This window comes from Myzus persicae, unplaced genomic scaffold, assembly GCF_001856785.1.
Source record: "Myzus persicae strain clone G006 unplaced genomic scaffold, MPER_G0061.0, whole genome shotgun sequence".
Lineage (NCBI taxonomy): Eukaryota > Metazoa > Arthropoda > Insecta > Hemiptera > Aphididae > Myzus > Myzus persicae.
In genome coordinates, this window is record NW_019101013.1 from 246,508 (window position 1) to 351,250 (window position 104,743).

The following is a 104,743-nucleotide window of genomic DNA, read 5'->3' on the forward strand; positions in this document are numbered from 1 at the left end:
ATGAAAAGTTTTTTAATTTATTTTCAATTTTTGCATTTTCATTAACAGTTGAAAATGTCGCAGACAATATGCAAATGGAGATATTATTGATTTACAGAGCAATACAATATTAAAAATACATAATAACTACGTTTTCAATTTTTTATTCAAAATATATTGACATAGAAACATATCATGTAGTTCTAATTTGCAAAACAACACATTAAAAATTATGTAGTCTCCCTTTGATAGTACCTATTTACAATTGTGAGCATATTTTTTCAGGAATGAAAATTGTAAAATCAAAAACTAGAATTTGGTTAACTGACACTAACCTAGAAAACTCACTGATAATTTCATAGTCTCAAATACAACCAAACATAGACTAATTAGTTTCTGAAAAACAATGTCAATTATCACACTAAAAAATAAAATAAATAATTTGTAATTCAAAATTTAAATATGTCAATTTAAAAATTAATCATATATTATGTTATAATAATAAAAACTGAATTATTGTATAAAATACCTAAAGTTACACGTTTTCGCTACGAATGCGTATCGCTAGATTTTTAGGAAACAATATGTGGGCTTGCTGCATAAAAAGGTTAAAGGTTTAAAACTTCTGGTATAGACGATATAATTTAAACACCTACCTGCGCATTATTATATTTATCATAACATTTCACAAAAGTATTCGTCTTTTACCGTCGACAGTGGTTTTATATATATATATATTGTATACCTATACTACAAACCTACAAAATGTAGGTTGAAATGTAATTTTTTTACTTTAATTGTCATCAAGCTTGTTCTGTTTATTTTAATTGATTTACCAGGAGGACATTTGAAAATGCTTACCTTGATATTTATGTTTGGGCTGTCATGGCTGATTTTCTTAATGAGCGTGTTTTTCAACCTGCCGAACAGTTTTCATTTGTGTTTTTATATATTACGCGATAAATCGAACTCTTTGTAAATAGCTAGTCATTGCAACTCCCTAAATTGAGTCAACAATTAAGATAAAACATTTACTTTTTAAACTTTTACATATTATTATGTTAATAGGTACACAAAATAACAGTTAATTTTTACCAAGCCCTATTTATGTGCACTGTGCAATGAAATACGAAATTCTTTATGCTCATGGGTAGTGAGCACTAAAGTACAAAATTATAAAACTAAAAACGCACAGTGCACTTTTACCAACTTGGCGACAAACAACTGCAACTACAACTACTCGACGAAAGTACAATGATGATAAATTTATAGCACGAAACATATTATACTTGTGTTGTATACATAGATTAGGTACCTATATGCATTTGATTGGGTATTTTATTATTGAGACAATATATTATGTCGGTACGTATAAATACATCGATTTGAATTGTAAGTATTAAAATTGTAGATGGAAAATATACTTTAAAAACAATTGCGGTAAGCCGGTAAGTGGTAACTACCAACAGCGAGATACAACTATATAGGTACAAGTATAGGTGTAAAATATTGTATTTTTAATTAAAGTAGGTACTTACATAATATTTCTGAATATCGCCAATGCCTGTCCGCCGTGATAATAATGAGAATGTGTACCACCTACCTAAATATATATATATACATTTTATAATCGCCGTAAAATAGCTATAACGACACTTGACGGATCGTAGCTGGCGTATCGTAGGCGATGAATTTAATATTTAAAATGCATTTTTTTTTCCACCTTCTTACACCTGTAGGTACATACCGAGTTTTTTTTTTCAATCCAGTAGAGAGTGTATTCATATAGTATTTACTAGATGTAATCGTAAATACATCGCTCGTATACGGATCGATTAATATTTATTACGCTCGGTCGTTTAATTTTAATTCGACGGGCGGAAATGCCTGTACATGGTACCAATACTACGCATAGGTATAGGTATGCGTGTAGAAGGTACCTACAGGCCACACGTAAACGCATACCGCGCACATACAACACATCACAAACGTGTTATATACCTGTATACCACGACGATACCGCAATAACTGCACGGCGTTTATACTTCCAGTTGCTGAACTCGGGCAATGATCAGTCAATTCGCCGTAAACAAATAATAGTAATAATAACACAACACTCGGCCGCCGCGGGCGCGTTTACCGTGCACGGTTTTTTTTTATTTTTCCGCGCCGTGAACGCCACGACAGACTGCGCGGCGAGTGTGTGGGCATGTGTGTGTGCACCCACGATATAACACCCGCATGAATGGGTGGGTGAGGGGGGGGGGCCCGCGGAAATATATACATATTTCAATATAACAATTTAGAACCATCCGTCCGTGATGTGTTCGCACGCGCGCGGGGTGGGTTACCCGCCACGGCACCCACCGCCCGCTCGCGCATGTAGAACACGCGTATATAATAATAATAATAATAATAATAATAATAATAATAATAATAATATGTGGTGCAACGCCTTTGGCTTTGCCGCGCGGCCGGCGCAGAACCCTTTATGACAAATAGGTCACTAAAACCATTTTATCTTGTCCCCCGGTGAAAATTTACACCACATTTCCATTATCCCCGCTACACATATCTCCGTGTAATGCGCACATGTATTCCAGTGGCGGGATGAGTTTCCTCCGTAGACAATATGATCCGACTATTACGCGCGAATATTCGCCGTGTATATACGCGAGGTACGTAAACACCTATATAGGTACCTATATAATATATACGAGTGTGTATCGTAGACAGAGACGAGTTGTCGTGCATAATATATATATATATATATATACACACACGTTATACATATAATATTATATTATTATATACATTGTATGTGGGCGGCGCGTATACGTACAAAGCGCGCGTTATTATTGTATCGACGAATGCGATTCAGCTGGTATTACATAGGTAGTACGTATCGTCATCGAGCGATTGTTTCGGATGTGAACACGCCTGTGTACACATATACATAATATTACCTTCACCTAGTCGTATGGTATGATATTATTATATATAAGCCTTGCCGAATTATAGCCGTGCGTTTTGTTTACACGGTGTGGGTACCCACAATATATGTACTATATATAATACGGGTATTAGCTTTATGGTGACGATAGCGCCGCTGCAGACGAACAAGTCGTCTGACGGGGGAGGGCCGTCCGTTTGATTTCGTTCGATTGTTAAATGTTGCGCTGTACATTAAATTAATAACTAGAACAAGGCGTGCGCACCCGAAATTTGTTTTGGATTTAATTTCGGTCGATGGATATTATTGTTTAAAACGTCCTGTACGTGGAAGGTTTAAAAAACATTGAATTTAATGTCAAATTAAAGTATCGACGTTGATGAAACGAAAAATGAAAAATGATTTATCAGTGCGAGAAGTCTCCGAGTAGACGAGTTTCACATTAACAGACGTGACACTCTCACGCAGACCTAATCTATGACACGAGTACAAGTTAGGTAGGTACTACACAACAATATACATATTGTGTACACTATCGATTATCATATTTACAAGCGATAACCGTTCATGGAGTTCCATCAACTAACTGATTGGTAGCACAATTAATTTTACATAAATTGCTGATGCCAAATGCCCATTAACTCATTGCGGGAACGGCCGAGAGTGGGCCAGGTGGTTCAAATATGCATCACCTGAGTAAATATTTTTTATTAATTTAAACTTTTCAACCAAGTAAGAGAATATAAAAATGCCTTCTTTGTTGATTCATCTATGATTATGTCCAAAAATCAAAATAGTGAAGTTATGATAACTCTGTGGCACATAGTTGCGTGGGACATTTAAACTTTAAACTATCTGTGAATTTGTCTATATTATATCGTTAAGTTATAAATATCATAGATTATTATTATTATTATATTATTACGATCGAAGGCGATAAAAATTCAATTAGATATTTTATAGCTAGCCATAAGAGTAGTGATAATTTATTTAGTGTTATAAATTGACATGATGTCAAAGTAACATTTTGCTGTTTCCATTTATTTCTAGTACATTATAATGTAAGTTGTAGACTACACAGTACACACCCACACACTTACTATGGCAAAACCGCTGGTTTACTCATTTTGTATTACTTACGTACGCGTTTTTCGATATTTCAATTTACAAGCACACTAACAGATGAGCATTTTATGTTAAATATTGTAGATTTCCCATTGTGTAGGAATGTATCATCCATAACAATATAATTATTATGCTACGTATTTTTTTTTTTTTTTTTTTATCAACAAAACGAGAAAAAATTACATTTTTGAAACGAAGAACATAATACGCAAATATATCAATAAACTAAACATGACGACGCAAAAAAATGTACAATAAATTGATATTTCAAACGCCTTAAAATAAATAATATATTATTCACCCAAAAGTATATAAAAGAAACGGAGGTTCGTCGGGACCAAATGTAAATTAATGAAGTAAAATAAATTTAAAATTCTACGCAACATAATAAATGATACATTTTTATTATAATTAAAAATAATATGATATTTTAGTAAGTAACACTTGATACCAAATAAAAAAAAAACTTTAGTAAATTTTTCAAGGTGATTAATTATTATAATGTACTTTTATAAATACACACAAACACACGCACACACACGCACACGTAAACGATTATACGATTAATAGATTGCGCCCTAAATGACCTTTGTGACAACAGGCTAATTTAGTGTACTGTGTGCTTATACATGTGCGCGGTGTATTCTGAACTTTGGCTATAAGGTACAACAGCTTTCGTTATTCACATACATATATATATATATATATAGAAGGTAAATAATATTCACCACCAGGCGAGGTATATGAGCTGTTACATTTTTACTGGTGAATAAATTTACCACCCAAAAACTGGACGAGTTTAATTATAGGTACTTGTACCTACGCTATTTCACCCCGCGGACGATAATACACCGAAATGTTACGATGCCGATGTATGGGTACATGGCACTTTTCAACCACTGTGGACTTTATAACATCACGAATGCACCTACCTTCACATATATACGCACAACGTATTGTACCGGAAAATGTCGTATTGTTACATCGGTAGGTTTACTGCAATAACTGTGCGAGGTTGTTGGTTGTAATTGTCCAGCAACATTCTTATTATAATGAATTTGAGCCATTTTGAGATAATTGTGCTTTAATAGCACTGGGTCCAGTGCTGTGAGCTATATAATAGGTATAGGACTTAAGACAAAACCTCTGAAGACAATATAATTCAATGAACAAAAAAATAATTATTACATTCTAAATTCTTTGAAACAAAGAAAAAATCATCTACAGAAAGGATCGTTTCTTTATATATATATTATACACCTACGGATGTTCCCGAATTTTCGGAAAAAGTACCATCCATATTAGAAGTTATAGTTTAAGCAAGTAAGTAACATATATATTATCTGTGTATGTGTATGTGTATGTGTATGTATGTAAGCGAATAAATTCCAAGAATTATTTCAGAGGGTGTATTTATACTTGAGAACATAAACACAAATCATCGAGACTTAAAAGTAAAATGATTTCGCTAAAAGAAGGTTATTATGCAAAAAACACAAGTATACCGCTGCTAAGGTGCCTCTAAATTTATATTTACTTTGAGTGAGGAAAATCGAAAATGCCTAAAATGCATTAAAAATCAAAATTAAGTTATTAAATGTGTTAAGAAAAAGCTTTTACTTATTAATAATTTTACAAAAATATTAATTTAATATAATTATACATTTTTCACTCAGTGGATACATTATAAAAGCTCCTTTGGAAAATGAATCGTAATATACATTTGAAAACAACCATTACTTTTTAATGGATTCGAATAAGATTCAAAAATGCCTATAGTTACATACTACATACTACTGCTTACGAGTTACGATCATTTAAAACAATACCAACAATTATAAAATATATTAATTTGATTCAGTTGAATCATTTAAGCTTCTGAATACTAAACGCATACACTATAGTACCACACACGACTACTTTATTCTAAAGGATTTAAAACATAAAACATCCATTCAACTGTAGGTATAAAACATAATAATATAATATACATGGATCGTATAAATGCATATTATATCCACTTAAAAATGTTTTTGTATTTTAATGACACGTAAAAATATTATTTAACATTTTATAAAATATAATAATATTTACTATTCACCTTAATCATTAATCCAAAATACATATATATATATATTATACTATACAGTGTTTCGTTGAAATGAGAATAAGTAAAAAAAAATATTTAATAATAATCGATCTAACAAGCTCCGTAAAATGCAATGAAAATCACCTTATCCTTATCAAAATCTGTATAAAAATTAAAAGCAAATAATTACGATATTTAAAAATGTTTAAATGTACGCAGTTAACGACGATTTTTGTCCTTCATTACTTTTAAAATATCGAGTAGGTTTAACACACTCTGAAAGTGGACAATGGAAAGTATATAGACATAAATGTTTTAAGTAAGAAAATTATAACATTTGAAGTACCAATCTAAAATGGTAGAAAATTCTGGAAAATGGACCTTTCATCGGCCATTGAGTATGCGTTGAGGTCACTTTAAGTGTGATTGACACTGTTCCACTAGAAACCACTTCAAGCATCACGTTGGGGCCTCCTGTTGGATATAAAATTATAATTTCAGTACATTATTTAAAAAGTAATAGCTTAAAATGTGTAAAAGTTTAATAAAAACATATGTTAGGTACTTAAGAATTATAATATTATTAAAGATATACGGCATGGCTATAGCAATGACAAAGCACTTAATGTGTTGCAGTATTTACAGTATTAAATATAAGATCACATTGTACGTTTAATTAAATTGTAATGGATTACTTACATAGGATACAGTTTTTTTTTTACTTAAGAGTTAAGACACTCATTACTTTTACTACTTCTACTACTTCTAGCTACTAATCGTTATAAGTTGTTTACTTTTTGAAAAGACAGAATTCATTCTTAATTTCATATTCATATGCAAACAATTTTTTGAGGTTTTTATAATGTATAACATTGAATTTTTAACTAGTAATTAATTATTTATAATTTATAAGCACCTGTTTAAAATATTGATAGACTGAGTGGAGTTGCTAAGGCGTACCCATTAAATGATCCACTAAGTAAGTACATGTAATGCCCATCTAAATTTTAAGTACCTACTTATAAATTATAACTACTAGTCCAACATTTAATTTTTATGCATTGAAATTTTAAAAAAAATATTCTACTTTAGGATTAGAGTGTATACTTTTGTTCATGAAAGTAAAAAAATACAACGATAGAAAATAGTGAAAATATAACTATCAATAAAATACAAACATTTTGTTTTGAAATAAATTTAGTTCCTCAAATTATGGTATTAGAAACACTAATGCTTTTCAAGATAATAAGTGTTTATTGTTGAAACAATCACGCAATATATATTCGTTTTATAACTGAGGATATTGTTAGTGTATTACTTATTTTATTGATTTATGCTATTCTAAATTTTTACTCAAATATATATAAATTATACATGCTTTTTGAAGTATTTTCATTCGAAACATCCCCTTTCCTAGGGCGCATATCAAACATGAATCTATTTAATAATGCAGAACGGCATTTGTACGGAAAGAATTAAATAGCACAATGACGTTATTGAAATATTTTTACCGTCCAATTACATTTAATTGGCAAAAAAAAACATGCAACCCATAGGTCAAAATCTCCTAGTCTTCATACTTAGTTGCTGTTCGTTAGTGGAGACACAATGTTTATGACAAGAATACATATTTTTTTATTGTGGTTAACAGTTTATACAAATGGAGAAGCTTACAAAATTGGTAAGATATTATTTACAACATTTACTCTGTATATTTAAACAAAAACAATTTAATTTGTATTAAATTGTTTTATTTTATTTAAAATAAAATATACATATATGGAAATATAATCACTTGGTACCAGCCTAATCTTAATTCTTTAGGATATTGCCTTGAACATTTTAGAGTTTACAAAAATCAATTTTTATCTGTTATTTTTAAAATTAGACTGAATTGACCTAATATATAGTTTGAAGGTAAAATCTCTATTATCTAAGGGAACTAGAAGGCATATTATAATTTTGAAACTATTTATGATCATATTAAAATTTACAGTTTTATAATGCTCATAACTTGCTTCGTAATTAAAATACCAATAAAACTATAAAAGCCTCCGAGAAGTCATAGATAGGTAATAATCTAACCTTTAAATTTTATAACAAGTCAACACACTTTAATTTTAAAAATAACAGAGTTAAATGGATTATTCTGTACGTACAATTTGCTGAGACGTATTTACGTTTTTAACTTGTAAGACGTAGACAACACATGCGTGGTTGATGGCGTTCTCTTGATGAATAATGGATTTAAAACATAATTTATAATTTATACCTATTAACAACTACATTAAGTTTGCAACTTGCATTTTAATATTTTACTTGTAAATTTATTTAAATATTTTGAAAATGTTATGGTTTGTAAATAATAATAAAAGTTAATGGTGAACATTATGAAGTCCTTACAATTTATATTTTTTGAATTACAGCAAAATTACTAAAAAAATAATTAATTTTTGTTTGGATATTCAATTTTGTAATAGTTGGAACTTGAAATTGCCATTAAAAGAAATCGCGCATCGATAAAAAATGTATGATGAACCCCTTGTATTAAATTTTCAAACATTTTGAAAATCAAGCAAAAACTTGTAGACAATTATTTATGGAAAAAATAATTCAAAAGTTGAAAATCCAAATGTCTATAATATAAGTCTAGCTCTAAAAAAGCGAAAATACTTTACCATGGTCTAGAAAGTGGTAATATAAATATTTGATGAAAATGTCAAGTATCTTCTTGACTTTGTTCTTATTTGTTGAATTTCGACAAAAAACGAAATCGATTTGGTCAAAAATTGGTGTTGCGTAAATATTGCCGATTATTAGTAAAAGTACGAGAATTTTGTATTACTTTTGAACCCCAAAATACCAACTAGATACAATTTTCTACTAGAAACCACTCATCGAAGTTGAAGATCAAAGCATTTTTTTGTGCTAAGAGAAGTGACATTCAGACACAAAAAAAAACAAAAAAATACCTAAATTGCACAACCAATGCATTCATCGTACCGCTTAAAATTTAATAAAAATTGGCACGAACGTAGGTACATATAATTATTAGTGTCTATTCGAAACTATATTATTTTATGCACATACCTGCCTAACCGAATTAAACATTTATCGTGTGCACATAAAGATCATTCTGTCGAGGGTTTAATTGAAATGAGCGAAGATGCGATACTCCAAGCAAGGAGCACTTGGAGCTTTTGATACCATAATATTTATTAATTTCTATGGCCGGATTCGTTAGTGAAATGCTGGCTGTACAGCTTATATTATTTCAACTACCTGCAGTAATTTAATAATCCAAAAACTCGAATTTTTAAACCGACAAGATGTTTGAATAAAGGCATTGTAAAACACAAATATAAATGAAAAAAAGTTTTTTTATAAGTACTTAAAGTTAAACCTTTACAAATACTTAAGCCATTCAAATTTGTTTTTTATTTTTAATTCGATGGTAATTTTATGTGTTAGGTATGTATAATATTTCTGTCAAAATAAACTTGAAATTGTTGCGTAAAGTTTAATTTGACAACGTTTTAATTTTGCTCTAATTTAATAAATAGAAAACGTGTTCATTTATCATAAATTAATTATAATATTATGTTTCCATCATCGAGTACATAACTATATATATAAGTGCTGTTTACAATCGCACCCTCTACAGAAGCACACACACACACCAATTAAACTACAGACTCGGGAGTCGGTTACCATCTGTTTATTGTTTGTACACGATCAATCAATATAATATAATACAAAATGTTTAATATATCATGCAATTATATATATAGGTATGTTAAAATAATGCATCAAAATAAAAGTTAAAACTACATGTTATTTCTCTCTTAGTTGTTTGTCGTATTTATTTTTGTCCATGATGTTAACTAACAAATACATTATTTACACACAAGTTTTCATTTATCTTTAATCAAGGTTCACACTTTATTATTATTTATTATACCTAGTAGTATCTATTAAGTTTAAGATAATGACATAGCATATGACTAAAAATGTATCATATGAACTTTTGAATATAGTTATAGATGTATTGAATATAACTGTAAGGTCTATAAAGAAACTCATTTCTTCCTAAAACTATAATATTATGACTCTGACATCACAATGTAAAATATTACCTCCATCATACATTATGTCAACAAAAAATACCAACTGTATTACGTTACAACCTTCTGTCTGTTTTACTTGCTCCTTTTTGTTGTAATACCCATGTCAAAATTAAAACCATACATCGACTTCATTTACAATAAAATAACATTCCTTTACATCACCATCGACTTCTATTTTGACGCTGTAACTCAAACCACAACAGTATAGTACACAGAAAAATAAATTATTTAGACAGTAAGTAAATGTCCACATTGAAGCCTAAAAGGTCACTTTGGCATACCACCAGCAGAACATTACAGCAGTTGTACAATTTATACAATTTTGACACATTAACCTTCAGATTCTTAAAGTTTATACATTTTGTTATTTTAATCATTTATACTAAATGTTTACGGTTAGATAAAAATCACACCAAATGTTTTGAAATGCAGATAACATCTTACGAAACACATTTTAAGTTTTAACACACACTACTTTTTCTATACCTACTATAATACAACTTGGGAAAATTGAATTTCCTTTCAAATTTATTTTTATTCAGTTTTTTATCATTTTTATTTTTCATTTTTTCAAGACTTCAAGACAAACCCTTCGAACTATCATATGCATTAGGTAATAATTCAGTTTTCATGTATAAAATATATTATGCCGATATGAAAACGCACCCACGTATCTACCTATCACTAAAATAAAAATAAAAATACCTACTAAAATGTTTCTATATTCTATTAGTTATACAAGATAATAATGATATGAATTTCTTTTGTAGTTAGGTGATCAATTTTTAGGAAAGATGAGGAGAACTCTAAAATACTAAAAGTTTCTTGTAAACGCACTTTTAGATATCAAATAGAACACATGTGGTACTTTAAAGAGATCATTCTAGCCAGAATTTCTCAATAGTAATTGAAAAAGTTCAATAAACTAATGGAAACTGCAAAAAATCGGTCAAATTTACGGTACACCCGTTTTGAACAAAATATATATATTTATATTACAATTATGAAAATAGTGATCTAAGAGTCAGGACAGGACATTTTGAGCGATCATATTTTGTTTTGGCATTTTCGTAGACATTAGACGTGATGTAATTTTCGAAAATGTTTAACCTTTGAAAATAATTTTAAGTTTTTATAGCTTCATACTAACACAAAGAAAGTCTAAAATACATTCGGTCCTTCTTATGTTTAGTCCTTGTATAGTTAGTCTACTCTGATCAATACTTTATTATATAAAAGCAAATATTTTAGTCATGTTCAAAATAAATAATACGTATACCTAATATAATATAAAATATGTAATAATAGTTGATATATTAATCAAAATATTAATTATTTCATAAGGGAATTTTCGATTTTATAATCACGGTTTAAATTTGCCATATACAACTCCCTACTTTTGAGTTGAGGGCGTGACTGTTCATTGGCAGGTCGGGAAATATTAAAAACGACAGGATCTCGTAAAAATGATTGGCCGTAGGCTGTTTCGGTTAGGTTAAAAGTTCTGGCAACGCCACTGATAATTATAAGACTAAAAAAATACATGTATAATAAACAAAAAAAAATATTAAAACGCTATAGGCATACAACGCCAATTTATTAAACGCGGTACCTAAAAGTAGATATGCACACTTTTTTTTAATATTGTGTACCCATAGCTAGACTATATAGGTAGGTAAGTACTGCATGAATATTTCGTTAAACGAAGTTCTTCAAGTCTCGTTATATATACGTCTTGTCTACAGCTATTTGTTTGTTATCGATCCACTTGTAGTTACGGTTAGTTAAATATTTAATACTGTCGGGGTATGCGGACTTATGCAGGTATGCGTCACGATTATCATGTACATAGAACGTATACGAAAAATTAAATCTCAAACACTTTTATTATAGTATTTAAAATTTTAAATATTTAAATACCAGTACCTAACAGGTGGCTTGTTTAAAATAAACCAGCAAGCATGGGTTTAGTATGTGTAATATCGTATCATTAAATAATATGTGAATAAGAAAATTAATACGATTTAATTTTTTTTTAAGTAAATACTCTGCTGTACATAGGTAACAAGTGGCTCACTGTAATGTATAGTGTTAAATTTGAATTCAATGATATATATCAAATTGAAAAACAATGCTGTGCGGAGACGTCCGTCAGTCGGCCTAAATTATAATTATATTTTTAAATTACAACAAAATAATTAAGATCGTTATTCTTCATTTAAATATCTAATTTCGTCCGAATTTGAACTGAAATATCAATAAAAAAAACTGTGTTTGAACATTTTTTGTCAACATAAATTGAAAAAACATCAACATTTTTTATGCCCATAAATTGCTCAAAAAGAGTTAAAATATTTTGAAAACGTAATTAGTGCATAGAAAGTTTATATTAATATAAACATCCTGTAAAAATTTAAAGTGTCTACGATTTTTTTAGGTTCAAACTGGCTTAGCGTAAGAATCTCCGTTTTTCCTTAAATTTATTTTTGTTTTTTCCGACGCTTTTGAAAACTCCAGGGAATTTTCCATTTTGACCCCTGTAATGTATCAATTCAATTCACTTTCCCATCAGAAAAGATACTGGATTGATGTTGAAAATCAAAGCATTATTTCCACTACTTGTCGTCTATACATACAGAAAAAAACACATCATTGTAAAATCAATACACTTAACGCTTCGATCAGAATCTAAAAAACATATTCCAGTAATTAACAAATTTCAACTCAAAAATAAATTAAATCAATTTTACCAATAAATACACTATGGCAGGTTTTTTTGGCTTAGTATAGATTTAGTTTAGGTCCTTTGCCGCAACCACCAATTCTCTCCATCTGCAGTTCCTATCCGTGGCTAGCTCCTCACCATTCAGAACTCCCAACATAACCAGGTCTTTATGATCTCTGTCTATCCATAATGGTTTTGTGAGACCGAGTGGTATTTATTTGCTCTTTGCAGGCTTCCAGCTGGTAACTTGACCGATTGGCCTGTTCTCGACCTCACCATACATGATCTGCCTAGCATATATAATATGACAATATAGTATACATCTATTGAGATTATACAGTTATAGCTAGATTTTTAATGCGTTGGGTTTTCAACAAAATTGTAGTATAGTTTTACTAATGACATTTTCAACAAAAATGTGTCAAAATATCATAAGCCAGCGTAAACTATGAACATTTAATTATAATAATAGAACCTTTACTAACGCTGTGTTTCAACATTTTGTAATATTATATACCTATGTTACAGGTATATTAACACAAAGTGAAGATGACACAAACTTCGTTCAATTGAAGTCCATAATGACAAACTACAACGTATCGATCGAACCTATTTTAAACGATCCGTCGTACAATATAACTAATAAATGTACGTATAGCCTAATCACTCTTATTAAATTAATAATGTCAAATTAGAATAGGTAATTGATAAATACGAAAAGACCCCGGGAAACATTATTTTCGTTAAAATCAAGTATTGTAATAACGATTTACTGTTATTCAATTAAATGGTACGTAGGTACCTATATATATTTTAATTTTCAAAGGGGAGGATTTCAAACTAGCTAAATCTCGTATTTTATACTAAGAATTAAGATCATACTGATCATAGTATATTGTACATAACGCGATAAATGTTTATCAGGTCTATACCAGTATAATTATAGTTATTTGTAGTTTGTACTTAGATATATTATATTCAATATTGTGCATAGTTGTGAGTTTTCAAGATTAAAATTCCTATATCTATATCGTAATCGTAATGAAATGCTATGGAACTGATATTATTAGTATACCTACATTATGTTACAAATAGTAATTTCTATTAAATAACAATATTAATACAAGTTTTTGTATTCTAAACAGTTTGCAGTATTGCGTCGAATAACACATTAGCCACCATTGATCTCCTCATTCCCTCGTGTATACCATGCTGGAAAATAAGTAACGCTAATTCTATGGCTTATTTCCGAACTGACTTTTCCTACATTCAACCGACAATCCAATTAATTGAATCATTTGTCACATGGTTGAATATTACCAAAGAAATTACATTCATATTCACTAATCAAGAATGTAAGTATTATATTATTTTTAAAGAATTTTCTAAAATATTTGAACAAGATTCGTGTACTCAGACGCAAATCAAGCTGTTACCTACTTAACTTCGGGAAAATCATCTTTAAGAGCTATTGTCTTAAGTCATCTAACATCAAATGAAATTGACCAACTTAAGAATACAAAAATTGGTATTAGACACGTAGCTCTAATCGGAAATAATTTGGATCAATATGTACAGATAGTTAGTGCAACAATCTGCAATACATATTAGTGTACACAATGCCTAACTATAATACGTGCATGTAAAAAAACAACTTTTTTTAATCAGATAAATCAAGAGAAATTAATAAAACTGGATGAATCGTGGATAATCGTTACAAACGATACGACCAAATTAAAACTTGAATCGTCAGTAACACTCATGAAGTTCACGTCATGGGAAAATGGATATACAAATAAAATGACACGTGCTAGAACTTTATTTAACTTCATTTACTACTTTCTTGGCAGTGTATCGAGGGATCGTTCAAAACTTAGTTGCGACTTGATTTCTGATGTTTTAGTGTTAGAAAAACGAAAAGAAATCGAAGATAAACTCAACTCGGTATACCTATAAACTTAAAATATATTATCCTAATGTTATAGCCTATAGGTAACCCGTGTTTGTTAAGATTTATAATTATTATTTTTAATACCTATCAATTATTATAAAATTTATAGAATAACGAGATTTTAATATTATATATTATGTTAAAGTGTACCTGTTGCGTAAGTGTATTATTTGTATCCAATATTTAGTACGAAAATAAAAGTGAATTGCAATACGACATCGATACCAACCGGATGACATACAACGAACAAGCAATGATATTCAGAGTCAGTCAGGATGGTGTACCTAATCAATTAGGTACGTGGACCATAAATGGAGGTTTAGAAATGAAACACAATGCTTCGACAGTAGTAAGTGGTCGTCGATTCTTCAGAGTTGGTACCGCAATGGTTAGTCTACATTTTATTAGTGGTTCGGCACCATAATATTATTATTTTATTAGTAAGTCTGACGATTTCTGTTTTTATACCCAAAGTCTATTCCTTGGACGTTCATGGAAGACGTGTGGAAAGGTTATTGTATTGATCTAATCGAAAAACTGTCCAAAGAAATGAATTTCAAATACGAACTAGTTGTTAAAGACAAATTTGGCTCACTGGACCCAGAGACGAACCAGTGGAACGGGCTCATCGGTGGACTTGTGGAAGGAGTGAGTGACGATGAGTAGAACTTACATAGATACGTGATTATTGACTTTCAAGATTTCATAACACTGTGTGGTTGCAGGAACTAGATATTGTAATAGCTGCACTCACCATGACATCGGAACGGGAAGAAGTTATAGACTTCATTGCCCCATACTTCGAACAAACGGGAATATCGATAGGTGATGGAAATATATTAACGTTGTAATCGATTTGTAATTTAAAAAAAAAAATAATTAAAAAAAGAAAATATTATGAGGTATGGTAGGTGTCAAATATACTTCATAAATGGGTAGTCCACTGTAAAGGATATGTCAAAAATATTTTAATTCAATGATAAATCTTTGTTTGCGATAAAAAAAAGCAATTCGAGACGAACCGGCAGCCTATTTTCTAAGAATATTTTACAATAACTTTATATAGCTATTACCTAAGTATTGGTAACTGGTAGGTCGTAGGTTTAATAGTATACTAATATATAATATAAGTTATAACTATAACAACTGTTATTAACTTTTATATAAACTATTATAATTCAATACCGATCGACCAGTGTGAATATGTCCATGCTATATTGCTATAGGTATCCAATTTCGTCAACATTTTAACTTGAAATGTTTAATTAAAAAGATGTGAATTTGTATTTTTGAGATTTTTAAATTTTTATACAAGAAACATGAGAGAAAATTCGTATTAAATGTCCAAGCTTCATAAATTGATAATTGTATAAATTATTAACTGTCAACATTTGAACAAAATTATGCCTATATATTTTTGTCATTTTTAAATTGTTATAAGAACAACTCTTTGACTAATCCATAAGTTACATTTTTATCAATAATTATAGAAAAACCCCATAATTAGGCTACAATAGCACAAAAAGTGCCAAAATATTTTGAAATTTACATCACAGGGTACCTAAAAAATGTTAAGATAAATATTTTGTAAAAATTCAAGTATAATATTATCTGTAATGTAAAATTTTATTTTTGAATTGCAAAACGGTTTTGTCGAACCCTATTTTTGGTTAAAAATCACCTTTTTTCAAATTGTTTTGTTGTTTTTCCCTTTTATTTTGAAAATTACAGTGCATTTTTTGAAGCATTATTACTGCTCCAATAAGTGGGATTGGTGACAGTCAACATTCACAATAATTACTTTTAAATAACACAAATCTTTAAAAATCAATTCATTTATCACTCCTAAAAAAATTAGGCTACAAATTTAATCTTCAGACTTTTCGCAATTCTGAAACACCAACTGTAAGTGTAAAATAACAATGTTAAAATGTTTTTCTTCTGTGTCATTGATATCACCATTTTTTTACTGTGTGTTTCAAAATTATATTTGTCCAGCTCTACTAGAACTGGACGTCTGGGCGGCCACTGGGTAACATATTTCAGTTGAGATATTAAATTTAAAAGTAATAATAAATCATCCCATTTGAAAAAAAACGATTCTGAGCAAGGTTGCGGTTAAAAAACCTGCACTTGTTTACATTTCTTCATTTTATTTCTTAAATACATTCTTTACAAAATTTTTTGCTCTTAAGAAAATCACTGAAAAAAACGAACGTATAATTTACTTTAATTGATATACATTTTTCTTGTTTTAATTTATTCAAAATAAATATTGGTTTAACAAAACGTATTTTTAAAATAAATTCTTAAAGATATGCTATATAATAGCGAAATATTGACTCAAAATCAATTATCTTAGCAATGAGAACCGTTTGAATTATTTATTTTTGTATAACACTTTATAACACAAGTACTTCGATTGAGAGTATAAGGTATTGCTTACAGCACATCAATTTTAGGTTTTTATTTTTCTGAAAGTTAAAAAAAAGTCTGATAACTCAATTTTAAATACTTATTGTGTATAAATAAAAACCAAAATAAACTTTTTATTCCCAAAATCTATTTCTGAGGATAACATAGCAATCAGATGGTGATAACTGATAAGTCCCCAGAAGAATTTTTTAATTGATTATCAAATAAAAAGGTAGATCTTATTTTATAAAATTATCAAACTAAATATAGACACTAGACAGTAATAGTAATTTATTTTACTTGTTACTAAAACCTAAGTAATAGACAATATAACAATAATATTATAAATTCATTTTGAACAATAATACACATATTCAATTATTTATGAGCCTCATATAATTTAACTATAAAATAAAAACTCTTCTGTTTATAATATCAACTAAAGTTTACTCAATGAACCAGATATAATTATGTAGTATTAGGTACCTAATCGGGATACCATCGTCTATCCATTTTCCAAGTAACTCATGATACGAAGACATTTTTAATTTTTATAATTTCTGCAAATTCAAACTTAAAATTGGTCTAATAGTCGCCTAGCCATAACGCTGTGTGATCGGTTGATAATATTTAGTTATTGTAGAAATAAAATATTAAATACCAACAAATAATACACATAATTGTATTGACAATACATAAGCATACTTATGTGGTTTGTGAACACTATAAACTTAGTTTACGGGGTTTTTTTAGAAGATTATTTTACTGGAACAAGATACAAATTAGATAAAAACAATAACGTTTTAAAAACTAATTATATGTTACAAGACCGTTGATCCACGATGTGTCGTTATCGAATATAGAATAAACCACACACACACATACATACATACATACATACATACATACATACATACATACATACATACATACATTTACCAACTGTAAAGTAACTTAAGATCACGGAAACAAGAAAAACAACTTTTCTTCTTACGCTTTTATCATTCTTTGTGTCTATTTTATAGTCCATATAGTATATATTATTATGCTATTACCACCAAACTATTTTAGTGTCGTCTGCCAAATTGTATAGCTCGGGTAGGTAGGTGGGAATATAACGATAAATTATTATATTAGTTATTACTTATTATCATACCGGCTGAAGTGCAGAGTCCACTTTTATCCAAACAATGAAAACCTTTTCAACAAAAAATATAACCTAAATCCATCAGTAAGTAAATTAGGTAACTCATTTCGTTGTTCCATTTATATAATATGTAAATATTGGCTCCCAATCAGACACTTTATTTCAGGCAAATCTCACGATTTAAATAAGCGCAATTTGTGTACTACCTATACTCGTGACTCGTCATATGGTTATAATACCTACTTATTGTTACAAGCTACAATAATTGTAACTCGGTTACCTATATATTATAGTCCCGTCTTTGTAGTTAATTGTATTATGCATACCATTAGTCTACACTTATATACTTCCAAAATAACATCTTCGTGGACAGCCCCCTTTTCGGCCAAAATATACCCTTCTCTTTTCGGCCAAAACTTACCGTTCCCTTTTCGGCCAGTAGTTTTTTTATTAACATTTACTGTGTAAAAAAAAAAAAAAATAAAACAATTGGCAATAAACTGTTATAACATATTACATTATTCGAATAAAAATTAATATAATCTTATAAAATCTATACACTAATAATTATGATAAAAAAATATACATATAAGTACCTAATTGATTTTCCACAATGCAGATAAAATGGAAACGATAAGGTATAACATACTGGCATTACTCTATGAAATACTGCCATACCATACTCTATTGCCTATACAGCCTATAGGACACTTACTGCACTGATTAGATCGCGTTTTACATTATATTATATCAAAAAGCCAACAAGGAATAATCTTGGTTTATCTTTATTTCCAAAAAACCAACTATGAACGAAATTATACTTACATTAAAGACTGAAGACTATAAAAATAATAAAATTGCAAATTGTTTTATTTTATTATTTTTTTCACCCAGTTGTTGGTAATAATGTTAATAGTGTTAATACAAATTTACTGGCCGAAAAGGGAAGCGTACATTTTGGCCGAAAACGGTGACGCCCATCTTCATCACTTACTGTAACCACGTGTCATTTCAGTGATCAGGAAACCGTCCAGAAAGACTTCACTGTTCAAGTTTATGACCGTACTGAAACCTGAAGTTTGGCTTAGTATCGTAGCTGCTCTGGCTATGACTGCGGTCATGATCTGGATTCTAGACAAATATTCACCTTACAGTGCACAGAACAACAGAACCAAATACGAACAATTCAGGTATATTTACCATGTCCATGTGTGATAAGTATAGATACCTATACGGTTATACATATAGATATTATACTATATTATTATATGTATCAGGTACCTATAGGTGTATAACTAATACGACGTACACAGTGATTATCTTAACAGAAAACACTCATCACAAAATATATCGGTTCATTTGTACCATATCCCCAAAAAAAGTTATCTTACTAAATTTAATTGTACCTACTTTTTTTTTTTTTGAATGATTAAAAATATCAACAACGATAGGTGGTTCACCACAGATAGTTGTCAAAAAATAAAGCATTCCCCAGTCCCCTGCATTAAATTAGGATATAAGTACATATAAAAATAAAAACACAGAATATATGAATATAATATTATATATATATTTCATATATTGTGTGATAAAAAGTCAGAATAATATAATACCTAAATGTTACATTATAGCCGCATAGGTAATGATGATAGCGTACACATTACATGTCACACTTGAGTCCTTATTCTGTATACGCTGTGCGCAGGCATTTCACACTTGTCGAGAGCTTTTGGTTCGCCTTGACGTCTTTTACGCCCCAAGGAGGAGGAGAAACGCCAAAAGCGATCAGCGGGCGAGTCTTGGTGGCCGCCTATTGGGTTTTCGTCGTCCTCATGTTGGCTACGTTCACTGCGAATTTGGCAGCATTTCTGACGGTGGAAAGGATGCAAGTGAGCTATATATGTTCCTAGATTGTATACCCATGCGTGTATATATACGTACATTGTAATAAATTGCACCACGTTATATTAATATTATATTATTTAACAATTTGTCCGTATTGTACTACCTACTACATAATGTATAGACACCAGTGCAGTCCTTACAACAATTAGCTCGACAGTCGAGGATCAATTATTCGGTGATTGACGGTAGCGACGCCCATCATTTCTTTCGTAACATGAAAATGGCAGAAGACATTTTATATAAGCAAGTACCGATATCCTTTAGTCTTTACTGATTTCTTATAGGTACCTAGGTACCTATACCTAGTGAAAAAAAATTTAAAACCAAAAAACAATAGATGATGAAAATCACTGAATATTTAGTGTTTTTGTATTGTAATAACTCTAAAAAAAGTTCTTAGAGACTGGTATTCTTTACAAATAAAAATCCCCGACTCTAGGAAAAAAATCCCCAGACTACAATATTACTCACAAACACATACAAATTAATGAACAAATATTTTTTTACGTTAGGTACCTATCTATCTATCTTCTATCTATATATATATAAGAATCTAACTTGATTTTGGAGACAAAGGAAACCGGTTTTGAACCCTCATTATAATAATAATTAACTAATTACCAATTATTTTCATATATTCACCGATAACGATGTCTGTTTCTTTTTTTTCTTTTTTTCTTTTTTTTATAATCGTTGTATTATTTGTATAGCCAAAATATAGTCATGTTTTTAAAAAATAATTTCTTCCGGGGGAAGATCGGGCAGCTAGTTTATTATAATATTGCAGAATCCGAATAGGCATTATGCTTATAAAATAATTATCATTTATCACCAATGAGATTATGAGAAGGCGCCAATTTTTTTTTTTCAATAAGAAAATTTAATATGTTTACGGTTTAGCGTATGGAAAGAGATAGCATTAAATCAAACAAACAATCGAAAAGATTTTCGAGTTTGGGATTATCCAATAAAAGAAGAATATGGACAAATATTAGCGGCCATAGAAAAAACTGGGACCGTTCCGAACAGATCCGTCGGATATCAAATGGTGACCGTTAAATACTTCATATAATTAATAATTTAGTGTAACATTAATACATTATACATTTATGTTTCATACATCTACCATGTTTAATGATAGGTATTAGACAATGAGCAAGGTGAATTCGCTCTAATTCACGATTCGTCGGACATTGAGTATGAGGTTTATAATAATTGTAACTTGACCGAAGTAGGTGAAATATTTGCCGAAAGGCCATATTCGATAGCTGTCCAGCAAGGAAGTCTCATACAAGAGGAAATTAGTAGAAAGTAATTTCAATGAAACTTATTTATAATAACAAAATAATAGTACACAAGACCTAACCACCAACTATTTTTTTTAGGATATTAGATTTACAAAAAGATAGATTTTTTGAACTATTGAACGCCAAGTATTGGAATGCTTCCAAAGTGAGCATGTGCCCGAATGCCGACGATAGTGAAGGCATCACATTAGAGAGTTTAGGTAAAGTGGATAAAAAGTTTTTCAATGTACTTATTGTATAAGTTTCAACTCTAAACAAAGATACATGCGTAATTTTCAATGGTTTGAGTTATGACTGTGATCACTGATTTATTTAATAATAGACTATTATACGTCTACTACATTTGTACTAAGACGACGCTACACCCGCGTGTTTCTCCGTCTCACAAATGCAAAACAAAGCAAAAACTATTTTTCAAGGGTAAGAATCGCTCAGTCCAAGCTAAGCAACAAATTTTTCAGACTATAAAGAGAGAGACATTTACTGTGCAAGTCAATGTTCTCTTCTTTATAGTGTGAAAAATTGGTTGCTTAGCTTGGACTTCAGCGTACACCTTAGCGACTAGTTTTTGTCACCTCCACCAAGTCAAACAATTGCCGTGTAGTAAAGCAAAACCCTTACACACAAATCGGCCATCGAGGTTTTTTCTTAACATCAACGGAGTAAAGTCTGAGTGGTCCTAATGACAAATGAGTAATAATAATTAAGTGATTCCAGGCTTTCAATTTAATTACATTCTTCATTTGATAATATACTATTATCTTACATACATGATAATATTGTAATATTGAAACTAAAAACTAACCCTGTAAAATTAAAGTTGTTCAATCATAAATCGTAACTAACAAGACACATAATTATGATGGAAGCTAAATAAAAATATAATGTTATACTCAATATTTAAGTACATAAAAAAATATTCCAACAAACTACATGCTTACCTACATCAATGGCTCAATCTTAACAACTATATTATCATGTTTCTAGGAGGCGTTTTCATAGCTACATTAGTTGGTTTGTTGATAGCGTTGATTACACTTGCTTTTGAGGTTGTCTATTTTAAACACAAACGCGCCAAGGTAGCAGAAGTTAGTGTTGTTAATAACACCATTCATAAGGATAAACTGATGTATGGCCACGAGTTATTCATGACGCTAGGAAGAAATTCAAATTCAGATGATCAAACACGTTGGGTGAACAAGATCAAGCTAGATTCAACTACAGGCCGACTAAACAATGCATTATTCTTTCGTAGAAACAAGTTTCAAAATTAGAACTTCAGTTGTTTGATATAATGTTTTATAATATTTATAAATATAGTATGGATATAAATTGATTAACTAATACATTTCATAAATAAATTATTTTACATCATATATATATATATATTATACAAATGCACTAATTCAACATAACACCAAGAGAAAACGGCGGAATTTCAAATATAATCATAATAAAATCAAAAAATAATATAATAAATATAATAACAACAGATATTTCTATGACTGTGTATACATCATTAAAAATTATAAATGTAACATAACAATCGTGCAGTAATAAACAAAACGATAAGTAATCATATAGTAATTCAAGTAATTGTATTGGTGTTAATCCCACATTGACCCCTACCAATTACCTAAAAATAAAAACAAAATATAAAATAATTAAAGATTCAAATTTAATTTTTAACAACATAATATGTTTTTACTACTATTTTAGTATTGGATTTTTAAGTATTATAGCCAATATTTTGTTACAGAACTCATCCAACATAAGTGCTTATTTTTTTTATTAATACCATTTAGTTTATTAAATTATTTCTTAATTTCATAGGGGAATCGATTATAAAACAAATTGAAAAAAAAAGTGTTAAAAAATAACTGACATTCATTGTTTAAAATTTGTTAATTATAAGTACTTCAGTAGTTGCACTTCGAAATAACTATTGAGGTTTTCTAAAATTTGTTAAATTCAACAATGAATAGTACACATTTAATTTCTAAATAATACCTATTATTTCAGTATTTCCTAAAATAAAGTACTCAAAAAGTTTTTAATTAAATTTGACATTTCTTTCATCAAAGTATTAAATTGAATACAAAAAAAATCAATAAAATATAATGAATCATTATTTATAAAATAATTTAGAACAAATTTGTTTTACATCCTCAAAGCTATAACACATTGGGATGACCATAACCTAAACAAATTAATATGTATTGGAATTACTGAATTTTCTCATATGTAGTGCAAAATAAGGTTTTGTTGTAACAGTCAAATGTATTCATGATGATAACATTTTTATATAAACCGTAAATCATTCACATTTAATGAATATAATTCACATGGTAGGCAACAAAATTATATACATCGCACAGTAAAAATAATATACATAAAGAATAGTTTTAAAAATATTAAATGCCATGTTTCATAAAAAAAGATGAACCAATTAGTTTAATTAGATTCATTGGGATTTGGTTATCACAAGCATACTATAAATTATGAAACAAAATAATTTTAACTAGAATTGTTAACAGATAATTAATTTACAGTAATATCTTTAGAGCAATTATACACTCAAATTCCAAATAATTGTAGGAAAATAATTGATCATTGGAAAAATATTATTGTATAACATTATAATAGAATAAAATTATAATTATTTATTTAAAAAAATATATTATTTTTAAATGAATATATTAAGAACTAATATTAATAAGTAAAAGAATAATAATCAAACATTATTTTTATTTTTTTTAATTTAATAGATTATAACATAAAAATCAATAACTTTCTTTAATTATTTTAATGAAAACCACACTAAGGAGTACAATAGTAGGTACTGAAAATAATACTTTTACCATTTTTGTGTGTGCTAACTGAGCAAATTGCGAATTTCCTTATGCATGTGACACAAAAATTCTACATAGGATGGACTATTGTCAATGCCATGATCTTCGACTAAGAAATGTCTCATAACGGTTTCAATTTTATCTTTTTGCCGTATAATTGAAAGCTATAAATAAAATATAGCATTAAACACACATGATATAAATTAGATTAATATTTAGCAACATAAGTATACATACTCTCATTGTGTGGCTTCGTTCTTTTTGAATTTTAGACAGCACCTGACGAATAGCTTTGTTGAGTGGATTATCCAACACAGGAATAGCGGAATGTTCAGTATTAACATATGCTATGTTCTGAACACCAAACACATCAGATAAAAATGCTTGACTTAGACCCATACCAAGCCACAAAAACATATATACTCCATTTTCTAGAGACAAAAATATTGTTAAAAAATATAAATAATATATTTAATGTTGCAAAAAAAAAGAAATACTTTATTTACCCAAAATATAAGCTCCATTTTCAGCAAACTTTTCAATAGAACATCTCAATTGATCTGGTATTGAAACATCATCCGAGAGTTTTTCATCATCAAGTGTATGAATGGGAATCAGACGTGGATAGAAATAACCCAATGTTGTAGGTATATCCGCAGTGATAACCAGATGCATGTTAAACCAACGATCATCAACTGTCAGATCAGGACCTACATAAAAAACAAGGATTATGAATTCATTAACTCTATCATAGGTAAATAAAATAAATAGCATACCACCAGACATTGCATCACATTTGATTAAACAATTAACATATAGAGGCATAAGTTTCATGCATTCAGGCAATATAAGTTGACCAGCTGAAGATGGCGAAGCACAATGCTTTCTATATGTAGCTAATATTTGAGCAGTCTTATTTGTAATTGCTTCCTTTACTTGTCGTCCAGAACTTTCCAATATTTTATACATAACTAAATTAAATTAAAATACAACTTAAAAATTCAATCTTTACTATAAGAACTAATACAATATACCTTGTTTTCCAAAGAAATTCATTATTGTATCTAAGTCACAACTACGATATAATTCACCCATTTGTCCACTGGAGCGTAATGATAGATTTAATATACGCACACGTCTCTGTCCACTACAAGACGTGTATAACATAGCTGTTTGTACTAATACTCCATCTTGTTCATCAAGCTTATCATCATGTTTTACTTCAATTGCAATAGCCTGGAAATATATGATATTATACAATTATAATAATAAACTATAATAATGTGTAAACTGGCAAAACCCACAATATAACATACGACAAAAATTTCACTGATTTAAATTGACTAAAAATACAGAGGAATGGTGTAGTGTATTATTATTTGAATTACATATTATAAATTTAAAAGTATGATATAATTAAAATCAATTTCTGTGGTTATGATAATTAATTAAAAATTAAATGGTTTTAAATACTTTGAAGATGTCTTATAGAGGTCAGTGGTCTGTAACACAAGGTCCAAGTATTGTTCATCTTGAATATGGGTGAAAAGGTATTAACAGAAGGTAAACATGAAATTTTATCGATATATATATATATTGTATATACTAATATTATGTGGGGTAGGTTACCTAGAATTATTTGAACGGCACAGATTTTTTATTTGATTCATGCTACTGATAGGGATTTCACTTAGCTTATATGGCAATTAAATTTATAGTAGCTGACTCCGGAGAAGGATATTTTTTTAAATAATATGTCAAATATAAAAGGATAATACTTCAAAGTAAAATACTGTACATTTTTTTTTAAATTAGTTATAGTATAGAGAACATTGTAGATACACATTTTGAGATTAGCTACCTAAACATTAATGACTCATGAAAAAATATTAAATATTAAAAAAAATTGAGTTTTTGAACTTACTTTATCACAATCAATAGCAGCTAACTCCACATCGGTAGAATTTGACATAAAAAAATGCCCATAGAAATCAGTGGGACGAGTACCAGTAGATGTTCGTACTCGCATTACAGCATCAAAAACAGTTGGTCGACTAATGTCATGTTTTAAATCAGATAAGAATCGTTGACCATCGACATCAGCCTAAATGTTAAAAATGTTAATTACATTATGAAAAAATGACAATATAAACATACAATAACATAACATTAAATCTAAATAACTTACTTGAAAATATGTGTACTTGAAAATTTCACCACCACTTATTTTAGAAATTTGACCAATTGTAGGTAAATCTATATAAGAGTTATTAGTGATGAATAGATCAACACTACATCCAACTTGAACGCACTCCTCTCCTAATTCTTTATACACATTTGTTTGCGGGTCTGTTTAAAGATATATTTATGTATATTTTATCAGTAAAATTTAAAAATTATTCAAGATTTATCTTACTCAAAATAGTTTTTTCTTTATCGGTGGCAAGTAATTTTCGATCTTCACGATTCTTAAGTTTACCAGGAGCTTCTGCTATTGGCAAGGATGAATGGAACACAAATAATTTACCACAACAATCAGCATTCTAAAGAAACAATGTTTTGAAAATAAATAATTAAAAATTGCTAAGATCCCTATTAGAAAAAGAACGTAAAATATTAACATTATTATTCAATTATTTTATGAATAGATCTTGCAATTTTGCAAAACAAAATATACCTTCAATGCTTCCATTCCTGCTTTTATTGCTGGTAGAAGAATAGTTTCAGTAATTCTTGTTTCACTGAACTGAGTGGGAATTTGTTCCATGAGTACATCAATAACTTGAGAGGATTGTTCTGGATCACATAAGAAGCCATCTAATAATGGCATAAACACTTCTGAAGTGTCACCAACAATCATCATTTGAGGAACAGCTAATGTTTCCTGTAATATATTTAATTATTTTAATTACTTATGTAGTTGTGGATGTATTATTCATTATTTCTACCTATTAGAATTTATTATATAAACAACATTCCCCAACATTAAAATGTATACATTATTTTAGATATTAGATTTATATTTAAACACAATCATCAATATGAATGGTTTGCTGTAATAGGTATATGCGTATTCACACTTTTTTTTTTTACTCATATTTTGTTTGACTGATTTTGACATTATTACTAATTAATTTACAATAATAAAACAACATAATTTTATGATTTATATTTTGACTGTTTTTAAATTAATTATCAGTCTAGTAGATTATGCAGTCCAGTAGGTTGCATGCTAAACAAATAATTAAATTCTCAAACAAAATTATTATTATATATATCTACTACAAATTTACTTACTAGAAATTTAGTACATTTCTAGAAGATATGTATAATTATAAGCTAGAAAGTAGATAGTGGCTAATGGTCCAAATAAACCATGGGTATACTTGTTTAGTGCTGAAACTAATGGAGAGCATGAGGTCGGTTCATGGCTCTGAGAGTAAGACCCCGCAAGGGAGCCCTTCAAAGATTTCGGATAATGAAAACAAGCGAGTGAAAATTTATGAAATCTCGGTCATAATTTGTTCACAAAATGTAAATACTAAAAACACTATCCCAATATGCCATAACAGACTAAAATAGTTGTTATTAGTCAATTACCTATTTTTAATTTTATTGAACGACAAAAATATTGATACAGGGGTAGTTATAAAAGCAACCTTTATATCTAAGGATGTTTTATAACTTATTTATATAAACATTGATTTTACACTAAAATTATTATAAAATCAATAATATAACTATTAGTATCTATTTTTCTATTAGCAGATAGATTGGTATCTCATTCCATCACTGTTATTAACTTAAAAGTCAATGCCGCATACCGTAAAATGGTAAGAATAGATTTGTAATATAAATAACTTAAAACCAGTCATTGATTGTGTATAGAAAATAATAATATTATGTAATGGTAGATTGGTTTCAAGTCTCTACAATTAATATTTTTTGAATTTCAACATAACTAATATCTGAGTCCACAATATTGTAAATGTAGCATTGTACTTGCATATCTTAACTACATTGACATTAAGAGGACACCACACCCGCACATGTGATGTCTCCATCTAACAAACCCGTAACATACCAAATTCAAATGTTTCATTCCGTTAGTTTAAAAATTAGAGGGAATATACCTTTAATGAAACTTAATGGTAAAAACATAATCTTACGTTCTCTTATGTTGGTTTTTTGCAATAGTTCAATTTATAAGTAAGTTATGAGCATTTGTATTTTACATTTTATTATATACACATAACTTTCAAAAGAAATAGTCTACCATAAAAACCAACATAAGAACAAATATAATGTTCTCACCATCAAGTTTCATAATAGGTCGAGTCACCCTAATTTTTGAACTAATGGAGCTAAACGTGATCTCAGCGTTTATTTGTTATGTTACGCACTTCTAAGACAAACACGAGACCACACATGCGGGTGTGGCGTCCTGTTTTAATTATGAACACAGATACATGTGTATTGGAGACCACTAATCAAAATCAAATTTCTTCAGCTTGAGTCTACAGGTTAAAAATTAAATACATTTTCCTTAAGACTGGAGAGGATATCAGAGCACTCTTTGTTTTCCCACCCTGGCCCATACGAAACTTAGGCAATTTGTGTTCAGCAGGACCAAAATTGTGTCCTTGTGTAAGAAGCTTTAGTTTTAGAGTGAAATATCAAACTTAAAGTTAAGAATATTGTTTGTGTTCTTATGTTGGCTTTTTCACAATATTTACATTTTAAAACAAGATATGAATATTTTTAAATTGTACCATTTTATACTCATAACTCACATAACAGTTGAAATATCATAAAAAAGCTAAGGTAAGAACAAACTTTTGATGAACCACCTATTTAAGATACAACATAAGTCCAAAAAAGGTAATTCTGAGAAAACAAGAAAAAACCGTTTTTAAACTACCAGTGATCCATTTTATTTCTTTTTCATACTGATTATTAAGTGGTAAAATTAAATATTTATTTTTGCAAATATTCACACATGATATGTCTATCATTTGATAACCCGTTCCACTCAATATCTCAATTTGTGATATTTTGTGACTTATGTCGTTTCTTAAATAGGTGGTTCAAATATGGTGATTTATTTTTCTTACCTTTAAATTATAAAAATGAACAGTTGTATCATAAGTAATAAAACCAACACGTATTTTACTTTTTTCATTTCCCAACTCAGTTGGTAATTGAGTTAATAACTCTTTCATGAAAGCACATATGAGTCGAACAAGTCCAGATTTGATATTATTATAAGAAACATCTATTACAAATATATACGCAGGAGGTTTTGGTTGCATTTCTTTCTGGAAAATACAAATAAAAACATTATATTAAATTTAACCAGGACTACTGATAAATAATAGAACGTATTTATTATTTTAAAAAAGCAGATACTATAGCTGAAATAGTAATACTATAGTGTCATTATTAGATTATGAAAAGAATAATAATAGAATTTAAGTGACAGTCTAACCATAATGATAATAGTAAATAATGAACTATTAGAAATAAAAAATTAGGTTCAACAAATTAATTTTGGACACAAAATCATTGAAGCAAGTAGTTAGAGAAAGTAATTTCAGTGACACATTTAAGAGTGTCATATCCAGGGTTGTGATTTTATAGCATTTGCATATTTCTTATGAGATGCTTAAAAAATAGCAGAGTAAGCTAAAAATGTGTTCATGATACAGAGAACTCAAATTAAAATTTTTATTTTGTTTTTTTTTGCATATTTTACGATTTTTTAGTTTTTATTGCTTTTTTTGGGTTTTTTGAGACTTTTTGAATTTTTACCTGTTTTTGAATCAAAATCTGTCAAAATGTTATGAAATTATATTTTAGTTAAAGTGTTTTCAGATTTTTGTCAATTGAATTATCAAATAAATTGTAAATGTACCTATAGATATTTAGGTAAATAGGCCGATTACGATGATGCGACGCCGTACAGCGTTAATATATAGGTAAAATATAATACTACGATAATTTCGTATTAGGTATTTGGTTTTAATTTTTGTTAACTGCTAATTTTGTTGGGTTTTTTTTTTGTCGATTTCTACTGCGATTATTAATCGCCGATTATCAACGTTGAATGATAGTCTCAATTTATTTTATAAAGTTGTCTCGTGTGCCTGTACTCGTGTGTTACGTTGTATTTTTGCCGTTTATATAATTTTGTAAGTGATTAAAATAAATTTCCTTTTTTTTCATATTTTGTTGTTTTTATTACATATTTTTAACGCATATTTAGCGATAGTTAAGGTCATATTATAGTGCATATTTATGCAATTTTAAGTGATATAAAATCCCAACCCTGGTCATATCTATTATATTTCACCTGACCATAAACAAACTTATTTGGTGGATCAGAAGCTGTGGTTCTATTTTATCAAGAGCTTTTATTACATAAATAAAATAGACCATATTAAAAAAATTTTAATTAACAGTATGAGCTAAATTTATGTTTGGGAGGATTTATCATTGCCAATGTAAAATCTATTGTTTCTTTAAGAAATCTAAGGTGACCATTGTGAATAAATATAGAATAAACTGATGCTAGACCACTGATGCAGAAAAAAGTCAATAGCAATTAAACAAATGGCTTTTTGGTTAAACTCAGTAACAGTAACACATTAAATTATCATTAACTTTATAAAAAAATTATTCAATAAGCAATGACACATTATTGTCGTAGGCGTTGAATATGTTAAAAAAAATAATTAAAATTAAAATTAGATCTAAAAAAATTAATATATACAAATATTTAATCTGCATTAAAGTACAAATGTTTATTGTTATACATACCCTACAATATTCTTTTGGAACAATAAATTCATATGATCCAAAACATAATTCAGGCCTTTCAGAGCGGTCGAGCCGCTGACCAGTATGATCCAAATGTTGGAAATATTCAACTGGTACTAAAAAACAAAATTTATTTTATTAAAAAAGAATTTTTAATTAATGAAAGTTAAAAAATTACCTTCTGTTGTAGCTTTACATAAAAGGCATGTAAAGTGTTTTCCGCCATCAATAAACTGCATAAATGGACTCATGTAAGCTTTACATCTCTTACATCTAACTGGTCCAATTTCACCAGTATTTATAATAGGTAGAGGATACTCATCTGGTTTTATTTTTGCTAATGGACTGATAACTAATCCAAATGGTACAGATGTCTACAAATATTTTAAAAGTAGTTATTTATATCAATTATTTAAAACTAAAATAAAATTGTACTCACCTGTTTCATAATGTCCGTTGTAGTAGGTACACAATACATAGTTGATCTTATTAATCTAGGTGATGCATTACCAGAATCTTGCACAGTGAAATCTGTAGTAACTAAAGGGGGTACTAAACCTCTTTGATTAGTTAAAAATAATCCACTTTTACTTTGTTGGTCATCTTGTATAACTTGTACCTGAATATAATTAAATATTTAATATAATAATTTCTGATTAACTAACAAATCCAATGTGGTTAAATACTTACTGGACTTGGCATTTGGTCAGGATCTAATCTCCTACTTGGAGCTGGCTGACCCATATAAGCTGGTGTACCTTGATTAAAACCAGGTTGTTGAGAAGGATACCCAGGTTGTTGAGGTGGATAACCAGGTTGTTGAGGATGAAAACCATTATGTTGCTGTGAATATCCAGGTTGTTGAGGTTGTTGAGGTTGTTGAGATATTAAGCCCGGCTGTTGAGATGGGTAACCAGCTTGTCTTGATGGTAAATTACCTGTCTGCGGAGAAAAACCCATTTGTTGAGATGGTAAACTTCCTGGCTGAGGAGGAAAACCTTGCTGTTGTTGAGGTGGAAATCCTGATTGCTGAGATATTAAATTGGGTTGTGGTGGAAAACCTGGCTGCTGCAGTGTTGAATTAGGTTGTGGGGGAAATCCTGGCTGCTGCAGTGTTGAATTAGGTTGTGGAGGAAATCCTGGCTGCTGAAATGTTGAATTAGGTTGTGGTGGTAAACCTGGCTGCTTCAGTATTGAATTAGGTGGAGGAGGAAATCCTGGCTGCTGCAGTATTGAATTAGGTTGTAGTGGAAAGCCTGGCTGCTGTGATATCGAATTTGGTTGCGGCGGAAACCCTGGTTGCTGCAGTGTTGAATTAGGTTGTAATGGAAAGCCTGGCTGCTGCAGAGATGAACTTGATTGTGGAGGAAATCCTGGCTGTTGCAGTGTTGAACTTGGTCGTGGTGGAAAACCTGGTTGTTGAGGTGTTGAATTTGGTTGTGGTGGAAATCCTGGTTGCTGGGGTATTGAATTCAATTGTGGTGGAAACCCTGGCTGCTGCAAGTTTGAATTTGGTTTAGGTGGAAATCCTGGTTGCTGAGATGATGAATTGGGTTGTGGTGGAAACCCTGGCTGCTGAGATGATGAATTAGGTTGTGGTGGAAAGCCTGGCTGCTGTGGTGTCAAATTAGGTTGTGGTGGAAATCCTGGTTGCTGTGGTGTCGAATTAGGTTGTGGTGGAACCCCTGGTTGCTGTGGTGTCGAATTAGATTGTGGTGGGAAACCTGCCTGCTGCTGAGTTGAATTGGATTGAGGTGGAAATCCTGGCTGCTGTGATGATGAATTGGGTTGTGGTGGAAATCCTGGTTGCTGTGGTGTCGAATTAGGTTGTGGAGGAAATCCTGGTTGCTGTGGTGTTGAATTAGATTGTGGTGGGAAACCTGCCTGCTGCTGAGTTGAATTGGCTTGTGGTGGAAAACCTGGTTGCTGTGGGGTCAAATTAGGTTGTGGTGGGAAACCTGACTGCTGCTGAGTTGAGTTGGATTGAGGTGGAAATCCTGGTTGCTGAGATGATGAATTAGGTTGTGGGGGAAAGCCCGGCTGTTGTGGTTTTAAATTTGTATGTGGTGGAAAACCTGTTTGCTGAAGTTTTGAATTGGGTTGAGGTGGAAATCCTGGTTGCTGCGATGATGAATTGGGTTGTGGTGGAAATCCTGGTTGCTGCGATGATGAATTGGGTTGTGGTGGAAAGCCTGGCTGCTGCTGTGTCGAATTGGCTTGTGGTGGAAAACCTGACTGCTGCAGTGTTGAATTAGATTGAGGTGGAAAGCCTGGTTGCTGAGGTTTTGAATTGGCTTGTGGTGGAAAACCCGGCTGTTGCGGTGTGGAATTAGATTGTTTTGAAAAATCTGGTTGAATTATTGAATTAGACTGTGGCTGAAAATCTGGCTGTTGATTTGACACTTTTGATTGTTGTAGTAGATAATTTGATGGCTGAGATTGAAACTCTAATTTTTGAGTAGATAAATCTGATTGGGGTGGAAAATTTTCAGACAAATGTGGTTGTTGAACATTGCCTGAAAATGGTCTTTGAGAACGAGATTGAGGCGGAACAACAGAAAAAGCTGACTGAGTTGGTTGAGATAAAGAACTTAATCCAGAACCAACTTGATTAGTAATCAAACCTGAGTTATTTGAACTAAATTCATTAGATTTTCCAAACATTGCCTCACTTGAATTATTTGGTGTGCCATTATTAAAATCTCTCAACTCTTGATTAATAATTCCATCATGAATATTTGACTGAATACTATTTCCAGGAAAAGGAGATTTTGGTATCATGTTGTTAGAATTGTCTTGAAAATTATCCGAGGAATGTACATTTTGATTAGAAATTCCTCCAAAAGGTACTGATGAAGAAAATTGCTTAGGAGGCCCAGTCAGCTCAACATTAAAATTGGCAGGTGAATATGATTGTGGAGTATTTACTTGTGGTCCACTTGAAAAGTTGTTAATATTACTTGGCTGGAAAATTAAAATAATATCAAATTATTGGTATATTGTGTATCTTTTATAAAAAATAACAAAATTATAAATTACCAAAGTATTGTTTTGAAATGGTGGTTGTGAAGGTCCATTATTAAATCCCAGTTGCGAAAATTGATCATTCAACTGTCCTTCAGCCTGGTTATAAGATGGTACATCTAAAATTTAAATGAATAATATAGGTATAAGTGTATAACAAGTTTTATTTTTGTCAATTAAATAATAAAAAAGAAATCCATGTACTCATTTGAATATTTGAATATAATTATTATTACACATATTTTTGTAATATTAATTTTAAATATTTATAAATGTCCAAAACATGTTCACATTTATATACCTACTACACAATATTTTAAATAATTAAGCTTTAAATTTAGAAAACAAATCTTTGATTAAAAAATATTGCAATGATAGTGATAACACTAGAAATGGGTGGAATTTATCTAATAAAATTTTAATTATTATATTTAATCAATATTTAAAGCATCAATTCCACTGTAGGCACCTATATCATTTTTTTAAATTTTATTATGATAGGTACCTGCTTCTGTAAACAAATTATAATCCCTAAGCTTACAATAAGTTGATAATGTATAAATAATATTCTACAACTAAAATAAGTATTTAGCAGATATTTTAGGTAGTAGATCATCTGATCATTATCAAATTAAAATATATCTAAAAAAATGTAATAACAATACATCAATGCTGAAGTTTAAAGGTCGATAATTATAAAAAAAAAAAGGTAAACATTTATATTTAATCATTATATTCGCCATTAAACTTGTTACTAGTTTAAATCCAAAACATATCAGTGAAAACATTCAAAGAGCTTGTTACTTACTGTTTGATGATAAATTGTGTTGACCGTTTTGTTGTGATGTAGGAGGAGCGCCATAATGTTGTGGTGGACGCTCTTGTGCAAACTGAGAATCATTCATTTCTCGTTGAACTAAAATAAATGTACATATACTATAAAAGCAATCAAATTATATAGGTAAGATGATGATCTAAGCTTGAACTTATTGATAAGTAAGCAAATAATACACTCTCTTACCAGTTTGAAAATATCCCAAAATATTGGAAAATGCCAACTGTAAATCGTTGACTTGTTTTTACTCGGGCATTTACAATTAATTTTAACTGTACTTAGATCTTAAGTCTTAACACCATACATCAACTGGTCAGACAGAGCTGAAAACAGTGAAAACGCTATTCGTGCCACGTAAGTGTGTATTGCGCATGCGCCACCAAGGCCACGTTCCGAACTATTTCGTGGCCAATTAGAACAATCAGAAACCGCGGGATTACTATGAATTCAAAATGACCATTCAACATTTCAAACCAGACATTAGGTATAGGTACTTAGGGGTTATGACATTGGTAAAATGACACACCACTGACTGTCATAATTAAGTTATGATATAATTGATATACTTGCCGAGTAAATATTAACTAAGAATCGTTTCAAGACCTAAAACAAAATCTAGATTAAAGTGCACCAGAGTCAGGTATTCACATCTGCAATATTATATAGATTCTGTCTCCGTGAGGATAATATAAATTAAAATTAGCATAATTCCATATAGGGTGTCAAAGTGATTAATTATTATTATAAAGGTAAATACTAATTTTCCCAACAAATATTAAAGGTTATGAGAATATTTTTTTCACATATTTTAAAGAAAAAAATGTCTGTTGTTATTTTTATTGTTATCATTTTTTCTAAGTTTTTTACTTTTTTTGCTTACTATATGTTTTAATTCATATTTCAAAGTAGAATATGTTTTAAAAACTTTAAAATGTACAACCCCTGACCCCTGACCCCTGCCAATTCATTACGTTCATCAATACTTTGATTACTTATAAAATATAAATAAAACCTTTTAAATGATTATACTGTTTAATATAAGTAGTTATTTGAACATTTTAGTAGGTATTTTACCTTAGATATTTAATATAATCTTTGTACCTACGCACACATGCAGTGTTTCAGTTGGTACCTACCATAGAACGATACAGTGGATCATTATGTTCTTTTATTATCATAATAATAATTCATAACAATAATAATACTAAAATTTAAATTTTCTAACATCTAACAAGTGACAATACAACATAGGTACAAATCACGGATTAATATATATTAATCCGTGGTACAAATTTATTTAGACACCTACCTACCTGCCTATCCTGCCTACATAATTTAGTATTTATAATTTATGTCATTTGTATTTGTAAATTATTAGTTATTGCTATTTACTTATTACTGATTAGTTATTACCTACTCGTTTAGTAGGTATATACCAATTACCTACTACTTACTACTAATTTTAATGTTGGGTAGGTAAAAAGGGGGTACTAGTAGGTACCTAGTCAAAAGAATAATAAGCTAAAATCACTAGGTATTTTTCGAAAAACGTAAAATACATTTCATTTCTGTAATAACTATAATATAGGTAATGGTTTTTCATTTTTCACATCATAGGTGACCTATTTGAGATAGACAAATATTTTGAATTTTGATAGTGCAAAATTTAATGTATCAATTAAAATTAATAGGTACTATGTACGATACAATTTATAATATTGTGGCGGACCACGTATATCATACTTTTATAGGTACCTAATACTGCACTATTATTTATATTGAGTAATATCTAATTGAAAAGTCCATTTCTTCACGTTTAGCATACTTATGTGCTAGGTGGATACTGATTGGGTAATCCCGGACGAAAAGTCCGAATTTATTTTTTATCGTCGGGCAAAAAGTCTAAGCGCATTTTTATTGTCAGACCAAAAGTCCGAAAGTACAAAATAGGTATTCTATTAAATTTTCATCTATAATATTTTATATTACATTTTACCTACATGCAGGTATAAATGTATAATGTACCTATATATACATATAATATTATATATTATTATTACTGTAGAAATAGAAATCAGTATCCGAATTTTGGGCCTCATCTTTGACCACAAACTCACCTGGAGACTTCACTTAAGAAAATTAAAAACGGAATGCCAATCAAGAACTAAGACGTTAAAAATACTTGGGAATAATAACTGGGGTGCCGACACAAATAGCCTAATCACAGTCTACAAAGCCCTCATTCCATCTACAATAGACTATGGAAATATAATATACAATTCGGCTAAAAAAAAAGTGCTAAGTACCCTAGAACCCATTCACAATCAAGGCATACGTCTAGCCATAGGAGCCTTTAGGACGAGCCCAGTTGGTATACTCTACTACGCAGAAGCTCCCCTCCATTTCAGACGCCAAAAACATATCGTAAAATATGTAACTATTAAAAATCTGTCTGATCACTTCACCAAGACACCAACTATATTCTTCACAACCCATTACCCCCTAATCTATCACCCTCTAGAAGAACGGTATTTGAAAACTTTAAAACTACTATTTGTTTAATCTTTTTTTGGCCAATTAAACATTTACGTCTAATTAATGGTAATTAATTACTCAAAATTAAGTTTAAATGATTTAATGTCTGCAAGCTTACGGATATAAAAAAAATACTTGAAATTTCATAAAATTTCATAAAATTCTAGTACGATTGTTGAAAAACTCAATAATTTTAATCGAAACTTTAATTCGTTGTCATTTAGTCAATTTTGATTTTAGAGCCATGGTGAAAAGGACCAAATTGACTTAAAAAATTCGGTCTACCTGTAATTGGTATTCAAAACACATGTTGCCATTTAAAAAAAATGCAAATTGTATTGCGCATGCGCGCATGGAAAGATCTAAAAATGTAAAAATCATCAAGAAATGTGTATTTATGTATTTCCTATCTCATCCCGAAAATAGCATATTAATCTGATGTCACTGGACAGAATTATTTAGTGTTACCTTTAAAAATAAACACACTGTATAAACAAATAACTACACACATATTATTTATTATATTTTTCAATTTGAGATACCTAATTATATTTATTAGGTTACCTACTATCCGTGGTTTCAGAAGAGGGGAGTAGGCCAGTAGGGGCAGTAGAGATTCCCATGGCTTTTTTTTTGGTTAAGTATCATATTATCATAATCATTATGTAGTAAATATCAAATATAAATTATAAAATACCTATCACAAATTATTTGTTTTCTTCAAATTTTTTATTTAAAAAATTATAATTTGATGATAAAGCTGCTGCTAGCTGCTAACAGCATCCGTTAAGGCGTTAACAGATATAATAATTAGGTAATATTAAATAACTGGAACCAACTGTCAACTGGTATTAATAAATTAATAAAAAAAATCTATCTTATTTATCATTATTTTTGGTTGTTTGATAGTATTTTCAAACTGGTGATTAGTTTAGTGGTTTGTTTCGAAAATTGTACTTGGCAACACTCTAATGATTGATAATTATCTAAATGTTTAATGTTTCTTTTTAGACTTAAGTTCTCAAAATATTAAAATAATTTGGTGGTTTTTGCTCTAATATCTAGGTATCATATTTATTTTATAGAAACTTGAAACATTTAATTATATAAATAACCCAAAATTATCAAATCAATGGTGACATTAAATTTATAGAAAAATGAATTTTTTAATATTTAAAGTTTTAACTATCCACATATTATAATTCATAAATAATTTTTACATTCCTATATAAAAGAAAACATGTCACAATAACAATACTTTATCTCTAAACAAGGTTAGTGAAACAACAATTAAAAAACGAAATTATTTTGCTCCTAGACAAATTTATACGGATGCCATTGCCAACTGTTAAAGTCATAACGGTTAATATGTTTATAGTTGCATTATTTCAGTTTTTTGTAGAAGGGAGCAAACGTTTTGACCAGACACCAATTATAGGCTGTGACCAGTCCATAGATAACTAAGACAAAAGGTTGGATCGCTCGTAAGCTAATTTTTGCTTACCTTCATTCTTACCTATCTAGTTATCTCGATATAATTCCCACCTTCCATGACTTCATACGTTTCTGAGACAAAAATACTAAAATAGCCTCGAAGCTAACGAATTATGACACCTATCTCAGTAGTTTTCTAGAGGGGTCAAATTCTAGAACAAATTAAAATACAATATGAAAAAAGTGCTGTAATATAGGTAGGTAATTGAAAAATCGAAAAATTTTAGATAAGTAGGTACCTTCACTATTATAGAGGTTTTTTTGAGATCATGGATAGGTGCATATTTAAGAGTGATCGTTTTATTTGTTTTTAGAATTTCTACAGTACATATTATATGAACTGAAAAAACCATAAACATTAATTATTATTGTGATATTAGTTCTTTAGTGCTTACCTAATGGCTAATACATACCTAAACAATATTGTGTTTAATTTTAAACAATTATTATATTTCCTAAAAATTAAAAAAAAAATTACGGTTATGTTATTTCCCAATAGTTGGAATGCTTTTAAAATCAGACAGCGGCCAATACTCATTTTACCCTCTTCAAATGACTTAACTCTATGGCTACAGCTTTAATTTTAATTAAAAATAATTTTGAGAAATTAGACGCACAGGTATCAATAATTGGTAGGTCAGTGGGTCAGCCAGTTATGTAATCCAGCATAAAATAAAGTGTTTGTAATGAGCAATGAACTATACTTATGTATACTCAAATACTTAACAGTAGGCATTAAGTAATGAATTCCTGAAAACTGTAATTTCTGTACATCAAACTTAAATGTATTTTAATGACTTGGATTTTCTTTCCTATAAAATATTTTTTAATCTGAAATACTAATCTAGATTAGATTATTAGATTTTACTGATAAACTATGTTTAGTATATTATTGCATGTTGACTATTGGCATTAATTTGTTTATTTTCTTTCTTATAAATGTCCGTATGCTTCTGATAAAAAGGTTCTAATTTTTAAGTAAATATAATAGTTACCCATCTAATGACTTTAACACACTTCAAACACATTAGGCAATGTTTATCGTGTAACCAATACCCATGGACTATAAAAGCCATTTTTACCTAAGATATTTTTAAATGTAAATTATTTTATCTAATTTAAACTGCAAGTACCCTATGTTCAAATTCAAGTTCCATCTAAATAAAAAGAAAACATATTCCATCATAATAAATTGGTACCAAGGTGAATAGATCACCTTATCTTCTCCACACTTGATATGTTTGTCACAAGGACACCAATTTCAAAATTAAGAAAAATTAATTTGAAAAAATAAAAAATATAACCCCAGTCGTCAAGGATAAAAATTAACAAATAATAAGCAAAAACACTACAAATTTAACTTTATTAATCTTCAAAATACTGATAGAAAATTATAATTGTACATTTCAAAATAATCCTTTACAAATAACAATGAAAAATGAACATTGAAGGGACTAAAATAATTTTCTTAACATTCTAAAACAAAATTGTTTGATTATTTCTTCTTTTTTTTACAACTATTATTATTTTTTTTTTTTATTAAATCACAGAAATGGACAATTTATTGAATTGTAATTATTATCAAGAAAAAAACACATAACTTTGAAACAATATCTGGATTTATAGAAAAAATAAAAACTCCAGGTAGGTAACAATGTTATTTCCTAGCTAGTCAGTGCAACACACAAAGACTATCACAGACAATCTAAAGAAGCACGAAAGCTGCTCATATTATGTAATATAAGCACACAACACCATATTGCACAATTTTTGCACATACATGGAGTGAATGACTGGTGTTAATTTGATAAAATTGTATATTCTGAACGGAATGAAAAATATTACTCTTTTGCCTTTTCCAGTCCACTTATAATGTTAGAGACTTCTAGGAATGTATACAACAGTTTTCAACAAAAATTAAATAATAATTATATGGTCATTATTTATTCATTACATTATTAATATTAACCACTGATATCAATACTTTTTATAAGGACGGACCTCAATTGATAATTCATCGAAAATAAACTGTACTATTTGATTATAAAAACATATAGAATTACACAATTTAAATGCAAATGTTTCACCTATTAACTAAAATTTTAGGGAATAAATCACTCATCTCTTTTAACATAGATTAAGAAGTCAAGTGAATTTTTAAACAGTAAAAAAATTAACTAAAAACAAAATACTTGATTACATTCGTAAAATAATTATACATAATAAATCAAGTAACATTATATTGCAATATTTCAATGGCAAATCTGACCAAAATATCTGGTAGATTTACGTGGGGAAGAAATAGTCAAGCACACCCCCTTAAACACAAGAGATCTGATCCTGACAAAAAATTGTTTTAGAATTAACAAAGACTAGATAATAATGATTAAATATTAAGTTAACATAAATATTTTTTTTATAATAATAATAATAATAATTCATTTTGTTCTATGCTACAACATTATTGTTTTAACAAAGAAAAACAAGAACAAGTAACTATAATAACATAATTAAGTGGCATATTTACAAGAATTGTCTCAGAGTATTATAATCTTACTCTATCTAGAAAAAAAAACAATTATTATATTATTTGAGACCATACAATTCTGAATTATAATTTTATATATTCTATTATTTATATAACAATTATATCAAGAGCTAAAATATTAACAACTAATATTAGTCATGGTATAGTTACATATTTTGTAAATTTAGTATAATAAAATAGATTAAAGTTAATATATGATCCTTTGCACAATTTTTTGAAAATATGCCACTGATAACAAATTATTATTAAAATAACCATTTTTGTTCTTTTTCAAACAATTTTGTAAAATAAACCAAAGTAAAAAAATAACTAAAGTTCAATATTATTAAAAATAAAAACAAAAATAACCACTTTTAAACATTAAAAACAAAGAAACCACAATTTGACAATAAAAAAAAGTAGGGTTTTCAATAAATAATTATGTTTACATGTAAATATTTACTAGTAAATTCATGAATGCATAGAAGAATGAATACGGATTACCAATTAAAAATACTGACGATAATAGGTATTACATTTAATTTTAATTTTTTTTAATACTGTAAGGAGAAATATGGAGTAAGAAAAATTGGCAAAAAAATATACATATTCATTTTAAAATGTAAATAGAAAGGAGTAAAATTTACTTTGATTATTATGTATATATAGATAAATATTTGATGTATAATATGAATGTATCCCTCATCTCATGTTTTACTTTTAAATGTGAAGAGAAAATGGAAATTCTGCTAACACAAAAAATTTCAAACACTATACGACACTACCCATATTATATAATATACATACATATATATATTGTTACACACTTTTAAATCGCTTAGTTATTAATATATAATTAATTTTATTATCCAAAAATTGATTTAACTATGAATTTTAAAATCTTAGAAAAGTAAATTTAATATTTAAAAACATAAATCAAAAAGAAATTAACTTCTTTAAAACAATAAGAAGATTACCACCACATTCCCAATAATATAAATACCAGTTCAATTAGTACTAAAACTGAAGTAACTATTATTAATAATGTAACATAGTAAAGTGATTTTTTTTAAATTTTACTTTCTTACTTTGAATTTTTTTTAATAATTTTCATGTTTGTCATATTTTTAATAATTTTAAGCTAAGTATACATAAGTTATGAATTTGTTTGAGCAAACAGTAGACATGTAACAATATAAATATATATATATATTATACATCATTAAATTTTAAATAACAAATATATATGTATATATAAATATGTCAAAGAAGTAGGAATAATTGTGAGTATGGAAATGTTAATTAGTTTTTGGTGATATTGTTTTATATTTTATTATTATTTTACAGCCAAGGAACATTTTTTTTTAGACGAGATTTGTAACCTGGGCTAACTATCTCGATTTGGATATTTGGCAGCTGTGAAACGTCGAGGCCATGGTAAAGGCCAATCATATTGACGAGGTATTGGACCATTGATATTTCCTTCAAAGTATCTGAACATCCAAAACCACCATGCCCGTGATAAGTAATTATTGGAACTGCTATGCTATAATAAAATAAAAATAACACAGTGTAAGTAAAATATTGAAAAGTTGGTAATAAAGATACATAATAGAAGATACATATTTAACTTTAAATCGTTAATTTAAATTTCACAATTTTACATGAATATTATGTGAACCTAGTTTGTAGTATTAACCTTCATCAAAATTTTACTAACACAAATTGACTGTGTTATAATTTTTGTTGACAAACTCTCAAGTTGTATAATTATTTTGTTATTGAAGAAATTTTTAAAATAGACAATGCAAACATATTTCAATTCACAAAGAACGAATTATTTAAGATATGACTTTAAGATCTCATAAATATTTCTTTTACTAAACCTAAACATTTCATAGTAAGGAAATGTTATCATTGTTAAAGTCACATTAACACAATAACACATACTTAAGTTATTCGTAAATTATATTGGTATACTATTTATATCATGTTATAGTTGTATTAAATATTCTCAAATAAATGCCAAAATAAAAATATTATGTTATCAAATTTGTAAAATAAACCGATCTTCGCCAACTAATTTAATATAATTTAAAATAACATCATAATTTAGTCCAAAAATACCCTTGTTGTTAATGTCAAAAATATGTAAATAAAAATAAATAATAATTACAATGTTTAGAAACACAAATTAATAAATTGATAAATTTAAAAAATTTGAAAACACTATTTATTAAACTACATTTCTAAGCTTTTTTGACTATAAAATAATTATCAACATTATCAAAATGTATAAAATAAAAAAAAACATTTTAAGTGCCCATAAATAGCACAATAAGAGTTAAAACATCATAGAAAATAGTAACATATTATGGTGAACATATTTCATCTAGTGAAAATTTCGAATACTACAGCTACTTGGTATTAAATTATAAATAAATCAATTTTGTCGAAAATTGGTGTTCTGTAATTTTCAATCCCTCCACATTATTAATGGTAATAAAAAAAAAAAATTATTGAAACAATACTAAATACATTCATGATATATCACTTCAACACAACATTGCTAAAATATGAGATGGAACAATCAGTGTGACATATTTTATTAGCAATTTGCACAAAGCTTAATTTTTTTACCATAGTCATGATCTATTAATATGAGAAAAAAATATCATCAGAGAATAGCTTAACAGTCAGACCTCTACCAATAATTACTGTCAAAAGACATACCCATTGGTTGCTGTTGAGATTTTATTTTATATTGAACAAAGTATAGTAAAAGTTATATATTTACAATGACTAGTAAGTTGTATACTTTTTAGGGGTCATTGAAATCCTCCTCTTCTCAAAAATTAAAAAGCCATGAAATACTTAGTAAGTTTAGTATTAATAATTACAAATTTGCATAAACTATCAGATCAATTAAAATTAACATACTTTTAGATACACATTATTAGCTAATGTATGGTATATCCAAAACAGTCGTGTAGTAACCAAGTATGCTATAATCACATCGATAGTATAGTGACCGTGTGCTATGAGTACCATTAATACTCCAACAGCTGCCATCAACCATGAAGCCCAATGCAATAAATACCATCGTCTGGGAGAGTCTATACAAAAGAAAATAGTTATTAACTTTTATACCACTTGTGGATAGCACATGAAGTATATACATTCAACGGTAATTAAGTAGCTCATCACTAAAATTGTTGTATGTCCGCTATATATATAATCGCCACAAAATGTGTGCTTGCCATTGATTGACAAACCAAAACCAGAAAATAACTGGAACACACGTCTAGCAATCAGTACTGGATTTGTCGAGTTGGCTTTGGGCGAACAATAATAAGTGGTACTAGATGTGGGCAACACAGTGACAAACATAGTGACAGAGCGAAGAAGATATAGAAGAGACAACATGAACATCAGTCTACGTAATACAATAAACCTAAAAAAAATTATATAAATTAAAATAATAATTCTTTCATAAATGAATTATACACAATTAAAAGTAAATACTTTAAATATAACATATAAATTAAGTTAATTAACTATAATTTTTTAATGAAAATAAATGTATTAAGTATTTTTAATTTTTAATTGATATTTACATGGTCATCCAAATATTGTGTACTGTAACAAAATTGGCGGAAATAACATAATATCTTAATATGTTTTCTACCAGATTTGTAAGTTTTGTAACACAACATTTGGATATCTCTATAATCAGTATTAAAAACTGAAAAAATAAAAGATTTTCTATTTCACTCTAAGGAATCACAAGTACAAATTATACATAAATCAGAAAAAAAAACAGAAGAATATAATAATATTAATTTAAAAAAAAGGTTAAAAAAATTTAACACGTAAAGCTTTGACCTGTTAATTAATATAATTAATAAGTATCGTATCATAAAAGAAAAAGTAATAAAACTCAATCCATTCTTCGCTGTAACAATGATTTAACCTACTAAAATAGTTTGTAATTACCTATACTTATGACTGGCAATAATTAACAATGTTAAATTTGTGCTGACAATGATAAATATTTCTGATACATCTAATGCCCAGTCTCGAGCAGGTACAGCATCTAAAAATGTATCCGGTAATGGTTTGTACAGACTACGATCAGGCACTCTTTCATGGACAACCGCCAAAGATGTAGTGGTGATTAAAAAATTCACAATCAACAATATTAATGCTAAATTAAAAAAACAATAATAAATACTCATTATATTTATACAATTTAAAATAATATATTCCAATATTTACCAACAAAAGTCTTGAATTTCTCTTGTGGGATCCTAATTTTATCATTTGATGGTAATACGTTAACATTATTTGGTATATCGATGTGCACAGCTGCTCCATTGGCATTGTTGTTGAGATATTTGTGACTAAAATCATTATCATCTTCAATAGGTGTTGTCCCACTATCAGGTTGATGTTTGTTATCTCCCAAGGCTTGGTGTATATGACCCATATTAGGCCGTTGATGCTCACAATTGTCCGTATTTGAATCATTTCTTGGTTCCCAACCAACACCATTACTAATAGCTGTTGTTACTTGTTTACATAAGCCCAACAATGGCTGCCTTTGACGTTCATTCTAAAAAACACAATTAGTTAAGAATTAAATTATTTTGAAATAAGGAAATAAAAATGATACAAAAAAAAAACTGAATTAAAGATAGAGAAGCACTTAGACACCTATATTATTTTAAAATGAATTTTTTTTAAATAATTATTGAAGTATTAACCTTGACCTAGTATAAGTTTAAGCCTAATGTGGCCATTATTATTTAGTGGATTAGTGCAGGACGATGTTCCATACAAGTTGCATCTTATTTTTAGTATTAATTACAAAAATAATATTGATACCTAAAATAGGTACATTGTATAAATATATAATTTCAATGTGATGTCTGTATAATGCAGAATCTATTACACAGTTGATTTTAGCTACTGTTCAAAACTTTAATTTAATATAAAATTTTTAAAATATATAATATATTAATATAGGAAAGTCAACAATATTTAAATGTATAGAATTAAGTATAAATATTACTGAATATAACATAATATAACACTAATTGAATTTCAATAATTATTAGAATGTATAGTCATTGGCAAGTATAAATAAATATTTTAAATAACGATTGACAGAACCTATACTAAAATTATAGAAATATTATTATTATCATACACCTACCAACCTATTAATACAATAATTTAATTACTGAACAAAAAATCATAAATTTGCCTAAACTAAACATTTTAATTCGATGATTGAAAATGAATATTAATTAAGAATTACATAAAATATGTATTACAGATAAAAGCCGGAAAAAAAATAAGGATAAACGAGAATTTTGAAGCAAAATGAGTTTTCAACAAAATAGATTTTGGTTTTTGGTGTAACATTAAAAATTACAGCAAATACAGAAGATTTTTACAGGAGATTATATAATTTTTTTTAGGTTTATTGTATTACGTAGACTGATGTTCATGTTGTCTCTTCTATATCTTCTTCGCTCTGTCACTATGTTTGTCACTGTGTTGCCCACATCTAGTACCACTTATTATTGTTCGCCCAAAGCCAACTCGACAAATCCAGTACTGATTGCTAGACGTGTGTTCCAGTTATTTTCTGGTTTTGGTTTGTCAATCAATGGCAAGCACACATTTTGTGGCGATTATATATATAGCGGACATACAACAATTTTAGTGATGAGCTACTTAATTACCGTTGAATGTATATACTTCATGTGCTATCCACAAGTGGTATAAAAGTTAATAACTATTTTCTTTTGTATACTCTCCCAGACGATGGTATTTATTGCATTGGGCTTCATGGTTGATGGCAGCTGTTGGAGTATTAATGGTACTCATAGCACACGGTCACTATACTATCGATGTGATTATAGCATACTTGGTTACTACACGACTGTTTTGGATATACCATACATTAGCTAATAATGTGTATCTAAAAGTATGTTAATTTTAATTGATCTGATAGTTTATGGAAAATTTGTAATTTTTAATACTAAACTTACTAATACTCAACATACAGTAGGTACCACTAATAAAAAATGTATTACTAAAATCTTGTAGTAATATACATAAGTTATTAAATATCTTTACAAATGAGGCTGACACATCGTCTCCAGCACAAAGCTAATGGTGGGAGGGCTAAAGGTGGAGAACCCGACCCACCTACTTTCGTTAACCCAATTGGAATGACCTATATTTTGAAGAAAAAAATTACTTAACACAAATTGCACGTAAAATATTATTACGTACAAATTATATCAAAATTTAAAATAATACAACCAGAAAATATTGACCCGCCCAACGAATATTTTCTATCAACGTGCCTACATTGTCTTCGCTTAGAATCGTTCTTTTTTGTGCAATGATTTGTCATTGAATTGAAATAGTTTAATACATCCATTATAGTGTACTCCATTTATTATTACAGCATTTTTATTAGTATTTATTATTACTCATTTACTCTATTTATTATTTACATTACATACAGTGCTCTATCATTAGATACTCCTACTTATAACCTACTCAAAATATTTAGAGTATATCTTGTCACTTTAAACTTAGTACTTACCTTACGGCTTACTGTACTCAGAGTGACTTAACCGTTTTATTTATTAAATATTAAAACTTAATTTTAAATTTAGAAAAAACGTGAAACGTCTGTTACATTTAAATTTAAGTTGCATGGGATTGTTTACATAAGTATTATAAATTATTCATAGAAATTAAAAGTTAAAACATTAAAATATGAGTATATTATTTAAGTATAAGGACTTAAATGTGAAAAAGTTCAATGAAGGTCAAAAAAATTTTATTTTTCCTGTTTACAAGATAATACAGTTTCTAAATAGACACTAAGTACAACAATTAAAAAAGTCAAATATTGTGGGACACATGGATAATGTCAAACAAATGAAAATAGGTACTCCACAGAAAGATGCACTATTTATGCGAGCTTGCAATTATTTCAGAAGATTATAAATCAATTTGATTTTCATAAAATCTAACAAGGAATTATTTGAAAAAGAATGATAATGCCGAGTTGCATAAAAAAATTATTATATTAATGATTTACCAACATTTATAGACTTATCATAAGTCGCTGAATCTCCTTAAGATACCATTATTTAATAAATGTTTAGTTATTGGTTATACGAACAGGCATAAGATTTTATAATTATTATCAACAGAAAACAAATGTTTAAAAAAAAAAAAACGAATATTAATTAATAATTAGGGTCGTAATTCATGATTTTGTATAGGTGGTATGGTTAGAATTAGTGGCTTGGTGAGGCGCGGTCGTACGCTCCATCTGCGGAAACGCTCTGAGTCTACGTACCGGCCGGCGCGCGTTGCTAACTCCCGGATGGGATACCACCCGGGTTTTTGGCAAAGCAACATATTCTTGCCATACATACATGAATACGTATTACAACCCAGCCAATACAAAAACCAACTAAAAAAACAATACCGTACTACCCCACGCCCAATGGCCTACAAAAAAATTTCAGAATTAACCTAGTGATGAATATGTAGATATTTACACATTTAAAATAAAAACAGGATAAAATTATAAAATTGTCAACATGATTTAATGACAAACAAACACTAAAAACTATTTGAAAATTAAGAAATAACACTACCTGTACTTGTATTGTGCATAAATATAATAAGTTATTGAGTACCTAGGTATTACTATACTAGTGTCTAATAGTTTTTCTAAATGGGGTTTGAAATCCATCAATATTTCAAGCTTACAAGGTTTATTATTTTTCGAATCATAAGAAAATAGTTATTATTAAATTCCTATTTTAACTAAAGATTTTTTTGAAAACTGTTGTGTTGTAATTTTTTCCACCTTTTGACTTTTTCCTGACAAATATGTAAATATTTCGAAAGTTAATTTTCTAATATTATATACTCCGCATTCGTTTTTGAAACATAAAGATTTTATGAACTGTAATATGAAACTTTTAGAAAATTCTTATAAAAACACTTCCAAAAAAACAAAAAATGATTATTGCTACTTCATAAAATATATACATTAGTACATTACACATATATAGTAAATTTGATATGCATATTATAATCAATTATATTTATATAATTATACATAGTATTATTATTAACAGTTTACGAAAGATAAACTCTTCAGTCCTACTTTAAGTAATTATAATACTACTAGTAAGTCACCTTGGTGTAATTGTACAAGTAACGTTGCATTTATATATATTTTCGGGACCGCCATTGAAATATTATATTAAAGAGTAGGTACAAAACACATATTAGAGCCAGAACAATTTCTATTTCTTACTCCACGACAAAATAATATTGGTAAATGGTTTTCAAGACGTACGTAAGCAGAAGAATTGGACACAACTCGTTATAAAAACATTAGCATAAAATAATACTATAATAGCAATAAGATATACGTATTATACAATATAAATATACATTAAGAGGAAGAATTTACAATAATAGCACAGATTTATCATAATATGTCTTTTAGCTCGGTACAAAATAAAAACAATATGTATCTACATGGGTACGTCAAAATTAGGTTAGCATTTGTTATCTATTAATTTTATATTTATTTATGTACTGAACAGCGTTATGAAGCAAACAAACTGAAATTAACTAAACAAAAACGTAGTTTGTTATTCGTCAAATAGGAACAACATACGGAATTTTATCAGTTTATATGATATACATATTTGAGTGGAATCAGTAAAATAAGTTGCCGATATGGTGTGTGTGTAATAGTTAGCTACCTAGTGCCTACCTTTTTTATAAAAATTATTTTTTAATAAATAAATAGAGAATTTACATTAAAAACAAAAAATAAACGTGGTGATTACAATGAGAAACAGACAAAAGCTAGATGACTTGGTGATGGAAGATGGTTTGGAGCGTCTAGCAACAATTAATTCATAGTGTAGGTTCGTTTTAACTTTATTCTATTATACTACATATTAACCATACACTCTAATAAGATAAGAACAGAAATATTATAAATTTATGAAAATCATATTACTGCGGGTATCTAATACACGTTTAGAAATACACAATAACTATTATCGATACATTATGTCAACACCAAATACGTACATATTTTAGTTGTCGTTACCTGCTGTCTACATAATATACCTATCAAACACATGTTAAAAGAAAAAAATATGAAATGTACAGTAGAATTGCACATCAATATAAATAATCAAATATTCTTATAATACACCATTATTTTTGGTTTTTTTTTAAATTTATAAACGTACGTGTTAGTACACAAAGAAATAACATTTATAGGTACAGACTATAGGTATTATAAAAGTATAAATTCATACAAAATAATTTAAACATTTTTTCACAAGGTTCTTTCTTGCAAATCTAAAAACCAGAGAACTCGCTGTGCTGTATAGTAGGTTCGGGTGTGCCTCGTCATTGAATAGGTCACTGTATTCGATACTTAGATGTGTTAAATAAGAACACAATGATAAATCAATACATATAATAGGAAATATTGCATGAATAATACGATCATGAACTAAGGAGACAAGCAAAATCATTATTTCTAAGGTCAGAGGATAGAAAAAATTGAAGGCTTTATACATTTTTAGCTATATAAAAACATTTGTAGATTTTCATGATTTTGAATAATTTGTAAAATAAACGATTGGCGAAAACTTCAAATGTCTATATTATTCGTTTTTGAATAATTACAACAAACTATTGAAAACACGTGATTAATTTTGAGTAAAAATTCTTGTTTTTTCTTAATTATTAAGAAAAGAACAGGAATTTTTTTACTTCAACTTCCTCACCAAAAATACCAATCAGATCTACTTAGCAGAAAATATATTAAAGTCGAAGGTTGAAGTATTTTTTTCAACTATAAAAAGTGTCTAGATACAAAAAGAAACACACACATCATTGTAAAATCAATACATTCATCGAAGCTTATAGAATCTAAAAAATAATATTTGACTCTTCGTCATCAAAGGGTTTTTATTTCAGTAAAAGGTAAGAAGGTTGAATCACCTTAGATACAAAATTAATTGTATGAATATTTAAACCTGAATCGGTTTGAATAAAACTGAATTGAAACATTAAAATGTAAAATTTTAAAGTAAAAATATATTATTTGAAGATACAAAATGTAGTTTTTGTCTTAAATATATCATCATGACTTGTGTTTATTACCTAGTTGTTATTAGACGTATTTCAAATAGGATAATATTATAACTTAGAGTATTTTTAAAAAATTCAACAGTAACTCAAAATGTTTATTTTTCTTATTAAATTTGTTGCCATGATTAATTGACAAGAAGGTAATAAAATAATGAATGATTTTATAAAATAAACATTATTGAACGAACATTTTAGCTTATATTCTTGATTATTGCTCATTGCTTTTAGAAGACATTAGTAGTATAACTAATATAGTAATAAGTAAGAACTAATATTCCACAAAAAACTTCGTGTAATTACAGCAATATTTCATAATATATTATGGACATATGGCAGTTAATATTTATCATATATTGTTTAGTAGTGTTTACCGTTTTAATAATATCTACTTAAGTACATTGCATTTCATTAGACAATATAAATGGTTATAATTTATATAAGACTCATAAATGACGTATAGAAACTACGGAATTTTACCTTCTCTTTTTTTAATGTTATAGTTATCATTTAAAGCCCTAATAACGAATTAAGTATCTATATAATTTGTTATTTAATGTAGTAAATAGTTATAATATAATCAATAATATGTGTCAAACACTTACTATACCTATTAAAATGTTTAAAATATAACAACATTTATTTAATTATTTGTTTTAAAATAAAATTATGATAACCCAATAACTTACTAGATGACCATTAGCTGGAGGCATGTCAACTTCAATATGAACGAATTCTTTTTTATGGCCTTCGTTAGATGTATAGGAAACCCCTTTGATTCCAATTCTATTTTGGATTCCATCAGTGCTAGGCTCTCCTTTCGGTTCTAGTACCATCCTAAAACAAAAATTTACAATAAAAATAAATAAATCACTGAATTTTAAATAAATATCGAAGAATAATAACGTCATTCAATTGATGTTCCTATATACCTCGTTTATGGTTCATTGCTTAGCGAGGACTACATCAACACGAATGTTATTACTTATGTATTTAACTATTTATATTATTAAAACGATAATTCTCGAATAGTAAAATAACTCTGAGCAATTAGTTGCCTAATAACAATGTTTTTTTTTCGATCTTATCATTAATAACAATGCAAAACTGCCAACTACTAACAAAAATGATAATAATTTTACTTTTTAGAAATATATGACACTCGTAAGTCAAAGTAATATTAGTTAATTGAGTATTGATTTTTTTAAATATACAATAGTATATACGCATGATTTTGATTTGCATAGAGTAAATAACATGTGTAGACTCTTAACCTATTTGATTCAATAATTGTTACTATATGACATATGTATATAGTATATTATCATATATAGGTACCATTATTTTCGTCGTTCCAAAACACGATATTATTAACACGAAACATTATTAAAAATTAATAAATACCTATAGCTAGTTGTAACAATACAAGTTAAATTCAATAATAAAGGTTTTTTTTTTTAAAAATAATTTCTATAATTTCTTCATTATAATTATACGTATATCTAATTAGAGGGGACTATAAATGAGGACATCAATGACGTCAATGTGTTAAGCTGAATAAAATACGGTCGAAAACTCAATCGATCGTTTAAACTGTGTAGTAAGGTGTATTAGTCAAAAGTAAATTAAAAGTATATAATAATTCAAACACAATTAATTAATGTTTGGTAATGGATATCAAGATAAGATGAATGGATTGAAAAGTGTAACAATAATTACTGTTGAACACGAACACCAAAAACAAATCTTTCATCTACTACACTAAACATAAATACCTACGCCCCATAAAATATTATTTAATAGGTCAGACAGTCGATAATACATCGTTACTGTAACAACCCTTAACGACATTTAGAAACCTTTATATATAACACAACCTACCTATATAGTAAAACACGAATGACAAACTAATCAATAATATGTCAATAATATTTGTCTTAATAATATGTTATATATATTAAAACGATGATTAATAATAGAAGGCAAATACTCTGCACGTTATATAAAATAAAAATTACATTCAATGATAATGATCAATAATATTGTTGGTATGTAATTTAATAAAATTAGAAATTTCATTCATTCAAATCTGTAATATTTATTTTAAACATACATTATATTTATATACCGAATCACATTTTTGCTTATAAATGAATAAGTATTTAAAATTCGAATAATTTAAAGAACTTACATAAAGTAAAAATCATATTTAAAATCATTGATTTTAAAAATGATTATACTAAAACAATAGTTAAATTCTCAAATTAAGAGCAAAATAATCAACCACAAAAAGCAGCTGATATACCAGAGAACATAAGATGAATTATAATAATATGACATAGAATAATAATTTTATTGATATCGTGAATCATGCCTATTAATTACAGTACCTACTAAAATTGAATTTTAAAATGTAATGTTTGAAAGAAACTTGTTATTAATACTAAATACGTTTATAATATCAATGTTTATATTATATCTCATAAACGTTATAAAAATAAACAATAATAAAAATACTTATAAAAATTGATAATATACTATTAATTAAAATACACCATATACCTACGCGCACTTGAAGATTCTTAAATCGGGAGTTAATATGCATTTAATTTATTAATAGTAAGCAAAAATTAGCCTTAATAAGTGGCCTATGATTGATTCATTGCATTATAGTGAATCATTGAATTAAGCAGTTTTTATGCAACTCGGCGTAAGCGCTAATTTTTTCCATCACAACTTTCATTGCTAAGGTTATCATTTAACAACCAATATGATTATTGATATTTTTGTTTTATAGGCATACTAAGAGGCATAATTTCCACTAATATATTATTCTATTGACATACAATTACTTCAATCATATATATTATATAGTATATACACGACAAAAACCCAATCAATTAAATGTAGTGAAAAGCGTATACCATTTTAATAATATAAAATTCAATTTCTTCAATATGATTAGGTAATATAACATTATATAATATTAAAGTCCATATAATCATAATTCATTTTAAACTTATAATTTCCGTTTAAAAACTAGAAAGTTATTTATTTTTCTATAGTATTTTTCTTTTAGGAGCTTGTTTAAAATAAGCTGTATAAACTGATAAGAAATTAGTTTTAACAATACAGATTCACTTGAGAGACGCAAACATTATTATTTTAATTTATATAAAACAACATTAGTTCTTAGAAATTAAGAACAATTAAACATTTGTTGAGGTATGGATATTTGTATTGCTCTCGAAATTCCCTCGCCTCCTCTATACCTGCATTTAATAATGGACGTTGATACAACATTATCAGTCAGGTATAAATAGCGGTAGGAAATAATAAAATAAAAAAAGTATGTATGTATGTCAAAGGAAATAATATAATTCGTCATGGAAAATTTAAGCGAAACATTTAGTTTCTTTTTTTATACAATCCTGTAAATCATTGCTCAATCATAAAATTTAGTTTAATATTGAGTGAATAGAAAACTATTTTATGTAAGACATAAATAAATAGAGTAAGTAAATAGTTCGCCAATGTTTTATTTACTATTATTAAAATCAAACTAAACTTAAACTCATTATAACTAAAATCTTCATATTTATATTAAATTAACAAATCTAAAAATTATATTAGTTTAATTAATTTGAAAATGTTTTCCAGAAATGACAAATACTTATAAGATCTAAATTGTATAGATAAACATTTTTAATGCGAGTATAAGTATAAACTAGTATGCACATATTTGTTAATCCCTATAAAATATATTACTATATAGTATCTATTATAGGTATATTATTAAATCGGTGCTTATATTATTGTAATATTGAAACCTATGCCACAAGGACTATTTTATGGTAACAATTAAATTAGTAAGTGTTATAATTAAATGTTAATAATTATTTAGTAATTATTAAGATTTATTTCCCTAGTCAAATCAAACTTATTATAAATATTAAATAGGTATAAAGGAAATACAGTAAAATAATAATCTAATAGGTATTGCTGATATAATATATTGATGGACATGACTGCTTAGCTTATTTGTTATTGTTCTCTTAAATAATTAAACGCAATTAAATTGATACCACAATTAATTTATTATAATCATGGCTAAAATATAACTAGGTATGATCACTATGATCGCAACTTAGTGATACGCACGTGTCATGGCCGCCACTGGCAGTGCTATTATCACTTCGATTTATTAGTTAACAAAACAACACAAAATTATTAATTCTACGGCTAATTAAATCTAAAAATCCCTGCCATCCGAGATTCCTTTCCATGTTAAATCATGCAATATAGATATATAATATATTTCATATTAGTGCGTATGCGATCATACCTAGTTATTTAGCCATGATTATAATAAAATAATGTTATCAATGATAAGTGATAACTTATCATTAATGGAATGTATATTAGTTTAAATTTATACTAAAGGGAAGATGTATCTATTGGTTATAGAGCTTTTTTTATCATATAAAAACTTTCTAGGTCAGCAAGAAATCTATAAAAGTACCACGTAGCACTTTAAATAGGAAAATGTATTTAAACGATAATTTTAGAGATGACATTTATTTAAATTATAACAGCATTAATTCCTCAATAGCGTAAAGAAAATTTACAGTCAACCTGTGAAAAATATTGTAGAAATCTATTTTGAAGACACTGCAGAGTATATATCTTATAATATAAGAACTGCAATACTTAATAAAAATCCTATTCAAAATTATAAATAAAATAACGAATATGCGTATTAAAAATATAAACAAGTTGTTTGTGATAAATAATAATCAATGGATTAAGCATTTCATAATTAAATATTACACAAGAAATAAGATTAAATATTTTAGTATATTATTTTTTCAAATTAATTTTCATATAGCTTCAACATTAAACATTTTGGCAACATTTATAAAACATTTTTTTATCGTATAAATCGAGAATATTGTAATATAATATACTTTTTCTCAATGAAAATTATAGTATTCAGATCATAAGAAATCTGCAATACTATTCAATATTCCCACAGCATATTCGTATTGTATAATTAAATATTTATAAGCAATGGTGAGTAAAAAAATTCAAAATACGGGTGTAAGCCAACATTTCTTCGAAAAAATTTGTGGTTTTCGGTGGGTTTTTTACTCCTCACCAAAAAAAGGAAAATAATATTATTTTAAAAACAATGCATTATTTACTTTATTCAAAATGTAAAACCATAACGTATCCTTGATATATAGATTGGATAATATAATTTGAAGACTCAATTCACAACACCACTAACTATACTCAATAAATCAACAAATAATATTATTTATTATTTGGTCGTTATACGTTTTTACATATGTGTATTTCAATAAAATTACACAATTGACTATTTTGTGAATAATTAATTCATTGTAATATCAGTGTAACTTTATTGCAATACAAAAATTAAATAGCAATAGGTATTTGTATGTTAATTTTGTTTTGAGAGCTCTGTAATAAAGAAACATACACCTATCAGTATATCACGTACCTATTAGTACATCGAGGACGTCATGTTATTTTTGCACCGTAACTGCTGGGGTTACGTTCTTACAAAAAGAAATATCTAATATTTTATTGTGTTTTTGACATCCGGTTTAATTATGTGTAAGAATAATGTTGTTATTCATTATCTTGAGTCATTCTCGAGTTTCAAAAGCTTAGAAGTTAGATTCAGTACTAAAACAACAAACATAATAAACGGAAAGTCGGTAATATTATTAATAGTATTTAACATTTGTACCATAATCATATCCAAAAAAAAATCAAATATTGTGGGTAAAATATAACATTTATTAGATATAAATTTATAAAAAATAAAATATTCGTCTAGTTTTTATCTATATCTTATACATACTTACATTGTAGATGAATACAACTTTAACAGTAAAAGCACAACTCAAAGGTAAGGTAAATAAAAAATTAACAGAGATATTTATTAATACATTCATGCTTAATTAAATTTAATATGCATAATTCGTTTGGATATTTTATTCAACTAAAATATTTATGTAGCGTTATCCTTTTCCTTTTTTATTGACATACTAGTTGCATATGAAACGTAAAAACACAGTTCATTATACTCACTCCATTAACATAAAAATTTTTAGATCGTAAAAAGTGATTACCAAAGCCATTAAAAAAATTCATAAGAAAGCAGAGTTAAATATAAGAAAGACCATTGGGGTTTTGGTACCACAAAAACAAGTGTATTATCATGTAAACTTGGAATTGATTGCTATCAAATTGGCTGGTTTCGAATTAAAAGAGATGATAAAGGTTGTGCTTTCTGTAACTTTTAGAGTTTATGAAAGAAATGTGATTTAAAACAAAAATAGTATTAAGAACATAGTTTTAGAGTTTATATTATGCAAACAGTATAAGTAAATTTAAATTTAAAGCAAAATAATTAGGCGATCAAACACATATATTATTAATAGATGTATAAACTAATAGTTGCTGATAAGAACTGTTGATTTCCAATGAAATTATGTGCAAATACTAAAACATTTATGACCATTCACCATTCACCACTTTTAAAAACCCTTCCAAAAATGTAATAATTTACGACACATCGACAGATCTTATATTAACCCACTAATTTTGTTTTTTTTAAAAAATTCATTTAAAAAATGAAGAGAAGAGAGTATAATATATTATTATTATGGGGTTTCGAGTTTATCTCGTCATTTATATTTATATGATACCGACATACGTATCATAAAACAGAGTGAAAAGGTCGTGATACAAATGGCTTAAAATTATCCTAAATATTTTGAAAATTGCATAAAAAATATTAATTATGTAATACTGGAACGTTTCAAATGTCTACGATTAATTTTCAAAACAATATTTTGTTTAAATATCTAAATTTGCCAATTTGCACTTCAAACGCTTAAAAAAAGTGACTAGGTACTTCAGATATTTTTAATTTCTTAAAACAACATATGAAGGAATTTTTATTCGATTTTCAAGGTTTTTCACTTGAGTAAAAATTGTTTCAACATAAATCAAAAAAAATTTGATTACATAAAACGTCTATGAATAGTTGAAAAAGAGCCCAAATATTTTGAAAATTATATCATTTTGATATAGGTAAAATGCTAATATAAATATTGTGTTACAATTCTGAGTATCAATAGGGTTATTCATTTTTAACTTAAGCAAAACAACAAAATCGACTTTGTTAAAAACTAGTGTTAGGCAAATACTCAAGTTGTTCTGTAATTTTTTTTCGTTATCCCGATTATTTAGAAAAGTAAGGGTAATTATTTACTTTAAACCCCACAATACTAGCTAGATCATATTTGTTATCAGAAACTGCCCTTTAAGTTGTTGTTTGAAGCATTACTACTGCCCAAAAAGGTGGTGAGGTATAAAAAAAAAATTGTATTGTTAAACCAATACACTTAAGTGTGCAATGTTCAGAATCAAAAATCAAAAACTGTACATCTTGATACTTTAAAGAACGTGTAGAACATTTGTCTACATTCCAATCTTCACAGCCAATATTTTAGATACAAAAACACAAATTATTGAATTGTTGATAATTGTGTATGAATGTATGGTAGATAATTTTAAAAGGCAAGAGCAATCGAGTATTATTATTATTTATGATAAACAAATAAATTAGTTTGATGCAAACCTATTAAATAATATACCTTTTACAATACTTTAAGAGTGAAAATAATTGTATGCTTGGTAGTTCACAATCTGTACACGTGCTATATCATAGGATTCATAATGTATTCGGGACAAATACTATAATTTTAGACCCAGTGAACAATGTGGCAGAGTCAAAATGATAAAAATCCTAACTTTACCTTCTTGTATATTTAAAATAAGTGCTTAAAAAAAATGAATGATAAAAATTACTATGAATATAGGATGTGATGATATAAAATTATCTTCAAACCATTGTGTACTTTTAAAAGTTTTAAGTTATAACAATTTTTTTTCATAATGTATGAAATATGAATATTATTCATATTTCTTATGTTATAAATCATAGATTTACTATTAAATGTACAAATATATTGACGGCGAATAATAGGTACATGCATGGTATATGATATTGGTATGAAAGTATTTAGTAGCAACTAGCAAGGATTGACAAAATTATACATATATTATTATTACGAGTTTTTCTAAACACATAACTGATCGATAATTTTGTCGGTTACTCATTCTTATTTGTAACATTCAATTAGTTTTTGCCTAACAAACGTCGTAGAGTGCTGACAATTATCTAGTCACGAAAAAATCTTGTGTTAACACTTAACACTCGTGGTTAACCGTGGGAAGTGCTGTAAAATTTTTCTCATAAAAATTGTACAACATTTTTAAGTAAAATAAAATATGGGAATTCTATACGTATAGCACTTTAATGAAAATAATTGAAAAAATAATAATATCAATAACATTTAAGTATACCTAATGTATATCTGAACTAAAAATATCTCACTACTAATGTTAGTAAAATTCTTTAAGCTCGACGAAACAAAAAACTGAGTAACAATCTGAAATAAAAAAAAACTGCTATGACACACAATTGATGATCATGCCCTCACGTTTTGATTAAAAAACATTAAATATTAAATTGGGTATGTATTAACTCATATTTTCCGTACTTTTAATGATAAAGTTTAAAATATTAAAACCAACCCCTAATATTAAAATATCTCACTCTCACACTTTGAGTATTATAGGTGTTATATAATTTGCATTTGGTAAGCAATTAGACATTTAGTTCAACTAAACAATTTCAAAAATCAGTTATGTCACTAATAGGACATAATGTATTCAGAACAAAAAACGCAATATTAAAGAAAATGCATGTTCTATTATCTAATTCAAATGTTCAAACATTCATTTATGTAAATACCTAATTAATTAGATATAAACTAATTTTTTTTTTTTAAATAAATATAATATAATAATATTTTTATGATTAAAAACTAATACTTACTTTAAAAAATAACTGTACAAAATATAAATAAGTTCCATATTAATAAATTATTATAATAAACTAATCACTCTGTAGTCTGTACACAAACACTTATAATAATATATTTTTAAGTCCCCCTCCAAGTTACAAGATAATAACAAATATGATAAAAATAGAAATAGCTACAATTATTTAATACACACAATTTTGCATGAGAAATGTAAAATAAAAAACACTAACTTGAAAGTTCCACAGACCACAGTACCAAATTATTGTTTATTATTTAATGTTATCTACAACAATTATTTTAAATGCGTATTATTGTTATTAACCAGGAGGCGTGATAAAAGCTTTCAATAAAATAATGTAATGTACAACATATTTATAAAATCAATTTATTATAAAATTGTATTATAAAATAGGTACAAATAAATATTTAAGCATAAGCGTAAAGTTAAAACATCATTAAAAATATTATATAAATGACTAATGAGTATTGAGTAAAGACCGTTTTATTGACGAATCATGTCCCGAAGACAACTAGAAAACACATAAGTAAAATTTAAAATAATGTCGTTATTTATATTTTGAAACTGCAAATACGTAGGTATTGAGTATATGTACGAGGTCGGTAATTACAATATCATGCGAAACAATCACCCACTACGCGTTTAGTTCCAGAACATCTGTGAAATGTAAATAGGTAGGTATCCAATAATGCCAAGACCGAAAAATATTCCAAATGTATTATGATGCTAATAATTATTATCAACATATTTTAAACCTTGTAGTATGACTATAAATAGCAGTTGCAAATAAGGTCATTACGAGGTTATATAAGTATAATTTAACTATCACTTTTACTAGTAAATATTATAATCGGAGTCGATTTTCAGACACGAAATTTAGGCAGCCTATAGGTAAGTCATCGTCTCGACCCACCCAAATGTTGACCCTTGCCAGTCCCACACTAAACAGGTGCATATGCCTAGTATGGATGCATGCATTATTTAAACACGTATATAACTATTATATATACATTGTAGTAACTATATACGAGGCGAAAACAAACGTAATTTTACAAAGCGTTAGGGAAAAAAATCGTTAAGAACGGAACGAAGCGTACAAACAAACAGATATGTGATTCTCATCGAAGAAAGTTCGAATGCGCCGCCGGTGGGATAGTGCTCACCATGTGAATGCAGAGGATACCATTAACAGGAAACCGTGGATCGATTGGCCTCGAGCATAATATTACATGTTATTATTGCACGATAACGAGATGGGATCACCAGAACACCACCGACACAAGCACCACCTGCAGTGGCGATCACAGTCCGTACATATATTATATTAATATATAAATATTTATCAATATATTATATGTGTATGCGCGTGTGTGTGTGTGTGTGTGTGTGTGTGTATGCGACGGAAACAGTATCACTCGCGCACAATTCTATAACAGTTGTAGAATGAGTTTACTGATCGTGAAAACTGTTTTTTTAATGTATACAGTACAAAATATTATTTTTTACGAAAACCGTGAAAAATAATTTGTGCGTCACGACGACGACAGGCCAATAGATCGGAACAGCGGTCACGTGAGACACCAAAACGCGTACGCGCGCCACGGATTTAGACGGTACACTGCCCGCCGCCCGGCAGTCGCGAATCGCGATTATTGCCGACGCAGAGGCGCGCGCGAGTAGTGTCGTTGGGAGACGCGCGCGCACCGCCGACGATGGTCGGTCGGTAGGCGAGAGGTGGTAGTCCCGCCGCCGCCTCCGATGTTTACAGTGCTGACGATGGTATAGCGTCGGCGGCGCCGACTTGACAAGAACCGAAGGACACACCACTTAATGTCCGTAACGTGAAAATTGTAAAAAAAAAAAAAATAGATATAGGTGTATACTAAGCAAAGCCTAAAATTATGGCACCAAATCACAATTCACAACACGAATAAGTTTATGGAGTACGAGATTTAATTAGGGCACTGCGCTACTGCAGCACGACACGGAGTGAAACGGCATATTTTAGAGCATGGTAGCTAATCAGTGTTCAGCCCCGTTAAATGTTTCAAACTGATAAACTATTCTCGATCAAATATTTTACTTCAAATTTATTTTTCAATTTATTTTGTATATTAGCTTCAAAACGATTGCAATCAATTTGTTTTGTTTTTAGAATTAATATTATTGGTTTTACAAAATTAATGTTCAACATATACTTATTGGCACAAAATGTAGAAAGAACCCCATGTTAATTCGACATAGCTAACTGTAAGATACTAAGATCTGCAATTAGAATAGTCTTTTTACTGCGATAATAATTGATTTCAGGTGTAGGAATATAGAATTAGTGCTAGAGGAAAATTATTGTAAGCATTAAAATGTATTTGTGAAAAAATGAACACATAGTGTATACCTATATAATAGTATAATACTTTATAGGTAATAGATTCTACTTTCTACTGGTATAATTGTACGATATTATTTCCATAACTAAAGAAAACGACACGTTAAGGTTCGTCTGTGTATACCAAAACAACCTCATAAGATCAGAAATTATGTATGATGTGATATTACAAAAATTAAAGGAAAAAAAATAAAGATTATCTAGAAGAATTTTTTAAAATATATTAATTAAAATTTAACACTCAATCTTTTTATTTATGTTAGTGATTTTAAACTGCAACAATTGCATTTTCAAACTGTGTTCAAACTTTAATGAATAAACAATCATTAATAACACACAACCTAGTGGATTATACAGTTATACGGCTATAATCAGACACCCAGCATAAGCATGAAAACTTTACATTTTTATTTCTTAAATTTAAATTATATAAGTCGAAAGCTATATTTGTTTAAATTAAACCACTAACCAAAAGAATCGCGTGCAAAAACACTTATATTCAACAGACTAATGAAATAGTTCATGAGCGTGTTTTAGAATCTTATTTAATTATTACCATTTATTGCCTGTGAAAATAACTGAAATACTATAGTATTTCCATAAAAAAAAATATTAGTCAGAAACTTGCTATATTGATTGAATACTTGGGTGAATCTATTTATATCTGATGTAAAGCTATTTATACTACAAAATAAAGGATCATTTTGTTTTTTTTAAATAAGATTCAACATTTTATAATTTATATATTTTTTTGCAAAATCATGTCTCAAAGTTAAATATTGAGATACATATTAATATATTATAAACAAATCGTACAAAATAACATAATATAATATATAAGCAAACTTTTTAAACTTTTTTGTTGCCTGGATTCTATTGAGTGTTGAAAAAATAATAACATAATAACGATTTAATTTAAATTATTAATATATAGAATAATTGTATAAATTATAATCACGACAAAGCTTTCCTGTATACATATGCAATTTCCTAGATGAGTCATTCATTATTTATTGTAAATATAAATATTATGTTCAAACCGGTTCTATAAAGAATCTTTAAAATACGCCGGCGACACTAACGAAATGTTAGTGCTATTAAAATTACAATTAGTGAAGAACTGACATACCTCTACGGCTTTACATATTATGTTCTATATTGATTTAAGTATATTATCATTTATATTTTTTATACCTATATAATATTGTACCTAAAGGTAATAATGCGTAATTTACACTTTGTTTTAAACAACAATACAATAAAACGATAAAATAATTAAAACATAACAGAATTCGAACTTTTAAAAATGTATTTATTGCATATAAGAGTGTAATAAATACTTCATATGTAGTATATACTAAAAACTTATTATGTAGGTAGATATTATATTTATATCTATTATCTAAGAACTGTAATAAATTAATATATCTAGATTCTAAATACTTTTTCAGTATCTTGTATTTTTATCCATCCCTGCTAAAATAACTACAAAACATTTAAGTTAAAATACAGTTCTTGGGCAATAACTTTATGCCTAAATCATACAACTACGGCAATATAACTAATATCATATAAAATATTTAAAATGTAATTATATTATAATAATTAATATTATAGTGAATTGCTAAAAAATATTTAGATGACGTAAGCATTTTTATTAAAACAATTTTTATTACTTTCATAAATCATAATATTATAATCAATTTATACAAGCGGAGACTCTGAAAGACACGTATGCATACGTGTACGTCCTCATATGAAAGATAGTGAATTCTGAACTTAAAACTTCTATTAAAAAAAACTGTGATAGAGCTACTACTAGCTAGTTACGTATATAGGGGAGGAAGGTACTTGGATAGGGGTTCAACCCCACTTGAAAATAAAAGTGTGTGTGTGTGTGTGTGTGTGTGTGTGTGTGTGTGTGTGTGAGTATAGAATTATTACTATATTTAAGTATTAATTATAAGGTCAGCGGATTTCTATAACCACCCCCTCAAATCCCACGAAATTAAATCCTATACATCTCACTGAATAGAGCAATAACACATTTTTTTTATTTCAAATTTAAATGATTATTCAACTATTGTGAAATATATTTTATTCGCACTATATAAGTTCAAAAACATAAACATAATATATATATATTGCCAAGTCTATTGATAATACAACAAAATTATTCATTCGATTTTGCGTTAATTTTACATATATGTACATTTTAGACAATAGTGAAATCAGATTTTAATACAGTATTTAGTGTTTTTAAGTATTTAAAATACATTTAAAGTAATTCTCGTTAACATTACATTAGCATAATACAGTGTGTCTATGGTCACGTCGTGCCGTAGTGAAACAGTCGCGATGCGCGCTAGTTTCTTAATTTTAAAAATACCACAACCACAAATTATTTCAAAAATCTATAAACTAAAATTATAGAATAGAAAGTTTAGTTTATCAATTTCACAACAATATTTATTTTGTTAAGAGTGGATTTAGAGGCTTTTGTTTTATTCGACATTTTTCGGATACTAAAAACTTAACAAATTGCACCTATATTCAATATTCATACCAGGTACCTTGGATAAAATAACATTTTTAGTTCCCAAATAGTTTTCAGAAAAATTGCAATAAACTGTAAATAATTTTCAATTTTTGAATAAATTAAACTACATTAGAAACTTTATACAAATGCTATAGAATTATCAATGACTTCTAATTCATATGTAACAGACATTCGTAGCCCGTAGGTAATCAAGCTTCTTGGTATTTTGCATCAATACATTTTTTGATCAACTAGATTACGAAATAAAATAAAATTTACTGGTATTGCAGTATTGTTATTTAATATTTATTGCTATATTTTTCATTTCGAATTTTTTTTTTGTAAGTAAGAAAAGCCGTGGCTAGGTTTATAAGTTAAGTGGTTGACGATTGGTTTTCACAAAAGAATGTCACTGACGTTTAGCTGGGTGGTAATTTCTCACACTTAACATCAATTGTATTATTATTGACTATTGACTAATACATTAAGATGATACATTAGATATTTGTTTAAATTAATTTGTACACCGTATTATTATTTGATGATTAAACAAATAATTAAATTACAAAGATAACAATCGACTTAAATAGCCTATATAGATGACAGCCATTAAAAACCAAAAGATATAATCATATTATATAGCTTTTAGGTTTTTGTAGATAATACTAAAAAATAATTATAAACAGTGACTATTATTTCAATACAATTAAATTAAAACAATTTAGTTTAATCGTATTGGCTTCTCATACAAATGCATATAGGTACCTATCAATTCCTTATAAACTTCTTTATTAAAAATGTTAATCGCTTCTCAACGATCAAAAGTAATTAGTTCACAAAACGTGTTTTTTTTATATAACTAAGTATCGATAAATATAAAATTATTCTGTGAGACTAAAATAACCTGTGAAATATTAAAAACAAATTTATTTCTTGAGGTTTAAAATTAATAATTTATTTTGGCAATACCCTTGACCTAATCAACCCTTGACAAGTATGTGTCATTATATATCGATATTCGTCACGAACATGTCTAATTATAGTAGGTATCTACTGAGAATTGTTCAACTAACTTTTTAGAACTTCAAAAATATGATGCAAAACAGTTAAACTGCTTACTTTTTGTTTTTATTTTATACTTACATTAGAAACTATAAAACAATCATATGTATTTACATTTAAGTAGCAGTTTAACTTTTACATTCAATTTGGGTGATTATGTACCCACAGTTCAAATTTGAAAATTAATTTTATAGATTTATAGAGAAAATGGAAAAATATCAATACTAATTTAGTCCTTGATTTCTAAATTAAGACATATCTAAAATTATTTATATAGTAATATCACAGAATATCTACATTAATATAATAATTTGTAGTGTACAAGTGTACGTACTTATCTATCTATCTATCTATCTATCTATTCTATCTACATTATGCATTTATTTTAGAACAAAAAAATAGTTAACCCTACACCTCAGGGATTTACATAACATACTACATTATTATTATAAGGTTAATATTGATTACATCCGTATTTTGTAGAATTATATTATTTTTCGAAATTGAGTATACATTAATGAGTCATCGACGTACAAGACAAGCTCACTTTTAAAAATATTTTTTTACTCCTACATTCAAAAACTAATATTGCTCTAAAACACTCCCGTATACGTAGTTTCTCAGATAACATTATATTAGTATACTTGATCATTCAAAATTAACGACAATTTTAACAATTGACCTATTTGAGGTTTTGGGCCTAAAAAAATTAATGACGCTCGTGTTTAAAAAATAGGAACAACAATAAAAGGGCGTATTAGATATTTTGGGTGGAAAATTCCACAATGTCAAGAAATGAGAATCGATAATTTCACATAAAGGCAAGTTTGCGTGCAGTGGTGCCACGCCCCAAAATCGACACTTCCCTTTTCCGGTGGAACCTGTGGAACCCTATCCAAGTATGTATACATTATGTCAGCTTAAGTAATAAATAATAATTATAATTTAATATGTATTATATACACGATACATTCAACCACCAATTATTAATAAGCTTCAAGAATTTAGTTTATTTTCATTACTAACAGTTAAGTAAAAGAAAAACAGGTTTTTAGATAATGAGTTCTTACTTAATTTCTTATTATTCCAACCCGAACTTCAAAAGCTCGAACACTCACGTCAAGCTCAAAATGTTTGAATTAATGATGAACTTAAAAGGTCAACACTCAACCCATTCCTTTAACAAAACATTAAAAATTCCTAAATCCCTTTAATCCATTTTTGAAACCAATTTGAAAACAATAGTACATCATACTACATTACTACATAACAAAAGCATACATATAACAATATATAATAAGGCTTCACAAAAAAATCTCACCCATATAGATAAAATCACAGCAGTTTAATTATAAGAGAAGATTAAGAGGCCCCTTTCCAATAATTCCTAAGCCCACCAATATTTTTTTGAATTAAATAATTATTTTAATGCAAAATAATAGGTAAATATGATAAATGATAAATGAAACAAAAAAATTAAGATCTAACATTGATTATTAAAGGTTAGCCAAAAAACAAAAATCAACTACATATTTAGAAAGACCTATCATTTCAATCAATGATCCATAAAAGTATCTCTTCATACATCTAACCTCAGCATACATAAAAGATCGAAAAATAAATTGATGCTAAAGAAACTTTTGTATGGTTGACATTATATAGAAAGGATGATAACGATAACAATAGTCAGTGGTCCACTTTCCACCATCCAGTAGTTATTACATTCTCAGCTGAACAGACAGATGTCCGATGCAAGTTGTATCAATTTTTGTTTTGATAACTGCAGTATTATATAGTTAGCTAAATAAATACATTTTTAACGAGTTCATTAGTTTTTTCCATTAATATTTTTATATTAAAATTTAACATGTAATTTCTGTACTAGGCTTACAGTTCATATACACACTAATTATAATATTAAATATAAATATATTTATTATTTATATATATTTAATAAATTACATCTAAAAAATAAATATATTAAAAACAATTTTCCAATGTTTTTTATGTTTATAAAATAATACAATAATTAATAGTATAAATTAATCCAAAACAAGCATGTAATTTGGGGGTGGGGTGTATAGCAGGATGCAGAATTGCACCTATGTATTTTAAAACACCTTCCTTTGCCTTCCAAAAAATGTTATTTTCCCATCAAAATATCAAAAATATAAGAAAGTCTAATTCAGGGCTGAATAAACAATCACTAAACTATGAATCAATATTAAACTAATGGTCCATTAAATATGTTTTATTGGCCCATGATTGGTCTATTAAATTTTAGTGAACCATCAAGTTAATAATTTTTTTTATTTCCCGGTCATTTATAACCTGGCATCAAATTTCGTTCTTAGTTATTATTTTTTAAAATCTTATCGCCTGCTTTTACATGTATAGTACACTGTATATTATACCACTGTAACCTATAAATATAGGACTGGTATTGATTTAAAAGTGTCATGCAAAAATGTTGCCACCAAAAACTGAATCAATGTGCCTGAATTAAAACCACATAATTAATTAAAATAAACTTACCCGTACGGTATCCGAATAAAGTGCGTCTATATTGATCTTGGTGTAAAGTATATACACAATTGGTAATTAATAAAATCATATTAAACAATAATATAATTTCAAAAATGCAATAGATAACATCCAAGTTTCTGAAAATGATAAAATAATTCAACTAATGAGTTTATAATATAATATTTACCTAGTTTAGTAAAAATTAATAAGATAAATTCCGAGTATCTAACTTGGTTAAATAATTTATTAGTTAATGCTGTTTATGGTAAAATACAGGAATATATACATATTTACAAAACATTGTAATTATAAAACTGAGATTTTAAACATCCTTTCCAAGATGTATGAACTCACCTTCATTATTAGCTAAAATCTATTTGAAACCTTCTACCCCTCAACTTTACTTATCCTTCATAATTCCATTTTCCGATTCAAACAATTTATTCAACTTTTTATACCACATTTTTTTGTATTCTTCTAAATATCATAATTTTAAAATTAAGTTTTAGTTATCGCTATACGTTTATCTGGCTATCTCAGTTACCTATCTATTACATATTATTTACTTATAATATATTTAGAACTTTACTATTAAGATTTATTTTATGCTGTCTACTTTTTATATAAATGAATAATTACCTAACCACCATTTGTATCATTAAATTATAATTGTATTAGAAAGCCATTCAAAAAGCAAAAACATATTTTATGCACAAAAGTTTTGTCAGAATGACAAAAAGAAATAATAAGATTCTAATTTTTATCAAACTATACTCTATCGAGAATAATAATGCACCAGGCGGCAGACAAAAACTGGTTCTAGTTTGCACATTTGCTCCACTCCACAGACCATTGCCGTTGACACCTCGCACTCTGCCTACACCCTTCGCTGTGCCGCATGCGTTCTTATTCTGGATAGAGTATAGTGTAAGTAGACACTTCAGAAACATATAACTTATGTATAACTGGTCATAATTTTTATATATGTTAATAAGTAACACAAATAAGCACCTAGTTCAAAAGAGTTAATAAAATCTATGGTCAAAATGTATAATTATTCATTATAGACATGTATTATATAATAATATTATGTATACAGTATATCGAGAATATTTACTGATTCAGCATTTATGCTTTTTATTGTGTAACAAATATGATTTAAGTAAACAGTACTTATAAGTTTTAATTGTATATTATACACAACTATATTTTTTTCTTGAAATATTAAAATCAATTATATTTTATATAAGTATATTTAAATAGATAAATTAAGTACCTATTCATTATTTATTTACTAATAGGCTATTAAATAGTCACTCAAACATTTCTCTATCTATAGTCATTCTGAATTCTGACTCATTTATCATTTGTTATTAAGTCCTATGAGATCACAGGACTCATAGGTAGATATCAATAATTAAGTATATATTATTATAACTAAGATCTAACTTACAGATTAAACATTGACCTACATCACTTTGTAAGTCTTTAGGATGTCAAATGCCACAATAATGGGTTACAGTTTGTCTTTAAAACTCATTTGTCACAAAGATAAATATAAGTAATATTATAGAGGGTGAAAATAAACTAAAAACTTTTGAATTTCTTATATAAAAAATTAAATAAAAACTGCAACTTAATAGGTGCTTACCTAATAATAACGATCAATGATCATAATAATTTAACAAAACTGTAAATAGCAAATTATTATTGTTGATGTTACATATCAGTCGTAGATAAGTTTATATCACTAAATTAATTTGAGTATTTGACCGATATCAGTTTTTTTCTGGTTTTGTTTTTTATTATGACGCACCCACTGTTGATATGAAAAACAGTCCACAATATGATTATGGTATATATTGGTATCATTACGTACTATCTAACTGTAGTAATAATATTATAATATTATTATGTGAACCTAAGCCTAATAAGAAAAAACAAAAACATAAACCTATGTCTCCTATGAGAACCTAAGCCCATAGATAATTTGTACAAATGTATTTATGTATCTATGTCTAAGCCTGAAACATAAAATAATAATTGTCATTGTTGTTGTTGTTGTTGTTATTGCTGTGCTCTCGTAGACAAATAAGTATTCTTATATTATCTATGTGTAGTGTGTTGTGTACTCCACGAATTGAAGTGCGATAATTGCCGGTGACATTAATCCGAGTGTGGAATATAAATGGAATTTTAATAATAATATAAATTGCTCCATAATATCTCAAATTCACGATAACAATAATAAATAGGCACTGAGGCACACGTATTTATTAAAGTGTTTGACAAACTTCAATTATTATAAACTATAGTATTTATTATCGATTCACCGGACATTAGTCACGTCCATTGCGTAAGTTGTAACTTGTAAGTACAAGGTAAACCGCATAGAAAAGAATATTTAAACCGTACACGTCATAGAGTAAAATTACTCTATGAGTACCTACCTAACACCTACGTCCTAAACGCAAGTACGCACACGGTCTTATTAATTATTAATAAATGGGTAATCAGGCCAGTGTTTACATTTTAGGGGGAAACTATGGTGGACAATCCTCCCCAAGGTGGAACTACGAGGTGATAATTTTGACGAGTATTTTGTGTTTAAATATATTATTATACAACATATAAATTAAATGTTGGAACAAATACAAGTTATCCCCCAAGCGATTTTTACGAATTTTTTTTCAAAATTGTGTATTTGCCATATTATGATGGTATAGGTAAGTACTTCCAAAAAAAGATACAAAGGTTTCCAATAACAATTTCCAAAATCGATTGAGAGCTAAATTGCACGTATCCCCCAATGTGAAGCTTAGTTGTAAAAAAATTGAACATTTTATAAAATGTTTAGCTACAAAATAATTTGCAAATTTTCGTGATTTTGACGAATTCTTATAAAAAAAATTTGGCTTTGGATCTTTAATATCTTAAAATAACTATATAATAACAATTACGAAGAACATTATATTCAATTTTAAACTCTAACCAATAATATTTTATCAACATCCATAAAAAAAAAAACTAAAATAAATCGAAGACAGTCTAACTTTTTGGTAACCAAGATTCAAGGTTACCAAATAATTTTTAACATTTTAATAATAATATTAAGAGGACGCCACACGGGCATTTCGCCGTTTTACAAACGTTCAACTTCAACATGGCAAATTGTACGTTCACAATTTAGTATTTTACTCCGTAATTTCTAAATTTAGAGTAAATTTACCTCTTATAAAATTTAAAAGCAAGAATATTATCTGTTGCGTCTCTGAGGATTTTTTTTATTTAAGTAGGTTATGGTCATTTTAAGACTGTACATTTTTCGTTTATTTTATAATGATGCACTAATAATAATATAAGTAATGGCAGGCACCATTGACAATGACAATTATTAATAAACTAGATTTTTAAACTCCCATCTATAAATCGAGAATACAATACATACAAAAAAAAAATTACATTGCGTTATATTACGTCCAAACACAAAAAAACTCATATATAGATTTATAGCCCTTTAAGTTCCACTTGAACCCCTCCATATCATTGGTCAATTGCCCATCCTGGCCTCCTCTTAAATGTGGATCTGCTGATAGGTACTTACTCAGACCACGATTTATAATGAAATATTAAGCTATCATTACTACCTAAATTAATTGTGCTCAGAACAAAATGTATTACTATTTTTCTGTTAGAATATGCGCCTCGAGTACCCTACACATATAGGGGTACCTTAGGTTTTTTTTTGTTTTGTATGAGGAATCTTGTACTAAATTTTAAAATCTGAGATTTAAAATGTAAAATAATTATATGAATTTCTAATTCGAAATAGTTTGAAAAAGTTCGTGATTTTGACGAATGTTGTCAACGTTTTAACTTTAAACACTTAGGTACCTTTTAAAAAATATTATAATTTATTTTTCATATTTTTGAAATAGTTTATAAATGAATAATGGGAAACTTTATATTACATTTTTAAGCCTATTGACCAATTTTTATCGACATTATTATACAACAAAATAAATTGAAAATTAAAAATTTCAAGTGCATAAATACCTCAAAAACAGTCAATGTATTTTGAAAATATCTTTTGTGAAAAATGATATTGTTAACATTTTGTTAAAATACATAGTACCTATCCTATCTACGATGATTAATAATTGGTGAGTTTCTGTTATACGATTTAACAAAACTGAAGTTGTAAAAAACTGGTTTTGAGTAAAAATTCCAGTTATTTCTCAATTTTAATTTTGTTTTTCCCGAAAAGTTCTACCAGAAACTACTTGACCACCCTGTTACACCCTATAGCCCAATTACAGGCATATGTTGCTGTATTATGGTTCAGTTATTTTGGTGCCAAGATATTTAAAACCATCTACTTTTTTGGATTTATCAATTCCGGTTGTTCTCGTCTTCCTGTTATCATTTAATCCGTATTCCATATTTTTTCTGGGCATTTTTTTCCACCATTCATAAATGTTTGCATTGTTTTTCCCTAGTTTATCACAATTACTATGAAAAGTATTGGGAAACTCCTATTTTTTACTCCTCCAGTATATAAACTGCATAAAAATCACTGAATAAGGATATCACACACACAACGTTAAAATTGAATCAAATTTTTTGCTCCAAAACATAATACACAAAAAATAAATGTATTGTAAGAACAACATTTCTTGTTCTCTTTGAATCTAACATAATATACCATATAATAAACATAATAAATATGTATTTTTAGGAAATGATATTTAACTTTATTTATTCAATCTATTTAATTTTTCAAGGTAGAAAAATTACAGTACATGAGTGGTATACAAAATAAAAATACATAACAATACAAACAAATTAAATACATGAATGTTTATTTCTTTTTCAATATATTATAAATGTATACAGAATTTTTTTAAATAAATTATAAACATAGCCAAAAATAAAATTATTAACATAATTAATAATTACAATGGGTAGACATTTAACCTTTCAAAAAAAAAAAAATACATCAATCAACATCATTTTAATTTATTAACGTCTTAGTTAATAAATGTGGATAATATATTAAGTACCTTTTTGAATAATATATTGGCAATAAAAAATATCAATCAAATTTCATAAAATAAAAATTTACAAACGTTCTGATGGATTATGGAATGCAATAACTAAAAATATGAAAAATGTTCAAATGTAATATTATTCTTTAAATACAGTACTTGTAAAAATCTGCAAATAGGTTGTGCAAAATTTTTTTTATGTATATAAATAGGGAAATTTCTTAATATTAACTTAAAATATTTATATCAATTTTAAATACAAATAATTTGTAATTCCAAAAAAAAACTCTAAAATTGAAAACACTACATAATATTAATTAAACATTTGTCCTTTTAAATAAACCATTCAACACCATTCAATATTTTCAAGTCCTTAGATTAATTATTTTTAAGTTTGAAATGAGTTTTGAATGCATTTATAAAACACTATATTTATATTTTAAATGGGTAAATCAGTCCATTCAGTTGGCGGTTGTATCATAGTAACTTTCATCATTATTGTCCTGGATACTGAGAAGCAGAATATTGTGGATTAGGGGTTGTATTAGTCGGATAATACAATGAATGAACAGGCTGATTTCCAGTAGGTGGCTTCATTTGAGCTGTTATTTGGGAATAACCAGATGCTGGTATTTGTGCTGAGTAAAGATAAGAGTATTGAGCTGTTGGATAGGACGCACGCATACCTGGTTGCTGATAAGGATTCACCCATTTAGTCTGAGGCCCTGTAAAATGTTGTTATTAAGTATTCAGTAATTAATCATCTGTAAATTAATATAATAGATACAAACCTGGTGGTGGGATTTGCCCTCCAGAGTAAGGATTGTGTTGATTCATATTGCCTTGAGATTGTCCATTATACATAGTTTGAGGAATTTGAGACTGCTGAACTGGTGGAGTTTGTCTTTGAGGTTGAGACATAGCTAAATTATCCTGAGATACTTCAGCTATTACACCAGACAAATAAATATGTAGTTAATAACTAAATAGATTAACTTATGTTTAAATCAATAATAAATACTTAAGAAACAACTTATTCATATTGAAAACATATAACTATACAAGTATAAAAATTTGTTATAATTTTAACACTTTGAGTAGCATGGACAAATATACACGTTTTTAAAATCACTATCAAAAAGAGCATGCACTATGAACCTATGTTTTCCCACATATTCTTTTTTATTTCTTTGTGTTTCATCTGATTAAACGACTTTAAAATTTAATTTCATCGATCATAACAGACAAGCATATACGTCATTGCTCTCCATTTTTTTTTTAATTTTTCATTCCCAGTCACAACTCGTCGAGGATTAAAACACTTACAGCAAGTATAAGCAAATTAGAATATGTACTCAGAGAGGGTTAAGAGCATAATTGAGTTGTTGACAATTTACTGTCAGTTTCAAGAAGCCGGCTTTTGGTTTTTAATCAAACATTTTGTGGCTGTTATACAGTGCGGGAGGCTGTTTACAGTTGGAGCCGTATACTAGACGGACGGTGACTTACTATGGTGAGTGGCGTAGTGGACTAAGTAGTTTTGGCTGCAGAACTGGTCATGCTCCTAATGCACACAGAGTGTAAGTCCTTATATAAGCATTTGATTTGGATATTGGACAATACTATGTTACATAATGCCATATTTTTATATGATGGGTTTCTACAAGATCTTATCTTTAATCATTTCTAACTATCTTTACCTTAAATTTTATTTCAGTCGTTTTTTAGTAACATAGCGATAGCGAAAAGGTTGTTCGTTACGAGTATAATATTTATTTACTTAATATTTTATTTTTTTGTGTATTATTTATTAACTATGATGGCTGTGGTGATGTTTTCGAGTTTTATACTAGAGTAGTATTAAATGAAGTCTTGTGTCATCGGTTTTTAGCAGAAAAAGAATTGTTAAAAAGTGCCAAAGAGTGCCCCTTCTCTTAATTGTGGCACAGAAATGCAGGTATAATGACAGAAATGCTGAAATGGGGAGTGGATAGCCATTTATTGGTTTCCAAAAAGAGGCTGCCATACAACGAGATAGCTATGAGTTTTCTTCATTTTACTGACTAGAACCAAAGTTGTAACAGTGGGTTAACACTTAATCAAATTGTTCAGCAGTTTATGTTTATATTGGAATTGCCCACAAATCCTTCCTTAACAGATATAAATGCTGAAGTAATTGATAACCAAAATCACGTTGCACGTGTAGATGGGCTCTGGGTATTTGATTTAAAAAATTGAAACGATTGCCATAGCTTGTTTCTTCATCGACACTATCGGAAAACAATTCTACGATAATAGAATGTGAATGCGAGGAAGGATCAGAAAATTGTTTTGATGAATGGGCATACGTAATAGGTGTCTTACAAGCCAAGGTTTTGAACACAAGGCGGTACCAATAAATTAAAGGTGTTAAATCACCAAATATCGATGCAAACACAGGGACTCACGCTGAAAACATCGAGAAGTCATGGTTGGAGGGAATACTTGAAGAAAACGAGAGGTGTTCCTTTAAATCATTTGCAGTCAAATTTTGATCACTAGTATTCTGATTCAGAACGTGAATAATCAATAAAATAAAACACAATCAAAACGATACATATGTAGAGCACATAGACTCAAAAACTTGTTTGTAGAGCACAAACAGAATTAGCACCTAAAATTTTAGATATAATCATACTTACATTTAACCTGCTGTGAAGTTTGAGGAGTTTTTGAGCGTTCTTCTTTAGAATTACGTAATGGATCAAATTCCTTAGTAACTCCATTATCTGTTGGTATTTCTGGTGATGCAACATTCACTGGTTCTTGTTCTAATAAAATAATTAGTAAATTATACATTGCTTAACAAATAATAATTTAGTATTGATTATTATTACGTATAGAATTTGACACATTATTATTGTTTCCTTCATTAGGAACTTCAATTGTATCTAATAACCATGTCACAGCATCTCTTATTTCTCGCAATTGTTTTTTAAGTTCGTCAGGATTTAGTTTAGACTTCAGTCGTTCTTGATAGCTTAAATTATTCATAAATACTTGCAATTTTAATACCCTACTTGTTTGTAAAGCAAATGATAAGTCTTGACTATCAAATACAGTGACCAAATCTCCATCTAATAATAAACACAAAATAGTAAACCTCCAATATTTAATTATCTAATGTATTAGAACCTATTAATTAATTTTATTACATTTTAAAGCAATAAGTAAAAAAATTCTACCTTCGTCTTTGTATTTGATGGTGAGATCGTCATTAGCTGTTAATTTTCCATTAAATATTCGTTGCATCATTAATAATAATTCATCGTATGTTATAGACTCATTGTGAATTAATACTTTTCTTATGTCATCACCTAATTGAACCTGAGGAAATAAAATGATTTTTTGTTATACATCGAGTTGACTAAAATTGCACAGATTCACCGGAGACATACTTTAATTATAACTTTGCCCACTAAATCTATGGGTTGAAAAGTCGACTTGTCTGATTCCATGATTGGAAACTACTATATTTACGTCTAAATATATAATCAAAACCACAACAATAGATTAATGTATAACCAACAAAATAAAACAAATCTATAAATATCATAATTATCCAGAAACCATATCAAAATACCGTGGATCAAATAATAAACTCCTATCTTATAACTTTGTACTTACCACAGAGCACGAAAATCGGAAGAAAAACTTGAATGTTGATGTCAATGGCTAAAATATACAGAACACACCAGAACCGATTTCCTAATAGTAGCAAGTAGCAGGTCGCAACGACGCAACCGCAACTACTTACAAGTTAGAACTTACGAATTGCAATAAACTATAAAGAAAATATTGAATAGTAATGAATAGCGCTGCCAATGGTCTATGGCCAATGAACTGCTTGTGAGCGTAAAAATGATATTCTTCGTGCAGTTATCATCGGTGTATCGGAGAAGCAAACAGCAAACATTAACATATTATAACAAGTAACAACAAAATGGAGTTATAAGTCTTAATTGAATATTGGTCACACTGATCATTTAAAACTTTATAGTGTTCCCTGTTCAGTACACACTGCTTGATGGTCATGAATATATTGATATATAAATAATAAATATATATATTACCTAGACGATATACTGTCTATAATAACCTTTTTTAATAGGTTTATGAACTCTTATATATTTACGTGCACAATGCACATTGATGTTAAATCCACAGATTAAATTTATGTTATATCTACAATCGTGGTTAAATCTGAAATACTTTATATCTTTGTAAAATTGTCACCAGGCGTTGGAATTATGAAATGAAAATAAAATATACGGAGTGATTCGCCAACATGCTCACCCTTTTTTTTTCAATCGCGCAGTTGTTCGAAATCTGATTTTTGGAATTTTTAAATATACATTTAGATCATATTTTCAAATTCTTGATATTTTTTATGAGTGTCCTGTGAGCAAAATGATAAAAGGTCCATTGTTATGGTCACGGCCTTACACCGTGGTAATCGTAATGGGCATATAAGTATGGGGCACAATTTAAGATATATCGTGGTATGGGAGCTATGGTGATTTGACATTTATAGCAATTAATATTAATAGCTTATAAAAATATCTCCGGTATGATAAATACAAGATACAATTTTACAACTATTTCATTTTTTTTTAAATTATTTTTTAAGATAATTATGTTTAGTTCAAACATTTTAATAACTAAGAAACTACCCCATTTGTATTTTTAATCGGGTACATAAAAACCAAAGATAATATTTTATAGGTACATTATAATATATTATGTATAATGTATTATATATGATCAAAACAAGTCCTTGCAATGTGCCATGGCGCCATGCCTATAGTAAGTTCACGGGGACGAGATAGAAAGAGAGAGAAAGAACTAATGCGTTTGGGAATATCATGGAAGAAGACCATTAGACACTATTGTTTTTTCATAGATAATAAAAATCATATCTTTACATAGATATCATTACTTGAAGTCTGTGGCCCGTGACTGTGGTCAGCATAGACATATATTATATTGTATGTCTATGGTGGTCCGTGTCTATGGATCACTATTATCTATGGATAACAAGGAATTATTATCAAAAATATTAAAACGACGAACGACGGCGATAGGAATAAATCGCTAATGTTTTTATTAGTTATTTACAATTTTCTAATTGTAGATTAAAAATTTAATTTTAAATTTTTAACCATTAATTTAATATTATGATCATTATTCTTAGTTTGTGTTCATTTCAAACCAGTCAAAAATTTGTGGTTTATTCATAGTTTTTTTTGGAAGGTGACATTACAATTAACCCAACTTTTGTACACAGAATATAATTTACTTCATAATTAATATAATACTTTTAATTAGAACCTCTTAGTTTAATTTACCATTTTATCATAAATGATATAATTTACGTATTAATCACACTACAAATTCTTGATTTATTTTATTATAAAATGGAGAGCAACCGAGATGAGGCTTCCCGGTGTATTGAGTTGACTAAATTATACATAAAAAAAAAAGATTTGGATAATGCTTGGAAATTTTCGGTGAAAGCTAACAAATTATATCCATCACCAGAAACAAAACGTGAGTTACTTAAAAACTTTTGATAAAATTGTTATTTACAACAGGCACTAATGAAGTATTCGTGATCACTGATTACGAATACTATTTTCAATATTATTTTATTTTATGTGTTATCCATTATGTATTATGATCACACTGTAGGGATATAATACCCTCTTCAAAACATGAAGTTGGTACATATTAATTATTATACCTATAATATTATGTAGATAAAATAATTTATTAATGTACCTACCTCCTAATTTACATAATTATAATGGTTATGTAATAAGATGTTGGTGGATGGGAACCCTTTGGAATTTTTTTGTGATTCAGTTTTATCTTATATTTTGGTCAAGATTGTTTGAATTAATCATTATTGTTAAGTTTGATACTGGATCTTTTTTAATATATTTTTGTACAATTTAATACAATGATATCTAAAAGCTACGTTACAAATGTATAATTATACTTCAATTACATTACTGATGAAAGGTATTGTTATCTAATTCATTAGGGATATTGCCAAGTTAAAGAAAAATAGTATCCACAGAATACAGAAATCATTGATTACTATTAGTTTTATAATAATAATATTCTATTGTTCTGTAGTACCTAATTATTATTTTCGTGTATTCCCTTCAAAGTTATACCATTGCCCTAGCTCACTCTTGTCTACTATTATTTTTTAATCCATATTAATTAGAGTCAATGGTTGAGTGTTTGAGTGTGTGTAAGCAATCCACAGCCAAGTTCTATCTCATTTGTGGTAAATAAAGTTCATGTGTAATCCTGTACTCGAACTTGTTCATCTCGCAAGAAAAGTTTGTATTTAACAGAGTTTAAAGATAAGTAAATCCACGGGAGTTTAATTTTTCATGGTCAACTAGTTAATTATATTATTGAATAAGTTTAAGCAGTAGCTTAACTCTAAACATTTTGAGAAGCGAAATCTAACATTTTTATCCAACTAGCCACATGCCCACAGCAACATCCCAGTCATCTAAATTTTAAAAGGGAGGTAATCACTTCACATGATACATGAGTTCGGAGCCACTGAGTTCAAGTAAAAAAACTATTTCCTATAAATCTCGGTACTTGTTTGCTATCACCCCTCCATAAATTAAATATATTATAGTATAATAAAATAAACAATAAAAAATAAATATAAAAATGTACTATAATTATAAATTTAAAAAAAAAACTATAAATTTACAAAGGAGACCAGAACTCAGAAATATCTTTTAATATTGTTTCAAATGCATCATTTTTTCCGAGACGTGTTCTAAACATAAATTCTGCTAAATTTGATTCCAGAAAATTTCTATTAGTTCCACGACACTTTTTATTTCCCCATTTAGCAGATCCCCACAGGCCACAACCTCTTGATGTTTTGGGTGTGTGCCCCTGTGTCCGGATCATCAAAATTAAACATGTGGTTAACAGTATTATGTTTAAATCCTGCTTGCTGCAAATTATTGTAAGCTTTCCCAACAATCCAACACAATTATTGAGCCTAGTCTTATATATTTTTGTATTATAAGTAGCAATGTTTTCTCCGATCGATCAGGTACACTCACTATAAAACACGCTTTGGTTTCCCGACATATCCCACCAAAAATCCATTGCTGTGACAGAATACGTCCAGCATTATTTTTCCTACACACAAATAACTATATGGCGGGGCGATAGCAAACAAGAGTGGCGGGGAGATAAATTTTTAACATCGTATTGGCGGGGCGATAACAAACAAGTACCTAAATCTCTCTTTACTTTTCGGTTACTTTTATCAGTAACTTAAGCAATATATAGGTACTTCTGAACTTAAAAATCAACTTTTATCATTTTATACTCATTCTATCAATAATAAATAACTATGGCAGAGATGGAAAATTTTTCTCACATAACTCGCCAAAAATTACCTGAGTTTTTGTATCCCATCAAAATATAAAAAATATATGGATAATTTGTGTTTAACAATGAATAAAACATCAAATATTTCAAAAGCATGATGCTGAATTTTGTTTGGGATTTTTTTTACTGCATAAAGGAACTAATATTGCACCTATTTTTTGAAAAATAGAACATTAAAAAAAAAATCTGTCCACACATTCAATGTGCAAATGCTACAAGTCTCCACTACCCTAGTTGTAACATCACTTTAAGTATTTATTAATTTGTTTTGATGTGATAAATTTAGTTTTTTTGCCAATTGATTCATGTTTGGTATACAATTTGCACCTTATAATAAAATACATGTGGTGCTGCACTGCATTCATCCATTATCTATGTTTTTAACAAACCTATTATTTAATTTAGTAGAAGACATCAACAATAATGAAAAAATGCTTCCATTATGCTTATTATTTATCATTAAAAATAAAACATACTTAAATACCTAAGTATTTAAAATTTTTACTCTCAATCTTAGTCACACGTGCTACAGATTTTCCATCCATGAACTGAAATTCATACTTTGTATTTTGTATAAACATATTATTATTAAACTATTATATCATTCACTGAAGTTGAATACATCACAATGTTTTATATCAACTTATTGCTTATCATTCCATCTTACTTAGTTAAGTATAAGAATAGAATTTGAAATTAAAATGACCAAAACAATATTTTTTAGGTTTAATGAAAAAATTAAAATCATCAATGAAGCATTCAAAGCAACGGCCTATGAAACGAAATCAATCAGGTGTGCATAACTTAAAAATGTATTGTATTGCGTAACCTAATCATAACTGTAAATTTAAAGATGATTCCGATGAGTCTTATAATGGTGATAATTCAAATTCATCATCCAGTTCCGACTGTAATACTAAGCAACCGCCAAAAAAGTCAAAAATGGGCTACAAATCAAGTTTGTACAATAACTTATATTTATACCAGTTTTATAGGAATTGTTTAAAGGATTGACTACACCTAAACAAAAATAAATACTTTCTATCACAAAGTTGTTTTTAGTATTTAGGGATCTGTATTTAATCAAAAATGAAGAACTTTCATACTGATATAAGTATTGAAATTATAAGAAAGTAATTAATAACATAAATAATTGTTATAGGTACTACTTATTCATATAAGATGTTTAAAGAGATAAACAAAGATGAATCTTTCAAATGTCTTGAAAAAGCTGAGGAATACATACAAAGCAAACAATTTGAGCTAGCAGAAAAGTTTATTCTTAAATCAATAAAGCTTTTTCCAATGACCAGAGCTGATAGTAAACTTAATATATTATACCATACTACTTAATAAGAATAAAAAAAGTAATAATAATTTTTATGTTTTAGCACTCTTAAAACAGCTTCAAGAAATGAAAGATACTAATAAGCCTGATTATACAGAAGAACAGGCCGATGTTGTTAAGAGGTAGGTAACTATAGGTTAACTATAGGTTGTTGATAATTTCCAATAGACTATAAATCTGTTCATTTTTTGATTTTCAACAAAACCCTATTATCAATATAAGCCAGTAGAAAAGTTTTGAATAATAAAATATTATACATGTTATGTTGTCAACAGGGCTCATAAGTTCATGCATCTGCATGTTTTTTTTTGCTACACAGAAAAACATGCTAACTGAGATACAAATCTGTTTCATAACAATAGTAATAATAATATGAAGTTTAATAGTGCATGTTTTCGCATGTTTTGGGTGTAAAGGCATATTTGGCATATAATCATTTTTAAAGAGTTTATAGCACATATTATTTCATAAAAAAATATTTGAAATATTTCTTGTTTCTTATTTACTTTCCTGTTTACTAAATGATAGTGTTTTGATTTATTTTTATTTTCGTGTGACTACTTAGTATTCTAGTATATTCCTATTTAGGTTTTATGCGTTTTACTTAGTACCGCGGAAACAATTTTATCGCTACCACTACCATTCTATGCCATGTAAAGTCTGTCGTCAAAATAATACCTGTACAGGCATGTACACGTGTACAATGTTTCTTACCAACCCACATCTACAATTGTGTACACTGGTACAGCATAGTTTTCTTGCACACGCCAGTCGCCGATGAGTTGTTTAACTGTACGAGTCGTGAAAATGTCAAATAACTAATATTTCATTCAAAATGTTTTCATTGTAGGTGCACGATAATGGTGTACAAAAATTAGACAGAAAATTACTACCTACTTAAATTTGATAAAGATGACAAATCCATATGATTATATGAATTTCACAAGTATCCATTTTATTAATCTTGATTGTTAAATGCAGTGTTCGGAACGTTCACTAAAAAAATGAACTCGTTCACGTTCACGTTCAGTACTTAAAAAAGGAACTCGTTTGCGTTCACGTTCCTGTTTTTTTCAAACGAACGCGTTCACGTTCACGTTCATTCAAAAAATGAACGCGTTTATTGGGCGTTCATTTAATTTTTTTTTCTCAGTAATTACTAATTAAATTTAAATTCGATATCATAGGAACTACAATGGAAAATATTATTATAATATGATTGATTAAAATATATTTATTAAATGGTAAATAAATTAAACGTCTAAATAATCGATCAAGTTCATTAAAAATATAAGCGTTCACGTTCACGTTCTATTTTAAAAATACGAGTGACGTTCACGTATCGTTCACTATTTATGAACGTGAACGCATGAACGTGCGTTCATGAACGACGTTCTTTCCAAACACTGGTTAAATGTATGAAAATTAAATGGAATAAAATACTTTTAAAACTAATGGATATATTCTTATTATTCTAAAATTTGCTCATAAATTTTTTACACAATGCATATTTTGAGAGAAATAATTAAAAAATGTAAGGGCATTATGTGCATATTTTCAAACTTTTTAGTGCATATTTTGCCAATTTTTAGTGCATGAATGAATGCTTATTTGTGCTTTTTTTAGTGCATGAACTTATGAGCCCTGGTTATCAAGTACTCAAATAATTATTGTTTGTATTTGCCAGTAACATTATACTGAGGATTTTTTTTCCTTCACAATTGGGTTAAGGAGACAATTTATGAGGTTTGCCTAGTTTAGGTTCATTACTACTCTGTTGTGAAAAATGTAAAGGACACATGTGATGCATCTGTATTAACTTTAATTACCAAATATTTTTATTTTAAACTTATTTACCTAAATTAGTATAAAGTTAGTATCAGACAGTATCATCTATAACGACACTCAAGAAACTGTTTTTTTTTTTTTTACTATAAGAAAATTTACAATCTGTATTTACATGATACAATAAGTAAAATGGATAATTTATATAACCCTATATACATTATAAAAAATACACATGAGGCACATGATGAGGGAAATCGTCCAGCGATGGTACCCTCTAAGAAATTGTTAAAAATTCTTTATTAAACACAATATTGATTTTTTTTCTTAACTTAATTGATTAATTCACTTAAACATACATATGCAATTTGAATTATTAATAACTAAATATTCCCAAACATTATTATAATTAATACATATTATTTTGTTTAAACTTTATATGCTTACAATTACATAATTTTATTTATAAAAAGTGAAAAAAATAGATACATACAAACTCACTGGTTTTTAACTGTTATAATTTATCATTTAATAGCATATTTTGCATGGTTAATTGAATGAATTCAGTGTTTGATTTAAATCAATATTTATAATTATATTTTATAAATACCATATTACCTTTGTTTTTTCACCTTATCTATACCATAAAAATACATTGTATTATTTGAATTATTTAAAACTGGTTCAGAGTATCATATAAATTATAAATATGTTTATTATTCTATTACGTTCTAAACTCTAAATTCTGTCTTGGGAGACTCCTGTTGTAATCATCAGACCAACATCTTACTATTATTAAATACAATATATTCAGCTCAATAGCTGATATAAATACCATTGTTGTGTATATTTGTCAGATATCTCTATATTAGGCTAAATATTTTGTAAATGTACTAATTTTTATTTATAGGGTCAAAAATAGTCAAAATTACTACACAATGTTAAACATTAAAACTACTGCAACTATTCCAGAAATAAAAAAAGCATATAAGAAATTAGCTTTGCTATTACATCCGGATAAAAATTCTGCACCTGGTTCAGGGGAAGTTTTTATAGGTAAAAAAGGAAAAAAAATATATTTTTAGTAGGTCTCTATTGTAAATGAATTTTTTTTTTGTTTATCAGTTGTTACTAATGCTGTTGACACATTATGTGATTATACAAAACGTAAAATGTATGACCAAACTTTAAGAAAACCTTCTACTTCTACATCTAGTCATTATTCACAAAGTTCCTACAGTAAGTACTATACCCACATAAACGAAAAATAGTGAACTAAAATCTGATTGTTGACCTCAACAAAACACAAATTTACCATATTAATATTAACTTTGATCATGTAGGTATTTATCAAATGCTTTATTTTTTTAGGACATCAACCTACTTTTTCCCATGCAGGATATAATGGAAATCGAAACGCATATAGATTCTATCAGAATCCACAAACTACATATGATTCCACTGATGAAGGTGAAGATGAGTATTGTACTGAAAATGAGTACTTTAATTTTTATGACTCATTTGATTATTAATTTGTAAAATTTTGTAATATACTATTATTTTTTTTATCTTTGAAACCTTAATATTATTATTGTTTAAGTCGATGGTTAAAAGTAGATGAATGTAGAAAAGATTAATGAATTAATTAATGTTTATTGATATTTTTGATTTCGAAAATAGTATTTTAATATCTATGTTGATGTCAAAAACAATTTAGTGGATAACAAAAAATGTTTGTACAAATCAATAAATAATAACTATCTATATTTTATACTTTGGTTGATTAATTTTTGAATGTATAATTTATACTGATATATGTATTTGATTTATAAGTAATATATTATGTCAGAGAACTATATAGTATGTACATTGTGTTTGGTATTTTTGATTCTTTTTCCCTAGGCTGCTATCTAATAAGTTTTTTTGTTGAAGTTCTGGAAAAAAGAGATGGCACATTTTCTTTTTTTTAAAAGGCCACTAGTATACAACTAAACTAACTCAACAATTACAATATAATAAACAGAATATTATCTATATGATAAAACTATCTTCCAATATAAAAGTGACATGGTCAATAGTTGAAGTAGATATGGATTTAAAAAAAGTATTCAATAAAGAAGACCACAAATTAAATAAACAAAGACCATACATCAAGGTGGTAAGCTCAGCCTCCTATTTATTTTATTTTATTTTTCAATTCATTATAAAAAACAAAAGTCTTCTCTTTGCTGATGGCTAAAACTCATATGAACATTGACACTCCTCATAGTTGTAAAATAATTCAATCTGAATTGCCCATCTTTCACTACTGTTACTCGTTAAACAATATAACTTAAGAGTGTATTTTACATTTTAAGATCTGGGCACCCATTTTAACTTCATCTTCAACTTTGATAACCATATAAATATTACGGTTAGTTAAACTCATAACTCTTAAAATCTTTAGCTGTTGTGCCATCGTGCGTAACACTAAGCCATTCAGTTCAACAGTCTTTCTACATACTTTTTATTAGGGATTAGTACACTTTATACTGTATTGTGGTGTGGTATTTCGGCATCCTTGTCTGGCTAAGGACCAATAAAGGCTTGAGTAGGTTTAAAATCAGTTCATTTTGCACTCAGCCTATGTTCTCAAAATTAAGTATAAATTCACTGTGATATCTTAGTATTCCCTCACTTTTCTCGTGTTGTTGTGAAGTGGACACTCGATTTATTTTTTACCTGCCAGATTCCTCCATAGACATACCTGATCTCCTTGCCAGCATGGAAGTAAATCATTATAATAGTCAAGAAGTCAATCACCCTTCCTTGTTCCATCTCATTCAACGTCCTATAATTGTCATAACCATCCTATATTCCTATCCACAAATGTTTCACACTAAATCACATCCTTTACCCTTGATAGTGGCATAGTGCCTCTGTAACTTAGCGTTTAATTTCACATTATCTCCTCTTATTATTAATATAATTTTAAATTATTTATAATTATTCAAAATACGCGATTTGTTTAAATACATAGTGGGAAATGTCCTGAATCTTGATTCCTTATTGACTAATATGTTATCAGGATAATAAATTCATAATTCATATCCATTATCCACGGTTTAAGATTTACTAAAATATATATTAAAAAATAAAAAAGATATATCTAACCGTGTTCAAATCTCATAATATCACGTCCTGTTCTGTCACGTACTCACGTCTGGTTCTGTGGTATTTCATCAGATTTTTCTATGGTTGTGGTATGGTACCATACGGCTACCGTGGTTTTAAATTGACCATCGATCAGCTGTTTTAAGTCTTGATTAATTCTGTCTATCATTATTTCCATATCTTCAATCTTATTCTGGTTTCTTGTATAGTTATAACTTATAACTAATATTCTTGTTATTTCTTAAATATTTTGTTTTGTGCTCATTTAACTCGTTTGTGTAATTTTATTGTCTCTCGAGCACATTTTTTATGTCATACTATTTATATTTACACTGAGAAATTTAAGCTGTTTTGACGGCATAACATAATACAGAGTATTACATTTAAAATGACATAGGTGTATTTTGGGTTTTAATTACTAGTATTCCACTAACTTAGGAATATATGTGCATATTTTAAAAAATTTACCAATTTTTGAATTAATATTTAAATTCTTACCATTCAACTATCATGGAAGTAAACAAAGATGAAGCCTATCGCTGTTTAGATCGTGCTGAGTATTATATCATCGAAGGGGACATTGAAAAAGCAGAAAAGTTCATAAATAAGAGTAAAAAACTTTTCCCAACTTCTGAAGCGGATGGCAAGTACTTTAATTCTTTTCAAATTTCAAAATATTTATACATTTATTTTTGTGCAGAACTATTAAAAAAATTAAAAACTCAAGGCTCAAGAAAACATTCAACAGCAAATGCAAAACCTGATGGACAAAATGCTAAGAAACGTAAAAATACACCTCCAGGTATTTAATTCCCAAATAATATCTTTTTGTTCATTAAATCATTTTTATTCTACTCATAGGTAGCCCTAGAGCAGAAAGAGCTAATCAGCCAACGTATACAAAAGCACAGTTGGACACAGTCAAAAAGTAATAAAATTTAATATTATCTGATTAATTATGCATAACTATGAACTACAAGAATTACATAATAATAATTAATTACAGCGAAAATAAATTGTTTTACTTATGATCAATGATATAAATCATTCCTTAACAGGTTAATGACCACATTGACCCTACCACTTGTCAAAATTATTCCGTAGGTTTGTTTAAAAATTAACATTGTCCTACATTCCACACTCTTTGATCTTCTTAACACAAATGAAGTAATATAATAGTTTTGGTGACCAAAAACATTAAATATTACATTTAGGGCTTAGTAACCATTTGTGCATAGCACCATAGTATAAAGAAAAGAAGTATCCTCAACTTAGTCTGCGCATGTGCATCGCTTTGTGTTTTTGTGCATACTGTATTATATAAGATGAAAATATATAAACATATGACATCACTACATCAGCTTGAGTTTATTGTTGGTTGCGTGTATAAATTATATATTTCCCTATAATAAAGTATGTGCATTAATGCATTATTATCATTCAGCATACATCTTATTCCTTATACTATGTGCTATGTGTGGTGCTATTGACAAGTCACATTGTATTGTCAATGAACCCTATACGGTGCTATAATCAAAATTAAATTTTTTGTGTTGGTGCCAAATTTGTTATAGATTTTTATCATATTTGTTTATACCTATAGAGTTAACAACTGCAAAGATTTCTATGATGTGCTTAGCATAAAAAAAGATGCTACTGATACTGATATAAAAAAAGCTTATAAAAAATTAGCTCTAGTATTGCATCCAGACAAAAATCATGCACCCGGAGCAGCTGAAGCATTTAAAAGTATGTAATTTTATTTTAATATGATTTTACAAGTAAAACAATTCATTGGTTTTTTATGTTATATAATCAGCTGTAGGTAATGCAGTCGCCACATTGACTGATGCAGAAAAACGTAAACGTTATGACATGGTTGGCCATGAGAATTCTACATCAGATCATGTACACAGAAATTATGATCATGGATTTGAATGTAAGTAGTTTGAGTGTACTGTTTAAAACACTATTGAGTATTGAATAAATATGTTACTTGCAGCGGATATTACAGCTGAACAATTATTTAACATGTTCTTTAATGGAGCTTTCCCAACAAGACAAGGACCAATGTCAAACCCATACTATTCTCGATCATTTTCTAGACGTTGGCCACCAGAGACTGATAATGATAATCATCAACAACAGGTAACAGTTTTTTTTAAATTTTTTATTAGAAGTTTTATCCTTATTTCTATACCAAATATATTTTTAATTCAACACAATTTACAAATAATTTCCTACCTACCAAATAACTAATAAAAAAGGTACTATTGGCCCAACTGACTTTCCATCAACCGTGGGGGTCCTGCTTTTATTTTTATCTAAAAGAATATTGGGGGTCAATGCCTAAAGGAAAAAGTAAAAAATATCTTTAAAAAAAAGAGAAAAAAAATTCTGTTCTACGTAATTATAAACCCAATAGTTATTATTTACCCATTATTTTTTTTTATATATTTAGTTCTTTAAATAATCTTAAATAAATTAAAACTTAAACAATTCTGTATTATGTTCATGATTATATGATAATTTATATTGGAAAGTCAGAGTTGTCAAAGTATCTATATTAAGGTTATTTAATAATGAAATACATAACATAAATTCTTCCGTGCATACAAGTTTCATGTTAACATACATTTTCATAACTGAACATCTTAAAAACAAAACTCAGGTAATCTATCGGAAAAATACATAATTTTATAATATCAAGAAACAAAGGAGATAAAGTTGAGATTAATTTTAAAGCCATACATATGTTATATGTAATGAAATCAACTATAATTTTACATAGTAACATTTAAATTAAAAATTATTTTATTTTTTTGTTTTAGTCTGATGAACCATCAATATTATTACAAATTTTCTTCTATATTGGAACCATAATTTTTAATTATATTTTAAGAAAAATAACTTAATGCAATATATAACAAGTGTTCAGACTTGAAATCAAGAATGTATAAAAAACAGTCAATCATTCGTCAGATGTTATTTTTTTAAATATCAAGATTTTACTTTTTACCTTTAGAATAAAGTTAAATAAATGTGTAAGAACTACGTTTCAAATATTGTCCGCCACATTATAATGCATACAATTTATAAGTATTGTTTGACAAATGTAATATAAATATTTAACTGTTTGTCATTAGAATTATTTATGTAAATTAATATATTACCAACAAAATATTTTTTCTATTCAAATACTAAATTAAAAAATATGGTATCCATTTGAAAAATCTGTAGATAGTTATTTTGTTTTTATTTATACACAAAAAAAAGTTAATGTACTTATATTAAAGTGAAAAATTACAAAACCTTATAGAAACTTAATATTTTTTGGATTAAATTACTGGTTTACTGTAATTGAGTCTATGTATAAATGTATAATGTTTATATCTGAAATGTATGCAATTTTAATTTTCAATTTACAAACAATCCATGGTTTCAAAACATAATACGTAATTTTGTTAGATTTTTGTTTTATGTATTATTATAATTTTAATATTTTTAAAATGTGTAATTCCTATAAAAAGTCATAAATTATATCACAAAGTTGTTAATAATTATTTGTTCTATTATTTTAAAGTATATGCTATACTTCTCTCGTTCAACTAGATAGATTTTTTTCATTAAATTATTTTATAATATATTCATATATTATGAAATGCATTTTTAGTTAAAGTTCAGTTCATAAAGAACGAACAATTTATTTGTAATTAGTAAGATTTAGATCTTTAGGTTTTTTATGTCATTATCATATCATGGCATATTTCAATATTTGTATGTTTTAAAGAAAATAATAGCATCATATTTCTCCTTTTTTTAACCTAAACATCTGGACCAATGTAGTAAGTCCAACTAACATGCCAATCATCTATTTTATACTATACATTTATACTTGACATTTTAATTAAAATTATAAAGAAATGTAAAAAATTTACATTTTGACAATAACAAAAACAGTGGTTAACAGCACTTTTAGTAATTTTTAATCTACACTATCCTATGTGAAAACTGCATACTAACATTATGCATCTGGAAAAGTTGTTCGCCATTCGTTGATAACAGATTGAGTTTTATGAATATCAAAAATAAAGGTTCCTTTTTTTGAATAATATTTTGGTTTTTTAATATAAATTATATAATAATATTCCAATATTGTAGTATTTTTGTTCATTTTAATGCCAGTTGAATGTGCAAATGTTGTTTTAAAAGTTTATCTAAATTATTCATTATTTGAAAAAATATTCGACAATTAAATAATGTATCCATTACTAATAAAAAATAGTTTTTTTGCTATATTATTTTATTATACATTTCAATGGTAGCTTATTTTATTTTTTTAAATTTTAGTACTGATTTTATAGTGTTTAAAAACAAACAATGATGTATTAATGTATGTATAGTCTACACTCTATTCACTTTATGAAAGTACATCGGCATACAACTTATGCCCTGAGGTCTTAACTACATACAAATGTTTGAGTCGGTGCTGCCTGACCGCGACCCAACAAAATCTAGGCATTTCTCAAGTAACTTCTTGATGTAAATGGAGTTTAATTATAATCTTTAAATTTATTTTTTACCAATTATATATTTTTTTAGTGTTTTGAAGTTTCACCAGTTTTGTTTTTAATTGATTATAGTTTATAATACTATTGTACCCAATTAACTGTTTAATATCAGTTATTTTATTAAAAGTGTCCAAAAAAATATTGTCATATTACTCATATTACATTTAATCTTCAAATAAAGGGTATATATATGTCTGTATTAAAGTATAGTATATTAATATTGTGTCTTGTTTTTTGATTCACTTTTAAGTTTTTAACACTTGCTATGGGAACTTTGATTACTTTTTCCCTGTGATACTTTTTAATTTTGTTGTTTGAAAAAAATACAATATTTTTTTTTCATTTAAGATATTATCAGGTACAACAACTAAGGTTATTAGCTAATGTTTTTTTTTATTTGTGTTTTAAATAAAAATTTGTTAATATATATAATAAAAAATTGGTTTGTATTTACATTTTATGTTAATCAAGCTAAATTATGTTTGTTACATTACATTTTGAGATGAACTTGATAATATTTGAGGTTTGTTCTTTATTGAGAATTACTTTGATGTTGCGTGGGAAACTAAGAATAATGAATGCTTGTTGACATATATTGCATATTGGTAGATGATCTTTGCTTATTAAGTAGGAATGCGTAGGGAAAGTGTGTCTGATTCTTATTCTGGTGGTCGCAATATTTTGATGTCGGCTGAGGACCATTGTTTCACTGAACTTTTGATGAAATGAAGTTTATTGAAAGATCGCGCAGAGTCCCAGTAGCGTTGCCATAACATGATAGTTTTATTTTTAATTGATGTGAATATATCATTTGAAGATATTTTTTAATGGTGTTTTTTGATAAATTTTTACTTGCTAGAAAGGCTCTTTTGTTTCCTTTTATTCACACATGGGAAGGTATCCACATAAATTGTGTCAATTAGTTTAGTTGGGATTATTTGGTTATTTAATATAATATAGTGTATCCCTTTTGAATATACTTATTTTAGTTATCAACTTATCATTATTATTTTAAATATTTGAATTTTTGGCCTAATAAATATTTTTGTTGGGTTCTTTTGTTAATTTTATCATATTGATCCATTTGAGGTTATCTATTTTAATAGCATTAGGTATACTAAACCCTTAATTAAAGCTTTTATAAATGTTGGAATTTTAAATTTTAACAATGTTTTTCTATTAATAAATATATAGAGGAAAAAAAATTATTATTTTTAAAATATAAAAACTAAAGACTTTAAGACATTGCTTTATGATTAACTTAAATAAGATGCATATTTTTAATATTACTCTATTATTTTGTTTATAGGAATCATCAAGTATATATTTTCAGCTGTTACCAATTCTACTACTACTGCTGCTATCATTGTTTTCAAACTTTTCCTATGACCCAGTGTACACTCTAAAACATTCCCCGTAAGTATATTATATTTACATTTATTGCAGTTGAACATTAATGAATGGATATGTAAATTTTTTTTATTAGGAAGTATCCTGTTCTTCGTCGTACATCATTCAGAGACATTTCATATTTTGTGAAAGATAATTTTCATACCGACTATACAGGCGATTTAAGACGTCTAGAGCATACTATTGAAGAAGATTATATAAATACAGTACGAACAAAATGCATACGTGAAAAAGAATACTGTTAGTAACACTTAATTTATCAATCTTAATGTAATCAACAAATTATAATTATACTTGACTATGATATTTTAGATGAGTCGTTAATGTGGAGAGCACGTTTAGATGATGATTCTACCTTATTCAACAAAGCAACTAAATACCAAATGAAATCTTGTGAGGAGTACCAAACATTGATGAAACAAAAATATAAATAATTTCATGTTCTATAATCTATAATACCACTTAGTTTTGTTTTGTTTTTTTTATATAAAATGTCAATTTAGATGTTTACAATTCATAAAATATATACACTGTGCAGATTATCACATTTTAGTTCAAGTTTCATAATATTTTGTTTTTCAAATTGATAAGTGTAATATTTCTTTTAATAGTTGCATTATTATATATAAATTAGAACATTGTAGTTGGTGTGTCAAGTTCGGTACCTATGAGTTTTTTATAAGGATAAGTATAAATATGTCTAAAATAATCATTGTAAAAGACAAAATGTTAAAGAATAATTTATTTTAAACTATATTGTGGGATAACTATTACGTAAGAGTTATTCACTTTAACAATTCTTGTTATTCTATTTATTTATCTAATTTGACAATTAGTAGAGGGAGATAAAAAATATTTGAACCTCAAATACAAAACGGTGAAAATGTGAACACTGACCATATAAATATTACTTAAGATTATACAAATTCATAACAATACAAGTATTATGTAACAAATATTATATACATTATCTATTCATAAATAAAATATCGCTTTTAAAATTAGTTAGTTTAAAATTGTGTGTGATTTGTTGGCTCTTTTTGTTTCTATTTATATAATAAATTCCTTTATTATTTCATTGTTTTATTGAATTAAGGTTATTTAAAGAATTGTTTCTAGTAGAATTAATTTTTTTGATTATTTTGTTAAATTATTAGTTAAATTATATTTTATACAAAACTTTGGTGTTTAAAAATAAGTACATGTTTATAAACGCTTGTATTAAAAATAATAGATAATCGTCAATCATAATAAAGTATAAACATACAATTATTTACTTGCTTAGTGTATTCTTAAAATGATTCATCTTTTTTATGTGATATCATTTTTAAACAAACTAATAGTTTTATAACTAAAAATTAGCTCAATATGTTGCTTACAGGTAAAATATTAGCTGCACCGGAACATTTGTTGTTTTGTAACTTTGTAAGCTACTTGCCTAATTCCTACCTACATCCTACACATCATATTTATTATTAACTATAAAAAAAATTCTTACTTTATTTTATTACCAACAAGCAATTATCCTTTGACAAATATGTTCTTACATTATGTACTGTCCTCTAATATCCTAGTGAAAAGCTTAAAATTGGCTATTTGAGTTTATAGATCTCCTCCATTCTTCTTTTAGCTGCTGATTTCATATAGGTTTTGCCTTTTGCAGTTTTGCTCTACCAACATATTTTATGTTTTGATTTCTGCACCAGTCTTAAGGTCTACCAATAATTCACTGTATGATACATACAATTTGCAGTGTATAAACTTGAATACTTATTAGTTTTTAGTTTATTACTTATTCTTTTAAATTACAACCGCAAATAATTCCATTATTCTTTGTTTTGACAATTATTATTTTTATTAATTTTTGTATATTTTTCGGGATATTTTAATAATATGTACCTATATGATATCTGTCGTATATATTAATTGTATACTGTGGATTGATTTTCTTCACTGACAAAGTTTACATGAACCCAATTTTACCTGTTTTTTTTCCTGGTGGAGTTTACACTAAAAAAATGTGCTTGTGGCAGAGTTTACATGCGTCCATATACTTAGGCAAAGGCAATAGGTAATTACTTACTACAATTAAAGTGGGCAAGTATTAAAGTATTATAATAGTAGATATATATTATTAATAATATTAGGTAGGTATGTACCTAACTACTTATCAATGCATTATGCCTACTGTTAAGTATTAGTAGGTAGGTACTATAACTATATAAGATAAATTTTCACAATGGTTTAGCCGGTTTAGGGATTTACAATTGCTTATAATAATTATAAAAACAGAGGTTATGAAGTTAGGAACCTGCAATGAGTGTAAATAAATTGTGATATAGGTACCTTAGGTTAGGTTAGGCACCGTACCTAGTTATTGTCATACGTACAGGCGAACAACCAGTATGGGTAGTTCTAATGTTTAAGTATAACATGTGATGGGCTTTACACACTCTATTGTAGTCAGCAATCTCCAAATTAATATTATCAAGTATGAAATAGAATCATACGACAAAATATTTTGAAGAAATCTAAATCATAAAGTTGGTATAGATAATACCGTAAGCACCTAGTGTTGCTGTAGTTACACGCCGGTTTTCTAGGGTGAAAACTTCCTAGGCATAGGTACTCGCCATAGATTTATTGTGCATAAAAATTCTATAGCCTATAGGTAATATAAAAAGAAAATGTTGTTGCTTGACGCTGAACTGCTGAAGCTATAGAAACTCGACTGCCCGTTTAGAACATCACCATCGAAATCGATATTACAATTTATGAGGATTTGGCACTGTAGGTACCTAGCTGTATAGTTAGAACTAAATTATATCCTTCGTCCTCAAATAGATCTAGCATTCTAGCCGTCTACGGACAGTGACGATGACCGCAGTGGTGTAGAAAGGGGGGTTGGTGTTTTTGGTGTAGAAACAACCCATTCCATCGGCCCCATTTATGCAAATAATATAAATAAGTACTAAGTAGATAGGTACCTACCGTCTGACATAATTTCAATTTTATAAAATGTCGTAGATGGGCAATTTAAGTTGTATAATATATATAATATAGGCACATGATACGATAAAAACAACAACCGTCAACCAAATAGAATTATTTTGTCTTCTGCTCTGAATAACGGCCTTGAGTTTACATGAAACCAATCTATTTTTTATCACATAATGTTAATTTTAAATAATTACGAATCGTTTACCCATTATTATTATTATTATCTACACTTATTATATACCTATATTAATTACTGTGTAATATTGCACAATCTTTTCACAGCCCTATCGTATTATTGTCAGACAAATGATTCATCAATATGTGTAGAAAATGAAAATGATCCTTAAATAATATAATATATATTTAATTTATTAATTATTACATTTACATTGTAACGCATTATGCCTACTATTTCAGTGGAGTATTTTAAAAATTTTGTCGGGGCGAGGTGTAAGTAAGTAATACTAAGTACTCTAAGTATAGTACCTAGACGTTTTCAGAAGGGAGTTTAATTTGGTTAGGTTATTTTGGTTCTGATGGGGAAGGGGCTCGGGAACCCTCGGTCCTCCCCTCCCCTCATTAAATACACCACTGTACTACGTAATAAGAAATATTATTATGGGCGTCGAACCACTAGGCAAAACGACCCAATATGTGATCTCTTTCGGTGTGCATAGTGTTTATTCTTCAAAAAATACTTTTTTTCAGGGTGAATAGAATAATTAGATTATTGGACCTATTGAATAGTAAAAATTGTAAATTGTTAATTGAATACATTAAAATAAAAAGACAACGTTTAGTCATTTATTTTTATGTTTTAACGTAAATTACGGATCCACAGCGGGATCCCTGCAGGTACACCTTACCGTGAGAACTCTTATCTAAAAAATCCACTATGAAATAGGCTATATATAAACCAGGTAGAACACTGCCAGCCTACATATCTATTTTGTTTGATAAGGTATTCTCAAAACCCTATGACTTGCCCTAAATCATATTAAACATAGAATCACTGCAGAAATGTGTAGCCGTGTAGGTATAGATGATTAACCACGCCTAATACACACACCTAATAAATAATAATAATATTATAACATGAATGAACATGACATGCAGGATCACCTCATTTTGTTGTTATATTATGTAATAAAAAAAATACATTTGTATTATTAATCTCAGTGTATAATCGTATCTTTGACCTTTTATTAGTGATTACTTATTAGAAGGGCCGTGAACTGTTATGACATTACAGACAACTTTAAGACATACAGCCAGGCAAAATCGCATTCAAAACCATCAAAATAAATGCTGTAAAAAATGTCATATAGGTACAACATATTATGTATTATTATTTATATTATATAATAATTAATAACTCACTATAAAGGATAATAATATATAAATAAAATACGTTACAAAAATATGTATTGAGCACATCAATTAAATAATAGTTGACCTAACAAGATTTATAGAGATTTTTCCTAAGGATAAACAAACGTTTTTTTCTTAATACTCTCATAGCGCTGTTAGAAACTTTGAAAAAGGAATTTAAAAATATCTAATCAATAATCGAAGTACATAATAATTACTCGTGGTTAGAAAATTTGCACTTTGAAGTTTTTTATGTTAATTGCTTGGATAAATTATTCCGTTAATTACCACTTATCAATTATTACTTAATACTTATTATTATTTATTAGAGCAAGGGAGTTGATAACCTAAAAAAACATTAAATAATAATTACATAAAAAAATGCAAGGATGACCTAAAAAAGATTAAAAAAATGCACTCAAAAACATGTTCAAGCCATAAAATACAAGGTAAATAGTACGTTTTATAATTAATTGTAATAATGCATTTAATTGTATAAATCAAATGTTTAAATTACATAATAAAATACAACAAAATTAATTGGTAGTATAGTTCTATTTTTGTATTTTTAAGTCTATTATAATATACAATTATAAATTATTACCTAACGTTGGTTAGTCACTTGCCCAGTCAAAAATGACGTACAACTTGTCCTGGTGTAGTGATGTACCTACTCTGTATGTTGAACTTATGATCACATAATATTTCAATGGGATGCCGTTCCATCCCCGTTTTGCAGGATTTTATAGTTAGAATTAGTGAAGTGGCGGAAATAGATGGAAGTGGACTAGCCCAAAATAATCTCAAGCTCTCTCCCACCAGAATATCTGCTAGCAGCTTATCGTCAATAATATTAAGTTTATTGCAGAATGTTTCAGGATTTTTTGTCCGACCACCTTTATCTTTATAAATGTGATTCTTAAACTATAACAATTAATATTAGGTATAGGTGCATTTTATATTACTCCTAAACAGGAAAAACAAAAACCAATTTTATTTTCAAGGAACACGATCACAATTATTCACACCCCTCGGAATACTATCTATAGTGATTTAGTGATTTTTATTTCTCCTGTAGTTTGGTACAATATATTTATGTACAGGGTATAACAGAAAGACCTGACAAATGAAATAACTTTTGTTCTTATTTATATTCAAACATTTTTATTTTTATTTTTTATGCTGTATTAGCTTAAAAATATGGTTTTTAGAAAAATGTTTACTGTAAAAACATTTAATCTAAGACCTAAAACAAGTGTTTAAGATAAATTTTTCAAAATTTTCAAGTAAGACCCTCATTAGTTTGAAAAGTAATAAAGGAAAAAATATTTATAAGTATTTTATCAAGTAACTACTTGATTAAAGGTTGTCTTAAAATATTTAAAAAAAATTCATACTTTTTGAATTTAAAATTGCCTTTTACAATTACTGTATAAACTTTACTTACCTAACAAACATAATGAGATTTCAAAAAATTTTAATAAATAAACTACATAATTTAAATAAATGTATTTACAATCAACATTTTTCTATGAAATATATTTACAAATTAGTTATTTTGAATTTTTTCCAGTACTAAAAAATGAAAATAATAAATAGTATAGATGGGAACAGAGTATATTGATTCGAATAAAAGTTATTTTATTTGTCAGGCTTTTTTGTTACATCCTGTATATAAAATATAATATGATCATCAGTGTAACGACGAGATTAACAATAAAGTATTCAAACAAGATTACAATATCTGTTGATAGAAGTTAATAATTATAAACGGAAATATGAGCGTAAAAAAAAACCACCAAGGCGATCGAGAACTGCTATAAAATTTACGCTTCTGGTACCCATGTATATAATACTTACACAGGATGATTTATTATGCTTATCGTTTGGAATACAATATGTATAAAAACAAATAAGTAATATAAATATATCACGTATGACATAATATTTAACTATTATAAACAATATTTCAGTTTACTGGAGTAGTGGAGTGCCTGATTTATAATGCCTATAATATATGATAAGGAAACGGTTTTAAAACACTTGCACCTATTATGACAGGTAGGTACTCAAGCCCCGAAAATAGGTTACACTTATCAGTAATCGTCGAGTTGTTAATATGCTGTACTCATAATAATGCATTCTATTTAATTTATTTGTATCTTCAAAAATATTCTTATGTTTTGTCTAATAAACGATAAACCACAATAATAATATACCTAGTTTTTTTTACTTAAGTAAACTTAAGTTCTACAATTTTGTAGTTGTGATAAAAATGAAAACTCATGATTTAATCAACGGTCTACATATTATTATTAGATATTACTCCCATCATAAATTTATGTAGATTCTAACTATGGAATAGGCAACGTTATATCTTAGATACCTATGCCTTATTGTGTAGGTACTCGTAGTATCGTCTGTCGTTAGTTGTATTTCTGTAATAATTACCATGTTGTTAATTTAAGAAAATAGATTGACTGACGATATTTTTACCCTTATAAGGTAATAAGCCAATAAGGTATACCTCATAATATAAAATGATAATAGTGTCATTGTCTTAATGTATTATCTCTCCGAGATAACTTATTTGTTGACACTAATATAAACTTATCTATTGATTGTTCCGTCATTTCGAATAGATAATAAATGCTGCCTAGTGTTAGTAACATATTATTAGGTACCCACTAAATTATTACAGGCGGTAGTGCGTATGTATATATATATATTATAGGTTTATAGCGTGATTATTATGACCGTACTCACTTATTACCTCGAAAAGTTGAATTTTTTGCATAGTTTCAAGTCATCACAAAACAAAGTTATTTTTATAAGAAATTTTATTTTTCTACTCATTATGGTTGTAATTTTTAAGTTTTTACATTTTTGATTCTAATTTAGTCCCTCTTAACCTCACATTTATACCTAAGCTGTAAAATGGGACAATCCTTCAGAGACGCTACTGCATATAGAACAATTTATTAGTTATGGTTAAAAACATTCCTGTGGTATTACTTATTAGTTATTAGGTACTATGGTTTCAAATGTTTCAATTTCTAAAAATTAGCCTCGCTGTCATAACCAAACGTCCAAACACACCGGATTACACACCGGTCGGCAGTCAGGTTAGGTTAGGTTAGCCTTTTTTTTTTTTTTTTTTAATGGTATCGAAAAAAAAAAAAAAAAAAGGCTAAGTTAGCCTAATTTAACCTAACCTAACCTAACCTTATACCGTATAACAAAAAAAGTTTTGATTGACACCAAATAATTTAAATTGCACATATCCAATGTAAAAAATTTTTTTTTGAATATTTTAATACCTACGTCAAAATCGAATTTCGGACGAGTAGTATATTACCTAGTTATTTAAAGCTTGAACGAGCCATTGAGTTATAATACCGATATTTTTTGGGGTACCTGGGTACATATTATATGACATCTATAGATTAAATAATAAAACTTTTTAGATTTATTTAAATATCATTGACATTAGTCAATCCATCATTCAAAAAGGTAAACATAACTAAAAACAAATTATTCAACTTTATTAAATTATAAAAAATATATCGTTATGTAAATCGTTTTTTAAATTTTGTTTAACTTCAAATTAGGTACGAAAATATTTTTAAAAACATTAATACTTTTTGAGATTATAGAAGTGTTAACTGTTCTAGTATTATACGATAATCATCTAATAAGTACATAATATATAAACATACATTTTATGTAATAATAATATTGCAGACTACAATAAATAGCATTGTAGCTGCAGTAGTATTTAGTATTTACTATTATCACGTGTTGTTTAGATGTATTTATCGTTCTAGAAATAGTTATTTAGACGTCTTAGATAGTTAGATATGAATATGTTGGTCAATAATACCATCGAACAATAATACACAACACGTACTAACTAGGTATATTGGCTATTAAGATTATATTTTAATGTACCAACTTTTAATAATTCCGTCGGTATAATTATCATAGAAACCAGGAAGTTGGCATTCCCGGTGGGCGTAAATATAGGTTTACAGTGTAGATTTCCATTAATAATTGTTATCTACACGTTATGTTTAACAATGACACAATATTATAATTATATAAATAAGAAATGCAAATTATATTATTTCTCATTAGTAAATGATTGAATTTTTTTTAAATCGCATTGTTTCATGTGTCCTTATAGGGACACAATTTTTTATTTTCAAAGGAATATTTTAATTTCAAATCAAAAAGACAATAATTTTAAAACTCTCAAATATTTTTCTTAAAATGAAGTGTTTTCTCATTGAACAGTTTTTGCTTATTGCTTGTATCATGCGTCTAAACTTTAATACTAAGCATATCCATGATGTGCACGCAAGTCACATACCATTGAATCGTCAACGTTCTGAAATACGGTGATGACCCGGAGAATCTATATTTTTTTTAGATTTTGAGAGAATAGCGTGTACATTGGATTACAAGGATGTGTATGTAGGTTGTTATGTAGTCATAGTCCATTAGTACTTATTTATTTATTAGTCAATAATCATTACCTTTTTCGGAAGAGTAAAAATGCTTCAATCTTCCACTTTTAGGGTAGTTTTTGTAGAAAATTGCATTTGTCATTTTGTTGATACTTCGGGAGATCAAAATTCCCATATATTTTTGACCAACTAGGCATATTATTATAATATAATATAGGTTAGGAATACAGCAGTGCCCAGTGACCATTATCTTTTACACCACACCCGGGACAGTACGCCCTTGCAGTTATATCACTGCATCATACATAATGTCGAGTTAGGTGCGAGGTGCCCAACATTTGTGGTATGTCCGTGGCGTCTGCCTATAGGGTGATTATATCTTTATTTTAGTGCACATCAGTGGCTCAGTTCATGGTTAAATCGGCGTCGGTTTATTTAGCTTTGTGATTTAACTCTACCGCGAGATGGCGAGATGGACAATCCACCTCGGGTGGATTGCATATAGCACTTGGTATATTTTCAAACGAGTGGTTTAAACTACTCTCTTAATACTTTCCTGATAGTATCTCTAAGAACATTTGATATGTTTATCAAAAATTTTCCAAAAATAATGTATATAAAAAGAAAATACTAATTTCTACTTTTACCATTATAATCTGCAGGTACCTGATAATGATAACCATTTATAAACAAAACATAATTTCGATTTCTATCGAAAATCTTAATAAATCCTTTCTTAGTGCACCGCTATTATATTGATGGTAGTCCGTCAAGCCACTTTCGATTATATATATATGCTTAAAACTTAGATTAACCTGATAAAGAGACAATAATTGTGAAACTATGTCCAACGACTGCAACCATTTTTTTCTTGAAAAATAACAAAACAATTTCTACACACCCATACATCGAATATAATATATTGCGATATAGTGACTGATCATTGATGATGTATAATATAATAACCTTTATTTATTGATATTATAAAATATCTGATTTCTTTTATTTGAAACCATATAACATAATATCTAATATTTATATATGATACCTACTGAGGAACCAAGTTATTGAATGCGAATAAAAATGTATTTCTTTGTATCGGGTGTTCTAAATTTAAAACAACAACAGGAAATAAATAATAATACATCAAGCTGTTGCTTATTAACGGAAGAATAAGCAATTTTTAGATGTGATTGCCAGAAAAAATGTACAACCAAAAAATGTTAGTTTCGTCAATCAAAAAATATACTATGTAGGGATATACAAATAATTAATAATTAATTTTCTTAAATCATTTTTTTTCTCCTGTAAATGGTGTGGATAAATATCACCAATTTAATAAAGCGCAATTATTATTTTAAAACAAAACAAATGTATAGTTTAATGCAATTTATAATTTTACTTTTTAATTTTAATCATTAGTAAAAATCATATTATTTTTCTGTCTTTGATCAATAACCTTTTACTGTTATGATTTGCACATCCTAGATCCTACTGTCCTAAGAGGTTGTATAAGACGTTTTGTTTTTAAAAAAA

The 104,743-nt window shown here is 27.9% G+C and overlaps 6 protein-coding genes across 12 annotated transcripts; 3 read left to right on the plus strand and 3 right to left on the minus strand.

The window, feature by feature from the left end:
- Positions 1 to 7,749: 7,749 nt before the first annotated feature.
- Positions 7,750 to 23,215, plus strand: LOC111027269 (ionotropic receptor 25a). Its single transcript, XM_022305568.1, has 15 exons — positions 7,750 to 7,827; positions 13,527 to 13,646; positions 14,144 to 14,353; positions 14,416 to 14,579; positions 14,667 to 14,942; positions 15,137 to 15,337; positions 15,424 to 15,597; positions 15,675 to 15,774; positions 19,527 to 19,701; positions 20,217 to 20,400; positions 20,538 to 20,659; positions 21,317 to 21,464; positions 21,558 to 21,727; positions 21,802 to 21,923; positions 22,711 to 23,215. Exons 1-15 carry the CDS (start codon positions 7,755 to 7,757, stop codon positions 22,995 to 22,997), a joined length of 2,526 nt encoding a protein of 841 aa, XP_022161260.1. The 5' UTR covers positions 7,750 to 7,754; the 3' UTR covers positions 22,998 to 23,215.
- Positions 23,159 to 35,592, minus strand: LOC111027268 (protein transport protein Sec24D). Its single transcript, XM_022305567.1, has 18 exons — positions 35,440 to 35,592; positions 35,227 to 35,334; positions 34,434 to 34,537; positions 32,085 to 34,358; positions 31,834 to 32,013; positions 31,573 to 31,768; positions 31,395 to 31,510; positions 29,690 to 29,893; positions 27,253 to 27,459; positions 26,992 to 27,118; positions 26,764 to 26,924; positions 26,500 to 26,679; positions 25,610 to 25,811; positions 25,352 to 25,546; positions 25,082 to 25,285; positions 24,813 to 25,006; positions 24,585 to 24,739; positions 23,159 to 23,359 (listed from the first exon to the last, which is right to left on the minus strand). The coding sequence occupies exons 2-17, from the start codon at positions 35,321 to 35,323 to the stop codon at positions 24,599 to 24,601; spliced, it is 4,782 nt and encodes a 1,593-aa protein (XP_022161259.1). The 5' UTR covers positions 35,324 to 35,334; positions 35,440 to 35,592; the 3' UTR covers positions 23,159 to 23,359; positions 24,585 to 24,598.
- A 7,561-nt stretch (positions 35,593 to 43,153) lies between these two features.
- Positions 43,154 to 71,320, minus strand: LOC111027272 (phosphatidylcholine:ceramide cholinephosphotransferase 2-like). Of its 7 annotated transcripts, none has more exons than XM_022305579.1 (8): positions 71,222 to 71,320; positions 69,580 to 69,707; positions 52,738 to 52,885; positions 46,088 to 46,424; positions 45,806 to 46,016; positions 44,989 to 45,263; positions 44,750 to 44,925; positions 43,154 to 43,355 (listed from the first exon to the last, which is right to left on the minus strand). In XM_022305579.1, the coding sequence occupies exons 3-8, from the start codon at positions 52,882 to 52,884 to the stop codon at positions 43,197 to 43,199; spliced, it is 1,305 nt and encodes a 434-aa protein (XP_022161271.1). In that variant the 5' UTR covers position 52,885; positions 69,580 to 69,707; positions 71,222 to 71,320; the 3' UTR covers positions 43,154 to 43,196. The 7 variants fall into 7 exon arrangements, with proteins under 7 accessions (XP_022161271.1, XP_022161270.1, XP_022161269.1 ...); XM_022305578.1 differs by having other exon boundaries at positions 71,043 to 71,317; XM_022305577.1 differs by having other exon boundaries at positions 71,024 to 71,317.
- Positions 47,163 to 48,520, plus strand: LOC111027273 (phosphatidylcholine:ceramide cholinephosphotransferase 2-like). Its single transcript, XM_022305583.1, has 2 exons — positions 47,163 to 47,570; positions 47,632 to 48,520. Exons 1-2 carry the CDS (start codon positions 47,318 to 47,320, stop codon positions 47,814 to 47,816), a joined length of 438 nt encoding a protein of 145 aa, XP_022161275.1. The 5' UTR covers positions 47,163 to 47,317; the 3' UTR covers positions 47,817 to 48,520.
- Positions 71,321 to 75,051: 3,731 nt separating the features above from the next.
- On the minus strand, positions 75,052 to 78,398 carry LOC111027284 (protein TFG-like). The gene is made up of 7 exons (XM_022305604.1): positions 78,285 to 78,398; positions 78,056 to 78,139; positions 77,843 to 77,984; positions 77,495 to 77,734; positions 77,300 to 77,428; positions 75,410 to 75,565; positions 75,052 to 75,343 (listed from the first exon to the last, which is right to left on the minus strand). The coding sequence occupies exons 2-7, from the start codon at positions 78,113 to 78,115 to the stop codon at positions 75,114 to 75,116; spliced, it is 957 nt and encodes a 318-aa protein (XP_022161296.1). The 5' UTR covers positions 78,116 to 78,139; positions 78,285 to 78,398; the 3' UTR covers positions 75,052 to 75,113.
- A 1,229-nt stretch (positions 78,399 to 79,627) lies between these two features.
- LOC111027274 (dnaJ homolog subfamily B member 1-like) lies at positions 79,628 to 95,445 on the plus strand. The gene is made up of 18 exons (XM_022305584.1): positions 79,628 to 80,207; positions 82,825 to 82,893; positions 82,954 to 83,058; positions 83,263 to 83,421; positions 83,492 to 83,570; positions 86,144 to 86,289; positions 86,359 to 86,472; positions 86,605 to 86,762; positions 87,257 to 87,391; positions 88,870 to 89,029; positions 89,087 to 89,188; positions 89,248 to 89,314; positions 89,990 to 90,135; positions 90,206 to 90,325; positions 90,389 to 90,534; positions 94,267 to 94,373; positions 94,444 to 94,607; positions 94,680 to 95,445. The coding sequence occupies exons 1-18, from the start codon at positions 80,075 to 80,077 to the stop codon at positions 94,799 to 94,801; spliced, it is 2,232 nt and encodes a 743-aa protein (XP_022161276.1). The 5' UTR covers positions 79,628 to 80,074; the 3' UTR covers positions 94,802 to 95,445.
- Positions 95,446 to 104,743: the final 9,298 nt, after the last annotated feature.

What these genes read in the sequence shown, in the direction of transcription:
- LOC111027269 (XM_022305568.1), top strand. Translation starts at nt 7,755, where the DNA reads ATGTTTATGACAAGAATACATATTTTTTTATTGTGGTTAACAGTTTAT. An exon ending in TGGAGAAGCTTACAAAATTG is followed by an intron (nt 7,828 to 13,526) that starts GTAAGATATTAT and finishes CCTATGTTACAG; the next exon opens with GTATATTAACACAAAGTGAA. An exon ending in CAAGAGGAAATTAGTAGAAA is followed by an intron (nt 21,728 to 21,801) that starts GTAATTTCAATG and finishes TATTTTTTTTAG; the next exon opens with GATATTAGATTTACAAAAAG.
- LOC111027272 (XM_022305575.1), bottom strand. Translation starts at nt 62,243, where the DNA reads ATGGTATCCTCTGCATTCACATG. An exon ending in GTATCCTCTGCATTCACATG is followed by an intron (nt 52,886 to 62,220) that starts GTGAGCACTATC and finishes TTTTTGTTTTAG; the next exon opens with GATGGTACTAGAACCGAAAG. An exon ending in CTACTTAATTACCGTTGAAT is followed by an intron (nt 44,926 to 44,988) that starts GTATATACTTCA and finishes TCTTTTGTATAG; the next exon opens with ACTCTCCCAGACGATGGTAT.
- LOC111027274 (XM_022305584.1), top strand. Translation starts at nt 80,075, where the DNA reads ATGGAGAGCAACCGAGATGAGGCTTCCCGGTGTATTGAGTTGACTAAA. An exon ending in AGCAGCTGAAGCATTTAAAA is followed by an intron (nt 90,136 to 90,205) that starts GTATGTAATTTT and finishes TTATATAATCAG; the next exon opens with CTGTAGGTAATGCAGTCGCC. An exon ending in ATGATAATCATCAACAACAG is followed by an intron (nt 90,535 to 94,266) that starts GTAACAGTTTTT and finishes TTTTGTTTATAG; the next exon opens with GAATCATCAAGTATATATTT.
- LOC111027284 (XM_022305604.1), bottom strand. Translation starts at nt 78,115, where the DNA reads ATGGAATCAGACAAGTCGACTTTTCAACCCATAGATTTAGTGGGCAAA. An exon ending in TAATGTGTCAAATTCTATAC is followed by an intron (nt 77,429 to 77,494) that starts GTAATAATAATC and finishes TTATTTTATTAG; the next exon opens with AACAAGAACCAGTGAATGTT. An exon ending in AACTTCACAGCAGGTTAAAT is followed by an intron (nt 75,566 to 77,299) that starts GTAAGTATGATT and finishes CTGGTGTAATAG; the next exon opens with CTGAAGTATCTCAGGATAAT.
- LOC111027273 (XM_022305583.1), top strand. Translation starts at nt 47,318, where the DNA reads ATGTTCATGTTGTCTCTTCTATATCTTCTTCGCTCTGTCACTATGTTT. An exon ending in CTACTTAATTACCGTTGAAT is followed by an intron (nt 47,571 to 47,631) that starts GTATATACTTCA and finishes TTTCTTTTGTAT; the next exon opens with ACTCTCCCAGACGATGGTAT.
- LOC111027268 (XM_022305567.1), bottom strand. Translation starts at nt 35,323, where the DNA reads ATGAATGATTCTCAGTTTGCACAAGAGCGTCCACCACAACATTATGGC. An exon ending in CAACGGACATTATGAAACAG is followed by an intron (nt 31,769 to 31,833) that starts GTGAGTACAATT and finishes AAATATTTGTAG; the next exon opens with ACATCTGTACCATTTGGATT. An exon ending in AAATGGAGCTTATATTTTGG is followed by an intron (nt 25,007 to 25,081) that starts GTAAATAAAGTA and finishes TTTTGTCTCTAG; the next exon opens with AAAATGGAGTATATATGTTT.